General features: G+C 37.4%; 8 protein-coding genes across 19 annotated transcripts in view; 7 read left to right on the top strand and 1 right to left on the bottom strand.

The window, feature by feature from the left end:
• usp43a (ubiquitin specific peptidase 43a) overlaps window positions 1–2,199 on the top strand; it is a 111,932-nt gene extending 109,733 nt beyond the window's left edge. Inside the window, exons 14-15 of the mRNA XM_067374086.1 lie at window positions 1–122; window positions 277–2,199. The exon at window positions 1–122 is cut by the window's left edge and continues 40 nt beyond it. Coding sequence (XP_067230187.1) covers window positions 1–122; window positions 277–1,325 — 1,171 coding nt within the window. The 3' untranslated portion in view covers window positions 1,326–2,199. The remainder of the gene's footprint in view (window positions 123–276) is intronic.
• Window positions 2,200–28,672: 26,473 nt separating this feature from the next.
• On the bottom strand, window positions 28,673–30,124 carry mchr1a (melanin-concentrating hormone receptor 1a). Its single transcript, XM_067374657.1, has 2 exons — window positions 30,058–30,124; window positions 28,673–29,667 (listed from the first exon to the last, which is right to left on the bottom strand). The coding sequence occupies exons 1-2, from the start codon at window positions 30,122–30,124 to the stop codon at window positions 28,673–28,675; spliced, it is 1,062 nt and encodes a 353-aa protein (XP_067230758.1).
• Window positions 30,125–31,262: 1,138 nt separating this feature from the next.
• Window positions 31,263–53,805, top strand: grb2a (growth factor receptor-bound protein 2a). 2 transcript variants are annotated; one of them, XM_067373431.1, is made up of 6 exons: window positions 31,263–31,658; window positions 33,239–33,477; window positions 48,538–48,635; window positions 49,764–49,886; window positions 50,346–50,505; window positions 52,026–53,805. In XM_067373431.1, exons 2-6 carry the CDS (start codon window positions 33,400–33,402, stop codon window positions 52,209–52,211), a joined length of 645 nt encoding a protein of 214 aa, XP_067229532.1. In that variant the 5' UTR covers window positions 31,263–31,658; window positions 33,239–33,399; the 3' UTR covers window positions 52,212–53,805. The 2 variants fall into 2 exon arrangements, with proteins under 2 accessions (XP_067229532.1, XP_067229531.1); XM_067373430.1 differs by having other exon boundaries at window positions 50,346–50,514.
• A 1,729-nt stretch (window positions 53,806–55,534) lies between these two features.
• On the top strand, window positions 55,535–59,558 carry mif4gda (MIF4G domain containing a). 3 transcript variants are annotated; one of them, XM_067373792.1, is made up of 6 exons: window positions 55,535–55,586; window positions 55,831–55,904; window positions 56,046–56,155; window positions 56,291–56,446; window positions 56,533–56,625; window positions 58,711–59,558. In XM_067373792.1, exons 2-6 carry the CDS (start codon window positions 55,841–55,843, stop codon window positions 58,936–58,938), a joined length of 651 nt encoding a protein of 216 aa, XP_067229893.1. In that variant the 5' UTR covers window positions 55,535–55,586; window positions 55,831–55,840; the 3' UTR covers window positions 58,939–59,558. The 3 variants fall into 3 exon arrangements, with proteins under 3 accessions (XP_067229893.1, XP_067229894.1, XP_067229892.1); XM_067373793.1 differs by adding an exon at window positions 57,746–57,855 and having other exon boundaries at window positions 55,552–55,904; window positions 58,711–58,843; XM_067373791.1 differs by having other exon boundaries at window positions 55,552–55,904.
• A 1,833-nt stretch (window positions 59,559–61,391) lies between these two features.
• Window positions 61,392–78,655, top strand: gga3a (golgi associated, gamma adaptin ear containing, ARF binding protein 3a). Of its 5 annotated transcripts, XM_067372729.1 has the most exons (17): window positions 61,392–61,521; window positions 62,376–62,460; window positions 63,461–63,536; window positions 63,625–63,723; window positions 63,877–64,000; window positions 64,115–64,212; window positions 65,203–65,283; window positions 73,380–73,517; window positions 73,602–73,683; window positions 73,793–73,903; window positions 74,059–74,322; window positions 74,913–74,998; window positions 75,127–75,290; window positions 75,650–75,909; window positions 76,050–76,219; window positions 76,309–76,419; window positions 77,529–78,655. In XM_067372729.1, the coding sequence occupies exons 1-17, from the start codon at window positions 61,419–61,421 to the stop codon at window positions 77,637–77,639; spliced, it is 2,163 nt and encodes a 720-aa protein (XP_067228830.1). In that variant the 5' UTR covers window positions 61,392–61,418; the 3' UTR covers window positions 77,640–78,655. The 5 variants fall into 5 exon arrangements, with proteins under 5 accessions (XP_067228830.1, XP_067228828.1, XP_067228829.1 ...); XM_067372727.1 differs by having other exon boundaries at window positions 63,877–64,212; window positions 75,647–75,909; XM_067372728.1 differs by lacking the exon at window positions 77,529–78,655 and having other exon boundaries at window positions 75,647–75,909; window positions 76,309–77,514.
• A 204-nt stretch (window positions 78,656–78,859) lies between these two features.
• sumo2a (small ubiquitin like modifier 2a) lies at window positions 78,860–82,403 on the top strand. The gene is made up of 4 exons (XM_067373376.1): window positions 78,860–78,904; window positions 79,781–79,909; window positions 81,384–81,455; window positions 81,914–82,403. The coding sequence occupies exons 1-4, from the start codon at window positions 78,884–78,886 to the stop codon at window positions 81,974–81,976; spliced, it is 285 nt and encodes a 94-aa protein (XP_067229477.1). The 5' UTR covers window positions 78,860–78,883; the 3' UTR covers window positions 81,977–82,403.
• A 2,741-nt stretch (window positions 82,404–85,144) lies between these two features.
• Window positions 85,145–92,935, top strand: jpt1a (Jupiter microtubule associated homolog 1a). Its single transcript, XM_067374418.1, has 5 exons — window positions 85,145–85,200; window positions 86,601–86,740; window positions 89,524–89,633; window positions 89,762–89,789; window positions 91,955–92,935. Exons 1-5 carry the CDS (start codon window positions 85,145–85,147, stop codon window positions 92,098–92,100), a joined length of 480 nt encoding a protein of 159 aa, XP_067230519.1. The 3' UTR covers window positions 92,101–92,935.
• Window positions 92,936–111,507: 18,572 nt separating this feature from the next.
• On the top strand, window positions 111,508–120,636 carry zgc:174863 (uncharacterized protein LOC100136852 homolog). 5 transcript variants are annotated; one of them, XM_067374177.1, is made up of 9 exons: window positions 111,512–111,610; window positions 115,246–115,292; window positions 116,578–116,654; window positions 116,956–117,267; window positions 117,398–117,718; window positions 118,317–118,442; window positions 118,853–118,885; window positions 119,320–119,371; window positions 119,526–120,636. In XM_067374177.1, the coding sequence occupies exons 3-9, from the start codon at window positions 116,585–116,587 to the stop codon at window positions 119,536–119,538; spliced, it is 927 nt and encodes a 308-aa protein (XP_067230278.1). In that variant the 5' UTR covers window positions 111,512–111,610; window positions 115,246–115,292; window positions 116,578–116,584; the 3' UTR covers window positions 119,539–120,636. The 5 variants fall into 5 exon arrangements, with proteins under 5 accessions (XP_067230277.1, XP_067230275.1, XP_067230279.1 ...); XM_067374175.1 differs by having other exon boundaries at window positions 116,953–117,267; XM_067374176.1 differs by lacking the exon at window positions 115,246–115,292 and having other exon boundaries at window positions 111,508–111,610.
• Window positions 120,637–144,179: the final 23,543 nt, after the last annotated feature.

Raw genomic sequence — 144,179 nt, 5'->3', positions numbered from 1 at the left:
TTTAAATGGTGACAGTAAAAGAGGAAGTATGGTATCAAGGTCTTCCACAACATGTCCTTCTTCCATCCCAGACTCCCCAGAGTCTCCCGTCTTTCAAAATGAGCCCTCAATTGAGAAGAGAGGTGAGTTTACCCAACAAGTTTGTTTTAGTCATTGTAAATAAGAAATGTAAATGGTAAAAGGACGTTTCTTGACAGAGATTTTATCATAGTTCTTTACTTGTTTTGTTGTGGGCAAGTGTTTTCCACCATGCACTGAATATTGTGTTAATGTCAGTGTCTTTAGGTGGGTTCGAAAGCAGACCTTTCGTGCGAGGAATCCAAGGGCGTAGCGTAAGCATGAAAAGTCCCACCAAGACCAGAGTGCTCCCACTGCGATGGTCCTTTGGAAACAAAGACCGCCACAAACCTGCCTCAGCTCCTGACCCAGCTCCTGCAGAGCTAGTGGAGTATTTAGAGTCTGGGAGGAGGCCAAGATGCACCAAAGACCCCATTGTTGCCCTAATGACTCGACCTTCAAATAAAGAAGTCAGTAAAGAAGACGATACGAAAAAACCTGCAGCCAAATCTTCAAGCCACAGCAGCCTCGAACCTCTGGAGTATCTCAAAATACCACAGGGTCAAGAAAGATGTAGCTCAGAGAAAGCAACAGGCCAACAGCCCAGCAGCAACAGTAGACCAAGGGAAGATGGGACTTTGACTAGACGGACCAGCAGAAAATCAAAACAGGAACAATCGCAGTCCAGAAAGAGCTCTAGTGCAGGGATCCAATCTAGTTCCAGTGGTCCAAGCGGCTGGGAAACCACACAGAAGAGTGACCCAGGCAAGGAGCGAGACCAACCAGAGGAGAAACAGAGAAAGGGACAGGAGACAAAACGTCACGATAGTGTCTTCGCATTCCTCAAAGGTGGTTTCATGAAGAAGGACTCACTTCGGAGGTCTCGAGACAATGAACCTGTGAAAGTGGGTGATATGGGGGTGAAGAGCCCATCTGGAGTTTCGCTCTCCAATGGGACACATAGTAGATCTTCAGAAGCTAAAGCCCATAGCAATAACCTAAGTCGTAGCAGACTCGGTGGTGAACTTGCGAATGGCAAGGTGAGTCATGGGTCATCAGACATCAAACGGTCACAAAGTTCTTCCAATATTCAAAGCAAGGCTGATCTAGGCTTAAGAAGAACAGCTTCTCTACACAGAAATGGCACATCGGTGGCGCAGCCACAGAGCGCGCACGGGGACAGGGGCCCTCAGAACACTCTGCAACGCACACGCTACAGCACAAATTCACTGGGAAGAAAGAAGGCAGTGCCTGAATCAAGCTTTTGAGGCTTCACTACACCCAAATATCACAACAGGGTAGCAAATATCTAAAAGCCCAAGTAAGAATTATGAAAGGTATGAAAAGTACGTTTTGAATGATCACTAAAACCTGGCAGCACACAAATTATGAAGTTGCACATACATTTGGAACTAGTGGATAATAATTTTGTTCACTTTTTTCTGCTTATATGAAGTGCCTCTGAACCAGAGCTATTTTTTAGATTGTGTTTTGCCACTAGAAGTACATTACACACTGGTCTCTACACTATGCTTTTGAATTGAAAAATGATTTGTCTCAGATTTGATTTTCTTGTGCCATTTAATAGATTCATCACCTGTAATACATGAAGGAAATTGCTATATATAACTTTTCAGTTTAATGTCTTATGATTCTACAGATTGTACTGACTGGCTGCTAACCTCTCATGGGTTTCCATGACATTTAACAAAGATGTCAGTTATTGCACTTTCAGTAAATTTATTGCACCATCTGATTTAGTCATGATTTCAGATTAAAACATAGTTTATTCATGTTTACTCTTTTTTTTTTTTTTTTTCTTTTACACTCTGCAAAACAACTCTTATTGAGTATTGTTGTCTTGTTTTCCAGTAAACTGTCATATGACTTCAGAATATAGTAACCATTACTAAAACAAGAAAACTTTACCGAAGTAAACATTTGCTGAATTGAGTATAATTTTCCTAACACCTTGTTTTAATCATGAACCTAATTTTCATTAGTTTTATACTTACAACAGGTAAATTGCAAGTTTGATATGAATGCACTTCATTTAATAAGTATTACTCTGGTATTTACCTTGTTTCAATGATTTAGATATTTTAACTGCACAAGACCAAAATACTGATTAAGAAAGTGATTTTTCCAGGGCAGTTTTTTTTTTTTTTTTTTTTATCAATGCAGTAAACATTAATACATTTACAAATTCATATTATAAAATTATTTTTTAAAAATATAAAATTACTAAAAAACTCAAATGTGTGCTTTAGGTGTTCTGTCACACATAAGGATGGCATGTTGGCGACACATTGTATTAGACATAACTTAAAGAACAGTACACTCTGAAATGAACCCCCAAGTTGTTCCAAACACATTTTCCTTTTTTTATTTTTCCATCAATCGACCACAAAAGGAAACATTAGGCAGGATGTTCATGGTGTTCTTTTCCATTTAAATAAAAAAAAAGTAAATGGTGGCCAGCAACTGTCAAGCTCCAAAATGCCAAAAAAAAAATAAACCTCCTATGAATACTACTGTATCATATCTGATACATTAATTTCTAAGGCCTCTAAATTATCAACCAAATCAAAACTGAAAAACCTTCTACATGCCTTATGCCCTCTGATGGATAGTTCCACTTAGTAGCCTAATTGTATAAATGTCCACCAGTTTGTGTACACATCTTTTTGCTGTGAAATCTTTATTTTTTTTTTTAATTAAATGTGAAGCAGCTTAAGTTAACTTTATTATCCATATGATATTATCCATCATATGAATAATAATAATAATAATAATAATAATTATTATTATTATTATTATTATTATTATTAATGTGTGAGCATGGACGGGAAGGGCGAGAATCCAAATGCATGCAAGTTTATTTGAAAAAACACAAATACAGATAATCCAATCCAGGAACAAGAGTACAGTCCACACATCAGGAAGTTATAGTCCACACAGAGAAGGCAGAAGAACAACAACATAGAACACTGGACAAAAACAACAGGAACAGGAGTTTAAATACACAGGTTAAAAAGGGGTTGGATGGACAGGTGTAGGCGATTTGTAACCATGGAAACATATATATATATATATATATATATATATATATATATATATATATATATATATATATATATATATCGTTGATTTACAGTACAAGAATGTCTTATGCCATATGAATAACAATATCTGCATTTTTTTTGTTTAGTTTGGGCCTCTTAAAAAAATTTTTTTTCCTCTTCAAGAGTGAGTTCTATATTATCACTATATCATACTATATGGGCCATAAAACCTGCTGTATCAATATGATACAAAACATAAAACACACATGCAAAATTTATATATTTTTTGTCACACTGTACAAAGACAGAGGAACTAATGTCTTTGTAGAACATACAGTATGAATATGCACACATCTGAAAGCTATTTAAGATTTTCTTCAGAGAAGATCATTAGTGATTAATGATAGACCTAAATTCCAGTCTTTTTCCCCATAAAATTTTCATATGGCTTGGAATTTGAAATTTATCAAACATGCCATATGGACTACTTTTACTTTTACTACTTTTACTTACTACTTTTAGTGTGTTGTTTGATATTTTTGGAGCTTGACACGCCTTAATCACCACTGACTTTTATTTTATGGAAAAGAGCAGCGTGAGCATTCTGATGAATATCTCTTTTAGTGAATCAAACAAGTTTAAAAATTAAAATGTTAACTTAGTCATTTTCAGCTCATCTGAAAATGATTGATGTGTTCAAATAATGTGGAGCTCTAGCAATGCCAGTGACTGTGGAATAAGGAAAAGCCTCAGTGTAAACAGTAAAGTGACCTTAGATAATAGACATCCATGACACAGATTGTGTTTGGCTCTAATTGCTAAAGCTACAGTCAGAATATGTCATATTGTCTCCTTCCTATTTGGACTAATTGGCTTCATATGTCCATTAATCTGATGAATAAGGCAAAACTAACAATCATACTTGTGTATCGCTATCTAGCAGCATTTAAATAGTCTGAATGCAGCTCATAAAACACTGATATACACTGCAAAACTCATCCTCTCACCAAATTAATATTTTAGAATACATTACTCATTAAAGGATTAGTTCACTTTGAAATGAAAATTACCCCAAGCTTTACTCACACTCAATCCATCCTAGAAGTATATGACTTTCTTCTTTCTGATGAACATAATCGCAGTAATATTAATTAATATCCTGACGCATCTGAGCTTTATAATGGCAGTGATAAGGATCAATGAGTATGAGCTGAAGAAAGTGCTTCCATCTACATCCATCCATAATAAATATGTGCTCCACATGGCTCCGGGGAGTTAATAAAGGCCTTCTGAAGCGAAGCGATTTGTTTGTGTAAAAAAAAATTTTTTAAAAATCCATATTTTAACAAGTTATGAAGTAAAATATGTAGCTTCTTCCAGGCTGCCTTCCGTATTGAAGTTACGAAGAAAGTGTTAACTGGTGTCACGTCAAGCGTAAGCTTTGTGAACTGCAAGAGTTTAACACTTTCTGCGTACATTGAACAGGAAGGCGGCTCATGCAGAAGATAGATATTTTACTTCATAACTTAAATATGGATACTTTTTACAAAAACACATCGCTTCGCTTTAAAAGGCCTTTATTAACCCCCCGGAGCTGCGTGGAGCACATATTTATTATGGATGGATGTGGATGGAAGCACTTTCTTCAGCTCACTGCCATCATAAAGCTCGGATGCATCAGGATATTTATGACTATTTCTTCAATTACGTTCATCAGATAGAAGAAAGTCATATACACCTAGGATGGCTTGAGGGTGAGTAAAGCTTGGGCTAATTTTCATTTCAAAGTGAACTAATTCTTTAACAAAGATTTAAATTGATTCAGTGACTCTTAGGGCCCTATTTTAACGATCTGAAACGCAAGTGTCAAAGCACAAAGCGCCAGTAACTTTGTGGGCGGGTCTCGGCGCTGTTGCTATTTTCCCGGCGGGATAAATGGCTCTTGCGCCCGGCGCAAATCTAAAATGGGTTGGTCTGAAGTAGCTTCATTATTCATAGGTGTGGTTTGGGCGTAACGTGAAATAAACCAATCAGAGCGTCATCCAACATTCCCTTTAAAAGCAGGTGCGCAAGTTCCATTATGGATTGCTATTATTATGGCGTATTTACCAGGCGCACGCCAGGAGCGGTTCACAGCCGAGGAGACTGATGTTCTTGTAAGAGCAGTGAAAGACAGAGAAGTTGTGTTGTATGGGGATGGGAGAAACCCACCCAAAATAGCGTCGGTAAACAGGTTTTTTCACATCTTCGTGGCACACCACAATGATTTCCGTCATCTCATGTGTTAATATTTTTTTAGTGTAACATATGATTTGCAAAAATAACTGTTGCATCTGTGTAGATTACATGAGCAAAGTGTATGCGCGTTGTGCACGCTATACATTATGGTCAAGCATGCGCCCTTAAAATAGCATAATGAACAACGCGCAACGCGCCACTGACTTTAGACTAGGTTTTTTCTGGTCAGTGGCGCAATTGTTTAATGGAACAGCAAAATAGCACCAGGGATTGTTTGCGCCGGAACACGCTGAACCGCCCAGGGAGCGCAAGTTCATTCACTAGTTTAGCGACGTGCTTCTGTGGAGGGAAAAGCGCGCTTTGCGCGGGTGCAAAATAGGAATGACACATGCGTCGGTGTACAAAGTCAATTGCGCTGGGTGCAAGATAGGGCCCCTTGTGTGACTGTGAGTGAATTAAAACTCAATCATCACTCAGAATCAAATTCCCGCATTTGTGTTTTTAACAAGACAAAGTGTCCTTTTGAATATTGCACATGATATGGTATATATAGCTCCTCAAATGTAAAATGCTATTTGTTTTTCTTTGCTTGTTGGAAAAACGTGCCTCTACCACCATTTTTGCAGAATTCCAAAGACATACCTATAAATACAATTCACTGCAGTTTCTAGTAGCCATAAAACATCAACCTTTATTCCTTTTCACACAAATTATGATTACAGGGGCAGATTATCAACTAATAAAGTCTTATTTTGCCTCACATAAACAGCTTCATATGTAAGGCTTTTCTTACATAGTAAACTTGCTGGGTAGCTCACCTGGTACAGCACTTGGGAAGGAGTGCCGTGCAACAAAAGTCATGACACTCAATAAATGCTCAAAGACTTGTAGAAGCGAGCTCAAAGGGCATGGCTAATGGGTTTTTATCTCATGTTTGCTTTTGTTAACGCTATCGGTTAGGTTTAGGGTATTGTAGGTGGTACATTATTTTAAAACTTGATAGAGTATTAACCTTTTAGCGACACCTACCAGGGATTTCATTACCAAACTGGAACTGTTACGTACAACAACCAACGTAAAAAAAGATTTGTCAGATTCGGATTCACTTGTTTCAATGAGAGTTAAAAACGATTTCAGCGCCACTCACTAGATAGTTCACTTTGAAAGCTCTGTGATACATCTGAGAAGCAACGTAATATCATTTTGCAGAAATGTTGTCACAGGCACATTTTTCCAGTGAACCTGGGTACTACTGTATGCAGTAAAGTTTGAATTGCACTGTAGAATATGGTTTAATGATTGTGGTCAATTTACAGATATCTCAGTTTACATATTATTTTTGTTGATCTGAATAAGCAAAGATGTGAAGTGATGGGTTGTTTGTGTCAATGCTCAAACTCTTAGATGTTCTGAACACAGGATGTCAGTTTAAAAAGAAAAACAACATACTTATTTTTCTCTTGCATTTGTTTTGTTCATTACAGTTCTCAAAAAGTTGTTAGGTGCCATCACACCAGAAGAGAGATGATTCACAGTTCATGTGTGACCCTGGACCACAAAACCAGCCATAACTCGCACGAATGTATTTGTAGCAATAGCCAACAATACATTATATGGGTCATTATATGGGTCAAAATTATCGTTCCATGAAGATACTTTATAAATTTCCTACCATAAATATATAAAAAAATTATTTTTGTGAGTGGATATGCATTGCTAAAGACTTCATTTGGACAACTTTAAAGGTGATTTTCTCAATATTTAGATTCTTTTTTTTGCACCCTCAGATTCCAGATTTGCAAATAGTTGTATCTCTGCAAAATATAGTTCTTTCCTAACAAACCATACAACAATGGAAAGCCTATTTATTCAACTTTCAGATGATGTATTAATCTCAATTTCAAAAAATTTACCCTTATGAATGGTTTTGTGGTGCAAGGTCACATATATTGAAAAAAATCAAGTAAAAACATATTTTCAGCTTTATTGAAATCTGTGTGCGAAACCCACTAAAGATTTTTGTCATCTGCTGTCAACATGTAATCATCGCTGTTATTCTGTTGAGTATGTCAAATGGTTATGTAAAAAGTAGCAATTACATGGCATGTAACAGGATTTGGTCTGCTCCCCAAGGGCATTTCTTTTTTCCACTCCAATGCTTCCAAAGTAATCCTACTTTTCACTATGCCTAAAATAATAAGCACTTGTACTGACAAGATAACGAATGAAGGAATCTTTCCCTGAAATCTTCTCTTTTTTATTTGGTTTTTGAGATGTTTTATATGCAACTTTTATAAACATTTTGTAATGTCTTTGTATGTGTGTGTGTATATATATATATATAAACAAAAAATCTATTGTTAATCTATCTGGGAACAGCATATGTAGGGATAGATTATATGTACAATTCAAATTATCTTTGAATTATTGCACAAGGGTACATGTTCTGCTGTTAAGATGACTACATACAGGTTTGTGTGGACCTGTGTCTACAATAAACGGAATATAAACTGATATATTTTTGTATAATTGCTGAAATTAAAAAGACATTGGTACTCATGTTTCTTAGACTCTTTTAAAATTTACTGTGCTAAGTGCATCACTTAATTTTTCATTAAGCATGACTGAATCATTAGTTTAGCATTTATCTTGTTTGTCATCTAAAAGAGTTTTATTTGCATACTGAATGACTGTAAGGCTGTCCTCCTCTCTGCAACATTTCGACTGAAAGTCTCTTTGCATTGGCTTCAGTTGCTCCAATTCCTGAGGGAGTCTTCACAGAGCACTCAAAGAGCAGCTTGATCCACTCCTCATCAGCATGCACTACCCTATAGTCTCAAACTTCAGATTGAAGACGTTGGTGTCATTGTTTCAGTATCTCAGCTGTTGTCAAACAGAAATCTAAATTCTGGTATTTATTCGAAGGCTTGATTTACATCATTTTGAATGCAAATTTCTTCTAAAAAAAAACTCATTATGCACTTCAGAACATTACGTTTTTAATATATAAAGAGCAGAAGGACAAACTTTGTCTGCCCGCTAGAGAACTGGAATCATCACAGAGATGTTTGAGACCTCTGAAAACTCTCTGTAAAAATCACACACGGCCACAAATGTACAAACAAGCTAAATTCCTGTTACCGATGCTGTATATGTCAGCATACTTGCTATTCTCAATAACAGACAACAAAAGGGATAGCCATCATTCTGCTGTTAGATGACATTCTATTAGGCACAATGTTAGGGACTGACAAACTCACCATATTACACCAGTCTTACATTCTTTGCACTGGCTGCCAGTCCGATACCATATCGACTACAAGATATTGTTATTTGTTTAGCTCTCAATAATTTATCTTCTAAATATCTCTCCGACTTGATTGTTACGTACAATCCTTCCAGACCACTTAGATCCCAAAATGGTCGTCTTTTGTTGGTACCACAATCTTGTTTGCAACGCAGGGGAGACCGAGCATTCGCAGTAGCTGGCCTTAAGCTGTGGAATAGCCTGCCACTACCTATCAAAACTGCTTCTACATTTGCCGAATTTAAATCCATGTTAAAAACTCTTTTAATTCTTATGCTTTTAATTCTTTGTAATTTGCATGTGTTCCTTTGCACTTTTCTTCTTCTTTTTCTTTTTTAACTTTATGTAGGCTACAGCATTTTGGCCAACTCAGGTTGATTTTTATTGAATTGAATTCTGACTGAAGGTCACATTAGTGACTGGCTTTCACCTGTGAATGTGACCGCACCTTGAGGCTGTCATTCTGCTTAACATTTCATTTTGTATTTCATGGAAGAAAGTAAGTGACTTGCAGGTTATCATCAACATGGGGGTGTTTTACCTGTCTCTTTAAATAAAATGTCTGTTTCTTTAATGCAGGCCCATTATTACTATTGCTACATTTAAAGGTCCCGTTTTTCGTGGTTTTTTTTAAGCTTTGATTGTGTTTATAGTGTGCAATATAACGTGTTCATGTTTTGCGTGTAAAAAAACAGTATTTTTCACATCATTTACTTATCTGTATACCGCTGTTTCCACTGTCAAAAAACGGGCTGATGACTTCCTTGTTCTTTCTTCAGAAATACGTAACGAGTTCTAATTGTGCCAGCAGCTCCTGTGTTGTGATTCGACAGCAGCTTAGCGCTCCTTGCCCGGAAAGGTCACGCCTCTTACCATAACGTGTGCTGCACATAGTTTTACATGTGGATTATTGTGGTGTTGTGCCGAATGAACACAAAAGACAATAATTCCCGAGAGACTGAACTCTTTAATCTCCACAAGCAGCGACAGAAAACGTACAACGTTAGCACTCACTCAGAAGAGTACCTCATACGGAAAACAGCCATATACATAAACATAGTCCCCTCTTGTGGCCATAATGTGCACTGCAGTCCAACATTAACTATTGCAGTAAGGATACCACAATTAGAATTTTCGGGAACCGAGTTAAACATAAATTGTAACCATTGATCTCTAAGTACAGCGTCCCTGGGAAGGTCAAACAAAGGTGATTGGACTGCGGGATGAAAATAACACCGTTTCGATGACATGGCGACAAACACACTCTACAAACGCAACTCTTGCTCTTCTCTGTGGGAGCGCAACAAGACCACGCCCCCTTTTTTGTGTATTCCTGTGGGCGGAGGTTAGTCAAGAGTCGGAGGTTAGGTTTTAGTGACGTCATTAAAGAAGAAAGTAGAGGGATGTAGTCGAAACTGGCCGTTCGATGTAGGCGACTTCTGTTAAATAAAATATCTCGCTTGGCATTGAACTTTGAGCTTTAAAATTTTACAGATTTTATTTATACTCTAACAACAACATTACACACTAACTAAAGTTTGAAACATGGGATCACAAAGAACGGGACCTTTAAATGGGCTATATGTAGAATTCAGATACCCTTGTGATTAGTGACACCAGTGTTCATTAAGTGAACTGCAACCAGCAATTTATTGCTCATACTTGCATTCGTACACACATTACAAGATACTGAATGTGATTTAAGGCCCTGATATATTCACAGCAAAAGTTTTTTTTTTTTTTTCTCCATTATTTGCTTAGAAGTAAAAAGAAGTTGGAAATGCCTTGACATCCATGCTGAGAGTGGCATTTAGATGGTTATGTAAATATGTGCTGCACACTTTCCTCTCAATAACACATGACAAAATGACAGTGGTGAGAAAACGTCTCGGTTACGTATGTAACCCTCGTTCCCTGAAGGAGGGAACGGAGACGTACGTCAGTAGTGACCGACGAATCGGGATATCGCTTAGAGAGCCCTATCATCTTCGTGTAAACTAAAACAAGCCAATGGAATTGGCGTGCGATATTTGCATAATGCGCACCGCCCCCGACAGGTGTATATAAATAGGAAGCGGATGCAATCGCACTCTGTTTTTCGCTGAGGAGACAACTGGTGTCCGCACTACAGCGAGGGTACAGAAACTGTGGCGACGGGACGTACGTCTCCGTTCCCTCCTTCAGGGAACGAGGGTTACATACGTAACCGAGACGTTCCCTTTCAGTCGGTCACGTTCGACGTACGTCAGTAGTGACCGACGAATTGGGATCCCAACTAAAGCGCCACAGTTACGAAACCCCTTCCAGTGCCCAGCGCAAGCTCAGCCACCCATAGCACCGGCTGGCGGTGAAGGGGGCGAGCTTACACCGAGAGAGTCTACTGCTGTCTAACCAATACCCACTAAGTAAACTGGACTACACTGGGGAAGCGAACCCGTAAGGGACGCTGCGGAGACCACTACCTACCCAATGGGGGAGGAGTTTACGTGGGAAATACACATATGGACTGGCCTGGGGGGCAGTACTCATATGGAGTCCCTGGGATGGCTCCACCTGGTAGGGGGAGACTCATCTGACAGGTGACAGCAGAGCTGGCTCTGCTAAGGGAAAGACACGGACTCGGCCCGTAGGGAGTTTTAAACCGTGGAAAATTACACATATGGGATCGCTCACGTAGAGGGGTCACGACATATGGGCCCCAGCCAACAGACAGCGTCAGCGACGGATGTAGGCCTGGCATCAGACACTCCGCAATGTCCGAGCCGAAGTGGGAGGCGGAGGAACTTGACAGGGTTCGCCAGGCGGGGAACACGACTGGAGTGAAAGTATGCACGTATCCGGCCAGTGGCGGGAATGGCATTGCAAGCCGACACTTAGAGTGGGTACGACACGTCTACCGACTAGTGGATGTGAGTACACGTGAGGATACCGGCTCTACACGTAGGCTATAAAACCTAGCGAACGTGTTTGGTGTCGCCCAGCCCGCAGCTCTACAGATATCTGTCAGCAAGGCGCCATGAGCCAACGCCCAGGAAGAGGCCACCCCTCTGGTGGAGTGGGCTCTCAACCCGAGCGGGCAAGGCACGCCCTGGGATTCGTACGCCAAGGCGATGGTATCCACTATCCAGTGGGCCATCCTCTGCTTGGAGACAGCCTTTCCCTTCTGCTGGCCTCCGTAACAGATGAAGAGCTGATCTGAGGTCCTGAAGCATTCGCATTCTATCCACGTAAACGCGCAGAGCGCGGACGGGACAGAGCAAAGCTAGGGCTGGGTCTGCCTCCTCCGCGGGCAGCGCTTGCAGGTTCACTACCTGATCTCTGAAGGGAGTGGTAGGAACCTTGGGCACGTATCCAGGCCGGGGTCTCAGGATGACGTGAGAATCACCGGGCCCGAATTCTAGGCATGTTTCGTCGACCGAAAATGCATGCAGATCCCCTACCCTCTTCAGGGAAGCCAATGCAACCAGAAGAACCGTCTTAAGAGACATTAGTTTCAGGTCGACTGATTGCAAAGGCTCAAAGGGATGACCCCGGAGAGCTGTGAGAACCAGGGTCAGATCCCAAGAGGGTACGGAGGAAGGGCGAGGAGGATTCAGTCTCCTGGCCCCCCTCAGGAATCTGACGATCAGATCGTGTTTCTCCAGGGACTTACCCTCAACTGCGTGGTGATGTGCAGCAATAGCGGCAACATACACCTTGAGGGTGGAGGGAGACAGCCTTCGCTCCAACCCATCTTGCAGGAAGGAAAGCATGGATCCGACCGAACATGATCGGGGGTCCTCTCGGCGAGAGGCGCACCATTCGACGAACAGGTTCCACTTCAACGCATAGAGACTCCTAGTGGGCCTCGCCGAAATGCTGCCAAATCAGCTGGACCGCCTGGGGGTGGAGCCGCCACTCGCCCGCAAGTGGAGGCTGCCGTGACAGCTCGTCGGCTGCACGGTTGAGCACACCTGGGACACGAGTGGCCCGAAGGGACCTCAGATATTTCTGACTCCACAACAAGAGATGGCGGGCGAGTTGCGACATGCGACGGAAGCGTAGACCACCTTGACGGTTGATGTACGCAACGGCCGCAGTGCTGTGTGAGCGGACTAGAACGTGCTTGCCTGACAACAGCTTCTTGAAGCGGGCCAGCGCAAGACGAACCGCTAGCAACTCGAGGCAATTGATATGCCAATGCAGCTGAGGCCCCGTCCAAAGACCTGCCACTGCATGCCCGTTGTACGTGGCCCCCCATCCCGTGGCAGAGGCATCTGTGGAGACCACAGTGTGCCTGGACACTCGTTCGAGGGGTACTCCGGCCCGCAGGAACGAAGGGTCCAACCACCGGACAAGGGTGCGACGGCAGCTCGGTGTCACAGGGACACGGAGCGTGCCGCACTGCCACGCCCATCTCGGGACCCGGCCGCGGAGCCAGTGTTGAAGCGGTCTCATATGAAGCAATCCGAACGGCGAGACCGCGGCTGCAGATGCCATATGCCTCAGGAGCCTCTGAAAATCTTTCAGTGGAGCCGCTGTCCTGCACATGAGCGAGCTCAGGCAGTTCAACACCGACTGGACAGTCCGTGCGACCGAGTCTAGCTCGAGACCGAGACAAGAGATCCTCTGCCCGGGGGCGAGTTTGCTCTTGTCCCAGTTGACCTGAAGACCCAACCGGCTGGGAGCTAAAACCATGTCGGGTAGGACTTTGTACTGACATGCCCGACCCTCGAACGCAGACCGGAGGAAGGGTCTGTGTCGAGGCAGAATCGAGACATGAAAGTACGCGTCCTTCAGGTCTATTGCTGCAAACCAATCCTGGGGACGGTCCAGGATTGGCCGTAGTCCACCGCCCTTTTTCGGTACAATGAAGTAGGGGCTGTAGAACCCCGACTTCATATCGGCTGGAGGGACCGGCTCGATTGTATCCTTCGCCAGGAGGACAGCAATCTCCGCCCGGAGAACAGGTGCACTGTCCAACGACACCTGAGTGAAGTGGACACCCCTGAAGACCGGGGGACGCCGGGCGAACTGAATCGCATAGCCGAGTCTGATAGTGCGAATGAGCCAGCTGGACAGGCTGGGGAGCGCTATCCACGCTTCCAGACACTGAGCCAGCGGGACCAAAGGCACCACAGACGCACCGGGGGTGGGGCAGCAAGGCAGAGAGGGACCCGACTCGGACGGCTTGGGAGCGGCCCGGAGTGGGGTCGGACTCTGCGAGGCAGCAGTGTGCATGGGAGACGGCGCACGGGACGCGGTCTGCGCCATCACACTGCTGCCTGCTGGCGAATGGGGAGGGAGCTGCCAGCGGCGAGGCGGAGCCTGGCACACTGACAGACACCCCTTGTTGTGACCTGGAGTTTGAGGAAACTGCTCTTTTTGTGAAAAAGTGGGTACCGCTGGACTCCGGGGAGCCAGCGGCGGTTGATAGACAGACATCACAAATTCCCCCCGGCCCTCCTCCGGGGGTGGGAGAGACGATGGTATTTTCTCCCGAAGAGCGAGAACCTTCCCCTCCAGGTTGCCCGTCTCAGTGCCGTGTTTTGCTTTTCCGTTTACCACCGGGCTTAGCGGAGACGTGCTGGGCACCACGCCCTCGACCGGCACCCTGCTGCCTGGCTGGTGTAGGCTGCTCTTTTGCCATTTTAGCAGGGGCGGAGGACGATGCAGGCGGGCGCCCTCGGCGACGAGCGGGCTGAGGCTGAGCCACGGGCGGCTGGGTGGAGGCAGCAGCGGACCGCCGTGGCATGACGTGACTGATAGCCTCAGCCTGCTTCTGTGCAGCGGAGAACTGTTGGGCGAAGCTCTCCACCGCGTCGCCGAATAGGCCGACCGGGGACACGGGGGAATTTAGGAACCACTGCTTGTCGGTATCCCGCATGTCCGCCAGGTTCAGCCAGAGGTGACGTTGCTGGACTACGAGGGTAGACATTGCGTGACCAACAGCACGTGCTGTCACCTTCGTTGCCTGGAGGGCAAGGTCGGTGGCAGCGCGCAGCTCCCCCAGCAGCTGTTGGTCAGGACCTTCCTGGGGCATCTCCGACAGCGCCTTTGCTTGGTAAACCTGCAAGAGGGCCATCGCGTGCAGGGCGGAGGCAGCCTGCCCACAGGAACTGTAAGCTTTCTCAGTCAGACCGGCTGAGAATTTACAGGCCCGGGACGGGAGACGCGGCTCACCACGCCAGCCAGTGGCCGTTGGACACAACTGCATCGCAACGGACCGCTCGACTGGCGGGATCCTCGCGTGCCCCCTGGCTACCCCGCCGTCCAGGGAGGTGAAGGCGGACGCGGGGCCAGGCCTGGTACGGGCACTATACGGTGTCTGCCAAGACCTGGTCACTTCATCATGCACCTCCGGGAAGAAAGGCATTGGGGCGGGACGCTGGGGCTGACCAGCGCGACCCCCCCCCCCCCCCAAGTACCAATTATCCAGCCGAGATGGGCCGGGACAGGGTGGAGGGTTCCACTCAAGCCCGACGCACAAGGCGCCCCGGGAGAGCACAGCCGTGAGTTCGGGATCCGACTCGGGCAACGCTACCGTCCCGGAGGGCGGCAGCGCGTCCGGATCTTCCTCCCCCGAAAACTCATGCTCGCCTTCCGACGCAGCGATCGACATCTGATCCTCCGCCGGCGCACCAAAGGTAACGGCTGGACAGTCAGAAGAGGGCCCAGTGGAAACCAACGGCGGCAAGATGGGTTGCGGTGCTGACGAGGCGGCAGGGACCCGAGGAGCGTTTCCGCTCGGCGGGGGAGCCCTGACCGTTATCCTCAGGTCGCCCTCCCTATACAGCGCCGTACCGTCATTCCGGTTCCCGGGGCCGGAAAAAGCGGTCATACGCGGCATAGGAGAGGGGACCCCCGCTTCCTGAGACTTCAGGAAGGAGAGCCTCGACCTCAGCACCGCGATGGTCATGTTCCCGCAATGGGAACATGAACCATCCACAAAAGCTGCTTCAGCGTGCTGAACGCCCAAACACGAGATGCAGCGATTGTGCCCATCAGCAGGGACCAGGGAACGACCGCACCCAGTAACGCACAGACGAAATGACATACTGTCAGGGTTCGTCTATAAAGCTCTTTTAGAAGGGGAAGTCAACTCACTCGTGCTGAAGCACCCAGGGAGCGACGCGATGTGTCAGGTACACCACTCCCTGACACACCGAGGAACCGGCCCAAATCGCTACACACACACACTCTTTGTGTTGCTGTGAAAACAGCAGTTTTAGAGCTTATAGCTCAGCTCCTCGGACACTCGCGACCTCGCTGAACGTGCCCTCTTCACCAGCACCGATAGCTCGCTGTAAATCCTCTTCTGAGGCAATGTTTTAGAATAAAACAAACGAAGAAAGGTGTCTTCTGAACAGGACACCAGTGAATGGCTCCGAAGCGAAAGACAGAGTGCAATTGCATCCACTTCCTATTTATATACACCTGTCGGGGGCGGTGCGCATTATGCAAATATCGCACGCCAATTCCATTGGCTTGTTTTAGTTTACACGAAGATGATAGGGCTCTCTAAGCGATATCCCGATTCGTCGGTCACTACTGACGTACGTCGAACGTGACCGACTGAAAGGGAACAGCAGTTAAGAAAGAATCTGATGGAAGTGATGTGGATATATTTGCATCAACTCTTCAATATTTGCATGGCGACAGATGAGGTCATTAAATTACACTGTTATGATAGTTTGATTATAAACTAGGCTATATTTGAGACTATAGACTATGTAGATCTGGCTATGTGAGACTATTTCCAAACATGATGCCATCACATATTACCAATTCACCTGCTAATTGTGGACTGATACAAAACAGCTTGGATATTCTTTTATTTTGCCTATGTCCCAACATTTTTGCAGTGTGTTGCAGCCATCAAAATTAAAATTTGCTTATATTTACAAAATGCAATTAATTTGGCCAGTGAAAACGTGTTAAAAGTTCAAGAGATTCTTGATTTTATTGCATTTTACAAAATGTCCCAACTTTTCTTGGGGTTGTACATGATTTTATTTATTTTTTTACATATAGCCCCTTAAACATAAGCCAAATAATAGGTCCATATGAGACAAAGAAACTGCTCATTTAAAGTAAACAGCACTTGATTTTAACCTTAAATTTGTTTTAAGCAGAAGCAATTTACCTTTTGTTTTGTTTTTTTCTTAATTTTATTTTTACTGCATTCCTCTGACCGCAAGGTTTATGTTGAATCACATGTAATAAATAACAAAGGATTCTAAATTAAAAAAAAAAAAAAAAAAAAAAAAAGGAAGTAGATTTATGTAACATATCACTGATCAAAGGACTCCTTTGAACTCTTCTGAGATCTGCACCCATCAATAGTTCTTTCTAATTAACCAAATAACCCAAGAGCATAAAAGTGAGCTTTCCATTCAAGTGGAAAGTTTATATATTTATTTATATATTTATTTATTATTTGCATCATTGTCATCTGTGAATTTACATTATGTTGGATACTAAAAGTTTGTATCTCTGTTTGTTAATGGGGCGTGGGGGTGTTAATTCATTAAACAATTAGATTTGAATATTGTTTGTATTTTGAAGTGAAAAGTTAAAGTAAAGCCCTTAGAAATGGGGCAGAAGGCCCCCAGTGGCATGTTGTTGCTGGTGTTTCTATGTTATTTTATGTACATTTCACATCTTCATTATCATAATAACCTAGCTAATTGAGAATTATGCATTTATACTATCTCAATTCATATTTGGTGACATCCCTTTAAATATATAGGCCTATATAAAAATTGTACATATAGTGTAATTCAGATGCATCTCATTGTTATCTGAGATGCTGTTATTTGTCATTATTCAAATTTTAAGCTGTCAAAATTCCTTACACAGAATGTGATTTATTGTTTTAACAACATTTTAAATATATATATATCTATATATATATATATATATATATATATATATATATATATATATATATATATATATATATATATATATATATATATATATATATATATATATATATATATATTTTTTTTTTTTTTTTTTTTTTTGAAAAAAATTAAATAAATAATAATAAATAAAATCAGAGGTCAGTTGACATCAGTGATAATATCAGTGGGCCCATGGTCTGCAATAATACAAGGCTGGCAAAATGGTTTTCACATTGGAAAACGTCCATATGTTATTGTTAACCATGTCTCAAGGCTCTCTTTTAGTATAGCAAAAACATCACTAAGGGGATGAGTCTCGAAGGATGGGTCTTAGACTTCTTTAAATCTTTCTAGAATACAACACACAGGTAAGGGTCATTGATGAATGTTTTTAAAAGTGAGATATAATTACTTTTGAACTTTTATTAACTGTTTTTATGATCAATTAACACTGCTTTTGTCATTTTTTACAAGATGGACAAAATTTGTCACCAAAAAAGTCATACCGAATACGATATTTATACCGAATGACGGTATTTTCGAACAATGCTAACAGGCTGATATCTAGCTAGCTAGCTAGTTAGCTTGATCGCTAGAAAGCAAAATGACAATTAAACATTTTATATTAAGTAAGTTTTTAAAATATTACAACATTTTCCATGTTTTATAGCGGTTGTACCGAATGACCTGATGTTTCGGGACATGCGTAAGATCAAGTGAAAACATGAATTTTTCAAATAGCTAGTTACTTTGCTTCACAACCATGTGGTCCTTTGCACATGTCTGAATGACGTCACATACTGTCACATGATACTGACCGCATGACTGATCCAAAATGGTTATATCGGTTACTCCAACTGACATCAATGAAATTCATTTTTCCGGACATTCTTTCTCATAACAAAGCATAACAAAGCAAAGACTTCTACACAATTTTAATACTATTTTGCACTATGTTAATGATGTTATAAAATCATGCCAGAATAAAAATATATACATTTATTCGATTTTAAGATATTTTAATTACAAATTAAATGGCTGTATTGTCCTTTGGACGGTTAAACCAGTTAGACTTTTTGACAATTAAAAATCTTTAAAATACCTTTATATGTAACAAAATATAATTAAAACCTTTTGGATTCAATAAAAGAGATCTAGTGGTACTACCTTACATACTTAATATTCAACATTATCTTTGGTCTAATTGCACTGACACTATTTGATGAGAAATTAACTGAGATGGACGATGACATTACTGTTTTCTGCAGAGTTGTTTTATAGCCAAATTGAACTAATTTAATAATTTGGCTGTAAAGCAGCTCTAAAAGGGAAATGCCAAATTGAACTGAATTAATCATTATTTTACTGTTTATCACTGTAAAACTGCAATCTGTATTGTATAAAGTGCTATAAAAATATGACTTGTTATTATGTTATATTTTGTGTAGCATATGGGTCAGCGACATGTCACTTTTTATGTGTCAGCATCTATTCATTTATATAAAAAATATACTCAATAGGACTTGAATAAACATATATGATGAATATTTCTGAATTATAGGCTATTTCATTTTAATATTTATCAAATAAGTTCAGCAATGTCAGGGTGATACATTTGTCTGGAATCATAACAAAAGAAAAAAAGCATTTAAAAGAGTGGCATTTAAAAAAAAAAAAAACCTTAAAGGGGTGGTTCAGTGTTTTTTTTTTTTTCTAGCATAGTTTAACATGTCTTAATGCTACGTAAAAAAAAAAAAAAAAAAAAAAAACTATTTTTCATATATTTTACCTCTATAGAGTGACGCGTTTTTGTAGGCCAACCCGGAAGTTAGCGTCGCATGGGTTCCCTCGACTGAAAGCCTATTCATTTTTCCCATAGACTTTTGGAAAATCGCAGAAAATAAGCTCTGTGTTTAACAAAAGGTTATGACACTTACACGTTTTGTCTATCAAGATAATCTTTACAAGTTAACACAACATTTATAGATTTTGAAGCCTAAATAAAGTCGTCAGATATAAAAGGCTAACAGTAGGCTATAAACGGACTACAGCACACCATGGTCGCGGATCAACGTCGTCACCACCAAGCGTCCTCAAACTTTATTTAGAAAACAACTCTATTTAAAAACATGCTCGCTGATTATGTTCTGCGCTGTGTATTAATACTTATCCACTTTTTCATGAGAAATGCTGTCCAAATGTCCTGTTTCTAATGATGACGTCTAAAGTCCCCGCCAAAGGAAGTAGTCCCTTTTAGCAATTTGTTAGCAACCGCCGATTTGAAGACACAGTAAAAGTTTAAAAAATCACAAGTGGGTTATAACTGGTGTGTTTTATGTCATAGATCAAAACGTGAAAGTATTTAGAGGCTTTGTTAACCACAGACCTTATTTCAGGCGATGTACCAAAAACCCATTCAAAAAACCAATAGACTTTACGGCGTTGGAACCGGAAGTCCTAAAATGCTAACTCACTTCCGGGTTTTGCCTACAAAAACGCGTCATCCCTGGGGCACTCTATTCTACACCTCTGTTTCATTCGAACAGCTCGTTTGACTTCCTGCTTCTATGAAGCCACTCCCTCCGAAATACGCAATGTGCTCAGATTGGTTAGCTGACCGAGTGTATCCAGAGCCATCTTGATTCGCTGAAGCATCTGGAAACGCCACGCCCCTAAACATTTGTTACCGGTTACGTGGGCTTCGGGGGAAATTAATAAATAAAAATAAATAATTAAGTAAATAATGGCGATTATATTGCTTTATCAAATTGAGCCCGAATCAGACCCAGATGAACCGCAATCAAGGCTTTTAAAGGACGTTTATGAATGATATTTCATTTAGTATTTGTGTCAAAGTGTTAAGATATGCTGTCACTGCCGTTTGTTAGCTTTCAATATACAGTTTAATCCTGATTAAAGCTTTAATGTAGCCGAATACATGAGTAGTAGCATTTTTGTAAAGGTAGCGTTTAATTTATAGCATGAACAACTGTTTGTCTATGAACATAGAAGTTTGTTGGAGAAGTATGCACTATAATACAGCTGACTAGCTAACAAAGCAAAAACCCATTTGTCTTTGTTTATGTCCTTGATGCAACCAAAAAAAATAGCAACAGAACTATAGGTTTAAAAGACATGTTCAAACAATAAAACGTACTTACAGTTTGAAGCCAATAAACAGCATCTTCTGCTTTTAAAGTGGGAACTGCTTTCTTTCAGTAATAGCATTTGTGCATTCAGTAATAGCCATCCAGCAAAAAACTCGTGTAGATTCAGGAAGCTGTCTTCAGTACCGCATCCAGTGTAGAAAATATCACAGATTATTATGGGTTCTATAATCTTTTGACGCGTCGCACTGCTCGCGTCCGGTGTACACAACTCTTCCGCTTCCACATGCTGGGGGACATGGCCTAGCCCTATTTGTTGCGTGTTCCCGGGGGTGTGTTTTGCAGGGTTTATGATGTCACCAACCCGGGAAGAAGCTCGTTTGTAGTCCAAACAGGTCGTTTTTGTAGGCATTAAACTGCCATAACTTTAAAGGGTTAGTTCACCCAAAAATGAAAATTATGTCATTAATGACTCACCCTCATGTCATTCCAAACCCGTAAGACCTCCGTTCATCTTCGGAACACAGTTTAAGATATTTTAGATTTAGTCCGAGAGCTTTCTGTCCCTCCATTGAAAGTGTAGGTATGGTGCACTGTCCATGTCCAGAAAGGTAATCATGAAAGGAATCCATGGGACATCAGTGGGTTAGTTAGAAGTTTTGGAAGCATTTAAAATACATTTTGGTCCAAAAATAACAAAAACTACGACTTTATTCAGCATTGTATTCTCTTCCGGGTCTGTGTATATACACAGTGAAGCTGCTTCTTCTTCTTCTACGGCGGTTCGCATCCAGCTTATTGGTGCATTACCGCCACCCTTCTGCTCCGGACTGTGACGCGATTAGGACATCCGCGACATGCACACCTACGCACCATTTAAAAAAAATATGGCAATACCAAAATACAAACAATGTAGAATAGCTTGAATACAGTGTGTGTCTCCCTCAGACTGTAAACGAAGCTTGGGCGCATTACATAACACATCATCAGCGTCACAGTCCGGAGCAGAAGGGGGGCGGTAATGCACCAATAAGCTGGATGCCAACCGCCATAGAAGAAGAAGAAGCAGCGTCACTGTGGATATACACAGACCCGGAAGAGAAGACAATGCTGAATAAAGTCGTATTTTTTGTTATTTTTGGACCAAAATGTATTTTCGATGCTTCAAAAACTACTAACTAACCCACTGATGTCACATGGACTACTCTGATGATGTTTTTATTACCTTTCTGGACATGGACAGTATACCGTACATACACTTTCAATGGAGGGACAGAAAGCTCTCGGACTAAATCTAAAATATCTTAAACTGTTTTCCGAAGATGAACGGAGGTCTTACGGGTTTGGAACGACATGAGGGTGAGTCATTAATGACATAATTTTCATTTTTGGGTGAACTAACCCTTTAAAAGACAATATCTCCGTTTACATTGAGCTTTCAGTGCTGTAACTTTGCAGATACTCTTTATGCTCAAGCAACACACTAACTAAAGTTAAAAAAGTGAAATCACATTGAACCACCCCTTTAAATTTAGGCTAATATTTGAAAACTCTTGTCTTGTGGTGATAAAAAAATAAACCAAACCAGGAAATTATAATCATAGAGCAGACCCAGACCCTAATGACTGTATGTCAAGGTCAATAATTCAGAAATTTCAGATAATTTGACCTTTTTATGACAAGGCAACTAGTTGAGGTTGTAAAATGTCATTGTAGCAAGAATGACAGTGCTCAACGATTAGCATACAATACTTAACAAGTGGAGGGGTGACCAGACCGAGTCAGTTGCTTTGGTCAGTCACCATTTATTCACATTTTAGCTTTTCTGTACATATTCGCAGTCCATACAGTCTCTCAATTAATAAGATGTTCTAATGATAAGATGTTTTTTTGCCACTAAACTTTGTGCACTATAAACATGTTTATTAACACAATATTTTACAAAGTGTACTTTATTAGGCAAATAAAGGACAGACGTCTGATGGGCATGATCCATCTTCTTCTATGAGCCTCACGGTTTCATTCTGGTGCCCATGTTAGATGACACTCTTTACTCAAGTTTACACTGAGTATAGCCTATATATATATATATGTATATATATATATTCCAGTGGCATGCAGTGGTATTCTTAAATGAGGAGGCACTTTTTTTTATGAATCAAATTCATGTGCATTACTCTTAACATTGACACATCTTCCTTGTTAAATGAACATTACTTTACATTTACTTTACATTACATCAAAAAAACAAATACAATTCTATTTTGTAATTTTACATCAACAATGTATTCTAATGTTCTGTTTATCAAAACCAAGTCAATCTCATCAAGTTAGTATTTTAAGCATTTCTACATTAATTCCAAAATAATAACTAAAGGCTTTAACAATTATATTTTATTTGTGTATTGATGGTTTTCTTTTTAATAGTCAACTTAGGATATTTTGGATCATCAGTCATGCTCCGTAAACACCGTCTGTCACAGACACGAAGATGTATTTTTAATTTAACCAAGCTGATTGCACTAAAAAAACCCTGCAGTCATCATGTTTTCAGTCCATTTCAAGTTTGATTTTGACGTGACATAAAGCATTGATATCTAACTGGGTGATCTGTTTACTTACTGTTTACTTACTTCCCACTGACACCATAATTTGTTCATTCAAACTGACACAAGGAACGCGCATTTATCACACAAACCAATCATATCCAATCATAACCAATTACATTCAATCATAGCACGATGGAGACATTGCCTCCTCTCATGTGACTTTCCCCCATTCATTCTCAATTACCCGCCACAAAACCCACTGCACACCGGGGGTCTAATTGGTTTTCTATGAAAGCAAAGGGAGGCATGACTCCTGCTGTAACTTTACCTGCGGGTGTCGCTGTTGGGCAGTGTTCCTTTAGAAATACGAGTGACTTGCGCTCTTTTTAAATGTCATAATTTGTAATATTTGTGTTGTTTTAAATGTTATATGGGTTAATTCCTCATCCTATTTTTTTTTTTTTTTTTTTGAAAAAAAAAAAAAAAAAAACCCCTGGTTCCCAGGGATTGAACCCAAGATCACATATTGTTATATATTGCAATCGGAATCAACTATTCCACTTATATTGGTTACCACACCTCAAGATATTATTTAGATATTTTGTTTGTAAGGTTTTTGTCTCACCCCAAGCCTCCATTGTTATTTCCCAAATGTCATTTTAGAGCTAGGCCTACTCACGGAGGCTTTAGCCATTAATATGCAGACTAATGCAGTTATTAGAGAGAGAGAGATTGCTTGATTGATCGATTGAGCAAACATGTGTGAATTACAAGTGATAAGTGTAATGTGGTCAAGACCTGCCTGAAGCTACTTTAGCTGTACGTTTCCTGAAAATTAATTGCACACCTTAAAGGGATAGTTCACCCAAAAATGAAAATTTGATGTTTATCTGCTTACCCCCAGTGCATCCAAGATGTAGGTGGCATTTTTTCTTCAGTCGATCACAAATTATGATTTTTAACTGCAACCGCTGCCCTCTGTCATTCAAATAATGGCGGTTGATGGGAACTTTATCTATAAGAGTGAATAAACCTTGCTTAGACAAATCCAAATGAAACCTTGCGGCTCGTGCCGACACATTAATGTCCTAAGACACGAAACGATCAGTTTGTGAGAGAAACCAAAAAGTATGTATATCATTTTTTACCTCTAATACACCACTATGTCCAACTCCGTTCAGGACTCCTTTAGTGATGTCTGATCGCGCTCTGTCAACGGCAGTGATGTCTCGCGCATATACTTCAATGAGTGTCAGACATCACTGCCGTTGTTTCAATTGTTTTTAATTGTGTCTTTAATACTGTTTTTATTTTGTGGTGGGGGGACTGGTTTCTAAAAAAAAAGAGAAAACTTAACAACAAAAGCAAATGTTGCCTATGGCCGACACTGCAATCCTGCAATAATGTTCTGATCGTCCATCACTGTGTGTTTAATGCTGTGTGGAGTGGCAGCTCCTCTTTGCAGTCGATAAGATTGTGGCTGAAATAAACAAATGTACAAACGTGTGAAGTGTCTATTCATCTAAGGACTTTAGTCTTCATTAGTTTGAAGACATTGGGCATATAAATGGGCAAAGTATGAAAAAAAGATGACTCTGTTACCATGAGACTGTCTGTTGCTATGACAAAATGTTAAGTATTCACATTTCACATCTTACACATTAAGACAGCTCTGAGGAAGCATTTGCCTCTTTGAACTCCTTTTTTACGACTCAAGGAGTTTTCCATTTACTGCTTTTACTATATGAGCAAGCTCCAATATCTATATCTTTAGTGGCTGTACCAAACCTGAAGAAGGCTGTACAAAACCTCAAGATGATGTGAGCATTTTCTGTGCCATTAGAGACACAAAACAAAAGGGCAAAACTGTCAATGCACCTCTCAAGCTTCATTGTGTCCAACAGGAACTGTCTCAATAGGACTTTCAAACAAAACCTTGAACGACAGCAGCCAGCTTCATGTTGAATAACATCAATGCAAGATTTCATTTGAAGTTTAAAAAAGATGTGTATTTATGGACTTGTATGAGATTGAAATACATTTATTAAGAAGGGATGCATAAAATTGATTAAAAGTGACAAAGACATTTATAATGTTACAAAATATTTCAATTTAAAATGCTGTTCTTTTGAACTTTCTATTCAGAAAAGAATCATGAATAAATATTATGTTTGCACAAAAGTATTAAGCAGCATCTGTTTTCAACATTGACGATAATAATATTAAACATAAGAATAAATAAATGATCTGAATGATCATGTAACAATAAAGAATGGAGTAATGGCTGCTAAAAATTCAGCTTAATCAACACATAAATTATTTACATTTTATAATATATTTAAATAGAAACAGTTATTTTAAATTGTAATAGTAATTCACAATATTACTTGTACAGTATGTTTGATTAAATATACTGTATTTTTCAAATAAATATATTGTTAATTGTCACAATAAAATATACGACTCAAGACATAAACAAGTGTGCTTAAATGAATTCCTCATAAGGACATGCATTGTACCAAGTCAACATTATCAGTAGCGTAGAAACTGGTACTATTACATTTTATTAATTTCAGTATACCGAAGTACCAGTACTTTTGACATCCCTACTACAAAATATTGAAATATTTTGATAGTTGGTTGAGAATGTAGAAAGACATTGTCATTTACAATGCTTATGGGAAAGCGTGGCTACTGCTGAGCTCCATTTTCCATGGTAAGAGCGACTTCACCAATTGGTGGATTTATCTTCAGGGTTTATATGGTAGTTCTTTATCTAGAATTGAATAATTATTAATTAAAACTTTTTTTAATGATTCATATCGATTGTTTCACAAAAAAGTTAAAAATGACACGACTGGTGGCTTTTACAGAAGCATACTTGTATCACAGCTTAACAACACACAGTAATTACTTAAAGGTGCTCTAAGCGATCCTGGGTGGAGTAACTTCCTGTTAACGTTCGAAGTGTTGTCAAACAAAACAGAGGCTAGCTAGACCCTCCCTCCTCCTCCTCCTCCTCCCCCTCCCCTCCGTGCTTCCTTAAACAATCATGGACGCGCATTTAAAATCATTCTTGTCGATTATTGGCTGGAGCATGTTTATTATGTTTCATGGTCCAGGCTGCACCAGGTAGTTTTTGTTGCCGTTTTTGGAGCTTGTGGCGACTACAGAGACCGCGTTTTTTACAGTGTGTTCAGGGGACAGGCAGCTAGCGGATAGTGAGGAGATGTTTGCTGTATGTGACAAAAAATGTTTTGGCCTAAAAACGTGTGACATCGCTTAGAGCACCTTTAAATACTTTTGAATATACACCAAGGGGATCTACCAAAACAACAGTAAAATATCAAACACAATCAATCACTTACTGCTGAACTGTTTCCTGTTCTAACAAGTAAAAATCCTAATATACATACAAATTTCAGTGAATCAAATAAAATTATACAGGTACACTATTACACATTTACTGTAAACATGTTCATGATTTAGGGATAATGTATAAATACATAATGCAAACACACACACAGTGCACAGAGATAACATGATCTATTGTTCCATCATAATGTTTATACTTTTTATCTTTAACTTTAATTAACATTTTGTGTATATAATGAAACAGCATATTGTTTCAATGACAAGCAGCTGCTGTGTTTTGTGTTCTGCTTGTGATAGACATTGTTATTCGTCAGCATGTAGTTGCACAGCTGCTCAAAGATTCTTCACTTCATCCTGACTGTTCAACCAGACTGTCAGTTCTTTTGTGCTCTGCAGTGCATACCATATCTTGTCATAAGCCTACATACAGTGGTGGTCAGAATTATTGGCACCCTTGGTAAATATGACCAAAGATGACTATAAAAATTAATCTGCATTGTTTATTCTTTTGATCTTTAATTCCTAAAATTAGCAAAAATCTAACCTTTCATTGAAGTAAAACAATTGAAAGTGGTGGGGAAAATCACATTATGAAATAAATGTTTTTCTCCAATACACATTGGCCACAATTATTGGCACCCCTTGATTTTTTTATGAGTAAAATATCTCTGAAGTATATTCCCATTCATATCCCCATTTTTAGCACACCAGGGAGACTAGAAGCATGAAATTGTCCAGCCATGTCTTCCTGTTCCACAGGAGTATAAACATGAGGAAACACATTCCCTTAATCATTCATCACAATGAGTAAAACCAAAGAATATAGTTCTGATGTGAGCAAAATATTGTTGAGCTTCACAAAATAGAAAGTGGCTAAGAAAAAAGCTAAAGCACTGAAAATCCCCATTTTCACCATCAGGGCAATAATTAAGAAGTTTCAATCAGCTAAAGATGTTACAAATCTGCCTGGAAGAGGACGTGTGTCTAAATCGTCCTAATGCGCGGTGAGGAGGAAAGTTTGAGTGGACAAAGACTCTTCAAGGATCACAGCTGGAGAATTGCAGAGATTAGTTGAGTCTTGAGTCTCAGAAAGCCTAAACAAAATTATCAACCCGCACCTACATCACCAAAAGTTGTTCGGGAGGGTTTCAAGAAAAATCTTCTGCTCTCATCCAGAAACAGTCTCCAGCATATTCAGTTGTCAGACACGACTGGAACTTCAAACAGGACTGGCTTCTATGGTCAGATGAAACTAAAAAAAGAGCTTTTTGTCAGCAAACTCACCAGATGGGTTTGGTGCACACATGGATAAAAAGTACCCCATGTCCACGGTTAAATATACTGCTGGATCTTTAATGTTGTGGACCTGTTTTTCTGCTGGAGGTCCTGAACATCTTGTTCAGATACATGGCATCATGGATTCTATCAAATACTAACAGATAAAAATCAAAACCTGACCGCTTCTGCTAGAAATCCTATATGTGCCGTGGTTGGATTGTCCATCAGGACAATGATCCAAAACAAACATAAAAACCAACACAAAAATTTGTCACTGAGCACAAAATGAAGCTTCTGCCATGACTATCCCAGTCCCCTGACCTGAACCCTAAAGAAAATGAGTGGAGTGAACTGAAGAGAAGAAGCACCAACATGGAGCTGGGAATCTGAAGGATCTGGAGAGATTCTTTATGGTGGAATGATTTCTGATCTCTTGTTCTCCAAACTCATCAGGCATTATAGGTGAAGACTCAGAGCTGTTCTCTTGGGAAAAGGAGGTTGCAAAAAGTATTGAATAAAAGGGTGCCAATAATTGTGGCCAAGGTGTTTTGGAGAAAAACATTTATTTCATAATGAGATTTTCCCCCACTTTTAATTATTTTCCTTCAATGAAAGGTTAGATTTTTGTTAATTTTATGAATTAAAGATCAAAAGAAAAAACAATGCAGATTTATTTTTACAGTCATCTTTGACCATATTTACCAAGGGTGCCAATAATTTTGACCACAACTGTATATATTAAAAGTATGTTCCATCTGGACCAAGAAAACAATTAAATCCTCACACTCAAGCCGTTAATCATCTGTAATTACTCTGAAGTGTCAGCAGGAATATGTCTTTGGCAGTCTGCAGCAAGACGGAGGGACACAGTGGCCTCTGTGGTGCTCGGGTTGACCCGAAAGTGGTTGTGGGCAGGCTGGATAGCGACTATAAACTGCCGCTTAAAGGTCTTACTCAGAATAATATAGAGAAAAGGGTTAATGCAGCTATTAGCATAGCCCATGCTAATGGCAAAATGATAGACATAATAAAACGAGGCACTGGGTTTCTGTATTCCCAGATGGACAAGTTGAAGGATGTAGTACGGAGCCCAACAGATGAAAAATGCCAAACAGATGGCCACAGCCATCCGAGTCACACTTTTAGTGCGCACTTGTTGGTTCCTCGGGGGAAGAGGTGCCACTGTGGTAGACATATGCTTTAAGATTTTAAAGAACACCAGACAGATAATCATTAACGGAAGGGCAAACGCCAGCACAAACTGATAGATGGTGAACCAGCAGATACTGGTGGATGGATTCGGTAGCAGGAGAGCACATCCCACTTGGCCATTTTGGAGAGGCATCAAGCCAGTGTACATTAAGACAGGGGTGATGGAGATGAGAGAGAGCGCCCACACCATCCCCACCACAGTGCTGGCGACACAGGTCGTCCGGACATGGTTAAAGCGGAATGGGTGGACGGTAGCCACGTAACGGTCCAAGGTCATAACTGTAAGGATGTAGGTGCTCACTGTCTGGCTGTTAGAATCTAAAGCAGAGATGACTTTGCACATGGTGGCTCCAAAACACCAAGATCCGTTGCCCAGGAGCTGATGGATGAGAAAGGGCATGCCGAGGAGGAAAAGCAAATCCACAATAGAGAGATTGAATATGAAAATGTCTGGTACCGTTTGTTTAGCCTGGCATTTGGTCTTTTTAAAGATGGTGTAGATTACAATAGAATTTCCAGTGATGCCCAAAATACATATGGTTCCAAAAATACTGGGAAATATGGCATTTCCATACTGGACTCTCATGGTTACTAAGCACAAAATAGAAGCAAGAGAAGAAGTGAAAATAAGTCCAGTGGTGTACAGCATTTGTTAAGCAGCATTTTGCTAATTCTTTTTAAATTATGCAGTTTTAATGGTGAAAAGAAATTGTACACTTTCTCTTATACGTTCACAGATGTAATTAAAATATCGATCTTTATTAAAAGAAAAACACTTAATGACATGTAATGCACCACCTACATGTATATAACTAAACATTTCTCATATATGTTAGTAATAATAATAAGAATAAGCTGTTGTCGTATTCTGTAGACAATGTTTTATTCGCGAACAAGTTCAAAACATCAGTTGTTTCTTTGAAACAAACTAAATTGTCACCTTCACTTCCACAAAACTGATTCCCAGCAATATCTACCTACCTTGTGTATGTTCCGACGAGTTAAAGAAAAGCAGAGATGAGTTTTCAGAGTCTTCAGAAATATCCATGGTGAAAATTGCGAAAGAAATGCTGTTTCTACCCCAGGCAGACAACAAACAAAGCAGCTAATAACTAATAACTAAGTCTCGCAGTGCAGGTCCCACCTTTAGCACCGCCTCACATTTGCTATAAACAATTTTCAACGTACACACTGTTGTATGAATGAATAAAGACAAGTAAAAACGAAAGAATAACCCTGGGTAAAACTTGTTTGAAAACGCACGAGATGATGAGCAGCAGCATCCACAGTGTCTCTGCAGAGAGGGGTTAGTCAGTCAACGCTCACTCTCTTTAGACACCAGCTGACACCTCCAGTCATAGAATGGAAACTGCACCTTATCCATCAGGGCATCACAGTTTCTTCTCCTATTCTCGTTTAGTCATAGGTTTGCAGTTGTTCAAATATCGATGGGGGTCGTGTGTCAGTCTATTTGTGTGTCCTAACCACTGCACCAACCAACAACTCTTGCTGTTTCTATTGATTTCTTGATGTAACAGCGTATACTCAACAGATTACATAAATCATTAAATTGCATAGAAGTTTAAATATTTATCTCTACATTTTGATATAGCCTACCGTTTTGATTTGTATTTTTTTTTTACACATTTAATTTTACATTAAATGTACAAAAATAGATATTTGAAAAATACACCCTCACATCAACATCCCACCTACCTTAAATGACAATAATTAGCCTACCTTTCCTCTAAGCTCTGTATTTTGTGGTTCATTTTTGTAATGTCATTTATTTGAGCATATGAAGACTTCAGATGCAAAAGCCTCTAAGTACCGTCTGAAATTTTCTTCTAAAATGAGCATTTTTATCAAGCTCGTAAGTTTAGGTTCAGTAATTTCACTTTAAATGGCAATTAATAGGTCATTTTAAACATACGACATACGATTAAACATACGAGCTTGATAAGAATGCTCATTTTAGAAGAAAACTTCAGATGACACTTAGGGGCTTTTGCATCTGAAATCTTCATATAGTAATTTGTTAGTGCCATTGTTCTGTAAATGTTTGTAAAATTGACTTTTGCAGCCAGACTCATCTTATGGAGTGCTGCATTTCACCCTTTAACCGTTAGATGTCGCTCCGCTCATCTGTGTGTCATGCTGTATTATTCTCATGGAGAACTGGAACAACCAATCTCTCTCCAGTTTTATGCCAAATCTCTGTACTACAATCTTCAAAGCGATGTTAAAAGGTTTGGATAACGGGCCACGCGCGTTTAAATCGAATCTCTAATCTATACAGCACTGTTTTTTTTTTTTTTTTAGGTAGGCTAGTTTCTATTTATTAATTCAGTGTGCGAAGTTTTTGTTTGGACCTTTCCATCTTTGAGGACCATAACACGAAGGAAGCGGAAATTAACAGTCCGCTTGCTTTTTCCAGAGCTACTTCGGAGTCGGGAAAATGAACTGAAACAGTGAGCCGTTTAATATGATTTTACTCTTGTTAAAATAGTTTTATTTAGATCTTTTATCTTCAATGCGTAAGTGGGATCGGAGAGGGAAGACTCTGCACCTCTGTGACTTGGGTAAGTAGTGTTTCTGTTTGCATAAGAACTAATGTTCGACTCGTTTCAATCAGATCGATTTCTTGATAAAAAAAAATATTTATACGTGGTGGAAAGATAATAAATATATACGAAGGAAATTCTTTTCGAGTGGTGTTGGTGAATGATTTGCAAGGCTGAAAAGTTTAGTGTTAAAACAAAGGATCGCATATTCACAATCACATCATTGAACGAATCTGTTCATCTAACACTAACTATGTATAGCCTATATAGTAGGCTATCTTAACCGATTATATTAACACCTATTACAATACATATACTGCTGCAAACGTACGACGCGAAGCGACAAACCAAAACCCTCCTATTATAATCAACACTGTCCACAAGCGACGTGACTGTCGCCCAGGGCCCACATAGTTTAGCGCGAGCTGTCCGGAGGTCAGTCTGGACTGTCGCGAACTCGTTACATTGTTGCAGCGTGTTGACAGCTTGATTATAACTACAACCTTCTAGTATCTCACATCACTGTGTCGAATAGTGGATTGAACAAATCTTTTAAGTGAATCGTTCTCGTTCAATCCCATGCACCGACTCGTATTTTGATCATCAAGTCAGCGCGTGACTCCATTGGTTGCCTTTCCAGTCCTCAGACTGACAATAATAAGCACGAGCAAATAGCATTCGAGTGTGGACTGTGAAGGAGCATTTTCAATGGTTTGAACGTTTGGACGAATACACCCCTTTACTGAACGAGACTCGGAGGAGTGAGACTGAACGCGATACATTTCGTTAGTGAGCGATTCGAACTGTACGATTTTTACGTCAACAATCTGCTGACCGACTGAACGTCGTTCGTTCGTTCGTTCTGTTCGTTTCGTCACGTCATTTTTTGACAACGAGGAGAAAAGTGAGAATTATGACCATACACAGTTAAATTACGTTTACTGAAACTTAAAACTATTTTGTTTATTTTGTCCTCGGTAAAAGTCATGGCTAGCAGTTGAATAAATGAACGAATAAAATGAGCTACTTTGCTGTATGAGTAAAACGCAAATGGTCCTTAAACAAGCAAAAATATCTTATGATATTTTGTAGATACAGACATTTTAATAAAGCATAATGAGTGTTTTAACAAATCATTGATTCAACTAAAAAGGCCTCTGAACGAACTAGTTAGCGAGTCTTCTTAGTGAATCGATTCAAATGATTCAAATGAAAGGTAGTCTATGAATCAAAACACCACTACTGTGGAAAAGCTTTAAACGTGATCTTCAGACATGAATGTATGAAGAATTTGTTTGTACTTGAAATCAGTTGACATTTGTTGTGGGGCAAATGTGTCAGAGCTTAATGACTCAAAATCTCAGCAGCATCCAGTAACACCAAGACACCCCTCATTACATCTGATTCCTCTTATTGGCTCATAGTCAGTTGCAAGAAAACGTCAGCTCGACCCAGTTATTTCATGCCCTTTATATTTGCGTACATTGCACAGCTGCTTCACACCAGATCTGATTAAAAGGCAAAAAACAATCCTTTTTCCTGATGCTTTGTCCATATAGGTTAACTACAGTGTTAAAAATCTTTATGTCTGTCTGCAGGTTGACAGCACCCGAACAAGGAAGATCTGTCACTCCACGGACAGCAGGGACAAGAACAGAAATTAGGAGATTGAATCAGATCAGTTAGGGGTGTTATTCTGCCTGTAGAAACACTTCCTTCTGGAGCTTTATATCTGTCTCGTGTCCTCACAGTGCATGCCATGGAGGCAATAGCTAAATACGATTTCAAAGCTACTGCGGATGATGAATTAAGTTTCAAGCGAGGAGAGATTCTAAAGGTAAGTGCCATTTATTGCTGCAGCTTTTTTCTTCTTCTGTCTTACTGTATGATAAAGCTATGAGAAACCACTTATCTACAGAAATCTCTAGCTTATCTGTTTAACTTTAATTAGTGTAGAAAATATGCTGCATTGATTTCATACGTGCAGTGATGTTAAGTCAAGTCAATTATCTTATTTGTATAGTACTTTCTCAGTGTACATTGTTTCAAGTCAGCTTTTCAGAAAATCATGATGTTGATGTTTGTAATATCTTCATGCCTTACAGTCAAATTTAGCAGATTTGAGCTGGGCGATTATATAGTTTACTTTTTGGGAAGAGATAAACAATCAAGCAGTTGATGTGTGGTTGTAACTAGAAATTGTAGCCCACAATTGGTCTGCTGTTAGGAACTCAGTGACATTGTAATCATCTCTTGAGTATCATGTAACTTTGTTTATCTACTTGAAACACGTTAATAAATAAAAATGAGGGTTTTATTACATTTTGTCCATGTGTGGTAGCTTTGAGGCTATCGACCTTGTCAGAATACATATTTAAAACACTTTTAGGGGATTTGAACATTGAACAATGTTCTCTATAATTTCTCTAAAATTCTCTGAAAATGTATATACCACCTGCTATTAAGATGGTTCTGTAATTTCTTGTCCAAACTGAAAGTACAGTGGGCCAAAAAAAAAAAAAAATTGCTTTTGAAATTAGAATGAGAGGGTGTACAAGCCTTGTCAAAGGCATATATGACTTCTATTCAATCAATAAATCATCCATTATCATTTATATTTTTCTCAACTATAAAAAAAGAAAATGGCATTTCAGCTGAAAATCTTTGGTGGCTAAAATTTCAGTGCATGGTTTATTTAGCCCTTGCTGTTAAGAGGTTTAATAATTTTTATTTATTTATTTATTTATTTTTTGCAATGATTTATATTAATTTAATATAATTTATATTAATTAAAATGATGTAAGGTTGTAAATCTCAAATATTTCATTATATTTGTTGTTTGCCAATGCCCAGTTCTTTTTGGAAGGCAAAAAAAAGCATGCAATGGACTTCTACTTTTTTCTGTCTGCTGCCTTTGATGTCACAGCTCAGGATAATCACTAGTGAAGGGTTTGAGACTGTGCACATTCTTGTGGTGCCATCAGCCAATCCGTGTTGTCATGATATAATTTTAGTGTGGCTCTGTGATTAGCCATGACTAGTGATTAGTCGTATGGCATTTAGGTACAGATGATTGGCTCAAAACAATACGGCACTCATGAGCAAAGATGGCAGATACTGCACCAGGGGTTCTGTGCCAACCAAGCAACTGTCATTAAAATGAATGGGAATGCTAATGGATAGCTTTCAGACCTCCTTACCTGCAACTGACCAGCAAGTAGCATGCCATTCAAATATTTGGGGTCAGTAAGAATTATTATTATTGTTTATTTATTTATTTATTTATTTTTTGAAAGAAATTAATACTTTTATTCAGCAAGGATGCATTAAATATACATATTTTTTAAAGTGACAGTAAAGACGTTTACTTTTTTTTTTTTTTTTTAATCTGTTGTTTTGAACTATCACGATATTAGGAAAAACCTGACATTTTTATATTGTGTTTTTCTGCGATTATATATTGAAATATGAAAATATTTTATATGAAAATGATTTTACCAGATCTATTTGGAAAGAAGTAATTATTCTAGAATGGTTAGAGTGATTTTGTAGGGGAATAAGTCTGCATAGAAATTAATAAACCAATTACAAGCATAGATAAATATAATGGAACAAAGATACAAATGAAATACAGAGTGCATTATGTATTACAGCTAAGACTAACAGTATTCAGAAATTGAATAATCAAATATAAAATAACACTGCATAGACTTCACGATTTAAATTAAATCAAATGAATCTTTGTTAAAGCTACAAAAGTGATTTTCTCTGTGTATTTTGTTGTTTGATTAACATTAATGACACAGACAGCAGCAGGAAAATTAAGCTACTGTTACTTTAAGACTGAATGCACAGATCCAATAGAGTGGTGCAGGTATGACATCAGAACCCAGAAGACTAAAGGCCAGCTAGCGTCTGTTAAGCTAGATTTTGTGGTGTGTCCCACACGTTTGCACTTGTCGGACTCACATTTGCCGAATCAGCGTTGGGGCTTTTGGTGAAAGTGGGAACTTTGATTGGATGTTCAGTTTAGTGAATGAGTCACTGCACGAGAATTAAAGCGAATGTGATGAAAGAGAGCAAGTCAAGACGGCACAAACAGAAGGCTGTTCTAATGTTATGTTATCCTACCCGAGCTTTCCAAAACGCAAATATTTTCATAACAACATGAGCCACATAAAATGAAGAAACTTATGAAAGAAACTAACTGATATTCAAAATAGTAAACAAGTGCTGCTTTAAGTTTCGTATATCTGCTTATATCTTGTATATCCTTGTTTCAGTTTCTTTAGTTGAATGTGTAAATATGTGCTGTGTGCTCTCAATAACAAATAAACAAAATTGAGAAGAAAGCAAGCTTTTTTTTAATAAAGCACAAGAAAAGCATCTGATCATAGCAACGTGGATATGTTTGTTTGCACGAGCTCTGCACTTCAGCCCTAGTAAAGTCACGTTTATTTATATAGTCCTTTATACAATTGATCGCTTAAAATCAAGCAGCTTTACAATGTCTTGTTTAATCAGAAGTACAACTTAATTTTCTCCTATAAAGCAGCTATCCAGTGTGTTCATGTTTTCACTCATGGACCTCGACGGATTGAACAGGAGAAATTAACTGGAAAAGATTTCCATGTGAAAGAAGGCGGAGCCTCCGCGCACACCTAGCATCACAATCACCAGGGACAAATGGTAATACAAAGGTGTTTACCAGCTGTAGTGAACTCTTCTGGAAAGTTCGCTTTGGCAAGCTGTTTTGAACTCCCAAAACGAACTCCAAACAAACGTTTTTTTTTTTTTTTTTTTCCCGACTTCGCTTTAAGTATATCGGGGCCTTAAGGGGGTTTTCACACTGTTTTCACACTGTGCACATTTGCCATCTCCACCTCCCTCCACCCCTCTTTTGAGGAAACAGTAGTTTGCGAGCCATTCGTTTGTCGCTCAGATTGCACTCACTATGCGTGATAACACTGCACACTCACTCTCACTTGTATTCCAGGTATATAATCACCATTGTCATCCCCTACATGTGTTTTGTTGAACTAATGAAGTTGTCATTGGCTAAAACACATGCACATGTTATTTTACTTCCTGAACAAGTGTACACCAGAGTCTGAGTTTCTTTCACATTCAAGCGAATCGCTCCACAGTTCCAATGCATCCGAACTCAGTCCTCCTCCTATGGGTAGTCTTTGGGTTCGGTACCCCGGTGCGCTCCTAGGTCTGCATTACAGCTTTCACATTTTACCAATTTTGCATGGGGTCCATGCTCCGCTTTGTACTAAACTGCCAGTGTGAAAGCACCCTAATTCGCTGGTGGTTCCTTCAAGATTTCCCTGTGGGGTTTTATTATGGGGTAAATTACACACACCCACACAACCATAAATTGAAAAACCCCATTATAAAACCCCATAGGAAAATCACGAAGGAACCAGCTGCAAATTAGTCTTTCAGGTTCTGATGTCAATCCTGAACCACTCTATATATTGATATTGAAGCGCACATTGTGATATAGATGCTAAAATCATATATATATATATAGTACAGCAAAGAATCCTGAAAAAGTGTATCATGGTTTCAACAAAATATTAAGCTTCACGACCTTTTTCAACATTTATTATTTATTCAGTTATTCAGTTACATTTTAAAATATATTAACTTAGAAAACAGTTATATTAATATTAACATTATTATTATATTACTGTATTTTTGATCAAATGTAGCCTTAAGCAAAAGAGACTTCTTTCAAAGACCTCTTTCTGTCCTGGAAGGATTTTGGACTGGATTCAGGAGCGCTTGCCATCCTGCTTCAATTTAATTTAGGTCACGTATCAGCTATTCTTGCCCCCTGGACTTTTCAACCAGCAAAACGCAAGGCTTCAAAGCTGCACATCTTTCTCAACATTCCAGACAACTTTTAATCAGCAGCGTACATAAGTACTATCTGCTTTTGCATTCTGCCAACTAGAATATGATCACACACTGCCTTTTTCACCTGAGTTTAACTTAAAGTTTCTTAAAGAATTTTGGCACACAGTTGAAGGGGTAGATATACTGTGCCAAGTTTAACACTAGCAGAAGGTCAATGAAGGACCATCTCTCAAGAAAACTTTTAAACCATAGGGTCATGAGATGCATATTTTATTATCTTCAAAATCTAAATTTGCCAGAGTAACATGACAAAAAAATAAATGATTGATGTCTCCTGGCAAAAATTTCACAGACAAGGCTTAAGCTAGTCCTAGACTAAAATGCATGTTTGAGCTGTTTTAAATAAAAGTAACTTGCACTGACATATCTTAAAATATGTCAGTGCCATTGTTTTGTCTCAAGATGCACACCAGTAATGCTTTTTTCTAGGGTACGTTTATAAAAGCTACTTAAATACCCTACTTGAACTAAGGCCAAATCCTGGCTCAGTCTAAGTCCTGTCTGTGAAACCAGGCCATAGTGTCAATGACAGGTGGGATTAATTTTAGTAATCACTAGCAACTTTCCATATAATTGTTTTTTTTTTTTTTTTTTTTATAATTGATCATATTAAAATTTGCAGGAGTGTAAAGCAAGGAATGCCACACGTCTTCTCTGCTTGTTGCCTTTTCTTCATTGACTTCACCTCTTCAGAAAGAAAGTTTGGGGCTGAAGAGTGTTAGTCTTGGTATTTTTCCTCCCCTGCTCTTTGGCAATGCCTGCACAATCAATCAATCAATCCATCAATCCTTTTCAGAGCAATTTATGGAAGCCACAATGTCAAGACAAAAGATTCCATATTTTACCAGACCAGTTGTGAGTTTGCTGTCTTAATTGAATGTGTTAGGACTAATTGTATTATTGGAAAATAGTGCACACCCAAGGTGGTAACGTTGCCATAACTGGAGGCCACCACAAGTGTACATTATTTTTTTAATAATTCAACAATTCATTGTCAGTTATTCCTGTGTTACGTCAGTTATTTTATTTTTTTATAAACAGCCCAAGACTCCAAGGGCACTATTTTAACAATGTAAGCGCATGGTCTAAAGAGCACGGCACAAGTGCACTTAGGTTGTGTCCGAAACCACTTTTGCCGAATCCCGGCCCATGGTCTAAAAGGGTTGTCCCTATTCTCTTAATGAGTAATGGGTGTGTTTTGGGTGTAATGTGCAATAAACAGAGTCTCATCTCCCATTCCCTTTAAAAGTCAGTTGCGCTCACACCATGGCGGATTCGATATTTAGATGGCGGAATTTGCAAGTGGAAAAACTGAATGCTTCTCTAGCAAGGAAACGGATCTACTGGTGCATGAGGTTAAAGCGTGCGAGCAGACCATCTATGGGACAAGACAGATTCCACTAAAGCATTATTATCTTTATGCACACAATAATAATCGTTTTTATAGTAATCCTTTTATTTTTAATATTTGGCATGTTTGCATGCTGCTGCTCCATGTGTGTGTAAGCGGAGTGTATTCATGCCTCAAAAGTTGCTCATTTGCCTCAAAATACCAGCACGGCAACAGTGCGCCTGAGCACGCCTCATTTTCACTAGGGATGGGAAGATTAACCAATATGTATCGATACATGGTCATGCGCGTGCACGATGCGAGTGCATCGGTAGAGCAGCAGAGGATGAATGAAATTTTGGAAGCAAATCGAGATGGTTTTTCCGAGATACAGCTTATCCTTTTAATACAGAATGTATTTCTTTATTTATTAACAAGTGTTGTCAACCTGTTTTTTTGCGCATAATTTAATCGATCTACATAAAGTAGGCCTAAGCAAAGGACTTGCGGATGTGTGTACACTATAACTCAATGTATCAGCTGCGCGGATAAAGCCAGTGATGCGCCCAAAGGTAATTGTCAGGAAGCGCGAGGAGTAAGCAAAACAAACATGTCGGACGCCGAGATAATTTATCCTCCACTGAATTTTAAATCTAAAGTTTGGGAACACTATAGATTTTACAAGAAAGACGGATGACTTGACAAGACAGATGCAATTTGTAAAATGTGCCGCACATCTGTAAAATACACGCGCATTACGACTAATCTGATATAATCTGGCATTATACCTGCCCAACCCTATTTTTCACAAATGGGCGCAAAATGCATTTGCTATTTAAACAAAGTGGCGCAGGACATAAAAATGACTGCGTCGGGCTGAAACTAGCAACAAACACTTGCGTCACGCCTGGCGCTGCATTACACCGGGTGTATGATAGGGCCCCAAAACTTTTTAGAACTAGCAATGGAGGCTAGAGCTATTGTTATTGTGAAATAATTTGTAATATGGAACTGTGATGTTCTCAAGACCTGGTTGGAACTACTTTATCCACAGTTATTGAAGAATAATTAACACATTAGAATATCTGCCAGCCAATCAGAATAAAACATTCTAGGTTCAGCCATTCTGCCATGGTATAAGATGAAATTGAATGAATGAGACAGATACACATATAAATGAATCTGACTCTTGAGTTTGAATCAGTGCAACAAACTACTGAACTCGTGGTATAATATATGAACAATGTTCTGTTGAATAAGTAACAGAATTCTATTGGAAACATGGATTATATGGATGTTTCCTATTTTGCTGTTCTCTGTATGAGAATCTTTTTTTTTTTTTTTTTAAGGGGGAATAACAGCCTAAAGGTATCTCATGGGATAACAGCATTTGCTTCTAATTTGTTGTGAATATTCCTAAGCCCCAAGAGTCTGTTAGGTTGGCCTAGAAATCCTGGCTAATTACTGTATCAGCCTTCAGACTGCAGGATAGGATTTGATCTTCTCACTTGGGTTCTGTTTTGAACCTCCGGCTAGAGGGAACTCTGCTTTTTCCAGAGTCTTTTGTGATTTTGGTGCTTCCCCCACACCTCCCCCAAAGGCAGCATTGAACATTTTAGCTGTATGTCTGATATATTTATATATTTATTGCCCTACTTTCCTCGTTTCATGGGAATTGATTTTGCATTCATGGGAGTTGCACCAAAGAACATGCCACCTGCAAAATAAGAGGAATCCTCTCACATATATCTCCCTCTTCCTTTACACTCTCTCATGATGTAACAAACCCTTGACTTCATTTCATGACTTTTTTCCTTCATGAAACATTTTGAATAACATACTTGGCGTTCTTTTCCTTGCTACTACCTCAAAGGGAAATATGTATAATTAATTATGATGAAAGACCAAGATCTGGCTCAGATATAGTGCTACAGAAAGGATAAAGGCAGTTACTTTTTTTTTGTCCATTCTTTGAATTTTCGGTTTACATCATTATCTGAATAATCTATTGTATTCATGTGTCATTGCATAATTTAGGATAATTATTCCTTTAAACAGTTCGTAGACACTTTATGAGCCAGGCCGAACTCTTTTGCTTTATATATATATATATTAGTTTGCTCTCTGTAGTGCCCTGACAGAAGCCCTAGAAAGGATGTATTTTCAGTATTTTTAGCATCGTTCTCACTGACTTAGAACATTCATCCAAAAGTGCCTCTGGCACAAGGCAGAATGCCACTAAAAAGGTTCTGTGCTTTCAGGTTTGAGAATTTGACATTGCGTAAGAGACGTGACTAGCAATGCTACAGTCTGTACAGATAATATAGTTGCAGTTAAAGCTTATAGTTTCAGCCAAACACCTGGTTTATATGGGAGAGTATTAAGACAGCAAAATGCAAGGAGTGTTTTTTTTTTCTTTTTTTGTCCTGTTCTACTATTTGAGATACGTTGTGACTTTATTTAGTTAGTTTTGGTTATTTATTAATTTTTCATTTGAATACATTGTAACTCTTTGTGGATAGACATCAGCGATTATGCTTTTAAACAAATTGATGGATTCGATGGGTTCTTCTGGTGTAATCTGGTGCTATTGAGTGCAGGCATTTGGGTTGACATCACTTTTGTCTTTACTCGACAAAACATTATATTGCCCACACACTATGACTTTCAAGGTTGTCGGATTGCTGTTCTCTTAACACAACACAACTGTGTTTTGTCACTGATGTCATTTCCAGTCAAAACGCATTTCACACTGCAAGACTTAGATTGCTGACAGGTCTAGATATTTAACCTTCTAAATCTCTCTCAGGCATGTGTGCTTCGCTTACACCCGATGCCTGCTTTAGTGACCCATCTCTCCGTCTGTTACCGTCTTTTAACTGTACAGTTATGATCTTCTGTCTGAACATCCATGACTCACAGTACCAGACTGATTTTCATGCATCCTGCGCAGCCTCCTGTGCATGTGTGTCTGGAGTGTGTCAGCCTGTGATTAACTGCTTGGCCTTCAGGGGATGTTTGGACTTGTAATATCATGGCTGATGCCAGTCTGATATCATTGGTGGTGTCATTTATTTATTTCCAGAGGAATAAGAAGCAACATACAGATTAATTAAAATACATCAAACATAAATAAAATGAATCATCCTTTTCAGTGTGAAAAAAAAAAAAGTTACTGCACTACTTGCTGCTACTACTACTAATGATACACTGAACAAAATTATAAATGCAACACTTTTGTTTTTGCCCCCATTTTTTATGAGCTGAACTCAAAGATCTAAGACTTTTTCTTTGTACATAAGGCCTATTTCTCTCAAATATAATTCACAAATCGGTCTAAATCTGTGTTAGTGAGCACTTCTCATTTGCCGAGATGATCCATCCACCTCACAGGTGTGGCATATCAGGATGCTGATTAGACAGCATGATTATTGCACAGGTGTGCCTTAGGCTGGCCACAATAAAAGGCCACTCTAAAATGTGCAGTTTTATCACACAGCCAATGCCACAGATGTCGCAAGTTTTGAGGGAGCGTGCAATTGGCATGCTGACTGCAGGAATGTCCACCAGAGCTGTTGCCCGTGAATTGAATGTTGATTGCTCTACCATAAACCATCTCCAAAGGCATTTCAGAGAATTTGGCAGTACATCCAACCGGCCTCACAACCGCAGACCAGCCCAGGACCTCCACATCCAGCATCTTCACCTCCAAGATCGTCTGAGACCAGCCATCCGGACAGCTGCTGCAACAATTGGTTTGCATAACCAAAGAATTTCTGCACAAACTGTCAGAAACCGTCTCAGGGAAGCTCCTCTGCATGCTCGTCGTCCTCATCGAGGTCTCGACCTGACTGCAGTTCGTCATCATAACCAACTTGAGTATAGGGCTGCACGATATATCGCATGAGATTGTCACGCGCATTTCGTCAGTAAAGCCGGTTCCCTGATTACCGCTAAATCGCCATCACCTGCTTTCAAATGGAGTGGTATTTAATAGACAGAGCCATAGTTCACTGACAAGCCACGCAATATCGCGTTCATTATCGAAGGCGATTCATCTGCGACATGAACATGATATCGCATGGCTTGTCAGTGATCTATGGCTCTGTCTATTAAATGCCGCTCCATTTGAAAGCAGGTGATGGCGATTTAGCGGTAATCGGGGAACCGGCTTTACTGACGAAATACGCGTGACAATCTCATGCGATATATCGTGCAGCCCTACTTGAGTGGGCAAATGCTCACATTCGACGGCATCTGGCACTTTGGAGAGGTGTTCTCTTCACAGATGAATCTCTGTTTTCACTGTACAGGGCAGATGGCAGACAGCGTGTATGGCGTCGGTTTGCTGATGTCAACGTTGTGGATCGAGTGGCCCATGGTGGCGGTGGGGTAATGGTATGGGCTGGTGTATGTTATGGACAACGAACACAGGTGCATTTTATTGATGGCATTTTGAATGCACAGAGATACCGTGATGAGATCCTGAGGCCCATTGCTGTGCCATTCATCCACGACCATCACTTCATGTTGCAGCATGACAATGCACGGCCCCATGTTGCAAGGATCTGTACACAATTCCTGGAAACTGAAAACATCCCAGTTCTTGCATGGCCAGCATACTCACCGGACATGTCACCCATTGAGCATGTTTGGGATGCTCTGGATCGGCGTATCCAATATCCAGCAACTTCGCACAGCCATTGAAGAGGAGTGGACTGACATTCCACAGGCCACAATCAACAACCTGATCAACTCTATGCGAAGGAGATGTGTTGCGCTGCGTGAAGCAAATGGTGGTCTCACACCAGATACTGACTGGTTTTCGGACACAGTAAAACTGCACATTTTAGGGTGGCCTTTTATTGTGGCCAGCCTAAGGAACACCTGTGCAATAATCATGCTGTCTAATCAGCATCTTGATATGCCACACCTGTGAGGTGGATTGATTATCTCAGCAAAGAAGTGCTCACTAACACAGATTTAGACAGATTTGTGTATTTGAGAGGAATAGGCCTTTTGTGTACATAGAAAAGATCTTTGAGTTCAGCTCATGAAAAATGGGGGCAAAAAAAAAAAGTGTTGCATTTATAATTTTGTTCAGTGTATTAAGTTTGAATTGGTGCTGTCTGTCTAGTCTCAGATACTAAAGGCGATTTTAATTCTTTCCAGCCAGCATCAGCTCTTCATTGCCCTTGAACACAAAAATAATCTGTTTAGGTAGGTAGGCCTGCTGGAAAGGGTACATGCCAGACATGAGGTGAAAATCTTTGGATTAGAGGATATTATTAGCCAAATATGATTTGCCTGTATAGTTAATTTAATATTTTGATTATCACTGAATTAAGATCCTGCAAAATTTCACCCCCCTGCCTGAATACTTCATTTTCCATTTTTGTCTCATGAGCAATTATGCTTCCTTTGTCTTCCATAAGTGCTTTAGGCACATTGGACCATATTTCCTAGAAAAATTGTAATGGCCTACATTTTCCAGATTGGTTGTGCAGTGTGACCAAAACCTTACAATGTTGTAATGCTTTATTACTGTCACATTATATATGCTACCATTCAAAAGTTTGGGGTCAGTATTTATTTTTATTTTTTTAAAGAAATTAAAGCTTTTATTCAGTAAAGACATATTTAATTGATCAAAAGTGACAATAAATAAAAAAATCTAATTAAAAATTTTCATTTGAACTTTCTATTCATCAAAGAATCCTGAAAAAATTAAGCACACAAAAATATTAAGCAGCACAATGGTTTTCAACACATACAATAATAAGAAATGTTATTTGAGCTGAAAATCAGCATACTAGAATGATTTCTGAAGGATTATGTGAAACTGAAGACTGGAGTAGCCTAATGGGTGCTGAAAAATGTAAACACTTCAAAATATATTAAAATACAAAACAGTTATTTTAAATTAATAATTTAACATTTTTTTTTCTGTCAAATAAATTGGTGAGCAAAAGAGAATTTTACCAAACTTAAACCTTTAAGCGGTAATGTATTTTTGGTGGATAGGGCTGACCGATATATCGCATGCGATTGTCACGCACATTTCGTCAGTAAAGCCGGTTCCCTGATTACCGCTAAATCGCCATCACCTGCTTTCAAATGGAGCGGCATTTAATAGACAGAGCCATAGATCACTGAGAAACAACGCAATATCGCGTTCATATCGCAGATGAATCGCCTTCGATAATGAACGCAATATTGCGTGGCTTGTCAGTGAACTACGGCTCTGTCTATTAAATGCTGCTTCATTTGAAAGCAGGTGATGGCGATTTAACGGCAATCAGGGAACCGGCTTTACTGACGAAATGCGCGTGATAATAGCATGCGATATATCGGTCAACCCTAGTAAAAAGTGTATTACATATTAAGTAGCCATCTAGTTGTCATGGTTCTGTTTAGTTAGTTTCATTTTCATGGTCTTTTAATTTGTTACTTTCAGTCACGTTTTTCCTTTGTCTAGTTTCCCGCCACTTATGAGTTGTCATTGTTACTGATATGATTAGTTCACTATTTTCAACTGTGTCTCCTTATCAACCTTGTTTGTAACACTACTTAAGTTTTTTTGGTAGTATGTCTATTTTTGGATTACCAATTAAATTAATTACTTAATCTCATTTTTCCTTTTTTGTTTGGAACTTGAGTAACAAAAACTAAACAGTTTTATGTTAACTAATATTTGAGATCAAAAGAAAATACTATAAAACAAAATACATATAAAACAAATCATTTAGAATAATTTCTGATAGAATGAGCCATGTTAGAAGACAATAAAGTTTTCAGAGCCGATAGCCTCATGGACAGTGCTCCGACATATGGTACAACTGTGTCAACCCGAGTTTGACTCTCGGCTCGAGTTTCTTTGCCGATCCTGTTCCTCTCTCTCCACCCTGTGATTTCCTGTCTGATCTCTACACAGTCCTATCCAATTAAGCCATAAAAAGACCAAAAATATAACTTAAAAAAGAAGCCAATAAAGTCTGTACAGTTATGCACAAGATAGTCTTGGTCAGTTGTAGTTTGTTTCTATCATGATAATGCTTCATAGTGTTATCTGAATTGCACTGCATTCTCTGGTGCTCGCATTGGTGTTATTTGTTTGTTCTAGGCAGGGTGAGTAATAATGTGATATTCACATGAGCCGTTAGCAGTCCATTGTGATCCAAGCTGGGACAGCACCACAAGACATAAGAGCATAAAACAATCTAATAATCCATTAGTTTTCTATTCTTTTACTAAGTTTTTGCATTACAGTAATTTATGTAGCAACGTGTCACATACGCTAATATAGAACATTCACTCACATGTGTGCGTTTACAGCATCGTCAAAGGTGGCTCATGCAATTGGATTTTGGAGCAAAAATATTCATTTTATATTATGCCTTGAGTCACATGCACAGGCACGTCTTGGGTTGTGAGTGTTTGTGTGTCAGTATGAATGGTCTTGGATTTCTAGGGACAGAGCTTGTCAATATTAAGAGCAAGCTGGTTGACAGATGTGGTCAGAGGCCTTGTGACTCAGCTCTCTCCCTGCATGAGTGTTGTCAACACCTCCAGGCTTACACTCTGTCTTAACCAGGCATGACATGACAACTATGACCAGAAGTTATTCAATTTCACAGAGAGTCAAAACACCAGCAACTGGTGGTGATTTTATGCAAATGCAGCGAGTACCAATAGGAATAAATACTTTGTGTCCATTGAGGTAGTGTAGTGGCATGTAGGCAAGACAGAGAAGTACATGTTACTGTGAGCGATTTACCTTCCGTATGGTTTGTCTCTGTCAACATTTCTGATGAGATCATTGGAGTACTCAGATACTTTTGCCCATCCCCACTAGTGGCCAACAATACTGCGAAAGTGTGAATGGGGCCTAAATACTTTCGTTCACGTTGTTCCAAACCTTTCTTTCTGACTGGATTATTATTATTATTATTTTTATTTTTTATTTTTTTTCTTTCCATACACTGGAAGTCAATGGTAACTGAAATGGGTTACCAACATACTTCAAAATATCTTCTTTTGTCCTCTGCAGAAGAAGGTCGTACAGTTTTGGAATGAGATGAGGGTGTGTAAATGATGGCATTTTTCGGGGGAAAACTATTGTTAGTATTATTAGTATTATAAGTATTATTATTATTATTATTATTATTATTATTATTATTATTATTATAATAAATAATAATAATATCTTATTTTATTGCTATCATGTGTTACACACACCAACTCCCTGTACTCTATATGGGCGCAAATGCACCATCAGTATCTAAACTGTTCATGTGTTGTACTTCCCCACTCTCTTTCTGTTGCTATGCTCTTTCTGCCTAGCAACAGTGCTTAGCTGCGGGCAAGCATGCTGCTGGTAGTATGATGTCTGAATAGGGATTTATTGGTTGTGGATTGGGGCCGGCTGACATCTCTGAGCCACAAACCAGTGTTTTAGTATTTGGACTTGGTGTGGGCATCACATTCAGCTATCTGTCTGCTGTATTACTTTTTGTCTTTTAACAAAGCTTGCTCTGATTCTGTGTTGTGTCTAATACCAGTTTTCATCCAACCACTGCAAGGGGTTTTACTGGAAAGAGACAAAATTGGGGCAAATTTTGCATATGCAAATTCTCCTCTGCACCCACACAGAGATTTCCTAAAATGTAGATTACTTTCTTTCACCAAGATTAAAATAGTAAAAACAACAACAACAACAACAACAACAACAACAACAACAACATTATTTTCCACTCTATTTGTTAGTGCTTAGAGTTCAAGTAGATTTAGTATGTCTTTTTTAACTGAGACGGTGCATTTTTCCCACCAAGACCTACTTTAATTTTTTTTTTTTTTTTTTGGGGTGGGGCGGGGGTTGACATTGTGGCTTGTTTATATATTCACTATTTTTCTTGAACGCAAAGAAAAGAGGCGCCATAGCATGGTTGGTGTGAGAGCAGATTAATGGTTGTTTACAGAGAGTGAAGGGATGGGGAGACCATCTTTCAGAGCTGTGAGAACGTTCCAGGCTATAGGATAATAATCCCATTTATCTTAGATTGTTGTGTCATAACATACTTGACTTAAGCAAGACTGAGAGTGTGTCTTTGAGCCTGAAGTAATCACATTAAGTGATGCTTTTCATATTTGTTGACTTAATCTTTTTCAAATGAAAGCCCTCCACCTCTGAGGTCAGTAATGGACTCCTCTCATTATTTCATATTGGAAGGTGATGGTCATCATCACAAACGGTACTTCAGTTATGAAAGAGACATGAAATGCCAGCCATCAGGACTGATGGTAATTGTCCACATCTTTTTGCGCAATTCATCTGGTTTAGTTTTGCAATTTCACAAAACAGGGAGTGTGCAATGTATTTCTCATTAGTGCCAGAGAAGTCTTGTGTATACAGGATGTTATGTGTGGCTTAAAGCTGAAATGATGGATATTTCCTGTATGCTATTTATGGAGCAAGGCCTTGGGTTTTAAACACCACAGCCAGTGATATAATTGGCTCCATTGCTCCTCTGTGTTCTGAGGGAAGTGTCTTCTGTGGGCTGACTGGAGGTTTACTGCGTGGACACTGTGTAATAACAACATGCTGGTCAGGTTTTGAAGTGTCTATTGTTTTGCCATCAGGTTTTAAATGAGGAATGTGACCAGAACTGGTACAAGGCAGAACTCAATGGAAAAGAAGGATTCATCCCTAAAAATTACATTGAAATGAAGCCACATCCGTAAGTGTTTGCTCTTTTTCGTCACCAAAAGAATAAATATGTGAGGAAAACAATCTTTACAAGGGTTAGTTCGTCAAAAAAATTCAAATTATTTAATCAATTATTCATATACATGTCATTACAAACTCATAAGACTTTTGCTTATTTTCGAAACACAAATGAAACCTTAGAGATTTCTGGCACTCCATCAAAAGTTCAACCAACTAAAACTTTGACACTTCAAAAACTTTATAAAGACATTGTGAAAGTAATCTATGTGAATCGAGTGGTTTAATTCAAGTATTCTGAAAAGACTCAGTCATTTTTATATGATGAACAGATTTAATAAAGATTTAACATCAAAGCACATACATGAAATATTGTACATTGGAAGCTCATCCGTACTTTCTTAGCCAATAAGGGTTGTTCTGAGCATCTGTGAGAACCAATGAGGTTTTTTTTTTTTTTTTTTTTGCATGCCTCAAGCAAGAAGTGTCTTGGTTTGGTTGAATGGACTTTCAGTGTAGGGACAGAAATCTCTCGGGTTTCATGAAAAATATTTTCAGTTGTTTCAAAGATGAATGGAAGTCTTTTGGGTTTGGAACAACATTAGGTTGAGTAAGTGATGAAAGAATTGTCTTTCTTTTTTTCTTTTTTTTTTTTGGTGAACTATCCCTTTAATTCATTATTTATACAAAGAAAGACACAGTAGTATATGTAGGAAAATAATGCAATAACCATATTTAAAATGACAGTGTTGAAATGGATGTGTTGAAGGTCTTTAGTTGTTTCTTTTTGTTCCGTTTGCTGAACTCTGCAGTTAAAAGTCAGCTCTTGTTACATATTGTCAATGTAATGTCTGATTTAGTACCCTATAATATGAATCCATGCCTTTCTTAGAACAGTAATTCTCATCTAATATATACACACACTATATCTAATAAATACACAAGTTAAACTTCTTATTTTCCTGTCTGTCCAGTAAACCTGGACACTGCAGATGTTTTTTTTTATTCTTTATTATTCATTAAAGATGTGCTTCTCAGTGTCATAGAATTTCTCATTTGAAAAACTCTTGTATAATTGGATGTCACCAGTACATTCGACAACATCTTAACCATTGCTTTGGGATTTGTTCTGAACACACAGCTGGTTTTATGGGAAGATTCCCCGTGCAAAAGCAGAAGAAATGTTAAATAAACAGAGACACGATGGAGCTTTTCTCATTAGGGAGAGTGAGAGTGCACCTGGAGACTTCTCACTGTCTGTCAAGTATGTATTTGTCATTCTGTTCTTTTCTATTCTACTCAGTTTTATTTCTCTGTGCCAAATAACATTGCCAATTTATATGTGACTGTTCTGAAGTCAGAGTAATAAACACTTAGAAACAGAGGCTGCTGATTTTGAAATTCCGATGCAGTAATTGAATCTGTTCTTGTAAATAGGGGCATGTCAATGAATAATTGATACAGTGCAGCACAAAATATGGCTGTTTAAGCACTTATTTCGAATTCTTTTGTGTAGTTTCTAAACTAGGCCAACACTGTCTGAATCATTCAAACAGTTCTCCACAGCTGCAGACATCAGAGTTCATGATAAACTGATTTTTTTCTTTTTCTTTCTTTTTTTTTTTTTTTAACTATAATTGCAGTATCCAAATGCTATAAATGCAACCGGTTATGATGTAATTCTCTAAACACTGTTTTTTTTTTTTGTCCCCCTTTCCCATAGATTTGGGAATGATGTCCAGCACTTCAAAGTCTTACGGGATGGAGCAGGAAAATACTTCTTGTGGGTGGTCAAATTTAACTCGTTAAACTCTTTAGTAGATTATCATCGGTCCACTTCTGTGTCCAGGAATCAGCCCATTTTCCTCAGGGACATTGAACAGGTACCACAGGTAGGATTGAATCAGTGCTGGAACATTTTACAAATACTGATACACTTTGGTGTTCACTCATTTTTAAAGGTGCAATGTGTAAAATTTGGGAGGATCTATTGACAGAAATGCAATATAATATACAAAACTATGTTTTCAGTGGTACATAATGAACTGTTATGTTTTTATTACCTTAGAATGAGATATTTCTTCTCGTACACCACGGATCCCCGCTCCATGTCAAGTTGCCATTATGCGCCGGCATGTTTCTACAGCAGCTCTAAATAGACAAACACTCTACAGAGCGCGTCACTATGTTGTTGTTCTTCTAAGCTGTTTGTGTTTTTAGAGGCAGCTTGCATCGTCACTACGTTGAATATGCACAAAGTAGTAGTAGTAGTGGTAGTCGTCGTCTGGTTTATTAGCAGAGACTGTTCTTTGTTAGAAGTAAGAAGAAACCTCATTGCTTCACACAAGCTACTCTCTGCTCGACATGCCAGCCAGACAGCCATCGTAGCTTCTCCGAAAGAGTGGCGTGTGACTCTGCTGTTAGTTGCAGTTCGCAACCTCACCACTAGATGCCCCTAAAATGTACACACTGCACCTTTTTTAAAGCATTAAACGCACAAATCCCGTATTTTTGTAACACCTTCTTGACAAAATCCAACAAATAAAATCATACAACATAATAATTTTTATATAATCAATAGAATTTACGTAAATAAGTATAATATATGTATAATATTATAAGTATTAAAAAGATAGTTTTTAATGATAAACTCATTTTACTTATCAATAGTTACTTATCAATTTAGTTGTCACCCTGTTACGAAATGATTTTCCCCTTGATAACAAACTGCGACACTTGATTAAAACTGTGACGCCTTTCCCCCAAATTGTAGTGTTGACGGCATGTGCAATCATTCAAATGTCACAAAAGAACATTTCAGCACTGTTCGTTCACCTCTCTGTGTGTGTGTGTGTGTATGTATGTATGTATGTATATATATATATATATATATATATATATATATATATATATATATATATATATATATATATATATATATATATATATATATATATATATATATATATATATATATATATATATATATACACACACATTGCCTTTGCAGAGATTTTTTGTGAAATGTTGTGGTTGTAGTGTATAGTCAACATTTTGGAAGGAACATAACAACCATTTCACATCTAGAAATGTAATTTCTTAGTGCACCAACAAAATAGTGAAATTACACATGGGAATCAGAGTTAAATAAGCAGGAGAACTCTCCAAATCTCTGAATGTATTTCCAGAAAATATAGTTTTGTGAGAATCACCCTTTCCGGATATAGCAAATGATGGCAAAATAAACACGTTAATCAAGATGAATGATGTATGCTTAATTTCTCGATTAGTACATGATAAACACAGTTATGATTGCAGTCATAACAAGGCATTAGGTCAGATTGAGTTTAAAACAATGTCATAATTTGTAATATTTCTCAACATTCCTACTTCTTTTCCACAGCATTCCACATATGTTCAAGCTTTATTTGACTTCGACCCTCAAGAAGATGGAGAGCTGGGTTTCAGGCGTGGAGATTTCATCCAGGTCTTGGATAACTCTGATCCTAATTGGTGGAAGGGGGCTTGTCACGGACAGACCGGAATGTTCCCTCGTAATTATGTCACACCTGTCAATCAAAACATGTAACTTTAAGAGAAAATGTTTGCCTGTTTAAAGCACTTGTGGACTTCCAGCTGGGTTGCCACGGAAACGGAAACCACAGAGTGGAGAGAAAAGGCTCAATTGGTGATGTGGATGTCGATTGGCCGAAAAAAATAGAGACTGTGCTGTTTGAAGTGTTTGACATTTTATGAAGCACTATTGGCTGTGTGAGAAGAATGTTCCAGACTGATATTTCATTCATTTACTGTGTATCACACATCAGCTATGTTTTATATGCAACTTTATTTCATGTTATATGACATCTGCTGTACTAAAAAAAGTCTTATGCCACAAAGAAGAGGTTGATATCACTCAGCACGCCACTACGTTACAGTTTTGCACCAGGATTCATTTTAAAGCACATTATCTTTGATTTGTATTGTTAAAATGCATCATGAAATTTTCATGCTTTTTTTTTTTTTTTTTTGTATTTTGTCGTGTTTCCATAAGTAGTGTTGCTGTGTTATTTGGTGTAAGATGATCAAGCATAAACTCATTTCATGCCATAGTAAAATTACATGTTTAAAATTACATAACGTCTTTTTCTCTTAAAGGGACAGTTCCCCAAAAAAATGAAAATTCTGTCATTATTTACCGACCCTCTTGTCATTGCAAATGTGACATATCATTTGTGTTCCACAGTAGAAAATTGGTTCTCATAGGTTTGGAACAATATCAAAGTGATGCCAGAATTCCTATTTTTTGTGTGAACTATCCCTTTAAATCAAAATAGCTTGAAAATAATGTAATGGTGCCAAAGCGTCTGTAGCAGATCAGATCAATGATCAAATGTAAAAAAAAAAATTGGAGCATTTCATGAATCCCTTTAAAATGCCACTGGATGTGATTCCATTTGGGATCTTCATAGAGTATGTTGGATACTCTGAATGATTCCTGTTTAAATTACATAGAATAAAGATATTTCCAGTGAAACCTCCCAATGCTATTTTTTTTTTTTTTTCTTTTTTTTTGGAAAAATATTAGTTTGATATCAAATGTTTGATTGCTTGGTAATGAAAAAAAAAACAAGAAAAAAATTAAAAACAAATTAAATTATCTGGTCTTTGTACCATCTAGACTCTAGAGTGATGCCATATAACTAGTAACAAAGGGCTGATTTTTTTTTTTTTTTTTGCAATATCATGAAAGTTAATTACACCATTTACAGGGGGCATTGGGTGCCTCCTTTTGAAGCTGCAGGCTGTACACGTGTCTGATGTTATTTGAGATATTCCTTTTTTTCCCTCTCTCTCTCTCTGAGTTTGTTTATTTTTTGAGTTTGTCATTATGTGGCCCCAGTTTAACTAAAAGAAAACTATCAAATGTATTCACTAACGTGTGCCAATTTTTGATGCTGAATTTTTTGTGTAAAGCTGTAATATACATTTTAATAGAGACTTTTAAGCTTCAGTTGCTTTCTATTTAATCCAGATAATTTGTTCTCTCTGTGAGATTTTACTCCACTCTTCCACCAAGGCACTTTAAAGTTCTCTAATGTCTGGGGGGACACATGATTACATGTGGTTTGAAACTGCGAGGACGATCAGCTGTCCTTCCTGTCTCCCTGTAGTATAGGCGTTTTACAGTACGGACATTGCGGTTTTTTTTTTGTTTTTTTTTTGCTCTGGCCACATCTGCACTCCTCATGTCTCCTTGCAGCAGGACTTTGGCATGTTCACAATCAAGGACCCTGGGCATCTACTGGTGTTCTTCAGAGTCAGTAGAAATGTCTCTTTAGTGTCCTAGGTTATTGTAACTCTGCCATTAATTGTCTCTCCTAAAAACTGTTAGTGTCTTAAGGACTGTTCCACAGGTGCATGTGCAATAATTATTTATGCTTCACTAAACAAGCATGACAAACATTGTATAAACCCTTTCCATTAAAGATCTGTGAAGCTTATTTGGATTTTACAAAATTATCTTTAAGATACAGTATCCTGAAAAGCTACTTTTCTTTTTTTGCTGAGCTTATTTACCTGTCATATAATGAAATGTTTAAGGTTTAGCTGAAGTAAACTTCAACAATAGAAATGCACATAAGGCATCAGTTTGCTGCCTGAATAGTGCAGTTCCATAATGCTTGCAGTGTGTAATTTCTGAACAGTAAAATGGTAGTGTGGTGGTTGGCACATGGACTGCAATAAAAGAATAAACAATCATTCATACATTTACCTTAATACATAAATAATACACACAACATTGTCCTGTATAACATAAAAAGGAGGTGAAGGGAACTCTAAAGTCTATCCACTTCTTATCTACATTATTTAAAAAGCATGATGGTTGCACTGCACAAAATAACTTTAATCCATCCATTTTTAAAATGCCTTGTCGCATGCAGGGTCACAGGAATGCTGCGGCCAATCCTAGCATCTTGGGCCATAGGCAGGGAAACACCCTGGGTGGATGGCCAGCAACTTTAATCCTGAATTTGAAAATAATTAGGAATATTTATGTGTATTTTACCCAATAACTTATGCTGCCATCTTCGCTCATGGGAGCTCTGTTCTCGGCACAGACGTATAAGCCAGTCACCTGAGCCAGAAAATGGCATGTGACCTAATGTACTCTGGAGATTATTGGGAAAATGACGACGTGACAACGTTGATCGGGTGATTTTGTCAGAATACTGCTACTGGAGTTATTTTTGGGTAGACAATGGAGAAAAACAGCTAACTACTAAAATCTTGACGCTTTGGGACACAAACTAGACCTACAAGGACTTCAGGTAGACCTTTAACTCTGACAACAACTGTGTCCACATAAAATAAGTAGGGTATTTGTGAGCAACATGTAGCCTTAATCATATAAACACTCTTTCGGTGGCATAAAATGTTCGTGCATTTTCAATTCCATTGTAACGTTGTTATTAGAATTCATACAGACTTTCTCTTTTACCTGTGGTGAATAAATTGTCCATGGCGAAAATGTTTTCAACTATAGTGTTTATCACTTTGACTGTTTTTATTAATTTATTTTATTTTTATTTTTTCTAAAGAATTCCTTTTCGTTGTATCTGTTCGGGTGTCTTCAGGTTGGAGTAATGCGTACCGCAAGGTAACAAACATTTGTTATTTGTCTCCCCCTAGTGACAGCTTGCTAAATAAAGTAATTTTTCAGAACGAGTAATATTGTGATAATTATGTAAATAGTTTACAGAAGCTCTGTAAATAATACGCGAATACAAACTGGTTCGTTTTAAGTGTATAATGATAAGATAGTACATGCCATGGTGGTGCACGTGAGTGTTGAACCCAAGTACCCCCCATATTCGGAGGTATGTCCAACACCAACAGCGCATGCGCACTGACCAGTCCACGCCATCAGGAAATAAACACGCGCGAGGATTCCTCGTTTGAAGTAAGAGAGCAATATATGAAATGCGTTATTTCGCAATTCTTTTGACATAAATTAATTTCTTAACAAAGCTAGAAATTGTGCTAACTTACAAACTACTAAGCAATTCAGCACAGCGACGTCAACGAGATGAACAGTGCACGCGAGCGATCCCTGCCATGTTCCCTGCCCTGCCATAAATGAATGCATTTGTTTATTGCTTGTATGTGTTCGTTCCCCGTCCTGATTATCTTATATTCTTGCTAAGTTCGAGGAGCATGGATTCAGCATGGGCGGCTTTTGATACGGAAACCCAGACTATGCTTCAAACAGCGATTAACGGTATGTAAACTTTACCTGACTTCCCTGATAGTCCATTAAAATGCTTTGGCAGGATTTTGGAGTAACAGGTCATTAGTATACCTTTGCAGGTTACGAACTTTAAAAGCACACATGATTTTATTTTAAACTCCTTCCTCACAGATCCAAAGACAGTCGATTTGGACAAGCTTTCTAATGCCATTGTAACCCAGTCATTGAAAGACCTCTCATTCTGTAAAGATGCTGGCCGCATATGTTATGCTGTAGTTCAGGTAAGACTTTCTTATGTTGCTCATTAGCTGAAACAACTTGTTTTTGTTGCTGTTTTTGTCTGCAAAAACACAGAATGAAATTAACCTCCATTGAAACCCTGTTTTTGTTTTATGGTGAATAAACTTTTGTAATAGGCAGAGGCTCAGAAAGCTGCAACCAGTGAGTTCAGGCGAAAGCTGTTGAATCGTCTACAGCAAGAGTTCATTGCCAGGGAGGAGACTAGAAACCGCTCTGTGCAGGAATGGGTGTGTGTGGTCACGTTCATTTGCAGCATATTTGATTACATCAAGGTAAAAGATCTCAGTAGGCAATTTTTAATTTATATTGGATGGTCTGTTTTTCCTCCCAGATTTTTGACTGGCTTGCTTGTTTTTAGGTAAACAATGCTCCTGTTGTGGCCCTTGTGGATCCAATATATGACTGCCTCTTTACATTGGCTCAGCCAGATTCCTTGATGAACGAGGAAGAGGTAAGATGTATTTCAGCACATAAACATTTGGAAATAAATTTCATTTTGGAAAGAATGTATTACTGTCCATCAACATTATAATTTTTTAATATCTGCTGCATTGGAATCGTAATCTTGTTTCAAATTAACATTGTCAAATGGTTGATAAATAGCTTTGTACTTGTAAAACAATTTTGTGATTTTTTTTTTTTTTTTTTATATGTTAAATGAGCAGTATATCCAAATTCCCAGTATTCATAAAACTGTAAATAAAATAAAAATACCCGAATGACTTGAGGCAACAAAATGCTGTTTTCAAACATTCAGATGCCACCCGCGCTGCAAGTGGTGTTTAGATGAATGTTTAAATATGTGCTGTGGACTATCCTCTCAATATTACAACAAAGATTCACAGCTACGAGAAGGGAGCAGTCAAAAAATCATTTGAGCATAGTGGATATGTTTGCACAGATATGTCTGCAGTTAGGCACTTCTGTCACAGCAAGTCCAGTCATGTAATGTTTATTTATACACCACTTTATACAATACATATTGCTTCAAAGCAGCATAATAAAAAGGAAAAAAAAATAAATAGCATCAGTTTTGCCAATTTCTTTAAATTCAGGAGTCAGAATTTCAGTTATAATTACAACGTCAGTTTTAACTATAAAACAGCTCTCCAGTTTATTCATGATTTTACTGTCTGCCCTCGATGTAACGAGTGAAAGAATGAATGAGAAGGTGGAGCCCCAGAGCACACCCACCTATAACGCAAAATGGACCAATGGTAGTTCAAAGGTGTTTAACAATACAGCGCAAAGTTTTCCCGAAAGTATATGTGGGTCAATGACATGACGGGTCATTTTTTTGTCCTTAATAATAATAAAAAACAAAGATATGACTTCCAAAGTATATAAGGTAGTACAACTGGATCCCTTTTATTGAATCCATAAGGTTTTAATTATATTTTGCTATTATATAAAGGTAGTTGTGATTAAAATATCTTAAAATAGTAATAAATGTATATATTTTTTATTCTGGCATGATTTCGTAATAACAACATAGCGCAAAATCGTATTAAAATAGTGTGGAAGTCATTGCTTTGTTATGAGAAAGAATTAATTTTATTGATGTCATTCAGAGTAACCGATGTAAAGGGACCATTTTGGATCAAGTTATGCAGTCAATATCATGTGACAGGATGTGACATCATTCAGACACCTGCAAAGGACCACACGGTCCTGAAGCAAAGTAACTAACTCTCTCTTAACTATTTGAAAAATTCATGTTTTCACTTGCTCATACGCATGTCCTGAAACATCAGGTCATTCGGTAAAACTGATATAAAACAAAGACATAAAATTTTTGTAATATTTTAAAAACGTACTAAATATAAAATGTTTGATAGTCCCTTTGTTAGCTAGCTAGCAAGCTAACTAGCTAGGTAGCTAGCTAGATATCAGCCTGTTAGCATTGTTTGAAAATATTGTCATTCTGTTTAACCAAAAGTGTCATTCGGTTAAAACCAAAATTTTGTTTAAACTGAATGACTTTTTTTGGTGACAAATTTTGTCCATCTTACTGACAAATGCAGTGTTAATTGATTTATAAAAAACACATAATCTCATTGTTAACACTTAATAAAACTTCTAAATTAATTATATCTCCATGATGTATTTTACACTTTTGAAAACCTTATACATGTACATGTCATCAGTTGATTTTATAGGCAGTGATTTGACCTCTTGCACACATTATTTCTGAATGTGTTTGTGCTTTAATTGATTTTATCTATTACACTTTTAAAGGTGATTAGTCCATTAACTCATCAATTAACAGTTACTCATTTACATCCCTATGTCAAATGTAGCATGTCCGGATTGTTCATTCTACATGCACTTTACAGAACGTACTACTTTTAAACTGTCGTGAAGTAAGGTTTTTTTTTTTGCTTGTTTGTTTTTTAATATAGTACCTACTCTGACAGTACATGATTTTGGAAGATGCAAAAGACAATTTCTTTGGCCATATGTAACAGATTTCAGCTTTGACTTATTTTGAATCCATGACAATTAAATACAGGAATTTCTTTTGTGTTTCTAACAGGTGGACTGCCTGGTCTTACAGCTTCATCGTGTCGGTGAGCAGCTGGAGCAAACAAACTCCCAGCGCATGAATCAGCTCTTTTACTTGCTACGGGATGGTTTTCTCCTTCAGGAAGACCTCAGCTCCATGACAAGGCTCTTGCTCCTAGAGATCTTGGAGTTCAGGGCCAGTGGCTGGACCCTCACTGAAACTGCACACAAGTACTACTACAGTGAAGTAGCTGACTGAGGAGAGAATGAGGTTCCTTGTTTAGCATTAGGGATTCAAGCGTTCAGTGTTCAAGTTCTAAAGTGTACTTCATGGGAGAAAGAAGTGGAAACCCCATGTAACGGTACTGTGGAGCAGTAAGGCAGAGCTTGAGTTCATGCATTTGAATGTGTTTTGTTCGGCGTTTGAGTTTAGCTCAGAATGTTCAGATTTGGTGTTCTCTTTTCTGGAATCTCCACTGGATGATGATGATTCAATGCAATAAGCAAAGCTATCGCTACCAGCCCCAAAACTGTGAGTCACCAGCAGTATACATGAATAGCAGTTGTCTTTTCATTTTTTTTTTTTTTTTGGACACAATGTAAACTTTGTTTATACAGTTTCGTATTTTTATAGTGAAGGGTTATTGCAATATCAGTGGAAGATGCTCTGACATTTACCGGTGTTGTAAGTACATTAGGATACCTTGTAAAAGTTTCTTAATTTTATATTAATTTATAAAATGGCCTACATTGTTAAAGTTTCTGTTTGGGTCAAAATGTGTGGGGGGAAAAGTTCAGTCATGTTGGCTGCTGTAAGATTATTTTACAAAATTTGAGAGCATTGTCATTGTCTTGTTTACATACTATAAAGTCTACTATTTTGAGGTTCATAAATGAAGGTTTTGTTCTCTTTCTTTGCCAGTGTATAAGCATTTCCTAAAACTAAGTTGATGTGGAATGGCCAGTTCAGAAAATTTTACTAAATTGTAATGATTATAAATGGTGCCAGATTAGTATCATTGGGTAATGACAAAACTATTAACAAACTGCCTTAGTTGTAAAGATTGTTAAACATTTAAAACAGCAGTCTTACAAAATCCCAAACATATGTGATATATATATATATATATATATATATATATTAGTAATTAACATTTAGCATTAAGCTTAATGTTTAACTTGCATACAAATTACAGGTGAAATTATATTTACTCCTATTATTCTGAACCCATTTCAGACTATAGAGCAAATTGCTTGTTCCTAAAAACACCACTTGAAAACCAACATCAAATAACCACACAAATGCCCACAAACCAAGACCATAAATTGCCACACTCAGACCTCAAGACCTGGGCCTGTATGTATAAAACTTCTCAGAAATACTCTTAAGAATAGTCTTAAGTTTTGACTTAAGTGTCAAAAAATTCTTAGTAAAGAGCAGGAGTTTTCTAAGAGTAAGAGACTTTTATAAAGAAGCTAAAAGCAACTTTTAGTAAAGCATAAGACTGATTTTTACATGCTGACTGAAGTCACACTTCAGTGTTGTGAACTAAGGACTACAATAATGTCAACTCAAAATGGCCACCCTTAACCTCTAAATCAGCCAACAGCAAGTCTGCAAGGGTGAAGTCACAGCAGCACAACACCAATCATTTAATATTATTTAAAAAAAATAATAATAATTTTAAAAGGGACTGAAACGTTTTAATGTTTTAATTTATTTTTAAAAATAGCTTTGCATTGTGCAAAATTATCACAAATTAGTATTGGTGGTGTGGAATCTTTTTCTATTGATATATGTCTCCTCATTTACATTTGGTGCATTGATGTGAACACGAGTTCCATCAATGGCTCCAACAACTCCAGCCCACTATCACCATAAAAGTGGCCTGCTTTTGCCGCTTGGTTTGATTGTCAGTTGGAAAGTCAATGAACTGCCTTAGAGTAGTGGCCAAATGGGATGTCCAGCCACTCTGACCTCTGCAGCTCTCTTAAATAATTTAGGAGCTAAGACCTAGTTTTGACACTTAGGAAACTTTATGAATCACACTTATTCTTAAGTCTTGGAATAAGAGTAAAATTACATCATACTTAGAATTTTGACACACTTAAGACTAAAATTTTACTCTGAGCGGCTTTATACAGGCCCAGGTACATAAAACCAGCGTAAAAAACTAAAAGCATAAAACTAAGCAACTTTTTATACCTCTATTGTTTTACTTCTGCCAGTGATACCAGATATAAGATAAATGGTTTTAAAACATTTTAATACAATATATATATATATATATATATATATATATATATATATATATATATATATATATATATATATATATATATATATCAGATACGAGGACCAGAACTAACAAAGATTTGCGCGTTACATGACATACTTCAATTCTTTAGACATAAAACAAATGTTATATGGTGTTTTTTGTTTGTTTGTAAAAATGCTTTTATTTGTGTTATGCATAACTCTTTCAATCCTTAACTATGAAAATATTAATTATTACACGTTTAAATGTAATTCATCATATATGTTATCTATGATAACCTAAACAAAAACTGAATTCTATTAACAAGTGTCACACTTGAGACGTGATGTGAGAAAAAAAAAAAAAAAAAAAAACATAAATATACTTGTGAACATAATATTTTGCCATAAATTATTTACATTAAGGAACTTCGCTTCCTTTCTGAAGACCACAAGCCACTGATTCATACAGAGGCACAAGAATGTCACATGACGGGTATGTGTACTTTGTAGCTAGCTCTCGTCAGCTAAGCAATTGTGTGATCATGGCGGATCCGGAAGGAGAGTCACTGGAGTCATGGCTAAGTGAGTTGTCATGCTAATACATTAGCAGAATATGTTTTTATTTTACTCTGTAATGTCTTTAAGATACAGAGAACAGCCATATCCAGATGCTGTTTGTGACCAGTTGTTTGCTCGTGTCTTGGCGTGTCTGTGTTATTTGTATTGACATGTTGATGTCAGGAGGGTTAGATGGACTGACCCATCCTAGCCAGCATTTGGGGTATCGTAGATACGTTTGAAGTGGGCAAAATGTGGTTCGAACGTGTCTGTTATGCATATGAATGTCTAGGTAGGCAGCGCAGTTCACTAGGTTTTGAGTCACATGCACAGTTGTGGTTAGCAAACTCCTCTGTCATCCACCAGTCAATTCAACTCATTTTGAACGGCTGTTGTCTAAACACTTTTTTATTGTTAGCTCTGAAACAGTTGCTTCTGTTTTAAATAGAAAACCACCCATTTTGTCTTAAACTTAAGCTGCAGTTTACACTATTGTCTACTGTAGCGCTGCCTCTGGAGTTTCATTATCGATGAACTTTGCAACACTGACACATATTGAGCTGAATTGAATCAACACTAATCTAAATTAAGCTGAACAACGACACTATTGCCTTCTGTACAGCTGAATTTGGAGTTGTTTCATAGTTGAGGAATTTTGCTAAATGAAGTTGTTTTCCTGTTTATTACTGTGAGGCTGCTTTGAAACGATTTGTATTGTAAAAAGTGCTATGTAAATAAATGTGTCTTGATTTGGATAAAAGTGTCATCTAAATGCATACATGTCTTATGACTTTTGTTATTTAATGAATATGTTTATTCAAATGTTCAGCAGAACAAGAGTAAAATCAATTCCCTTATGCTTTTCATTTTCTTTTTAGACAAAGCTACCAATCCTTCCAACAGACAGGAGGAGTGGGAGTACATCATTGGGTTTTGTGACCAAATCAATAAGGAACTTGAGGGGTATGTTCACTTTTCATGTTACTGTCTTCTGTATTACAGAAACGTCTTTTTATAATTCTTGACCTGGGATTTGAAAAAGTTCTATTTGCTAAGTGAAATTACCATGGTTACATATACACTACATGACTTTTGCCCAGGAGTTGACACTAGTTGCTGAAAATCAGCCATTTGTTTAATGTATGATGCCCAGTTTTTCTCTGTAACAATTTACAAATGTATGATGAATATTGTTTTAAAATCTGCTCAGATTTTAAAAGTTGTGATGTGTACTTCATTCCAGCCTTAAAGGTGCTAAAGAGGATATTTTCGTTGACTGAGATACCAAAGACTGTTAGTGAGTTTTTGAAATGAGCGCATGCGTAAGAACAACCCCCCTCCTTCACAGCTCATTTCGAGGGAACGCCTCCCAAAACTCGTGCACGAGTATTTGAACACGAGTGTTTTTTTACCACCGGCATTCGCTGTGTCGTGTTAGTGGATTCATTATGTCGGACTCACCGCAGGTAACTCCTAATCTGCAGTTGTTACTCCTGACAAAAACATTGCATGCTGCACCTGTAAAGTGTGGAAAGTTACTGGAGCGCGCAGCCGCGCACGTCTCGCACAAGGAACGTAATGACAGTGATTGTCAAGCCAGAGGGCCAATCCGTGCACGTCTCTCACAAGGAACGCAATGGCAGTGATTGACAAGCCAGAGGGCCAATCGTTTACGCGATCATCGGCTGATCATTGGCTGATGTTATTAAGGCCCTACCTCGTGCACAGATGATGTATATTAACATTATTCCTTTCAGTGCACCTAATAAATAGTCTTTTATCAGTTAGTAAAGACAGTTTCAAGTAATATTGCAAAAATGTATAAAACAAAACATCCTCTTTAGCACCTTTTAAGTAGATAACATAGACTTCTAAGTTAGGATGATTCTATAATACAGAAACTGTAAAGTTTGTTTTTGTTCTCATGAATCACTGATTTGAGAATTGTGTCTATAACTTGAAGCCCACAGATATCAGTCAGATTATTAGCACATAAAATCCAGTCACCTCAAGAATGGGAGTCATTACAAACACTTACTGTGAGTTTATCTCCTTCAGTCTTTAAAATTTACCAAAAATTGTATGTTTTAATATAGTGACTAAACTAAATTCAGATTGTTCTTACAGGTTTTAGAAGCCTGCATGAAGAACTGTGGGAGAAGGTTTCATAATGAAGTTGGAAAATTTAGATTTTTAAATGAACTCATTAAAGTAGTTTCACCTAAGGTAAGTTAAAGGATTATATCCACTAATTATATCCACTGATTATATCCAAATGAAAATTATGTCATCCCTTATCCACCTTCAATTTATTCAAAACCTGTATGATCTGTTACAGAAAAAGTACTTCCATAATAAGTTTTTGACTTTTTTTTGCAGTATTTGGGAGACAGAGTGTCTGAGCGAGTGAAGACTAAAGTAATAGAGTTGCTCTACAGCTGGTCAGTTGCTTTACCAGATGAGGCAAAGATCACAGAGGCCTATCAGATGCTAAAGAAGCAAGGTGCTTTCATCACAAATATAAATATTTGCATCTACATGAATCTGACTTACTTATTTTCTGTGTTCCAATTTTGCTATACTGTCTTATTCAATCTTTGCTACATTCTTTTATTAGGAATTGTAACAGAAGACCCAGAGGTTCCTGTGGACAAGACCCTCGTTCCCTCGCCAAAGCCCAAGAATCCAGTGTTTGACAATGAGGAAAAGAGTAAGGTGAAGAAACACATTACAGTATTAGAGCGTGAAGAAATATTCCAAATTAAGTACAATTTAGTCTCAATTGACAGTATTTGTTGTATATGTTGATTAGGGCTGCACGATATATCATTTTAGCATCAATATCACAATGTATCTTTGTTCTATTATATTTATCTATGCTTGTAATTAGTTATTAATTATTTACTTAATTATTTTCTATGCATATTGACTCACCTACAAAATCGCCCCATTAATCTTAGAATGATTAATTTTTTTTCCAAATAGTTATTCAAGTCATCTGGTGAATTATTATTTTTTTTTAAATTTTTTCCAATGTTGTGCAGCCCTAATGTTGATTATCAGGAAAAATAAATAAATAAATGTTATAATATAATAATTTATTTATTTATTTTCTTTATATAAAAAAGCAAAAGTTATGCTGTCTAGGTTGAGTGTGGCACTTATAGTGGAATGAATGGGGCTAATCCATATGTTAAAATGCTCACTGTAGCCACAATATATAAACAATGAGCGTTAACATGATTTGAGTGTGATAAAATTACTTAACTTTTCTGTGAGAGGTTGCATTTTTATGATTTTGTTGGTGTGACTGACAACAGATTAGTGCAAAACAAATTCAATGCACATCTGCGACCTGTGTATACAAAGTACACACAGTTACAATAATTGGGCAGCACTATTCTGGTGATGAAATTTGCGTCACTGTGCATGGACCCTCATGTACGCATAAAAACTGAAGTATACTTTGGGCTTTACCTAAATCATGATACCATAAAATACCATTTTTTTCAAAGACATTTTAACAGGCGAATCACTGTGATTGCTTTTATGGAACTGTATGCTTTTAGTTCTGCTTTTAAATCCGCTTTTAAATCCAAATGCTGCTGACAGAGCTTAACTTGTATTGAACTTAGATTATTCTTTCAAGGGTAATTGTTTTGTAAATTTGTAAAGCATTGTCTATCTATAAAAATTTCCTTGCAGCGTCTTGCGGAACTTCTTAAGAGTAAAAAGCCTGAGGATCTTCAAGAAGCCAACCGCATTATCAAGAACATGGTCAAAGAGGTAAGTGCTTCAATAATCTTTTGCTATTTTTTTTAAACAAATATTTTGGCATTACTGACAAATAAGTAAATCCTTCAGATATCTACAAAAACATGGGTGCCAGTTTTTTTTAGGAATGCACTATTTGTATTCATGTTGTTGGCTTCATATAGTATTGAAAAACGGTCATGTAAACGGTAAAATAAAGCAATAAAATTCTCTTTCAATCTATTATGAAGATTTGGGTAAGGACTGTATTTGTGCTGGAGTAGGTGGATTTGTATCCGCACTGGTGTGTCGGCAAGAACACATAAGACACAGTTGAACCAGAGTTTGAGGTTTACTGATGATTCATTTCAAGCAGTAACAGGAAGTGGTAACAGTGAGTGGTCTGAAAATATTAAAGAATAACAATAAGTATTAGATATACAGCTAAATCAATAACATTCACATGTCATAGGCAATCCAGGTTACATTATTAAAGTTATTGCAGTACTTAATCTGTCCACAAGATGGCATCGCGAGCTCACACATGGAAATATGAAAGACGCCATTTTAACATGTCATTACAGGCAGTAACGGCAGATAAAGAAACTAAAAATAACGTAATATATACAAATATGAGCAAATAGCAATATAAATCGCAATCCAGAGATATTACTCACACTATAATGGCACTCAGAAATTAGTTATATATAACATAACAAATGAACTTTGGCGCTTAGGCGCTAATGCGGACTGCCGCGATGGCGGACAAATGAGCCCATGGTTAATCAATAAAGTACACAAATCTGCCTACATACACATCAATAAGTGTACCGGATAATAGGAAACAAACAACGTACTTTCTGGTCATTAACTCGCTCACATAAGTTAACTGCTCAAGGAAAGGATGCAGCAGAGCATTCACAGCTCATCTCTTACTGACTGCGAGGCACTGACCGACGTCATTCAGTAAACTGCGCTCTGATTGGTTGAATACTTCTTAACACGGCCGCCCCCAAATATGCTATGCATATTTGTACTCAACTATAACTAATCAGTCTGAGGGGGCTAATGCAGGTTGTTCTTGATCTGTGAATGCAGGAAGGGGGATCAGGCAGGCAACGTGGTCGGGTGTAGGTCTTGTCCTTAACCTGGATCTCTGCAGCTCTAATATGGCCATCGGAACCTGGGAAGGTCTTCACAACTTTGCCTACTAACCACAATGCTCTTGGTAGCTGTGGATCGATGAGCATTACAATGGTTCCGGTAGAAATGTCGCTGGCATCTGTGTGCCACTTGTTGCGGGTCTGTAGCGCAGGCAGGTAATGACGAATGAAGCTTAACCAGAACTGATCGGCCAGAACTTGACTCTGCCTCCATCTCCGTCTGCCCATAAGTTCTGTAGCAGGATAAACTACAAAGGGTAGTGAGCTGTCTAGCCGCCCCATAAGCAGATAATTTGGTGTAACAGGGTCAAGGTCAGCTACATTACTGGAAAGGTAACCAAGGGGCTTGCTGTTAAGCATTCCCTCCACCTCAATGAGTACCGTTTGGAGAACTTCCTCTGTTACAACTTGGGAGCTGACTGTGACACGAAGGGCTGTCTTGACAGACCTAATTTCTCTTTCCACGCACCTCCAAAATGTGGGGCTCCAGGCGGGTTAAAGTGGAAAGAAATTTTCTGTTTAGCTAAATGTAGCTGGAGTTGGGGAGTGAGCGATGTAAAGGCTTCTTGCAACTCTCTTTGTCCTCCATGGAAGTTAGTGCCATGGTCCGAATACAACTCAGAAGGTGTGCCACGGCGAGCTACAAATCTCCTCAAGGCCATCAGAAAGGAATCAGTATCAATAGATGTGAGGAGGTCTAGATGCACGCTTCGTGTTGTGAGACACTTAAAATGATTCCCCACCTCTTTTCACATCGTCTTCCAATCTTAACTTGGAATGGCCCGAAACAGTCCATGCCTGTACTGTAGAATGGGGGTTTGAGTAGTCTGAGTCGAGCTGGTGGTAGATCTGCCATTCTGGGAATAACTGGTTGGTTTTTCCATTTTTGACAGTCTTTGCACAGATGTTGTTGTTTACGTATAGCTTCCCGACCTCTCAGTATCCAAAAGTTTCTCCTTATCTCTCCGAAGACTCTTTCAGGTCCTGGATGGCAGAGTTTACTGTCATAGTCTTGGATCAGCAGCTTGGTAACCCAGTGATGTGGGTCAAGAACTACAGGGTGTATAACTGACAGCTCTAGTCCTTCAGCTCGACGTAAACGACCACCAACTCTGATAAGTTGGCAAGAGTCGTCAAATTCTGGGGCAAGAGCAAGTAGCCGACTAGTGGAAGGTACAGATTTACCTGCTTTTAGCAGTTTGTACTCATCAGGAAAACTATCAATTTGAGATTTCTGCAGGATATGCCATTCCGCAGTTTGGTAGTCTGCTGCTGATGGTAGTCCTGTATCTTTTAGCCCCTGAACTGTGGCCTCTACTAACTCATTCCAGGTGCTGTGAGTAGAAGGGTCAGGAATGTCAGGCACAACCACTTCCGTCATAAGACCACAGAAGATTCCTTTGCATTGCTCTGTTTTAATTTCTGGTGGTTGTATGGGAGGAGAGACAGGCCATACCGACTCAGACTCAAGCAGGAACGATGGTCCTTGGCTCCATCTGTTGGGCACTGATAGTTGAGAAAGAGTTTTACCTCGGGTGAGATCATCTGCTGGATTACTGCTGGAATCCACATATCGCCAGGTACATTCTGCAGTCAGCTCTTGAATTTCAGCTATCCTGGTTCCAACAAACACCTTGAATCTGTAAGATTCAGATTTGAGCCAGGCCAGAACAGTGGTGGAATCTGTCCATAGTGTCACTGAATTGATCTTGAGGGTGAGCTCAGTATTCAAGAGTCTGGCTAATTGAGCACCATTCAGGGCAGCACACAGCTCTAGTCTGGGAATGGTCAAACGTCGTTTTGGGGCAACCTTGGATCTTGCTATTACAAAGGCTAATTGAATATGACCACTATCGTCTTCAGTACGTAGGTAGGCAACAGATCCATAAGCTTGCTCAGAAGCGTCGCAAAAGATGTGAATCTGTTTGATGTTGTGAGACTGATCAATGTTTGAGGATGTGACACAGCGGGGTAGTGAAATACTGGCTAATGTAGGCAGTTCTGCCTCCCATTCCTTCCAGGTTATCAAAAGGTCGTCAGGTAGATTTGGGTCATCCCACTCTCGTTGCTTGTCCCATAATCTCTGAACTAAAATCTTGGCTCGTGTGGTGAATGGGAGTATGAAGCCTAAGGGGTCGTACTGGGTTGCAAGTACCTTATAAATGTGTCGAAGGGTACATGGTCCAGGCTGGACATGACGGGTTTTATACCCAAGGAGGTCTGATTTGCAGTGCCACCTTAAACCTAGTGCAGATTCTTGCACATCGGTACGATCTTGAGATAGCCACAATTCGGTACTGCTGGATCTCGCTTCTGTTGGTAGGTGGTCCACCACACTGGGGTCATTACTCGCCCACTGGCGAAGTTCGAACTCACCACTGGCAAAGAGGTGCAGAGTCTGTCTACAAGCTGCCTTGCCTCCTGAGGGGATGGTAGGCTTTCCAAACAATTGTCCACATAAAAATTCCTTTCAACAGTGGTTCGGATGTTGTCATCAGGAGTGCTATGATCCATGACATGTCTTTGGACAGCATAAATGGCACAACATGGGCTACAAGTAGTGCCGAAAGGTAGCACTTGCCACTCGTAGATGTCTGGTGGTTTAGATCTGTCCAAGTCTCGCCATATAAAGCGGAGAAGATGCCTATCACTGGGGAGAAGACGAACCTGATGGAACATCCCTTTAATATCACCGCTAATTGCCACTGGATATTCACGGAAGCGCAGGAATACACCTAACAAGGATGGGCCCAAGGCTGGTCCTGGCAGCAGATAGTCATTCAGGTTATGGCCTTCAAAGTCAAATGAACAGTTAAAAACCACACGGTTTTTACCATTGTGCTGCACAATGTGGTGAGGGATGAACCACGATTCACTTTGTGCATCAAATGATTCAGGTGGGAGTTTGACAACATAGCCTGTGGTCTCCAATTTCTTCATCTCCTGTTGGTAGGCGGCTGCTTTACTGGGGTCTTTCTCCAGACGTTTCTCTGTGTTCCGAAGGTTAGGAAGCACTGCCTCCATGGGAGCATGAAGTATAGGCATATCTTTCTTACGCAGGAGAGGAGTGGCGTAGCGACTCACACCATCGATCAGTACTCTGACAGTCTGTGACTGGAGCAAGTCAAGGGCTTCTTGGTCCTGCTTAGACCGAGTGACAGATTTCTCTGTTCTGTTGGGAATCACGTCTGCTTGCCAGAGTCTCTCAACATTTCGGAACAACTCTGTCATCGAGGGATTAACAGCAATGTGCAGACACTGTTGAGGTTTCACATTGTCTCCAAAGACTCTTGCTGGGCCTTGTAAAGACCAACCCAGTCTTGTCTTGACAGCTGCTGGACCTCCAGGTGGACCGGCGGACTGGTTCAATCGGAGTGATAAGGTGAGGATGATCTGCTCCGATCAATAACAGTGGACAGGCTTTGTGAATAGGCTGTAATGGTAAGCCTCTCAGATGTCGGTAACGTCGCTGAAGATCTGCAACAGGGTATGAATGTTCGGCTAAGCTCAGTAGTTCTGCCGTGAAGGCTCCCGTTATATTGTAACTCTTGCCAGGCTGGAATGGGGTTGAAATCTGAAAGGACACTGAGGTACCACGAAGCTTAGTGACATCTTGCCTTATAGTTCTCAAAGCCAAGTCCTCTGCCTGGCCTGCAAGTCCCAACCTCCTGGCTGCTGATGTCAACAGCATAGTTCGTTCAGAACCATCATCAAGCACAGCGTAAGTATCTAGGCTCTGTCCCTTATACTTCAGAATGACTCTGACTACTTTAAGAAGGACACTGCTGAACCCTTGAGGACGGTCTAGGTATAGCTTTTTGCTAGTTGAACTGACCAAACAAGTCCCTTCCTTCACTGGATTAATGTTGATCTCATGTAGGATCTGGAGGTGCTTTCCATTACACAAATGGCAGAGTTTCTTGAGAGTACACTGAGCAGCTCTATGGTTACGCCCACACTTCCAGCATCTGTTGTTAGTCTTAATCCAGTTGATCACTTGGTCTTTGGTTAGGCACTGGAATGTGGCACATTGACTCAGGTAATGCTCTTTACTGTTGCAGTATGGACAGAAAGCGTAGCCTTTGCCTTGACTCTTGGTTGACACTGGTGGCTCTGGGGGAGATAGTTCATTTGAGCTGTGAAATATGGTAGTCTGTCTAACCTTGGCTTTAGTCTCCTTCTGTTGATCCACTCGGGAGCGAGCTCTATCTCTCTGGGGCTTATATCCACCAAAGCTCTCTGGATCTTGGCACCAGGATTCAAAATTAAGCCATTTAGCTAGATCAAGAAGCGTGTACACTGAGCCCGGCTCATAACTCATGTGTCTGCGGAAGGATGCTCTTTGTTCTGGAGGGAGCTTGGACAAAAGTCGTGCCACATGGGATCCACAATGCAATTCAATGTCTCCTTCTGTTCCTAATGTCTTAAGGAATCCTACTAGAGCTTGTATCTGAAGAGCGAAGCGTTCAAAGCCTACAGTGTCGCCAGGCTGAACATCTGAGGCATCCATAATGGCAGCAATTTTGCTCAGGGCAAGCTGATGAGGTCGACCGAACCGTTCAGTGAGAGCTGCCATGGTATCTGAGTAGGGAGTGGATGAATTTAAAAAGGAATCAGCGATGAGGCGAGCATCTGTTAACTTTAGGTGATCCACCAAAACCTGGTACTTGAATAGCTCTGTAGCTTCATCAGGTAGCAAGTTATTCAAGGAAAGTTTGAGACGGGCAAATTCACCAGGGTCTCGACGGGTGAAATCTGGAATGGTTGGCTGCGGACCTCTATAAATTATCTCCTGTCTTGTAGTGTTAGTCTGGATCCCAGGAAAGTTAACTGGTGCTGCATGTGGCTGACTAGAGTAAGGGGTAGGAGATGTGGAGATAATAGAAGCTCTCCTTCCTCCTGTTGGCTGCCTTGTGTCTCTATGAGTGTCAACAGTACCTGAGGATATGTGAGCAGCCACATTATCTGGAACAAAGGCATTTGAGTTAGGCCGCACTGAAGGAGCATACTGTGCATAGCTGACTTTAGCTGCAGAAGGATCTGTATTCTTAATTGTAGAAAGGCGGCGCGGTGCAGGAACTGGAAAGGCTCTAGGAGCTGGTGTAGGCACTGGAGAGTCTGACTGTCTGCTTGAAACTCTAGGCGAAGGAACTGGAGGGGTTAATACATGAGACTGTGGCTTAGGAGGAGGAGTTGACCTTTGACTTTGTGACTGGTTAATCAGCATCTCCTGCATGCTTTTCTGTATCTCTATAAGTTGGCTGATCTCTTCCCTCATGGATAACTGAGCAGCACGGAGGCGTCTGTTCTCTTGTTCCAGATCATGCACTGTGCTTTGAATGTCAGGAGGTAAAGAACGTGCATACCATTGAGGGCTGTGTTCATCTCTCTCACTCCAATGATCTGTGGTAAGGTACCAGGGCTCTGAAGCCAAGCGTGGTGATTCTAAAGAATCAGGTGATCCAACAGCCCCTTCTCTTTGATCATAATGAATACTAGATGCTTGTGGATGGGCCATAGGAATACCTCTGTCCTCATCATCTTGTTGAAAGTCATCTGACCCATGTGGTTGTGGTGTTGACTGAGGCAGTAGGACATTAGCTCTAGGCAACCCAGCATACTGCAACTCGAAATCTTGTAGGTAGGCTGGCTGACGAACTATACGTCTAGGGCGTGCTCCTTGAACTTGATACTCTGCATTCTGGTCCTCTGACATCATTAGTCCAGTGTAGACACAATATCCGGCTCGAAGGACCAAAATTATTATGAAGATTTGGGTAAGGACTGTATTTGTGCTGGAGTAGGTGGATTTGTATCCGCACTGGTGTGTCGGCAAGAACACATAAGACACAGTTGAACCAGAGTTTGAGGTTTACTGATGATTCATTTCAAGCAGTAACAGGAAGTGGTAACAGTGAGTGGTCTGAAAATATTAAAGAATAACAATAAGTATTAGATATACAGCTAAATCAATAACATTCACATGTCATAGGCAATCCAGGTTACATTATTAAAGTTATTGCAGTACTTAATCTGTCCACAAGATGGCATCGCGAGCTCACACATGGAAATATGAAAGACGCCATTTTAACATGTCATTACAGGCAGTAACGGCAGATAAAGAAACTAAAAATAACGTAATATATACAAATATGAGCAAATAGCAATATAAATCGCAATCCAGAGATATTACTCACACTATAATGGCACTCAGAAATTAGTTATATATAACATAACAAATGAACTTTGGCGCTTAGGCGCTAATGCGGACTGCCGCGATGGCGGACAAATGAGCCCATGGTTAATCAATAAAGTACACAAATCTGCCTACATACACATCAATAAGTGTACCGGATAATAGGAAACAAACAACGTACTTTCTGGTCATTAACTCGCTCACATAAGTTAACTGCTCAAGGAAAGGATGCAGCAGAGCATTCACAGCTCATCTCTTACTGACTGCGAGGCACTGACCGACGTCATTCAGTAAACTGCGCTCTGATTGGTTGAATACTTCTTAACACAATCATTTCATTCAATGTAAAAAGTATTTGTAAACATTATATATTACTATGCTTTTGGAAAAAATATTTTCATAAAAAAGGTAAAATGATCTGATATTTTAAGAGACTTGATATTATGTAATTATTTAATTAATCTGATATTATTTGTTGACCTTGACACTTGCCATGAGGTTCTACTATGATGTGATATAATTCCTATTTTAAGGTTTTCTTTTTCTGCTTGTTGATTGCATGGTTATTTTTAAGCAGGTTTAAGCAGTTTTGTTAAAATATAGTTTTGTAAGAAATTTTATACCAAAAAGTATCACAATGAATTTTAATTCAGAAATTAAAAGCATGCTTATGGTAGATGTGGTGTATTTAAGTCATTACCTTTTTGTTTACTTTCTTAATGGTTGTGCTTGCAAGAATTCATATGAATTCCCTCTTACTTTGCTTTCAGGATGAGGCTATACAGCAGAAAGCTTCCCATCGTGCCAACACCCTAGAGGAGGTGAACAACAGTGTGAAGCTCCTTAATGAGATGCTAAGACATTTCAAAAAAGATGAGTCAACACAAGCAGATAAAGAACTTCTAACGGTGAGACCTTTTTATATCCAGTCACTTAACTTGACTTAACTTGCATTTGTTTGTAATTGACCATGTGCAACTTTATGTTCATAGGATCTTTATAATGACTGTGACAAACTTCGAACCGCTGTCTTCAGACTCGCCACCGAGACAGAGGATGATGACACTGCCTTAGGTAATACACATTAGTAAATAAAAACTCATTTAGGTCTTGAGCCAATAGTGTATTAGAACAAAATATCTTTCTTTCCTTTTTCACATGTATCTTGTTGCCTTTGATGCAGGTGATATTTTGCACGCTAGTGATGATCTCTCACGGGTAATCAACTCCTATAAAAAGATTGTTGAAGGACAGACCATTGTGATTGACATGCCAGGGTTAACAGCCTCAAAACGTATGTATAATGCACCAGAATTGTTACACTTTACACATTAAAATTTTTTTTTTTTTTTTTTTTTTTTAATATACAATACTGTATCTGAATCATCCAAAGAGCTTGCATGGTTAATCAAACTACAAGTCTGAAAATGCTGTTTTCTGTTTGTTTAGACACCAATGACGGAAGCTCTTCTGAGATTTTGATTGATTTGGCTGATTTGGACTCTGGGTCCCCTTCACCCCTCAAACATGTTTTGACTCCACCTCAGCACTCCGATTCCCTTCCTGCTGACCTCCTCACACTTGCATCTATAATTGGAGCTCAGCCTTCCTCTTCCAACACGTCTTCTGAGTCATCAAGTTTCCAAATCAGTCCTCCATCAAGCCAGCTTCCCAGCAGTCTTTCTCTTCTGGATGAAGAACTTGGTTCATTAGGTAAAGACGGCTTTAGATTATTTTGCAATATATGGTGGGTGTTTTATTAGGAATGTATTTGATATAAAATTTAATACACCACTGTTCAAAAGTTTGAGGCCAATATTTCCACACTTTCCACATTAAGCAGCAAAACCATTTTGAGGAAGGAGAAGAAGAAGAAGAGAAAAAAGATTCTTGAGCACCAAATCAGCATATTAGAAGGATTTTGTAAGGATTGTGTAACCTTGAAGACTGATATAATGGCCGCTAAAAATGGAGCTTTGCCTTTTTTCGGGAAAAAAAAAAATGTAACAGAAAACAGTTATTTTAAATTATAATACAATTTCACAAAATTAATGTTTTACTGTTTTATTTCTATCAAATAAATACAGCCTTTGTAAACAAGTCTTTAATTTTAAAAACAAAAATCATACTGACCTTAAACTTTTGTACTGGAGTGTAAGTAATATATGTGTGATATAATATTATAATTAACATAATATAATATAATTTTATATAAGAATGGGTTTAAATTCTATAAGTAACAGTCATCCATTTAAGGCAGTCTCAGTGTTTAACACTCTTAGTGTTAACTTACTATTTTCCAGGCCTTGGTAGTCTGGACTCAAACTCAAAGAAGTCAGCAGATAAGAATACAAAAGAAGCTCAAAGCAATCAGTGGATTTCTTCACAAGTAAGATTACAAGAGTGCTGTATATATAAATGTAGAATTAATTTGAAATGTGTGCCTAGAAAGTCTGCATTTTGTGATGTTTGATATCTACCCATAAATCTTTTTTCTTTTTTCTTTTGTAATGACAGACTTCTAAACCAGTGGTTGACCTCCTCTGCAGCTCTGCTCCATTAAATCCTCTAATCTCAACAGCACCACCTACCTCTGAAGCTACCTCAGTTACAGGCTTTGAAAACTCCCTCCAGCAGAGCAGTAAAGATTTTGCCATGTTGGACCTGGACAAAGCTAATAGGTAGTGAGAAAATAAGTATCAACTTCTTAAACAAAACAAAAATATATATATTTTATTTATTACATATTAGAATTATTTCTGGCAGATCATGTGACACTGAAGTAATGGCTGCTAAAAATAAACCTTTGCAATCATAGGAAAATACTTTTTTCGAATATATTCAAGAGGATTGATGCTATTGGTAAATGTGAGTTGTTCACAGATGAAGCAGTTTAATAATAGCAATAAAACGTGGAAGGAAAGGGGCACAACATGCACACTCTATTATTAGAGCCTTTTATTATGATCAGAGGACTGGTAGTGAAGTGTTTCGTTTCTTTTAAATACAACTAATTATTTGTTTTTTCCATATGAAGCAGCCAGTCCAAATATTCAAGCTTTGGTAGCAGAGAACTTAGAGCTTGGGAAGAGAACATTCATCCTGCATTACCCACATTCAGTTTGCCCGCTGGAATAACACCAGTGCCTTCTGCTATAACCTCTGCCAAACCTCAGAGCTTCGCCCCAGACAGCCCTCTCTTCAGATCCCTCTCTCCAACACTACCCACCAGTCAGTCACCGTCAGGCTCGGACATCTCCCTAAACAGTGTCTTTGTTCCACTGGAAGCCATTAAACCAAGTAAGGCCAATAAATGAATATGGCTGCTGTTGATAAAAAGGTTACTTTTTATTCTGATATAAAAGCAATTATTCTAGACTTGATTACTTTCATGAAAGGCTTAGAAGTGTTTGTTTTTCCTTTTTTTTTTTTTTTTACAGGTAAGGAGTGTCCAGTTACAGCCTACGATAAGGATGGTGTACGCGTGTTGTTGCACTTTGCTACTGACCATCCACCTGGTCGCCCTGATGTTCTGGTGATTGTCGTGTCCATGTTAAATGCAGCGCCACTGTTAGTGAAGAATGTAGTGCTTCAGGCAGCTGTGCCAAAGGTGAGAGGCATGAAATGAATCTCTGGAAATGGTTTCACATGGTTTTGATTGTGTGTTTGACTTTTACCTCTCTGATTTATAATTGACAGTCTATGAGAGTGAAGCTGCAGCCCCCTTCTGGAACAGAAATGGTCCCCTTTAACCCCTTCATGCCCCCTAGTTCTATCACACAGATCATGCTGCTGGCTAACCCACAGAAGGTGAAGAAAGACACACACATAAAACATGTTTACTTAGCTATCTTAATGAGGACATTCCATAAACTTCTAGCATTTCCATATACAGCTAGTTATAAATACTATAACTTAACCCTAACCTTAAAACAAAACTTTTTTAAAATAAAACATCCTCAAAAGTTAGTTTTGTCAGATTAAGCTCACTTCTGTGCGAAAATTTGTCAGCAAAATATGGTTAAGTATGTACGCCCACAGACAATTTTCTCAGGACATTAACAGGACATTTATTAAAGAAAAGCAACTTAATGTCACTTTTTTTCTGTTTCCTGAGGTAGAAGTAAAATGGGTTAATCACAAAATATTGCCTTCTAAGATGGCATCAATAGAATTAATAATGACATTAAAATCAATAAATTATACCATTTGTTTCATGCTTACATTAACAAATGTATCACCAATGTATCCATGTGTAAATGAAATGGGAAAAGATAATTAGGTAAATCATTCACTTTTGACAAACTTTATTTTAAATTAAATTATATTATTAATTATATTGTTTTGCTTTTTTGCAAACTTGTTAGACCTTGCACTAATGCCTAACCTTGGGAAATAAATTCATTGTCATGTTCAGTATTGTGGACTCTTTTTGATATTCTGTTCTTTTCCTTTGATTCTTGTTTCCCTGATCTGTTTAGTTTCTGTTTCCATGGTTGTTTATTTTATTACAAGCCTGTCTCTAGTTATGTTAATTACCATTTCCTTGTGTATTTAAGCCCTGTCAGTTCTTGATTCTGTGTTAATCATCTATGGTTTATGCAGTTAGCTTTTCTCTTATGTTGTTCCTATGATGTTCTGAGTACTTTGCATTGTTAATAAAGACTATCTATTTGTATCTTCTTTGTCTTTGTGCATGCTGACTACACGTTACATGGCAGAATGCTTTTATATGGGATTTCTTGACTATGATCATGTTTGTCACCATATTTAAAAAATGACTGCAATGCTAATTCCAGCAGTATTAGTTATTAGATGTAGTTTTACTTGTGGCCATAAAATTATAAATGTGAGTGTACATGAAACAATTTCTGTGATAAACTCAATGACTCTTGTATGTGTGTGTGTTTGTTTTGCAGGAGAAAGTGAGAATGAGGTACAAGTTGACATTCATCCTTGGAGATCGACAGGTCACAGAGTCTGGAGAGATAGACAAGTTCCCTCCAGTGGAAAGATGGGGTCATTTATAGCTGTGTAAGCATTATTACTACTGAAGAGAAATGTTAAACATCACATCAGTGAGCCCTCAACAGTGTGTCAAAGATATGTTATGTCCAGGACTTTACCTTTGACACACTGGATGTTAAATTTATAAATCCCAATCTCTGAGTAACCACATATGTCTTGATGTGCTGGTCTTGGTCATTAGGTACTGTTGCCATTAACATAAGCGTGTTGCTTATAGTAATAATGGGTCATTTTATTGTTAGCCACCACTTGACAATTCAGCACTGGACATGTTACGATTTTTCTCTTTCAATCTCTGTTCCGTGATGTGATGCACCAGTTCTGCTAGTGCTTATGTGAATTTTATTGATGTTATTTCAGAGTTACGTATTTATTTCATTACTATTTATCAAATTCTTGGTGTTTGACATGGCTGGCCTCACTGGTTTAAAGACAAGTTTACTTTGTTTTACTTCATTTAGCAGAAACTCAACAGATAACGGTAATTCACACAGGAAAGTGTGTGGGGGGAAAAAAAGAGATTGTGCAAAGCATACTTTGACTTCTGTGTTTTTGGATGTAAAATTTCCCTTTTTTTTTTTTTTTTTTACACAACTGGAAGGAACTCTACCCTGTATGTAGAGTTGTCTGATTTTCTTGCTCTCTCTCTCTCTGTGTGTGTATAATTGGACAGGAGGCTGGTTTTGATGTGTAAAAAGAAAAATTTTACATTTTGGGGATATTACAGATGCCATTATTTATATTATAAAATTTGACTTTTAAATGATTTGTTTGCAGTATGGACTTATGGAAGTAATGGAAGCCTTTTTTGTATGGCTTTTGTTTTTCAGCAGACGCCTCAGTATTATTTTGTTGTACTGGATGTGTCCAGCAGCATATTCTACTTAATGATATTCAAATATGATTATTAATTTGACTTGTAAATTATTGTGAAGAAGAGCTTCACAAATCTTCCAATGATGATACTGTTCTTTTTAGATTCTTAGTAAAATCTAGAATTTAACATTATGTACACTGTTTTAAAGACAAATAAATATATTGTTTTGAACAATGTGGTATGTTTATTGGTTGCTGTTGGTTTTGTCAAATTATTCACACCAAAATGCAGCTGGGGATATGTGTTATTTTATCAAGCAATAAAACCAAGTGGAGGATGAGGGTCAGTAATGGGACTCCGGAAGTTGACCCTTTTAAATGTCGTCATATCCGGCGGCATTACGCGCGCTCTTGTGAGGCAGAGGCAATCATGGCAGACGAGAAGCCAAAGGTGCGTGTGCAGGGATCTTTATAAATGTTCTAATAAGCGCGATACTTCTTTGTTATATGATTAACGGGGACTATTTTTCCCTCTTTCTCATTTATTGTGATTCATTGAAATGGTAATGGTCTTTCATAAAGCTAACGCGCTAATTATCCAGTTTTCTAATGTTTCTTGCACCTTATACACGCTCGCTGCAAGCGATAAGACAAAACTTATATTAAACAAAGCACTGTATTTTGGAAGCGCGTGTGGCACGCTTGGGTCCACTGCAGTTTCTCGCGAGCTCACTTGACTGTTCGCGCGCAAAGCTCTGGACTCTTGAATTAGTGCCGCAGACTGACCATAGACTGTAAAAAAGTCTGACGCGTTGTGGGAGTTCATTTATTTGTGTTTTAATCATGTTTTGACAGATTTATTTTTGACAATAACTTAAAAAGAGGTTGTCATGAGTATATTGGAAATCTTGCTTAAGTGATTTACAATACTGTCATAGTTCTACAACAGTGCGTCTCAAACCTGTACAAAATGTGCAGTGGTGTTTGCGAAGCCCTGCAATACTCAAATCACTTAATTTGAAATCAGTAATAAAGAAATGCCCACATTTTCAATATTATGGTGTAACTCAGTATTATTTATAGGTTTATTGCTGTTCTGTTGTTCAATATATCGATTTATTACTTTGTCTAATGGTTTAGACTTTGGAGGACAATATTTTAGATGGGTGAAAGTGTCTTGTTTTGCCACTTAGCTTTGTAATGTATTGTTTTTTATGGTTGCATACCTTTCCATGATTACAAGATGCTGCGGTGCACTAAATCAGTTATTTTGGTCAAGCATTTATTTACTTTATGTATGATAACTGTATTTCACTTTTCATTTCAGGAGAGTGTGAAAACAGAGAATGACCACATAAATCTGAAAGTAGCTGGGCAGGATGGCTCAGTGGTTCAGTTCAAAATCAAGCGGCACACACCACTCAACAAACTGATGAAAGCATATTGTGAGAGACAGGTAAAACGTTTTCATGCACATTCAGCTGCATCATTTACCTTCCTTTTAAAAAAAAAAGAAAACAATAATCCTTCCGTTAAGTGCACAGGTTGTTCTGTACTTGACACTAAGCGACAGGTATAGAAGATGGGAATGTCTGGAGATAACTGGTTATAAGTTGGATATAAATGTGCAGCAAATGAGCTTCCTTGCACAACAATCTGGTTCAGTATTTGCTGAAAGCTAGTCCAGCTTCACATTATCAGAGTTCCTCTGAAATCCTCCACCTGATCTGCTATGAGGAATATTATGCATGTCTGTGTGTTTAAAAGCTTGATTTGCATGCTCACTGGCAGCATATGTAGTCTGCCAAGACCAAATACATCAACACTGTAATATCCTTTTACACAGTGTTTCTCAGCTCAAGTCCTCGGGTTATGTAGATGTTATCTGAAACCTCAATCTCAGTTCAGAATGGTCCCATCTTTTGAGAACAAAAACTGATCTCTGCAGCACATAACAATGTACATCTACTAACATTTTTCACATTATTGTTCTTTAGACTTGGTCTTAAATCCCAGAGCAAGGGCTAGTATAAATCTGGTTGTTAATGTGTATTGAGAACTGTTCATTTTTATGCTTATCTGATCAGTATTTTACAGTAATTGTTTGCTGAAAGCTTGATTTAGAAGCTGTGAGCTTTTCTCACATTTAGGTTCTCAGAAATGTTGTGAGAGCATTCGGTTGCAAGTGGCAGTTTTATAAGAACATTGTTCATGGGAATAGTTTTGATGTTGATTGGGGTGGGTGGAATTTTTGTTGTAAAGATTATACTTTATATACTTTATTATAATTATTATAATTTTATTATACTTGTATGTCAATCATAAACATAACTACTGTAAAATAATGTAATGGCTTTTTGCATTTATTAATATGCTTATTATGTCTTTTCACCTCTTAAATGTGTGAATAAAGCAGGATTTTTCCCATGTTTCTGCTAGACCTAGCTCTGTATGTAACCAGTGGAATCTCAGTCTCAATTTACTACCAAATTACCAATTTGTATGTGCAAAATGTTTGTTCACGTACCTTGCAATGTGCTTTATAGATCAAGTTTTGTTTCAAAGAGCTATGACCAAAATGTTAAAGGTCATTAGTTGGAACTGGAAGTATTAAAAATAAAATAGTTGGTAATTTGTCATTAATTGAAATAATAAAAATTGAGGCATTTTTTTTAAGATAAATACATCCATAGTGGTTCAAAACCATGTGAAATCACAAACATGAAAAATTGGGCCTGTATATTCTGTAAATCACATGAATTGTTGAGGTATCATTTAGAAGACATGCAAATACTATGCTGAAGGTAATGCTGTAGGTAATGTTTCATTTGTCATTTGACATGGCCTTTGCAACACAATATTCCAGTTGGTAGTTATGTGTCTAAAGCATGCTTATCACGCAGTCAAATCAACATTTGATCTGTTCACAGGGGTTAACAATGCGTCAGATTCGGTTCCGGTTTGATGGGCAGCCAATTAATGAGACTGACACACCAGCTCAGGTACAGTTCACCGATATGACCACTTCTACAGGTCGCCATGCTTAAAGCAGGGCTCGACATTAAATTGGTCATTAACTTGTCCAAGTAAAAATGTTGCTTGTCTGGGAAATAAATAGGTTGATGTTGCTTAACTCTATCATGTTATACATATAAAAATTCCACATTTTTACCGCAGTATGTTAACTGAGTTTCTTTGTGCGTGCTGCTCTAGTTTGTTTCATTTTCTTTTTGAGAGGCTGTGCGAGCCTCAACGGCACAACCTTGTTACCATCAGTACGTTGTTCATGGTATATTATCCATTCTCGATCGTCACTTAACACTAACTCTTGGTTTCACAGACAAGGCTTAAGCCTAGTTCCAGACTAAAATGCATGTTTGAGCTGTTTTAACTGAAAGCAACTTGCACTGGCATAGCTTTGTGTATAATTTACAGTCTGTCTCTTTTAATCTATTTGCAGTTGGAAATGGAGGATGAGGATACAATTGATGTATTTCAGCAACAGACTGGGGGCCTGATGTAAATAACTACCTCTGCCCTCCATCACCATTGTCCTCCTCTCTGTGCCCTGCATTTTTTTTTATTTTTTATTTTTTTTTTTTTTTTTATATATAGGCTGACCTCCCTCCACCTTTCCAAAACATGCCCACTAAAATGCACATCAGCAGATGAATGGCATTTTTAAAATATATTTGTGTAAACGCGTTGATATATTTCATCAGATGTGGATTCCAAGGCTAAAATGCTTTTGATCAGTCATCAGATCTGGTATATAGAATTGTGGTCAGTTTCAGTTCTAAAGTACTGCTTTGTTTGCTTAGAGCCGTTGGACTTTTTATATATATTTTATATATGTTGATGTATTTCTCTTTTGTACTCAGGCTAATTTTATTCAGTGATTGTTGTGAATTGAAATGTTGATAAGATTTTGTGTTGGAATAAAACCGTTTTACAAAACCACTTGAGGCATTTTTTTATTTATTACCTTGAAAAGAACTACCAACATAGTTAAACTAGACATTGTGTTTCCACTTTTCTATTTTTAGGTACAGTTGTGGTTTACTCCCTGAATAAGCCATTTCACAAAACAAATGTTTACCTATATAATCAAGACCAAAAAAGATCAAGATCAAAATATTTTGTGGATGATCCATGACTTTAAATTGAGTTCGTTGTTTGTCCTGAGCAGTTAAACTGCCCACTGTTTTTGAGTAGAATTTTGCACATTTATTTGGTTTTCTAGCATCTTCTGCATATGAACTCTTTCCAGCAGTTACTGTACAAGTTTGCAGATCTCTTTTCACTCTGAAGGCCACTTAGGACTCGTAACTATTCTAAAAGGTGCAAACATTCACAGATGCTCAAGCAAGCAACACGAATAGGAGATGGGGTGTAAACTTTTGAATAGATTGGTAATGTATCTGTAATACTTTATTTTTTGACTTAGTACTGCTCTTTGGAAGCTTCATTTGATGCTTAAATATTTCCCAGAGGTGTAAAGTACTTGAGTAAATGTAATTAGTTACTGTACTTAAGTATCTTTTTGGCTACTTTGTAGTTGTACTGAGTATCAAAGATATTGGCAACTTTTACTCTCTACTTGACTACATTTTTTGAGCAAGTAAACATGCTTTTTACTCCACTACATTTGTGATGAGTAATGCAATTACAAGTTACATTTTTCATGGCAGCTAACTTTTTCTGCAGCAGATTGTTTCTGATATAAAGAAGCAATAAAGCCATTTAAGTGTATTTAAGTATATCTTGTGCATTTTGCCTTTGCTCCCCCAAACTTTGTCAACAACGTTACTTTACGTGAATGCATTAGCAGGTAGTTGCTGATTGCAGATGTTTGATTTATTAGATGAGGAATTGACTGCAGCTGGTTATGAGGCTCAAACCAGCACATACAGTAGACTTTGACTATTTAATTTTACTTTAATCCGCAATATTGACAAGACTGTTTTGACGGATATTGGTTTACTTATGGCCACTTGAGCTTAACTGAGACTTTGAGAGTTTGTAGACGTTTAAAAGGTTGTTGTGTCGACCTTGATTTATTGCAATATGGAGGTGTTCAGTTTTATTTTGATTTTAGAAAATAAACTTGATTTCTCATCTTACAAATCAACTGTTTCTTATTTTCACTGGCGGTCTCTCAGGACTAGTGGATCCCTAAGCCTACATTCAGCATGAGTAAAATACCCCTTAACTGTCACCCCCCATTTTTACACCTAGACATAAAAGTGCACTATCCGAACTTGAATTGTTATAATTCATGAACACTTTTGAATACAGACATAAGGTTGGTCTCTTTTTAAAGAAGACAATCAGCAGATTATTGTGGCTTTGAAATAATTTCAAAACATGAAAGTATAAAAAAGTTATACAAGTTTAAATTTACTGTAAAGAAAATGTACTGTACCATTTTTATTATATTTTATATAAAATAAATATTTTACAAAATATGTTTTAATCCAAAATTGCTATAAAATAAAATCCATATGTCTCGATACGTTGTGTTCCAAATTTGAAGTTGATATAAAAAAAAATTAGGTTCCTACGCTTTTGTTTAGGCGTTATACCAAAAAAAGCCACCGGGTGACACCCAAACTCCATTGAATTATGTTGATGGATTTTTCTGTCACAAATGCATAAATTTCTCTTTCAATATTACTTCTATAACAAAATAATCACCAAATATGGAATCTTGAGACTCAGACCTTTCCAACGATATGTATTTTGTCAAGATTATAAAAAGTTTTGATTCTAAAAGACTGTAATATAACACCCCGCACTTAGGGGGAGGAGACCGCTAAAAGATTTTGAGGTACAATTTCCATGGTAACGCAATGTCTGATTTCAAAATGGTTTTCACAGGATGAAATTTAAGGTTTTAAGCTTTCAAATGATATATAATTTATGATTATTACTTAAATATTTTATAGGGACAAAGGCAACAAAAAAATATTTTTGTGAAAAAGGTCAGAACTCCTATTACGATGTATAGTTTTAAGGGGCACTCCTGTCATAAATTAATCTATTACTGTTACTACATAATTTGTAACAAAAAACAGTGGTCAAATATCTATTTAGAAGTCTTAGACCTTCCCAACGATATATAATTTGTCATGATTAGATTAGATTTTAATTGTAATAAAGTGAAGTAAACTTAGGGACGGTGACAGCTAAGGGGTTAATACTGTTAAAATCAGATACTTTAAGACTTTTACTCAAGTCATATTGGAGTTGGTTACTTGTAACTTGTAGTGGATGCAAGGTATCTGTACTTTCGCTCAAGTATGGTTTTAAGGTCTTTACACCTGATTTTTCCCAGGCAAAAAAAGTAGAACAAGTACAATTTACACTGATCATCCTGTTCAAATTCTTCTCGATAATCAATTAATGTTTGCTTGCTGCTTTTGTATAGTCCCTCAAATGTCGACAGTTTTTATTCTGAACTCATGACCGCAGCTGTATTTTCATAAAACAATACTTACTCTCTGGCGCCGCTCCAGTGGCGGATCTGCAGAAGTGCAGTACTAATCGCGTCTAATGGGCGTGTACAGGAGCGCAGATTCAGCACTAGAGACTGATGCCCTGAGCAGGAGACGCTCTTTGTGGCTTGATGACAATAATCTGGCAAATATAGTTTGGGAAAAGCCGTGAACAGAAGCTGTGAGTGTTCAAGATGACGACCACCACCACTTATCAAGGCATGGATCCGACCGCGAGGAGCAGCTCCAGGTGCTGATAGATGTCTATAGGAAGATAACAATGCTCAACCGGTTTAGGTCGTAAACAAATTATTTAAGATTTATAATGGCTAATGCTATCTCAGTACGTTATATGAGATGTAATATCACTGACCAAAGACAAAATTATTCTCCAGCCGAACGATATTGATGTAAAAACACTGATGAGAAATTAGCACCATCTTCGGCACAAATATTGCGTTTTGGGGATAAAATGGTTCGCCGTAGCTCAAAGGCAAAGTATATTGGATTTTAAAAGGTTCTTAAAGCAGCATTTCGGTTTATAAATGCCTGTTTTATTGTACAAATATGTGAATCCCTTTAGCAGTGTCTGAATCTTGTTAGCTGCTTTTTTGGGGGGAGACACCAGAGGCGCGTGCAATATTTTTTTGAGGCATAACGTTCGCTTTCCAAATCGTATATATGTATATAATGCTCTAAAACGCTGTCGAGGTAGGCAACTCGCAAGGCTTTGTGACACGGCCTTTGACTGCAGCATCTTCAAAAAGACAGCCACACAGTTAATTATATAATTGTTGAGTAATTAAAACAGCTTCTTTACTGCACTGTATCAATCGTTCGTAAATTTGAAACGAGTCACTCTCCACGTTTTCTGAGTACGAGAGGATGCTTGAGCGCACATGTGTGTGTGTGTGTGTGTGTGTATAAGGTTGGGTGCGGTTCAGCTGGTGTAGTACAGAATTTTATTAAGCTCCCTTATATCTGTCTTATCGTTTCATTAACTGAATGCATTAATGACGTGCAGATTAGCCAATTCGTCACGTTTATCAGTCGTTTCTTCTATCAGTCGGACTGGTGGAGGGATTTTGAGTGAGGTTTATTTCATCACGCTTGCTGTCAGACGACAGCTCAGCTCAATGATGCTTTCTTGGCATGAAGATAAGTATTGTGTAAGTATTTTGATTTACAGTCAGAATATAATAATAAATCGAGTTCAATCAAATAATACATGTACATACATATCCCCCCCCCCCCCAACACATCTAAAGCAACAGTTTTTTTTTTTTTTTTTTTCTTTCTTTATTTCTTTTTTTATCTTAAAGGCGCACTTGGTAATGTTAAGTTGTTTTATTTTTTATTTGGTCCTCGTTGGTCAGTCACTTTGGTTTGATGTTGCCCACAACCCTTTTTCCTATGTTAGGGAATGTATGTGATGTGACAAAAAACACTTAAGAAGTAAAAAATAAAAGCTGATAGGGAATGAACTGTAAACCCCCCAAAAAAACACACAAACAAACCAAAAAAAAAAAAAAAAATGAACATTTAAAGTAGAAGTAAACAATGCGCATAACTGAAGACAAGCAAATTACTGATCGGTTCCAAAAGTTGCACTTATGACATATTTTAATGTTTCTTTGTTTTCCATACCAGAGTGCTGCGTCCACCAGGTGGAGGTTCAAACCTCTGCTTTGGCACAGAGGAAGAGAAACCTGTGAAAAAAAACAAAATGGCATCTAGCATATTTGATGAACCCGAGGACCCTCATGCCCATCGGAGGAACAATCCGCCAGGTGCTGATTTTTCTTAATAATGTTTAATTTCTCTTCTTTTGCTTCTAGGCAGTGTTATAGAGTACCTCAGGGGTGACGTGTTTTTGTAGGCAAAACCCAGAAGCGAGTTAGCATTTTAGGACTTCCGGTTCTGTCGCACTAAAGTCTATGGTTTTTTTGGAATGGGTTTTTGCTAAATCGCCTGAAATAAGGTCTGTGGTTAACAAAGCCTCTAAATATTTTCACGTTTTGATCTATGTCATAAAACACACCAGTTATAACCCGCTTGTGATTTTTTTTTAAACCTTTATTGTCTCTTAAAAATGGCAGTTGCTAAAAGGGACTACTTCCTTTGTCGGGGACTTTAGACGTCATCATGACAAATAGGACATTGGGACAGCATTTCTCATGAAAAAGTGGATAAGTATTCATACACATTGCAGATCATAATCAACAAGCAATTTTTTAAATAAAGTTGTTTTTTAAATAAAGTTTGAGGAATCTTGGTGGTGATGATGTTGATCCGCAACCACGTTGTGTTGTAGTCCGTTTATAGCCTACTGTTAGCATTTTATATCTGACGACTTTATTTAGGCTTCAAAATGTATAAATGTTGTACATATTATCTTGATAGACAAAACGTGTAAGTGTCATAACCCTTTGTTAAACACAGAGCTTTTTTTTTTTTGCGTTTTCCAAAAGTCTATGGGAAAAATGTATAGGCTTTCGATCGAGGGAACCCGTGCGCCGCTAACTTCCGGGTTGGCCTACAAAAACCTGAAGCGAAACGATGTTTTTTTGTTAGAAAAATATCCATATTTAAAACTAGAAATATAAACTATAATCACTGGCTTCTGGCAATGGTCGTACGCACGTTCACGAGAGAGTTGAGTTCCTTAAAGTCCTCCTGTGGTGAAAATCAAGTTTTTAATATTATTTATATGTCTATGTGGTGTTTTAATATGCTTTAAGGCAAATGTGCAAATTCATAAGTCAACACCATTGCTGAGTATTTTCTCTTTAAAGCGGCAGTGATCTAGAGACAGTTTAAAAAACGCGGTTTGAAATCACTGGTGTTTCTTACATCACAAACTACCTTGTAACCAATCACGTCAACATGCCGGCGGGCTTTGGCATATCATTAACTATGACCACTCTGAGGCAAGGGAGTCTCGAGAAGAGAAGCCAGGTTATCCCGGTATATTTTTCTGTTGATGTGAAAAATTGTGTTGATTTAGCAACATAGCGTTTGTATGATGAACTGTATGCCATTCTCCACCGATATTCTGAGTTGTTAAAGCATTTGTACGGATACTGATTGTCTGACTCTGCCTGACTCTGACATGGCAAACGGAAACATGGTTTGTGTAACATTAGCAACACATTATTAGCTGTTTAATAACATAAGGCTAGTCAAGCAAAAGGCTAATCATATTAATTACCATTGTGCAGTGTTTAGTTGACCAAGTAGATCTCTGAGCTTGTGTGAGTGAGTGGAGGCGGGGCTTAGCATATTCATAGACTCACGCTTACTAAATGAAGCAAGAGTTACATACAAGCTATTTTAAGGCATGAAAAATTTATTTCACTGTCGTATTGGTGATCAAAGATGAGTTTTAAGGGATAAAATGATTGACTACAGGGGGACTTTAACTATTCCTTTAAGTTGACTAAACCCTTGAGAAAATGAAAAGAAATATTTAAATAGCAATAAGTAATGGTTTACAGTGAATTTATAACAACTAAGGGGCATTGTTAGGCATGACATGGAGCGGAGTGCCTAAAACCCCCTTAGCTGTTATAAATTCACTGTAAACCACAGCTTCACTGGGCTTATTGCTTTTATAAAATGGTTTACCATACAATACAAATATTAAAGCCAAAAAATATGTATCAATGCACTTTAATGAAGTGAAATCATTAAGGCTTCCTTCCGCTGGAAAAAATAGTCCCTGACCCTGAACAGCAACTCTTTATGAGCGAGTCACTCAGTCGAAAAGACTTTTATATTGAAATTTGTTGTGAACACGGAACAAGACACAAATGAAAAATGCTTTGACCAGCGCTGTCAGTGTCAGCAGGGCACGGGAAATGTTAAAAGGACAAGATCGCAGCAGACATTCAAACTGATTTTTTATTAGGAAAAATTCTAAATTTGAATGCAGGTAATACACTCGGTCTCTCGATATCTCTCTCACAATACTCTTCTACATAATGCAGAAAGCTTCAATGAACAAAATCAATAGAGAACAAACATATGTTTACTTTGCTAAGAGTGGTTGCTAAGACAGACACAGCAACATACACATCCAGTGGCGCAGCGATACTTATGTAATGCGGTCAGCTGTATGTTTCGGGAATTTTACAATGGTTTTGAACGTGGCTTTATCAATCAAAATCAAGAGCCGGAACTATCCATTTCATAATTCTAGTTTTATGAGTATAGACTGCTTTACTTTTCTTTTTTTTTTTTTTTTTTTCAGTCATAAGATACTAGTGGAAGCAACAATAACTTTATGTGACATTTTAGCATGTGTGATATTGAGCAACCAAATGCTGAATGTGTTTAAAAACTTAAGTCTTGCCAATTCTTAACCACTTTAAAAACGATAACTAATGTTACTTATGAATTTATTTATTCTGTTCTTTAATCTCTTAACATGCTTAATATGCTCTTAAATGTATTTTTTGAATAACAAAGAATAAAATACAACTTATAGATGGTATATCTTGGCTGGTAAGTATTCTCTATTGTTTATAAGATCAGTGCACAGATACTTTTACAGTTTTTATTTGTTTGAAAGGTGGGAAGCCTACAGGTGTGTTGTGTGGTGAGCCATCTGCCCCGCTCAGAAGATGTACTGCTCAACCAGTCAACCAAAGTAACACCACAGTCGACAATAATGTACCTGTGGTAAGATATGAAGACAGTTTCAGTCATTAAGGAGTGAAAACTTGGATCGAAGTTAAAACTGACTTAATTTTTACATTTTCTATTTTAAAATGTATTGCTGAGAATATTATAATTTTATTTTTGCACAGAATGGTGATGAAGACTCAGTCAATGTTGGTGAGTGTTTTAACTCTTCATTTGATTTTGCATGATTTGATCAATTATTTTAAATTAAATAAAATGACTTGAATGCACCTATTATGAGCATGTTTTAATTAGCTTCATTTTGAGAATTTTTTGGAAGGCATAACATAAAAAAAATGTCAGGGTACAACTACAATCATATCACAATGACATTAAGATTTTGTCTGGCAAATCAAAGTTGTGGTCTTAAAAGTCAAAGTCTTATTCACGCATCATAATCTGAAAACCACGCCCACTGGAGGGGAAACAATCCAACCGTCTCCATTGACTTTGTATTGTGTGAGGCTGCCGCCTCGTCATTTCTGACTTATAACAAAAAACAGAACAATGTCTGAAAGCTGCTATGTGACAAGGTGTACAGAAAACAAGCTAAAAAAAAACCCAGAACCAAAAACCCAGAAGTTTTTATAAGCTGTCGACCCAAAAAATAAGCATTTAAGGACTAAAAAGTAGATACAGGCGATTGAGACAGAGTGTGACATGTCATATTACTATGAGAACTATGGCCACTGGAGGGTAACGTAATCAGTGACAGGAAATATAATATATAAAACTGACATTTGGATATTTGACTCAACAGTGACAAAATGTCTCCTTAAAGGTGCCCTAGAACCAGTTTTTACAAGATGTAATATAAGTCTAAGTTGTCCCCTGAATGTGTCTGTGAAGTTTCAGCTCAAAATACCCCATAGATTTTTTTTACTGAATTTTTTTAACTGCCTATTTTGGGACATCATTAACTATGCACCGATTCAGGCTGCGGCCCCTTTAAATTGCGCTCCCTGCCCCCCGAGCTCTCGACTATAATACAGTGCATTTACAAAGTTCACACAGCTAATATAACCCTCAAATGGATCTTTACAAGATGTTCGTCATGCATACTGCATGCATGCGTCGGATCATGTGAGTATAGTATTTATTTGGATGTTTACATTTGATTCTGAATGAGTTTGAGGCTGTGCTTCGTGGCTAAAGCTAACATTACTCACTGTTGGAGAGATTTATAAAGAATGAAGTTGTGTTTATGCATTATACAGACTGTTTAAAAATGAAAATGGCGACCACTCTCTTGTCTCCATGAATACAGTAAGAAACGATGGTAACTTTAACCACATTTAACAGTACATTAGCAACATGCTAACGAAACATTTAGAAAGACAATTTACAAATATCAGTAAAAATATCATGTTATCATGGATCATGTCAGTTATTATCGCTCCATCTGCCATTTTTCGCTATTGTTCTTGCTTGCTTACCTAGTCTGATGATTCAGCTGTGCACAGATCCAGACATTAATACTGCCTGCCCTTGTGTAATGCCTTGAACATGGGCTGGCATATGCAAATATTGGGGTCATACATATTAATGACCCCGACTGTTACGTAACAGTGGGGTATTTTGTTATGTTGAGATTCACCTGTTCTTCGGAGGTCTTTTAAACAAATGAGATTTACACAAGAAGGAGGAAAAAATGGTGTTTGAGACTCACTGTATGTCATTTCCATGTACTGAACTCTTGTTATTCAACTATGCCAAGATAAATTCAATTTTTGATTCTAGGGCACCTTTAAAGACTGGCTTTTACGGTTCAGTAGCTTATAAAAACTTAGTTCTGGGTTTTTTTAGCTTGTTTGCTGTACACCTTGTCACACAGCAGCTTTAAGTTCTGTTTTTTGTTATAAGTCAGAAATGACAAGGAGGCAGCCTCACGCAACAAAGTAAATGCACTCTGTCTCTATAGGCCTCTAGCGACCTCTAGAGGACAGAATTCTTACATACTGCACCTTTAAGTATTGAATATTTTATTTGAAAATAATGATTACAGGTCTGCTTATGTTTTCAAGGTTTAAAGAAAATGTTTAGAAACCTTTTTTTGTTGTTTACCACATTTTTGGAGTCATTATGTAAACGTTATTACAAAGAGTAATTTGGCTCATGTGTTTTAAGATTTTAAAAATAAATAAAATATTTATTTGTCATTGACACATTTGTCTTACTCTCTCATAAGGGTGAGGGTAAGTGAAAAGGTAGCAAAAACTAATAGAAAAAAGAACAAGAACATTTTTTCCCATATATTTTTATTGAAATGTTATAAAATTACACAATATTAATTTTTCTTTTCATTTATATGTTCACAGATAGCACAGAAGAACCTAAACCTGTTCAGGAGCAGCATGACACACCAGCTCCTCCTTGCCTTTCTGCAGCAGAGCAGCCTGCAGCTGGGCTTCCTTCTGGCCGTAGAAACCCACCGGGGGGCAAATCCTCTCTCATCTTAGGCTAAAAAATTGCCACACTTAAGGATAAGATCTGGGCCTATGTGAAACAAGCATCTCAGAGTAAATGTGCTGTTCTGTAGTCAGTGATCATCCTCTGCATAACTGTATTCATAAAATGACATGAAGCCACAAAGAACTGATTCAGATCGGGGCAATTTTGTCAGAGCGTGCCACAAATCTCTGAGCTGTGATTTGTTCAAAGAATATCTTTGAATGTGTTGAGTGTTGGTCTCTCAGTCTTGTGTCGACTAAAGACCCTTTAGGAAAAACAAATCCTGTGTATGCACTGCTACTCTCAGATACTACAAACCATAGGCCAAAATTTGCCATCAAAGTTCTTAACATTCAACATTTAGAAGGTTAAACTCCATTCACGTAAGCCTAAGAAATGTCTCCCTGATTCAGTGTTTGTCTCCCTTTTCATGTATTAAGTTTTTGTCAGCACTTTATGAACTGTGGTGCCCAATTTGCGGTGCCTCAGACCTGCTGGTTAAGACACAAAGTTTCACATCCATCACTGCGAATAAAAAAAAAAAAAAAGAGGCTGAAACATTTGTAGATGTAAAGGGAAAAAAAGGTATAAAAACTGATGTACTGATCGCTGAAGAGATATTTAGTACAAAAGAACTACGAAAACACAATGAGGTTTACAGTTACACATTAAATCATTGCCTGCACATTCAGGTGTGTGGTGAAAGAGATAACAGAGCAACATGAGAGCGCAATGAAATATTACCTTCTAGTCACTAACAGGTGTGCCAGAAAGGTGCATGTGAGCAAGCTATTATTTATTTGTGTTTGTTACAAAATACAAAGTTATAAAACATGTACAAAAACACAAACAGCCACAGTGTAAAGTCATTTTATCAAATCATTCATCAAGTATTCCATAATCAACAAAAAGATTGAAAGTTCTTATTGCCTTGTTATTTTTGACGTATGCCAAAAAGGTGCTGTAATAAAGTGTGTAATAGAGTCTGTTCATTTTTTTTATGTACATGAACTTTTCTCAAATTAAAAAAAATTAGTACATTTCTTGTCTTGTCCTGAGAATACGTAAACGTCACTGTCGTCCAGCCTAAACACCTTACCAGTGTTTTTTTCGAATTCTCCTTATATCCAATACTGTATTACATGATATATTATTTAATAGTGTATGATTAACTACTATGAAAATGTGTTTAAAATGTTTACAACATTTTCCCCTGGTTTAATTCCCAGACTAAAATGCATGTTTTAACTGAATGCAACTTGCACTGAAATATCTTAAAATATGTCAGTGCCATTGTTTTGTCTCAAGAAGGCACCAGTCCTGTCTGTGAAACCGGGTCCTATAGCTCATAGTGAAAGTGAAAGCAGCCCATGGTCACGATCACTGGTCTGTACTAAAAGAATGGATTGCTCGTTGCGTTCATAGACATTTTTAATGTTTAAACTGCCAGCAAGCAATATTGATAATTATCTGGCGACAGAAGACCTCATTGATTGCAGACAAAACATTAACATAAAAACATAAAATCATCCTAAAATCATTAATTGATACTTAACGTTATCTGTAATGTTTATGATTTGTATGAGCAGAAATTGATTCGGATAAAATATTACAATACATACAAGCCCCTATTTCTATTTTACTCTAAACTGTATCAAAATCCAAGGTTTACCATGGGCCATACGTAATGTCTCTTTTAGGAAAATTAAGGCGTACCATGAGAGGGCGCTAATGCCATTTTTATTTTATTTTTTATTTGTGCGTTATTCAGTGCTAGTTTAGTTTCGTCGCTTTTTTCACAAATGAAAAATTACATTACAGATAGTTAACGTTTAAAAACAGCCTCAAAATGAGTAAACGCTCTCTAAAACAGATAATTCGATTGAAAAAAAAAAAGAAATGCAAAAAAGGCTTAAAACTTTTGAGTAGGGATGGAGAAATGAAGCCTCTTAAATCTATGAAGCTTTTCTCTGATCCTGCGTCTCAATCAGCTCCCTAGCTCCCTGGGTTGTGAATCAGTATATCGTGAAAATGAATGTGGCTGACTCCTTATAAGTGCCCTGACTACTGAACTAGGGAGCTGATTGAGAAGCACCAAAAGCATCAATGGTGTTGAAAACAGCGCCATCTTGTGGCGGGTAAAATTTACAGCAGCCATAAACCTGATTGCGCCAAGCACAAACAAAAGCGTGACAAAGCTAAATGTGTTTAGTTTTCTGATAATACAATTCACATATCAAAGTGTGGCAATAAATTAAGTGTAACAACAAAAAAATAATAATACTAATAGCCTACCTACTGAGTTGTTTGAGGCAAGTAAATTGTGCTGTTATTTTATTGTTTTTATACTGGTTATATGACAGAACATATGATAATGTAATATATGCTAACGTTACAGGTTTATATATTTAAAATGTTAAATGGACTTGAACTTCATATACCTATACCTACCTATGGTAGTGGTCTGGGTTATGTTACATTCCGATACCCAAAGAGAGGAATTCACGTGACTGCAAAGAAAGGCTTCGTTTTTCGTTAATCACATGTTTCTCTGAAAACAATATGCACATTTAGAGATATAGCCGCTCAGTGGAAACATCTGTCTACACAAGCACACCAGGGAGCAGTTACGCGTGTGAACAGGAAAAAAGAGTTGGGTAGGCTACGTACCATGAGATAAAATCCTGCAGGCGCCCCTGATAGACACAGTCAGCGTTATTTATCTGCATAAGTTGTGAAGTTGTTTCTCGTTATTTCTCTGCATAAGTTGTTAAGTTGTGAATGTGTGTGTATATTATATTTCCTGTCTTTTTTGTTTACCAACATTCAGACTCTTGAAGATCTTGGAAACCGTTAGCATGACATGGCTGTTTGTAGCCTATATTGTTGAGCTATTATTCATTTTTAACAACGTTTTAAGTCTGCTTCGAAATACATGCTGTTAATTAAAACACTGCTGAATCATTTACAGTAACTGTAGGAATAAAATCGATGTTATATAATACATATTAGAAAGCATTTGTATTCAGATGTCAGAGGAATCATTTTGACATTTGCCTCATATAAATTCTGAGGTGTCTCGTCCGTCAGCTGATCTGATATTGAAGATAAACGTAACTTTTAATAAGCAGGGGAAATTCCCTACTTTAAACAAATAACCATTTAAATGTTTAGGATGTGAGAGGGAGACAAAAACGCTGACTCGTTAGGGAGTGTTTGCTCATTAAAATCAAATTATGACATGAGCAATCCAGTCATTTATATAAATCAGTGGTCACACATAGCCTTCACGTCTACAGGTAGCAGCAATGTCCTCCTTTAATTCTTGAAGGAGGTTTTGTTGGTTCTACTGACTTACATTGCTATCTGTAAGGTTGACTTATGTACAGTATGAAACTAATGGTCGTCTGCTATTACTATTCTGTAAAAATGTAAACATTTAACTTTTGTCTGACATGCATGCATGCTTCTTTTGGTTCACAAAAGCTGGTCTCTGGGCCTACTTTTTGTAATATTAGTCTATATTGTTTGTGGACAAATCTGAACTAGAAAGACTTTATCAGGTGTAAAAGGTGAAATTGTATTAATATTAAATGCAATTCTTCATTCAACCCAGGAAAAAATGGGGAACTTTTAACTGAAAAATCCAAAAGGCTTCCCTTTGTAAAAGTCTTTGTAATCTATCACCCTTTCTAATAGATCCAGTTACAATTTCCAAACCATTCATTCTTAAAGTAGACGGATTAGAATCATGTACAGATGCATAATGTCATGGGGTAATCTTTGTTTCTTGTACGAATTGCATTTTTGTGATCCCATAATCTATATTGATGTCTACGCTTAGTCTGGCCCACATAGAAACAGTTAGGCTACAACGACATTGAAGCCTATAAATTACATACTTTTACAATTAATGAAGGATCTAATTGAACACATTTTCAAATGTATCTCAAACATTCCTCACAATTAGCTCACAATTGGAGACAACTGAAAAATCTCACATAGACTTGGATCACTTTGGATAATCCCCTAAGACTCAGGAGGCGAGAAAACGTAACACTGATAATTATTACCAAACAGCAAGCAGAATATAAAAGGTTAACATTCTTTGGCGTAGGCCCCGTCTGTAGCTCACATCCTGAGGGTTGCAGACTTTGCGTTTCCTGCCTGAGGCTGAAGGCAGGGGCGTAGCCGACCCCTGGGGAGTATGGAAAGGGACCATCCTGGTGGTGGTGGGGAGGATAGAGGTGAAAGTTTGTGTCAGCATCTGCGAACTCAGACAAGTGTAAGTCCCAATCTTCTCGAGTGTTAGATAATGATTGGTTAGATCTGAACTGATAAGTGACGTAACAATTGAGTTTTACTGGCAGAACTTGCGCTAGAGCTTCATTTCCTATTTATTATGCTTGATTTCATGTGAGGCACACTGTAAAAAATGACCGTGATTTTAACAGTAAAAGACTGTAAAAATGCTGCTGTGAAAAACTGTTGATTGGTTTACAGAAAGTTTCCGTACTATATACGGTGAATAACTGTAATAGATCTAATGGTACATTTAATGTAATTTTACGGTAAAATACCGTTAAGTTCACAGTTTTTGGAAGTGAAAAATAACAATTCATTGTAAAATTTACAGTGAAAAACCGTATATTAACATTCCCACAATTCCCTGCGTGATACTTCACAATTGATATATTTTCGTTGAAATAACTCTGTTACTTCTTAGTTTTTCTCATTTTTTTTCTAATCAGTTATGTACATTAGGGTTTTATGTTACATCTAATGTTGTTAAATTAATGTTTATTGCATTTTTAAAATTTCATGCATGTTACCATGATGGTGTTTAGTGTGTGTGTGAATAACACTGTGTGCACCTTCTATATGTTAGTATTGTGCTTCTCAGCTTGTGGAAAAGCTGCTTGTTATGAACTTTGATTCATCATGTGACTCTCATCACCACTGTGTTTGGTGACTGTCAGTGTATTATAAAGGTACAAAACAGATATTAGTACTTCATTAGGTTGGTAAATTAACATTATATCAGTTAATGAAATACGTTATTTTACCGTAAATTTAACAGATTTAAAATGTAAAATTCACATGTAACTCCGTAAGTATGTTTACGGTTTGATGTCATTTTTACAGTATTGTTCTGGTAACCACAGCTGCCGGTATTTTTCCGTAGAAACAACGGGATTTTTTTTACAGTGCAGTACTAAATTCCATAACAAAATACTTTGTGTGGAGCTGTTCTTTTTACTTTTCTTTTTAAGTAGGTCATCCTGTTAGTAGTGCCAGTGCTAGTGCTAGAGTCTTGATCTCATATCTGTCTTAATCTTTGGAATTGACCCAATGGAATGCTTTCTGTCAGCAGGGGAGTTTTGTCTGAGGAGGCAAGGGAGGCATTTTTTAAAAAATTAAAAAATAGGATGAGAAAATAATCCATATTACATATAAAACAACAAATATTACAAATTATTGCAAGTCACTCGTATTTTTAAAGGAACACTGCCCAACAGCGACACCCACAGGTAAAGTTACAGCAGGAGTCATGCCTCCCTTTGCTCTCCTAGAAAACCATTAGACCCCCAGCATGCGATGGGTTTTGTGGGGGGTAATTGAGAATGAATGGGGGAAAGTCACATGAGAGGAGGCAATGTCTCCATCGTGCTATGATTGGATGTAATTGGTTATGATTGGATATGATTGGTTTGTGCGATAAATCCCACCTCTAGTTGACGTGACGTTCCACGTGTCAGTTTGAATGAACAAATGATGGCGTCAATCGGAAGACTAATTGAAGTAAACAGATCACCCAGTTAGATATCACTGCTTTATGTCACGTCAAAATGAAATGGACTGAAAACATGATGACTGCGGGTTTTTTAGTGCAATCAGCTTGGTTAAATTAAAAATACATCTTCGTGTCTGTGACAGACAGTGTTTACGGAGCATGACTGATGATCCAAAATAGCTGAAGTTGACTATTATAAAGAAAAACATCAATACACAAATAAAATATATTGTTTAAATAATTTAGATTAAATTGTTTTGGAATGAATGTAGAAATGCTTAAAACACAAACTTGATGAGATTGACTTGTTTTTGAATAATAGAACATTTATTGCAATACATTGTTAATGTAAAATTACAAAATAGAATTGTATTTGGTTTCTTTTTTTCTTTTTTGATGTAATGTACAGTAACAAGATTAATGCACATGAATTTACATTGATTCATAAATAAATAAAAAATGTGCCTACTCATTTCAGAAAACCACTGCACGCCACTGTCTGTCAGATGTTTTGGATGAAAGCTTTTTACGTGCAGGATGGTGTTATGGCCTGTATTCATTATGAAAAGTGAAGTATATAGACATCCCTCTTGGTCTTTATAAATAGTAATGTCTAAAAATGTATTTATCCTGATTATATTCTAAACTCAACTTAATACATGTATTTATGGATGTATTTATACATGTATTTAAGTACAAAACTTGTAATTCGGTTTCATTTCCTTCAAAAATCATACAAATGTCATCTGGTCCACCATTTTATTTTTGTGTAAAAAGGATTAATTGTAGCATTGAATACAAACTCCTCCTCCCAGAGTCCCAAGAAAAGACTGGCATAATTTGGTGCAAAGCATGCTCCCATAGCAGTACCTTTAACCTGTTAGAAGAAGTTATCTTAAAACACAAAAATGTTATGTTTCAAATTCCATTCTGTTAATGTCAGGATAAATTCTGCTGGAGGAATCTCATCCATCAATCTCATTTCATCCATCAGATGTTAAGTAGTATTTTTAGGCTGTCAGGGTTTTGTTCAGTTTAGTCTTTGTTTTCATCACATTCTCCTTCTGTTTGCTCCAGTTTACCCAGTTTTCTAGTTTGTTTGATTAGTCATTTAGTTAATCTGGTGTTCCTCTATTATCTCATTAGTTCCCTCATTAGTTCTTATATAAGTACTTCTTGGCTGTTTCTCAATACGCATTCTTAAAGGAACACTCCACTTTTTTTGAAAATAGGCTCTTTTTCCAACTCCCCAACAGCTGAGTTTTACCTTTACCATTTTCGAATCCATTCAGCCGATCTTTGGGTCTGGTGGTACCACTTTTAGCATAGCTTTAGCATAGTTCATTGAAGCTGATTCGAACATTAGCATCTCGTTCTGACTGACATCAACGTAGCCCAGGAGACAATGGGCCTACAGATCCAGTTCTGGCTGCATCTATAATTCAGATTTTTAATCTCTGTATCCGCTTACATATATTTATATATAATCTATTTTTAATCTCTATAATAAAAATGTATAATTCAGATTTTGATCTCCATATCCATTTACATATATATATATATTCCAAGGGTTTTAGCACGCTGGGTTTTTCTCCTAGGGGTTTTTTTCCACCCCTGGGAGTCAGCCGACATTGGCTTAATGTAGCACCATCTTGTATATGTTACATATTACCACGCTTGCTTGTACAGCTTATTTTTTACCACTTCTCTTTTTTCTGTGCTTCTAATATGTAAAGCTGCTTTGAAACAATTACCAATTGTAAAAAGCGCTATATAAATAAATTTGACTTGACTTGACTTGAATACAGTGGTTGAGAGAGCTAAACATGCTGCAAATGAAGACAACAAATGCAAATAGAAAAAAACACCAACAAACAAAGAAACATCTTCATCAGTTTGACAACACATGCGCTGCAAAAGTCCACAACACATACAAATAGACAAACACGCTAAAGACCAAGATGGATGTCTACATACTTCACTTTTCAGAAAGAATACAGACAGTGTTGTGGAAATTCTAATTTTTCATATGATTTTTACCTGTATTCTTGTGAAATATGATGCTTATGGAATATGATATGATGTTAGAAATAGAAAGAGCAAGATATGGTACGGGAACATGCAAGATGTATGTTAAAAACATGTCTGTGCTAACAATGTGTGGAAAGTTACAGCCGCTAAGAGATGTTCCTAATATGGTAAAAGGACAGAGGCTTCAGCCTTGGAGGTTAGAGTGAGGGGAAGCTTTCGTTCTTTGTCTTACACTCTGCAGCTTTTTGTGAGCCTGTATGACTGTCTGACCTTTCTTGCAAGAAATGAAACTTTTAAAAGATATCTGGATGGGTTTGTCTCTTATGTAGTGAGTCCAGTCGAATTTTTTTGCAACAACAACAGTAACACCAAAGAGCTTTCATCCAAAACATCTGACAGAAAGCATTCCAGTGGGTCAGTTCCAAAGATTAAGATGGATATGCAATCAAGACTCAGTTTGAAATAATCTGGCTATGGATTTGAAATATTGTTTTAAACAGGTTATCCAAAAAAGTCAAGCAGGCTTTGAATAAAGTGAATCCACTACAACATACTACAACAACCGTATTTTGTTACTGAATTTAGTATTGCCTCACAAGAAATCAAGCATATAATAAATAGGAACTGGGGCATTATCTAAAGTGATCCAAGTCTATGGGAGATTTTTCGAGTGTCTCCAATTGAGAGCTAATTGTGATGAAAGTTTAAGTGTGGACACTGCAATCACTGTAAAAATGTAATTCAAACCCAAATCATTTGTAGATGTTTGCACAAAGAAAATGTATTCAGTTAGATCCTTCATTAATTGTAAAAGTGCGTACGTAATTTATAGGCTTCAATGTCAATGTAACAGTTTCTATGTGGGCCAGACTAAGCGTAGACTGCAAGATAGATTATGACACAAAAATGCAATTCATACAAAAAACAAATACCCCAGGGCATTATGCATCTGTTCATGATTCTAATCCATCTACTTTAAGAATTATTGGTTTGGAAATTGTAAGGGAAGCCTTTTGGATTTTTCAGTTAAAAGCTACCATTTTTCCTGTTTTGAATGAAGAATTATTTAACTTAATTTTTGTAAAATCATTACCATTATGATTATTGTTATTATAAGTTTTCACTTTCTTTTTTTTTTTTTTTTTTAATGTATGTGATTATACTTTGAAACAGTTAATGATATTATTGGTCCCCCTATAATGGTCTTTTTGGTTTCTCCCATTTCTACTGAGCAACTGATTATACCTGTGACTGTAATTTTGTACCTGACGCACTCTGAGGAAGGCTTAATGGCTGAAATAAATCAGTGTGCAGTGTTTTAGTCATTTTTAATGTTTCTGGAGGGAGCCATGTTTAACTATAACACCTTCTGGGATTACTAAACAGAGGTCCTTTCAGCAAGTAGCGCTCCAAGATGATCGATTAAATGCAATTAGTTGAACTTAAGATTGCCTTATTTGTAAGTAATTGAATTACTTTTGTTGTCTTTGAGACAACAAATAGAGTACTGCAGTGATGACTTGTCTTCACTGAATTTATACTTATGTAAGCATGTGAAAGTGTTTCCTCATAAGACTTTTGGCAATATTGGGGTGTTATGTGATGATTTCACGTGCTACCGGTTGTATTTAAATTGTTTTCTAGGTAAAATAATTATTTTTTGTTACTTATACTGTAAAATAAAACTGCAGTAAGGGCCCCATACTTTAAAATGTGTACAGTTAAGATGTTGTATGGGGCAAACTTACTGGCAATAGTGCTGCCAGAAGTTGCAACAAAAATACGATAAACAGTGCAGGCCAACACAGAAGTTAGCATCACTCTGGTTCCCTTTTCTATTGCAGGAAATTCTGCTTGGTTATTGTCTTGTCAGGTGATTATTAGTTCTTATCAGCCTTGTTTTTGGTCCTTGTCTTGATTTTCAGGTGTGTCTTGTTTGGTCAATGTGTATTTACAGCCCTCATATCTCCATAGTCTCTTGTTGCTTTGTTGTAACTCACAGGTGAGTTTTGTTTAGTCAGGTCTATGTTCAAGCTCAGGTCTCTTTGTTAATGTTCAAATCCAGTCAAAGTCAAGTTTTATTTGGTTTATGTTTTGTAAATAAAACTGCACGTGTTCGCAACTTGACTCGCATTCAGTGGACTGATGTTATAAAGAGATTATTAGTTACTTTCATTTGAAATCATGTTTTATGGTCTCACGTTTACTAATTTCAAACTATCTTCTTGCAATTTCTTTTAAGAGTAAACAGTTGTTTTTCCATCTCTATGTAATCTGTTCAATTCATCTAATTAGAAATTTCTTCCATTGCAAAGCCACTAGAATATTATCATTATTAAAGTACAGAGTCATACTTGATCATTTACATTTGATTTCATACATTGGAATATGAGGGGACATCATAATATTTGATAATGCAGCCTGGTCTCATTTTAATACATAGGTATTAATATGTTCAAAGACACAACATGTACAATTTTTGTACATTTGGATAGGTGTTAAAACGCAGAATATGGACATATTGGCAGCATTTAAACATAGCATTATTATGTTTTTACAGCAAAAAAATAAAAAATAAAAAATTAAATATTTACAAATTGTTCATGTCATAAAGATGTGTATAATTTTTCTTTTATCATTTTATAGATAAATGTAAGATTCCTAAACCCCACCATGAACCTAAACATACCCATTGTATACAGAATATTAAAAGAATAAAATATAATGGACAGAAATGTGTATAGTTAAATGTAAAAAAAAAGAAAAAATAGCATTAAAACGATATTTTGAACCACTAATCCTACACCTACCCCTAAACTTACCCATAACATTTCTTAAATCTATACTGTTATAAATAAAAGAATAACAGACAAACAAGCATAATCACAATTAATTTATTTATTGCAAAAATGTCAAAATTGGTACCAAAAGAAGTTTAAATGATGATGAGTTATAGTTATAGTTATGGTAATAAGTATCTTCACTCCGTGAAGGCGCTCACTCATTTCAAATGTCAGTCCACTAAAACATGGCATCTCGCAATCTGTGACGAAGCAGGTGAGAGCCAATTCAATATTAGTGCCATAAACCATGTCATCATTATGCTTCTTGAGGGCGCAACTTTCAAATTTGAATCGTAATGAGTGCATGCTTTCGTGGCGGTCGCTGCTGAGAATGAAGATGAAGATCGCTGGATAAATGGCTGAATTTGGATCTGTTCCTTACAAATATGTGGATTCTAAAGATTTGGAGTACAGCAAACAAATAAAATTGATGTGATTTGTGAATTTATGTTGTGTTTTGGTATATCTTAGCTTCACTGTCAGTCGCTGCATAGGAGAAAATGCCTTTTTTGTCCCACAGCAAACAAACTAAATATTTCAAAATTTGAAGGTTTTAAAGTGTAGTCTTGTTTAACATTATATAATCCTCCGAAACAAGTTTGCAGCACAAGTCACAAACAGAAATGTTATTCCATATTTCAAGTAGATGCGTAAACTGCATTTAATAAATGCGACATTAATTTATAAACATTAATGCCATGATTTTAATATGAATGCATGGCAATTACGTTTTAGTGCTATAAATATGTCAATCTTGTACGTTTTTGAGTGTATGAAAACATAAGTAATTGTCTGTTTGGTAGAACCACACTTTACATAAAAATACACATATTCTCATGAGATTATGTTGCAGCATGATGCAACAGGCTTCTTTTGGTCAGGTGATGTTTTGAACCCAGATAAAAGTTTCAAGACACATAATAGCCAGCCTGATTCATGAGCCATTTCTTTTCCTTTAATTCATGCCTCGAGTCATGACTTGTCACAGGAGACATGAGAAGAGGAAAGACTGAGTGAACAAAGAACAAAACAAGAACTTTAAAATGCAGAACCCAGAAATGAAATAGAATTTTGACAAAGGGAACATTAAGCTAGACATTAGATTATTAAATTTAGCTTTGATTCAGTGTCGCCATGGACCCATGGGTCACTAAGCCTGTTTAAATCCACATAAATTAATGAACAGAAACAGGCTCCCAGCAACTTTTATGTTTTTACTTATAATGTCAAAAATTTGTTTGTTGATCTAAAAGCAGTTAAATCACTTAATATCGATTTTACTTAAGCCTATTCTGTCTTTACTGAAGAACAAAAATACAGATTTTAATGGGTTTTTTTTATTATACACATATTCAACAAACATTTTGGAGGTTTAATGCCAACCTACAGTTGGAATCCCTGTTCAGACAAGTTATCCAGCCTGTGCAGGCAACAGATGGCATACCCAAAACATTTGAATAGTGTCAGATTACATGATAGTAAAACAGTATAAGCTACAACATGATTCACCTCAGTTTTATTTGTTACATCCTCATATTATTAAAATTGTCTCTTCAAGGCTCAGTTTTACTTTCCATCTGATTGAAACAATAGCCATTTCTATATACATTAAGAAATACATAATGTTTTTGTTTGTTTGTTACATCAGTATTTATTTTTTTCTTTTTCTCATTAAACACAAAATCCCAAAACAACGTTACAGTGCCTGATCATAGACTGAATGTGTGACAAACAGGGGACTTGTTGAGCAATATATGTTAATATATGTTTATCATTTGACAGAATATACTTGTTTTGTTAGAAAAGTATATTTGTGCTGAATTTATTAAATAAATGTCACTTGGTTTGATGTTTATAGAATGCAAAGGCACTCATATATTTTTAGATGTGGCTTAAATTAAACACTTAAAGTGGAAATGTAGTGCAGCATGTAAACATTTACTGTGAATTCAGGTGTTACTGAAATATGTTGAATAGCTAACAGGGCAACAAAGAATTATGAGATAGAATGAAATATAACATTTCATTAGTCTATTTTATGACTATTGATGGTTCAAACACATTTATTTAGCTTTGTTACATGAATGTAGAAGGAGAGAGAGAGAGGAATTATCTCAACAATGGACTACACAAACGAAAATTATAACTATACAATAAACTACAACAGTCATCTTATTAAACAAGTACTATGTGGTTATAACTCAAATATCATACACTTAAGGTGTGCAAGGTGGGTGTAAAATAAATGTGATCTGCCCTGACATCACAATCATGTTGCACTGTAGTCTATCTGCCTGAAGTGTACATATTGAGTAGACTTGCTCCCCCTGCTAAAATCGAGGGTTGGAGAGTCTGTCCAAAGTTGAACACAGTTCAAAATGTGAAGTGAACACATATGCTTATAAGGAAGTTAGCGAGTGTATGTCTAAAAGTGGAGATAAAAACAGCCTGGTGGAGGTGCAGCAGATGTTACAATTGCTGGTTGTAAGCATAAGCACGCACAACGAGGAAGATATAAGTATAACAATCTTTAATAAGCCACAGGTGAGGTAAGCCACAGACCGGTTCAACGGAGAGACAACCACATAATACACAAACGATACCCGACAATACTGAATAGGAAACACAGGGCTATTATACACAGGGAAACAAGGAGGGTGATTGAACACAGCTGAATGTGATGATAGGAGTGATCAGTAACCATGGTGATAAACTAGTGGCGGGAGAAGGCACAACACAAGTCTAAAACAAGTCCAAAACAGAGTGCACATGTAACAACAGGAAGTAATTCCAATCTGGTTTTGAGAGCTATCTATTCCCTTAATTGCAGTGGTTCTAAACCTTTTGGACTTTTAAAGTAGCCTATTTCATAATTTACTGGATAAGGATAAAGATTTTAAAAAATAATTTTTACTCAATTTCTATACCTGATAAAATATTTTAGAGCTTGACAAGTAGACAAATGTGTATATATAAAATGATCCATATAAGATTTTAATAATTTATATGACTTATCCCAAAATCACACTTTTAGCAAGGCAATTGGCAATGGCAATTGATGCAAAACCATTATGAAAAACCAGGGGACTGCAGTTGTAACTCAAATCCTGCTGGGTTCATTTTGTTGGTCTAGACTTCTGTCAGAGAGTTGTAATGATGAACCCAAATGCTGGGACTTGCAAAATACAATGAAACAACAAGGAAAATACAAAAGAAAGTACAGGGATCAAGAGTGAGCAAACAAGAGCGCTCAACTATGAAGGAAAGTGGGAGCGCAATTCCCAAAATGTCAAGTCCTAGAGGACAATGTCATCATTCTTGCACTGAATGAATCATTTACTCAGTCTACCCCCAAACAAATAACTCTGCAGCTGTGAGAGTACATTCTCATGACCTTATGAGGAAATTATCCAAAAAAAAAAAAAAAAAACCTTGGAGATTATGAAAAGTGCAGTGAACTTATATGTTGATCACCTCTGCTTATTGGAAATTCTCAGTGTAATAAATTTATTGAACATTAGAAAATTTAATTAGCTAATTTAGTGAGAAAAACTTCTGTTCAAACAATGTCACCACTTGACTTTAGTTATGGTTGTGATTCTGGCTGTAGTTTCTTTGTGCACCTCTGCTGTGAGGCCTACTTTTTGCTTTTCTAAATGCTGTCAATTGAAAAACATTATAATCACTCCTATTATAAATCCCTTTATATCTGTGTTCATCTTAAGATGAGAAGAGTGTCTTTGACAAAAGATAAAGAGAAAGGCATCAAAGTCATTTTAAATTTAGGCCTAGAAAATCAAACACCATCAGGAGAATCCATCACTGCAAATATCTCACACAACATTGTCATATCTGTGACTAATTCATTTATACATTTTACGATAATCTGCATGAACACAGTTAATTAAATTCATATTCATGTGTGTTTTTAAGTAGTCTGGAGCAAATTCACTAGTCATGATGCTCAATCAATCTGTATCATTCAGAAAAGATGTGTGTTGCGCAACAACACTTTTATAGCTTTCTTATTTGTTGTTTGTGCGCTAAAATTTCTTTTTTTTTTTTTTTTCTGGTGAGCAGGGGCAAGTATAGATCAACCTTCATGATAATTTTCAAGATTCTCCTGGGATTGTCAAAATAAGTGCCTAAAAACTTCTCTTCTGAGAAGGCTGGAAGAAGGACTGGCTTGCAGTCTCCGCTCTAATTCATCTCAAAGGTGTTCTATTGGGTTGAGTTCAGGACTGTGCAGGCCAGTCAACTTCCTCCACACCAAACTCACTCATCCATGTCTTTATGGACCTTGCTTTGTGCACTGGTGTGCAGTCATGTTGGAAGAGGAAGGGGCCATCCCCAAACTGTTCCCACAAATTTGGGAGCATGAAATTGTCCAAAATGTTTTGGTATGCTGAAGCATTAAGAGTTCCTTTCACTGGAACTAAGGGGCCAAACCCAACCCCTGAAAAATAACCCCACACCATGATCCCCCCTCCACCAAACTTTACACTTGGCACAATGGAGTCAGACAAAAACCGTTCCCCTGGCTCCCAGACTCGTCCATTGAGAGAAGCGTGATTCGTCACGTCACTCCAGAGAACAAGTCTCCACTGCTCTAGAGTCCAGTGGCGGCGTGTTTTACACCACTGCATCTGACGCTTTGGATGCAGCTGCTCGGCCATGGAAACCCATTCCATGAAGCTCTCTACACACTGTTCTTGAGCTAATCTGAAGACCACATGAAGTTTGGAGGTCTGTAGATATTGACTCTGCAGAAAGTTGGTGACTTCTGCACACTGTGAGCCTCAGCATGCGCTGACCCCGCTCTGTGATTTTACGTGGCCTACCACTTCGTGGCTGAGTTGCTGTTGTTCCCAGTTGCTTCCACTTTATTATGATACCACTAACAGTTGACCGTGGAATATTTAGTACTGAGGAAATTTCATGACTTATTGGACAAGTGGCAATCTATCACGGTACCATGCTTGAATTCGCTAAGCTCCTGAGAGTGACCCATTCTTTCACAAATGTTTGTAGAAGCAGTCTGCATGCCTAGGTGCTTGATTTTATATACCTGTGGCCATGGAAGTGATTGGAACACCTGAATTCAATGAATTGGAGGGGTGTCCCAATTAAATATATATTTATTTGGCCATATTGGCAGCATTTATGTTCTTTTATGGGCATATTATTACCACTCATGTATAAATTTTTCACTTTTTTACAACTTGGCCAATTAAAGGTGCTACAGAGGATGTTTTGTTTTATACATTTTTGCAATATTACTTGAAGCTGTCTTTACTAACTGATAAAAGACTATTTATTAGGTGCACTGAAAGGAATAATATTAATATACATCATCTGTGCACGAGGTAGGGCCTTAAAAACATCAGCCAATCGTTTACGCGATCATCGCGTAAACGATTGGCCCTCTGGCTTTTCAATCACTCCCATTACGTCCCTTGTGAAAGACGTGCGCGGATTGGCCCTCTGTCTTGTCAATCACTGCCATGATGTTCCGTGCACTCCAGTAACTTTCCACACTCTACAGGCACCACATGCAATGTTTTTGTCAGGAGACAGGAGTAACAACTGCGGATTATGAGTTACCTGCGGTGAGTCCGACATAATGAATCCACTAACACGACACAGCGAATGCCGGTGATAAACACTTGTGTTCCAATACTCATGCACGAGTTTTGGGAGGCGTTCCCTCGAAATGAGCTGTGAAGGAGGGGGGTTGTTCTTACGCATGCGCTCATTTCAAAAATTCACTAACAGTCTTTGGTTTCTCAGTCGACAAAAAGATCCTCTTTAGTACCTTTAAGAAAATGTTTCCATCTTGGGGAGACTTTAGTCTATTTGGACTTGAAGAGAACAAGATTGTGTATGTATTTACCAGTTCCAGCAGATTATACACTACATGGCTTCCCAAGCCAGATAACACAAACAAATACTTAAGGGGGCAGAAAAAAATATGACAATGTTATAACCTGGAAGAAATATTTTATAGGTCTTAGTTTTATGTCACTAAGAACATGAACAAAACTGGTGCAGCAACTGGTGCATGCCACGTGTATTGCAAAAACACGTTGTTGTTGTTAAATTATTTACTACACAATTCAATTTAACCAGGTGCTTTCTGTTCCAATATAGCACTGCACCATGTGTATTTCATTTTCATCTCAAACACAGATACTTAACAATTACCCCCCCTTTTTGAGCATAGATCTATGCTTTTGAATTCAGACCTAAGGTTGGTCTTTTTTTATAAATATATAAAGAAGACTCAGCAAATCATTGCAGAAGTGAAAGCAGCTCAATAAAAAGTGTAGTTAAAAAGTTACAGAAGTTTGTTTACTGAAAATATACTGAACTAAGCATTTTTATTTCATACAAAATATGTTTTCAAAAATGAACTCAAAAATTAAAGCCATATGTCTAACCAAGTTGTGTTCCAAATTTGAAGTTGATATTTGAAATATGTATTTGCATGGTAATACAATGTCCCATTTCAAAATGGTTTTCACAGGATGCATTTTGAGTGTTTAAGCTTTCAAATGATATAATTCTCAAACAATGCAGAATGCTTGTACAAATAAACTAAGTTATCAGTTAAATGTGCACTTATTCATTATAATGAATTCTTTCTTTTCTTTTTATGAAGAGTAAAACCATTCATAATTTCAAAATCTTTTTCTGTTTCAGTTTCATACATGATTTATATATTCACAAATAATGCAAATGTCAATTGTTCAGTGCTACTTTTATTTTCAAAATGAGTCAGAGTCAGACTGAAACTCTCTCAATCAAAGCCCATTATAAAGATCCCAAACTCATGTTCTGAAAATGTAACAGGCAGAGGTCCTGTTGACCTTTACTACAGTGCTACTGTAACATCCATAGATTTGACAACTATTTGGGCTGTTTTGGTGCATATCAGAATTTATATGCATCGTCTTAATATGTCCAGGAATGAGAAAAGGTGTTATAGATAGATCACTATCAAATAACTAAGCTTATTCTGTCCAATGTCTTTCAATTAGCTGAGGGATTATTTAAAAATAATCAGGTATCCGTCTAGCAAGATTTTTTTAACCTCTACGGATGTATCATTAAACTCAAGCTCTTTGTCAGGCTGTCAGTATGCTGGTTTTGATTTTCAAAGGAACAACATAAGAAAGTGATTTATGCTGTGGTACGTGCACTACAAACACTAATAAAAGTGAAGGATGTCAAAAGTTGCAATGAGGTTATGAAATCAGGTGCAACTTGGTGTCTTAGGTCACAATGAGTCATTTTTTTACAACTGAAACATCTTGCTTTGTTTGCTGATATATTTGTCTTTTGAGCACAATGTTCTTTTAGTAAACAATGGAGAAATCAGCCAAAATATATCTACTAAGTTTGAGAATTTTTTTTTGGAGAATCTGCAGTGAAAAAAAAGGAGAAACAGCAGGAATATTTACAAAAGAAAATGGCACTCACCCCTACTTCTTTCCAAGTGGATATACTCTTTACAATTGTAAAAAAAAAAAAAAAAAAAAAAAAACTGGTAAAAACTGGAAAAATTGTAACAACTTTTTACAACTTTGCAACAAAATGAGAAGCAGGCAGGCAAAACAAAAAGGTAAATCAACAAACAAACACTCAAAATTTCAGCAGAGCTCCCTCTAAAACTACAGCAGTTTCTTTTATGCCCTTGCTCCTGGGCCACATCACAGGAGGTAAAGGTGGAAAAACATGAGAGAAAGATAGAGAGAAAGAGAGAGAGAGAGAGAGAGAGAGAGAGGGAGAGCAAAAACAGCAGCAGTGCACAAACAAAGAAAGGATTGGCAAATTATGTCAAAAGACATAACAATGCCATTAAAATTCAGTTACTTGTATGGAGGAGTGAAAAACAACTTTTTATACACATAACAGTCAATTCTGAAGGACTTGGGATAGATGCTTTTGGGAACAGTTGTGGGTATTTTTGGAGATCTCTTCCAGCCAGATGTTTTCTCTTCTCTGCCAGATCTTTCTGATTGTAACTCAAACATAAGTGGAAAAGTATAGCTCTGGGTCACCACATGTTATAAAGAGATGCATAGGGTACAGTACTGTTTTTTTTTTTTTTTTTTTTTTTAAGGATAATGAAAGTAAACTTCACATAAGTAAGTTCTATATGCGCAAGCAGATTACTGCTCAGGGAATGCTGCTGAAATCGATGGAGAATTAGACACAGTTTGGAATCAGGTACAATTTCTAGGCCAAATGATAAACCAGAGTGACAAATGAATGACTTCCATACAATTGTTGACAGTTAATAGTAATTTTTATTCATTACAGTCCATATGCTCAGTTAGTTCTCTTTGTTTTATTTATTTGCATGTCTTTACATTTTTAGTCCTTAGCCCTGAATCTTCAACTAACATGGGATGATAAGACATTACAAAATGTAACAAACAGCTGATTTAAAATATGCACTTAAGACATTTCACATTTCATCAGAAAACTAAACAAATAAAATAAAACAAATTGTTTCATTGAATACTATTTTAGACCTCAAACTGACTGTAAAAAGAACAGAAAACGGTGATGTTGTTGAGTTTCTGTATAGTTTTACAAAGAAAAAAGAAACTGTCCCTGGGAAATATTCACAATATATAATTAATTTAAGACAAACAAATGGCTCCAATATTGAAAAAAAATATGCTTGCAAAACGAGTAAAGGGTTTATAAAACTATTCGTTTGATAGGCTGTTACGTAGGGTGTGTCGAAAAGACATAGTCAGACTGAAAGTGAAAGCAGATAAAAGCTGTTCATGACCCGTTCGGTCACATCTACTCTCCTTGTCCACTTGAAGAGCATTTACACCGTAAGTCTTTTTTAATATTCCGCCTATTTTCGATGGTGTTACTTTTTAAATATCTGTAGGGTTGAACAACCATATGGTTTAGCCTTCTAACGTAGCTAAAACTTACATAGCAGTGCGGTCAAATACTAAAAAAACAATCTAAAAAGACAGCAGCGTCAGAATCGGGCACATTAAGAGAAGTGGGTCGGACTCTTATGTTTATGAATGAGTAGCCTGATGGCTCTTAAAATCTATTTGGTTTTTATCATTGCGTTTCATACACGGAAATAATTGTGCTATATAAAACACTGCGCATGCGTCAACATAACTGAAATAACTCGGGCTCTAAAAATGGACTGCATACCAATCCGTTTTCATTTAGTGGTATAAAGTCATGGATCCAAGAGCACAAATGACAAACGATGAAGTGAAGCCAGGTTATAATACAACTTTTGGTTTAATTATTTACAATATGCAAAGTTCATGGCAAGCAGTGCTCCCACAGGTTTGAAATAGGTTACAACTATACTGCGGTGGTAGCTATAGGCAGTCCCTCCAGAAAAACGCGATTATGCGATCGCCTGATTTCATGCATAATCAGCCAAAGTCGCATTTTTTCAAATACGCCGCACTTTCGCCGCATAAATTGCCGATTTCAGCAAGCAAAATATATGCGGGGCTAGCATTATTTCATAATCCCTGCATTTTCGTTGCAAAAAAAGTCACATATATCTTAGCATAAAGTTGAAAAATGTTGCGTTTACTTCACACTAGTAAAGCGCCATTATTTTCCCCCTATTGCCATGGGAACCTTGTGAAGTGACGTAATTACGCGACGTGAACATCATCTGCAAACCATGAAGCCATGATGAAGCACACAAATCATTATCATTTGCCAATAAAAATAAGCGCAAAAGACCGCGCGAAGCAGTTTCTCGGTGTGTTACATGACAGTGGGAGCAAATTATTTTGCGTGTTGACGCTGGAAAACCACTTTCACTTTGCCACCGCCAAGGATGGTTAAAGCAGCAGCGGAAGCAGGCAGGAAGAAGCACACATTTTTAAAAAATATTTTATCTAGGCTATTCATTTTTATAGAAGTTGTTGGATATTAATAATAATACGTTTATTTTATATAGCGCCTTTCTACAAACTCATATTCCTTTTGTAAAGCTAAGACTCAATGTTTTGTAAGTTTGAGCATGTGTTAATTAAGGTCTGAAATAAAACAGAATGAGAACTTAAATATTCTATGATTTAGTATGCTTGCTTATCATAGGAAGTAATAGGAAATTACTCTTTACATTAAAGTAGTAGCCTTGTTAGAACAGGGTGTTGGAGGAATCATCTTTTATTTTTTTCTGTTTTTCATCAAACAGCAGTTTTTGCAAGTCCCGCAATTTAATCGCATAAAATTGCAAAAATATCCCGCATATTCCATCGAATTTTTTCAGAAAACGTGTCGCAAAATCAAGCATTTTAGCCCGCAACAATCACAAAAAAAATCCGCGTTTTTCTGGAGGGACTGTATAGGTGGAAAATTCTATTACCCACGGCACAAAAATGGTCTACTACTACTACTACTACACGTGACAAACAACAAATAATGTGTGACTTTTAAAAATATATTTATTGAAATTAATTTTGATAAAGAATATGCTGTTTTGGGGGATATTTTACCTATTTACCACAAAATTCCTCAACACCATGCATATGAAATATTATTATTATTATTTAAATATTATTTTTTATATTAAAAGAAAACTTGAATGATGATCAAAACTAAATATCAGTTGTTTCTGGATATTGATCTAGGGCTGAATCCAAAAATCACCCCCTATACTCTCATAAACTATTCCCTACAATTAGTTCACTAATAAAGTTTACTTAAAAGAGTGACTGAAAACGAGTGAGTGAATTCGGACACTGAATGCACAGGAATGTCCGCTTTTGCATAGTTTTGCTTGCTGTTAATCATTTGAAACTTAGCAAACTAACAGTTCCAGTAGTAAGATGAAAGGATTTATTTTGAAATTATATATAATCCTTAGATAGGCCTAAACAAATTAATTTGTTGTTGTTGTTGTTGTTGTTGTTGGTTTTTTTTTGGTGCATGTAATTTTTTTTGCAGTAATTTTGTTTACTGCAAAAAAAACAAAAACAAAAAAAACAAACAAACAAACAAAAAAACACCAGACTGTAACCCATACAATCTACAGGGACAATGGAGGCCTACAAAGATGAGAGATTGTGCAAAGAGGTTAGAAAGTACCCTCAATTATACAACTCTTGCACAAAAAAGATTTACAAAAAAGAGTTTACATGAGTTGTAACTTGTGGCGAGAGATTGCTCAAAACTGCGCTGCAAAAGTCCACAACACTTACAAATAGACAAACGCGCTGCAAAAGTCCACAACACTTATAAATAGACAAACGCGCTGCAAAAGTCCACACACTTACAAATAGACAAACGCGCTGCAAAAGTCCACACACTTACAAATAGACAAACGCGCTGCAAAAAAGTCCACACACTTACAAATAGACAAACGCGCTGCAAAAGTCCACAACACTTACAAATAGACAAACGCGCTGCAAAAAAGTCCACACACTTACAAATAGACAAACGTGCTGCAAAAGTCCACACTCTTACAAATAGACAAACGCACTGCAAAAGTCCACAACACTTACAAATAGACAAACGCGCTGCAAAAGTCCACAACACTTACAAATAGACAAACGCGCTGCAAAAGTCCACACACTTACAAATAGACAAACGCGCTGCAAAAGTCCACAACACTTACAAATAGACAAACGTGCTGCAAAAGTCCACAACACTTACAAATAGACAAACGCGCTGCAAAAGTCCACAACACTTACAAATAGACAAACGCGCTGCAAAAGTCCACACACTTACAAATAGACAAACGCGCTGCAAAAGTCCACAACACTTACAAATAGACAAACGCGCTGCAAAAGTCCACAACACTTACAAATAGACAAACGCGCTGCAAAAAAGTCCACACACTTACAAATAGACAAACGTGCTGCAAAAGTCCACACTCTTACAAATAGACAAACGCACTGCAAAAGTCCACAACACTTACAAATAGACAAACGCGCTGCAAAAGTCCACAACACTTACAAATAGACAAACGCGCTGCAAAAGTCCACACACTTACAAATAGACAAACGCGCTGCAAAAGTCCACAACACTTACAAATAGACAAACGTGCTGCAAAAGTCCACAACACTTACAAATAGACAAACGCGCTGCAAAAGTCCACAACACTTACAAATAGACAAACGCGCTGCAAAAGTCCACACACTTACAAATAGACAAACGCGCTGCAAAAGTCCACAACACTTACAAATAGACAAACGCGCTGCAAAAGTCCACAACACTTACAAATAGACAAACGCGCTGCAAAAGTCCACAACACTTACAAATAGACAAACGCGCTGCAAAAAAGTCCACACACTTACAAATAGACAAACGTGCTGCAAAAAAGTCCACACACTTACAAATAGACAAACGCGCTGCAAAAGTCCACAACACTTACAAATAGACAAACGCGCTGCAAATAGGCCTGCTCATAATGCACATATGATCAGAATGTCAACAAACAAAAGTATAAACAAAATAACTCGCCTTTCAGGTGCACACCACGAGTAAACATTGAACAATCCCAGCTGTCCCAGACAGGTATGTCAATTTGTTCCCTATAACATTTTCATTGTAGTCTGTGCCAGTCCCGGTGCCACTACAAACGATTTGGGGGATATTATTTTGCTTTAAAAAAATATTATTAATAAATTATTAATAAGAAATAATATTTTTAAAATATTTTTAAATAATTTACTTGAATTTATGTCTCAAATCCCAGTCAATTATTCACTGCAGAAAGTGAAAGTAAAAACAAAAGCGAAGAGAGCTCTACTTCAACATGTTCTGATAACACTATTTAACCTTAATTTATTTCTTAATATTTGTCTTGTGATCCATACGTATTGAAAAAAATGAGGAGAGTGGGTGTTACAAGTTGTTTTTTAAAAATGAGGAGTTAGCTAATCTTATTACAGCACGTACGCGTGATGTACACTGTAGTAATTACCATTTACATCAGGCAGAGCCCCATATAGATCCATTCATTTTTCTGGATGTGGCTAACTGCTCTTACAAATGTAATGTGGAACGAACATGATCACACAAACATGTGTGCACACATGTCAGTGAAATATCCACTGTGTCACTTTGGCTCTCTGCAGCACATGTGGGGTTGTCAGCGGGAGTAAACAGTTCTTGAGGTCACAGAACAAGCATGTAGGAAACACGTAGAGCAAGGGGAGATTTTCCACTAGTTAGGGGCCATCACGTGGCGTTTTTGCACGCTCAAGTTCGTTATTTTAAATGTTTATGCAAGACAAGCGCACTCAAACGTCTAAAGTCTATGTGTGGGAACTTGCAGTACTGCTAAGACTTTATAGAAAGAAGCTGCAAAAGAGGAGACTTAGTTTATGGAAATGGAAAAATTCTGTTAAAGCTGTTTTGTCTTAATTTGAATGTGGATATGGATGTTAATTATTAATAAACAATTATAGCCTACATACTTATGATTGATTTAGCACTATTGATTTATTTACTATTAAATTATGAATGATATTGCAATATTGCAATTTTCTTCCTAACTCACTATCAGCATTAAGAATCATCTCTTTTTTGCAATTACTATTTTTATCAATGTTTATCCACCATGTACAATGTATGTATCATGTTTACATGCACACTTTCTGATTAAGGACCGTATTCTGTTTAAGCTCTATTTATCTGAATGAACTAACATTGTACTTAGTATTGCTTCCTGAAACCCAGCCTAAACTTTCACAATAGTAGATTATAGATAAGGTTACAAACAATTACACTGCAACACAATGTACAATCTTTTCAATATTTTGTTAACTCTCTCCCTCTCTATTGCTCTTCCTTTCAGAGTAAACATGGCTTCATTGATGGTTATGGCATTTGTAATAGTTTCTCTCTTCACCCTTGCTGTGAGGCCTAGTCAAGGTACAGTGCTTTAATCTGCAGAGATTTATTGGATTTGCAATGTAGCATAATTTCACAATAATGTTTGTATCAAGTAGAGATTAAGATTGTTTGTTGTGCTTAGAGCAGTTTCCAAGAAGGTTCTGGGCTCAATACAAGTTAATTATTTTTTACATCAAGTTTTTTTCTTTGGTTATTAACAGCATCCCACAGATTCTGTCAACTGACACTTGTATCAAACTCTGAACATTCCTTAAAATATAAATAGTTATGCTTTCACTAAAATACAATAAAGCATTTTTTTATCTTATATATTCAGCAGATTTGTGGAAGTTGGAATGCCTGCCTACAGTTGGAATTGTTTCTCAGACCACAGTTATCAGATGCTCTTTCAAAAACTTTAAAAAGATGGAAATAGTTGCAGTTTCTTTAACAAAAACCACAGAGGAAAAGCCAGTTTTTACAATGGATCCAGATTCTATATCAGGAGATCAACGCATTAGTCTTGAAAACCCAGAATTGGGTCCATCATTGGAAATCTCTGACACCATGTTTTCTGATGAGGGTGAATATCTGTACAATGTTATAACAGACAGAGGTGCAAAAATGGCACAACTTAGCATCAGTGTCACAGGTGAGATTTAATTCCTCCAGTCATATCAAATATAATAAAACTCAAATTCTAAGCCATTTTGTTTTAAAACTGGTTATTACAATACTTTCTGCTTTCTTGAAATGTATCAATGTCTTTTCTCTCAATAAAGCCAAGTACAAAAATCCATTCACAAGCACATGGCCTGAAGCTGTCAAAGATGGAGGGCACGCCACCCTTTACTGCAATGCTACTGATGGCTACCCAGCAGGCTTCATCCATTGGTTTGACCGTTCTGGAACTAATTGGACCATTAATTCAAACACAACAAAAGCCACCAAGGATTCCAACGGTTTAAAATCTGTGGCCTTGTCTAGCAGACTGACTTTCAAGACTATTGATGCGGGCCTGGCGCCATTTAGATGCATCGTTTTGAACAGCAGATATGCTCAAGATGGAGAAAGCACAATATCGATCACATCACAATCATATGGTAATTAAGCCTAGTTTTCTTACAATCTCTTACTTGAGTGCTTTTTTAAAGGGATAGTTCACCCAAAAATGAAAATTCTGTTATCATTTACTTCCCCTCAAGTTGTTCCAAACATGTATAAATTTCTTTGTTCTGACACAAAAGAAAATATTTGGAAGAATGTATTGACTACCATAGTAGGGGGGAAAAAAATACTGTGGTAGTCAATGTGGGGTGAGATCTGTATCATGGATTCTGAAGATCTACTTTCTCAAAGTGAAGACAGTGAGCATGTTTTTAGACAAAGCAAATTGTAGGGAGCTGGCAATACTTTTTGGTATAATTTTTTCTTATGTAATTTACAGTAGTACAGTAAAGCATATTGCCACATTGATATTGCCATATAATCTGCATATTGTAGATATCTTTGGTTACTGTGAGACAGCAAATTTCTCTCTCTCTCTCTCTCTCTCTCTCTCTATATATATATATATATATATATATATATATATATATATATATATATATATATATATATATATATATATATAATATTATATTAGAACATTGTCATGGAGAATATGTGCTGGTGTCAAATGTATGTGTATTGTTTCTTCAGGTGATTCTAACAAGGAAAATTTACCGTCTAATACAACACAAATTGTCGCTGGTGTGATGGTCATTGGATCACTTATTGTTGGTCTTCTGTTTGCTCTGTTGATTTTCCGAAAAAGAAATGGTCAACGTGAGTATACCTTTAACATTTGTTCTAAAGAATACTGAACTTTTGTTTACTCTTATTTTCTTTTATATACTAATTTCAGTGACTGTTATGTCTGAGGAAGGATCCCTGTGAAACCTTTTTACCTTTTTTGCATCCAAAAGGGGAAATGTGGCTATATTTAGGTTTAGAAATAAAAGAGACCTCAGCAGTTCTTGTGCAAAAGGGAATGTCTTGTGTTACTGAAAGACCTCAGAAAGCAGTACAGTACTTCCTTATCATGATTTGATAGTTATCACTTTTGTTAGGTTAAACTGCAGTCAACTATAAGTTTTGTTTTAACTTTTCTATAGTCCTCTAATTAAAGGTTATTCAACAATATCGGTTTGAGTAGTCAGTAGTGATATATAATTTTGGACTGAATTTATTCACAGATGGTAGACGACCTTCTGCCCATCCTATTCTAAGTATGTTACTCAAATGCATGTGATTTTATATGAACAATGGTGTTGGGTTAAACATTCTCTCCGTAAGGCATTTTCTGTTTTCAGTTTCCATTTCAACATAATATTAGCTTGAAATAGATTTTCTCTGTGGATCATTTCAGTTTCACTTTTCCACTTTTCCATGTTTAATCTGAGTTACAATCTTTGTAGACATATCTGGTGGGAAAATTACAGCAGCTCTGGCTCATTCTAATAAAAATAAAAATCTGTGTGTGTGTGTGTGGAAAAGCTGCAGGCTGCTCTTGTGAGGGGTCACGAAATAGTTTATTTGGGACTGACACTTGAAGAGCTCTAGCTTGTGCAACCCCAGTTGCATTTGCAGAGACTGCACTAAAGTTCTTATCAATTAACAATATACAACATTTTTGTTTGTTTGTTTGTTTGTTTTTTAATAGGTTATGAATCAGGAAACAGTTCTGAAGATAATCTGGAAACAGGCAACTACAGGTAGGCCCACAGTTAATTTTTGATTATAGGCACAGATCTATCACAGATCAGTATTACACAATTTAATATTACTTTTAAACACTTTGTTTTAGCCCATAAGTTGTATTACTGAAATTTTCACTTCTCTGTTTGTCTTTTTTTTTTTTTTTTTTAGTCCTAAAGAGTGAAGGTTCCACTATCAGCTGATGAAATTGAAACTAAGGACTGATTTTCATACTGAGGTCAGCACAGCCACCATTTCACAAAAACAAAAGTGAAGGCATAAAGAAAATGGCAGCTGCTTCAGTTTTTTTGTAAAGTGTGGGCCAATACGATGGAATGTAAGATTTCAAAGGCTTAAAAATCAGCTTAACATCTCTGGTAACACTTTACAATAAGGTTTTGTTTGTTAACATTAGTTATTACATTAGTTAACATGAACTAACAATAAACAATTCTACAGCATTAATTAATCTCATTCAACAATCAACAACTGTATTTTAATTAAGTGAAAATAACAAAGATTAATGAATGGAAGAAATACATTTCTCACTATTAGTTCAGGTTAGTTAATACATTACCTCTCATTTATTAACTAATTAACTAATTAACTAGTGAGACCTTATTATAAAGGGTTATAGCTTCTCTTTATATTTACAAACAAATGTGGGTTTAGGGAGCATGTATACTTTACAGGCAAAATTCATCACTACCTATACATCACTATTTATCTATGTAAACAATCACTTTTCAAACTGAGGTCTATAGGTTCTCTGAAAATGTAAGGAAAGATTTTACAAAATATTGACATATCATATTTAATAAATTTCACATTAACTTTGACCGCCATAGAAAAAATAACATGTCATCTTGTCAGAAATCATAAATCACTCTTTATGATAATTTTAAATACATTTTCAGCAAATTTAGGAAATAATAATAATCCAAAATCTACATATAGTTGTTGTTTTGTTTTTTTTTAAAGAAAGTTTCTCCTCACTGCTGTCACATTACTGAGTGTTTTATGTTAAAATTTTCTGTAAAGCTGTTTATTAACAACATTTATGCTTATTTAGTAAGTGACATTTAGAAATAAATTGAAAATGTTTCTTCTAATCATTATACATCAAGCATTAATATCATTAATGCTGACAGTCTGAAAACACCTTTTTGCCTTTTAGGAAAGGGTGTCATTTTGTAATTATGTGTGTATTTCTGCCATTGTATCACTGGTCACTTAAGATTTACCTCAATAAATAATTACTGTAAAAAAACAAAAAAAAAAACCACAATAATTCAAAAGTGAATTATTGCATGATTTGGGTTGTGGTGATTTTCTATATCTGAGACTTTCTATAGTGCCAAAAAGAAGAGTAGTTCCTGTTAAAACAAGGAGTGTTGTGGTTTTGAAGTGGGAATGCTCAGAATAAAGAAAGTGTGTTTTCTTTCTTGATTTTGAAGAAAATGATGAAATATGCCTCTTTGTAAAATGCAGCATGTAGAGATGCTTCTAAGACTGGGCGATCATTCTGTAACTGTAAGATTGTTTTGGGATGTATTTTTATTTTTTTCTTACTGTACAGAAATAAAAAAAAATTTGCCTTCTCACAATCTTTTAGTCATCACATTACAGCCCATGGATAACTGGATATGTATAACTGTATGTGGTTTACGAGGACTCAAATGTGTAGAATGACATGGGTATTACAACGTGGTTTATGAGGACACTTCCTGTGCCACCTTGCCCATCGCAGTAATCGCTCCTTTTCTTGAAACCAGTCTTGATCATTTTTTGCTCCCTTCCGGAATGTTCACAATCCTCAAGTTAGCCCTTAGCGATCTGTTCTCCAAATCTTCAGTGCGTTCGAGGAGAGGTGTTCTGTGTTTGCAAAGTTTTTACAGTATTTATTCAACTTAAAGTTCTTCCCAACCAAGGGATTCCATCACCGCCAAACGGCTTTGAAATCCATCCACAGTCTCACTTTGGATGACAGTCTCTCTCTTGCTTTGTAAAGGGTCGATAGGTTCCTGAATCAAGACAGAAATGTCTTCCTTAAAACTAATATGCTGTTTAGTTAATTCAGAAATCAACTGGTCCATGGAGACAGATTCAAAAGTTTCTGCCGTTTTCGAGATTGGAAGTAGCGGCCATGGCTGCTTACCAGCAATGCTAGCGGTAGCTCTCATGTCGGTGGTCGGTGAAGCTGAAGCGTGAGCTTCTGAGTTAATAATAATCATAATTCATCCAGCGATGTTCTAAATAAATATACCAACAATGACTGACACTCTATGGCATGTAACAGGCTTAGTTTAATAATGTAGGTCGGGAGCCCTTCTTCCTACCAGAAATCACCATGATTTAATAATTTACTTAATAAAAATACAATTGTTTGTTCATGTTAGTTTATAGTGCATTACTAAATTAAGTCAATTCACTTTTATTTATATAGCGCTTAATAAAATAGATTGTTTCAAAGCAGCTTTACAATGATAAACAGGTAATTAATGATTAATGATGCGAATAGAATTGAATTCTGCGGTAAAACCGCTCTAAAAAGACAATAGTTTGCTTTCTAACAACCTCAGCTTCACTGTTTGGCTCCTGCAAGGAGAAGGCCAGAAAAAAGGAGTTTAAGACAATTTTGTGAGAGAAAACCCGCAATTGGAGTTAATTTTGTTTGAAACCATTTTTCTCCTATTTATGTAGGGAGGTCGGTAAGCTCAGTTGTGGTTTATTTTATTTATTTATTTCTGTATAAATAAGTAATGGTTAAAATTAAGTTAGGAATCTTTTTGTTTGTTTTGTTGGCCCTACCCCCTCTTGAAGCTTGTTTCAATCTATTCTTTATTTTGATTCAATAAACATCAGTTTATGTTCACTATGTGTGTTACTGGGGCTGGAGATAACAAGTTTATGCACTCTTTCTACAGATTTTGTTACTTTTAAGAGGGCTAGTATGTAACAAAACACATAGAGAAGTATGTCTTCAATATCTCTAAAATAAGCAAATTAGGCAATTTAACTTAAATGAAGGGTTGCAAAGAGGAGTACATATCGTCAAATAGTATCTTCTCCCCAAATCGAAGCATTCTGCTATGACCCTTCTTAGCACTGAGTTTACAAGTTGTCATATCTGTCTGGTTTAACTCATGGAGGATGACCTTCTTGCGTGCCCTGATGTTTGTGTCAGGATTCTGAGAGGGAGAACCCAGAAACAATAGAAGAATGAGCAGGGGGTGATATTTATAAATAACAAAGGCAAAGCACAAGATAAGTTAGGAACAGGGTCCAAAAAAAGGGCAGGACACACAACAGGAGAACAGGCTGGTTGAAGCAACTCCAGATGATAAAGCACCAATGGAGACAAGGAAGCGGCTCAGGAAACCAGAGACTGAACACTTGGTGAAGTAGCACCAGAGTGGCTGCCAGGTCAGGAACACACACACACAGACGATGCGCACGCACGCACGCACGCACCCACTCACCCTAAGACTCAAGACAACAGAAGAGACAACAAGAGATAAACAAAATAAAGAAACTAAACTATAACTGGAGCTAGCTAAATAAAAGAAATACAAATTCAAGAAATAAGTAACTTGAACTTGCAAACAAAAAATAAATAAAACAAAACTGCAACCTTGCAGGGAACTATAGAGAACAGAAGTAAAAGATTAGTACATCAAAAACAAGAGAGAAACCAAGAATAAAGCTGGGGAGAACTAGAGCAAAACTGGAAGTCAAAAAACAGGAACAAAGAAATCAAAAGGAAATAAACACAAAGCTAGAAATGACAGAATACTAAATGCACTGACTGACAAGCAACAAAACTTGACACACACAATGAATACAATAAGACATGAGGGAAAGGAACACAATATAAAGGGAGCAGAGCATACAGGGATTAAGTGAACACAATCAAGCAATCAAGGACTAGAAAATGACTACAAGGGACACTGATAGTTTGATGGAGAATGTTGCTCTACTTGTCTCTACAAAATTTTCCTACAGGTGCCCAATAGTGTTAAGGTTGGGTGAAATGTGTGTACACTGCAGGTTTTTTACCTTGGGAGAATGTATAGGGTTAATGTCATGTTGGAAAAAATGCTCAATGCAATAAACAAGAAAAGGGTAGCATCATCATACATTTGTATTACAGTACATGTGTGAATTCATGACACCAGTAATAAAGCACAAAACCTTCAGTATACTCACATATATAAATATATAAATATAATTATATGTCACATATATAAATATATATTTATATATATATACACACATATAAACTTTATACTTCCACTGAACTTCACTGTGTGGGCCAGGCACTTCATTGCTGCCCCTTGCGGCACCACTTCGATGACTGACTTGGTCTCGTGAGACCAAGGGTATGGATTCCCAGACAGCTTTATTTTGTTAACATGGACTTCCTGCTTTAACAATCAACCATTTCACTGCTGCATCTTACTGTATGAAATTAGATGATCACTCTTCACTCGGTCTGTGGAACGTTGCATAAACTGCTTAGACTAGTTTTACAAGTTAGTCATCTTGTTTTTTCTTCAAGATTGGTCATAACTTTAAAGGGTTAGTTCACCCAAAAATGAAAATTCTGTCATTTATTTCTCACCCTCATGCCGTTCCACACCTGTAAAACCGTCCTTAATCTTCGGAACACAAATTAAGATATTTTAGATCAAATCCGATGGCTCCGTGAGGCCTTCATAGGGAGCAATGACATTTCCTCTCTCAAGATCCATAAAGGTACTAAAAACATATTTAAATCGGTTCATGTGAGTACAGTGGTTCAATATTAATATTATAAAGCGACAAAGATATTTTTGGTGCGCCAAAAAAACCTAAATAACGACTTATTCAGTGATGGCCGATTTCAAAACACTGCTTCGGGAAGCATTGGAGCACAATGAATCAGAAATGAATAAATGTGGAAACAAATACATAAATGTGGAAATAAATAAAAATCGAAATGAATAAATGTATAAATAAATAAAAGAAAAAATAAATAAACATAAATAAGGAATCAAATGTATAAATAATTATTTGTTTTTTTGTTGTTTTTTGCTTTTCTAATTATATTTACTATAATTACATGGTACTTTTTATTCATAATAGGCTGCTTATACTAATTCTATTATACTTATTTTTAATTATTATTTTATTAATTATTCAAAAAGTACTTCTGGCATACATTTAAATTGACGCCATGGTGTTTCTTATTATTTGTCGTGTCTGATTTAGATCTGTGTCCTAAACTGATACGTTTAAAGGTGAAGTATGTTGTTTGTGTGACACACATTGCGGATTACAAAAAAACAGTATATTTTGCAAACGCACCTTTCGCATGTCTCGCCACAGTCAACTCAAACATCACAAAAGCTACAGGTGCTTGTAAAGGCACGTCTCAACAGGTTAATATAGGCTATTCTCAATAAGGTCCAACATATTAGAAATACTTTTCGCTGTGTTGCTATTTGTCATGAACATGCATAATTAAAATATATCACATAATTAAACATAGAAATACACAATTTCATAATTACAATTATAAAACTGTCTGTATCAGTTGTTTTAATTGCAAATCATTAATGCAAAACTAAGGTTTCAATCAGGTCAATTAGAGAATGAGATTTACAGAAACAGAGATTTAAAATCTCTAGCTTTTGTAACCATCATCTGTGCATTTGATGTACAGGCTAAATCACACTCAATAAAGCAGGTCTGACTAGGATTTGTGAAGCTGATTGACAGTAATGCCTGTGTTTCAGTTTAATTGTTCAGATGCATTTTTATTGTCATTAGTCATATGTTGGAAACTATGGGGCCCTCCTAGTTTGCAACAATGCTAAGGACTGGACATAATAAACATTTTGTCCAAAGAGACCAGTTGCACTGCAGGTCTCATTTAGATGTTGTATGTGGGATTTGAATAATCTGAAATTAACCCTCTACAGCACAGTGTTGCCCTCAGGCAACGGAAAGTTTTCTTAAGCCCTATGTTTAATACATTTTTTTTAATGATTACAACCAATTAGAAAGGTTGAGAGTCCAGTAAGGTGTGGGAGTCACTATCAAGCACCATTAAAAGCTGGGACATCCTGTTCTGACACATGGTCACAAGAGCGCATGGTGTGAGAAGAAGGCAAGAATATTTGCTTTATTAATCTTATTTAAAATGACATGAACTGTACATAAAAAAATGTGTGTGTGTGTGTGAAGGTGTAGAGGTGAAAAACTGAAACGAAAAGAAAAACTGAATTTCTGAACATGCAAAATTATAATTTTAAAAAAATGTATGCGATAAGGGGTACTTTTCGAGAGATGTTTTGGACAATACCTCACATTGGCCATAATGTGTTATAAGATGCAGGGTTCCTGGGTGTGCAGAAACACCCAAAGTGATGTGCAAAAATTGTAACATACAGTTCTATTTCACAGCAGAGAAGAACTGCTTTTTGAAGTTTCATACAGAGTGAAATCTTATTACATGAAGTACATTACATGGCATGACACACTACATGATACAAACCTATGCATGTATCAAATTCAAGATATCAATGTCTTTCAAGTGTTTTTTCCTTTTTACTTAATGATTTCTTAACATTTAAAATGTTTAATCAATAAAATGTTCCCAAATGAACCAAAAAAAATATGTGGAATATTTTTTTTTTATGTGCCATCATCATGTGTGCAGTAGAGGGTTAAATTAATTGATGTGTGACTATAGCCATACACATGTTCTATGCACATTACAGTGTTTACATACAGGAAGTTCAAGACTGTAAAACTTCAAAATAGTATGACACAATTGAAAAGAAATTAAGAAAAAATTTTCCCTGGTCTTATGAAGGTGAATGATGTATGTTAGATTTGCATGATGTGAATTTTAGCCTGAATAGTCCTACGAACTATGTCATGTAGAGATGTTGTAAAGTTGTAGTGAGTTATGTTCTGTATGTTTGTGTATATGAGATGGGTGATGTCTATCCTACCATAATCTGTGTTATAATTTAGCTCAGGTGCTACCGGGCCATGTAGCTATGAGTGCTATGAGGTGTGAATGGCCTCTTGAAGTACCTCCAACCCATCTCCTACTGTACATGTCAAGTTGTGTGTGTCCTGGCGTGATGCATATCGGACCAGACCCTTGTGGAATCTGACCCTGAAAATGGCAGGCATCAATCTGTAAGGCAAACAGACACAGAGAGAAAAGCAGTCTAATCTTGGACCTTTACACTTAGCCAGACAGTTGTTACAGATGGCGTTAACCTGATTTTATGTCATTAAGAGAAAATTTGTTTTAGTTTACAGAGACATGGATCATTATTATGAGCAAGTTTCTGCAAAGAAAAGGCCAGATAAACTACGTGTTCAAGGTCAGATCTACTGCTGGTGTTTAAGCATCATCAGAAAATCTTGCACCTTAAGCTGCTGTGGCAGTTGTGGTCACACAGTCTGCTATGTTGTGAGCATTAGGACACCCAGGTCTGCTGGGAAAATCTCTTTAAATTATACTGTTTACACCATTTGTGGTGCTATGCTGTTTATTTAGTAATTGGTATTTATGGTATTTTATGTCATTCAAACACCATTTGGTCTATAAAAACTGTAGTTTCTGCCTGATGAACATTGCACACAACTGTCATTACATGTCCAGTAAATAACTTTCCTCAGTGTTGAGGGTAATGCATTACAAAAAGTAACTTGAGTTACGTAATCAGATTACTTTTTCAAGTAACGCATTTGTTTTTCAATTTACAACAAAACGTCTAAGTTACTATTTCAAATAAGTAATGCAAGTTACTTTTTCACATTTATTGACTGTTTTGTGAGAAATAAAGTGCAGATGTGTTGTGTGGGCTCTGTGAACATGATGGTTATTGTAGTTGCATCTACTCAACTCACTTGCACGAAAACATTCAGTATTCCTCAAAATTAATAAAAACAGTGAACTGCAATCTCAGAATTTTACGTAAACCTGTAATAATTAACTAGTAAATTATACAAATATGCTTCATGTATTTAATCTCACTTTATTAACTAATGTCTTTGCTGCTGACCTTCAATTATCTAATTCTACCATACTAATAAGCAAAAATTACTTAATATTAGATTTAGAAATAAGAGTGTTGAACTTCATTCTCCTGCGTCCTATCCTTCTTTAATCCAGAATGACAGCAGAGTTGAAAGGTTTGTTTGAGCTGCGCCCTCTACTGTACATGCAAAAATATACATTTCCTTCATCCTGAGGCTAGGTGTGAAAGGGCCTTTACATTTGCCAAAAATAGATTATTAGAAAACAAACAAGCAAGCCCAGCCCAGGGGAGAAAAAGTAACACAATGTAAAGTAACACATTACTTTTCATAAAAAGTAACTAAGTGACACAATTAGTTACTTTTTTAGGGAGTAACACAATATTGTAATGCATTACTTTCAAATGTAACTTTCCAGATCTCATGTGAGCTGACACTCCCAGAGAGGAGTTTGCTAACATTTGCGCCACTTTGTTTGTGGTTTTGTTGCAAAGGAAAATTGAAGCTTGTACCACCCCTTGTCACTGGGTTACAGATCAATAGAATCAAATTTAAATCATGATTTTAACTTGAATGGATTTAGCCAATTCAAGATGTGACAATCAGGTTGATCATTTTAGTTGGTAAATACTGGGCATTTAAATTTTTCTCATTGAAGATTTTTGCACAGATAGAAGATAGAGAAGTTCTTTGCCATTAGTTTGATTTTTTTCCTTCTGTTTTTTTCTCTTTTTTCTTAACAATTTAATTTAAATCAATGCAATTGTGAACCACATTGCAGCCTTATGGCAATTCTTTGCTCCTGTACATAGTGTAACTGCAGCTATACGGAAGATAGCAATGTGTTCCACTTAGGAGACAAACAAATTCAACATAGACACACATGCAACTTGAAACTGACATACAATTTCAGTACTACAGTTATTCCAATTTACACAAGACACATGGTCTAGAATGCATAGCATCTACAACCTTAAACCTAAGTGTGTCACGCAACACTTACAGTAAAGCAGTCGTGTTTTGAAGAATTAACTTTTGTGTAATTGTGTGAAAGCTTTTGAGACACTGAAAAACATACTAGAGTGCAGTGATTGCAACGTCTGAAAAAAGACCAAAGTAAAAGCTATGTTGTATAAGACTGAGCCTTAAACAGTGCTGTTTACACTATACATTGTGACATTAGTTATGAACCATTTTAGCACTTGAACAATTTCAAAGTATAGTGATTTGATTTGATGTAGTAATGCATCTTATTCTTTGGTTAAATTTCTCTCATGAAACAAGGACAAGTTGTGCATGTCCTCTGAATGGGTAAAACCCTCAGGCTTGGCTACAGGACTCTCAGTGACATCATAATTAGGCCCAAGCATGATCAATTATTCTAAACATGCTCGAAAACTCATGAAACCTTGCACACGTGTTAGAAGTGGTGAAAATTTACGTCTGATATGGGTTTCAGAATTAGGTGTGGCAAAATGGCTCGATAGCACCACCTACAATATTTCAATTAAGCACCCTTTGTGCTATGTTTCACGTACAAGTATGAAATTCGGTAGACACATTTAATAGCCCAATACCTCCAATACCTCCCCTGGTGCAAAATCTGACAGAAAACCCAACAGAAAGTGAGATATTTTGAATTTAGAATTTTTTGCAATTTCCAGACATTGTACTTTAACAAACTCCTCCTGGAGATTTAATCAGATCAAAATCATATTTGGTCAGTCCAATCTAACGGCCTTTGCAACATTAAAGCTGCAGTCTGCAATTTTTCCTCTTTGTCGCCATCTCTTGTTTGAAATCTGCAACTGCAGTGATATGCAGAACAGATATCTGTATGTGCATTGTGCCTCGGCACAGCTCGTCAGCGCGGATGAATCTATTGCTTGCTGTCAGTCACCGCACCGGTGTGGATACTGTATTTCAGAATCACATATTCTACGTCTTGAAAGTATGACCAATATAAGAATTTTCACTGGAAAATATCGTCTGAAAAAGTAAGTAACATTTCTGCCACTTTTGTTCTGACCAACTGAGAAAAAAGGCATTAGGCCTACAATAAATTGCGCTGCCAATTATGATTAAATCTAACGATCGCTTAGCTCGGATCATGCCAAACCCTGCAAATTATTATTACTGTTATACTTTGTTTTCAAATTGTTAATGTTAACAACATCAGCATTACTATGACTATGTGTATATTAGCGTTACCTGTAGATTTCAATTTCTGTAGCCACTCAACACTTTTTGACTACGGGTGAATCTCAGTTGTCACTGATGATTGTCATTTGGACCTTTCTGGATTACAATCCACCATCAAAATTATAAGTTTAATTATTTCAGCTGCTGTGAGAAAAGGCTATAAATGATCCGCTACACCAGCTGCGTCCTCACGTGATAAAACCGATTAGCCTGGACTCCTTCCTTTCTGTTTACAGACGTGACGTAATGACACACAGAGGAACTGCTGCATGCTCAAATTTCCCGTGGAAATCCACCATGTCGCTCTTATTATAAAACATTATTACAAGCTTACCGTTGTGAATCGAGCTAAGATAATGAGATAGTTTTGAACACTGGCTGGTTATGTACTTGCTCAAAAATTGATTTTGGATAATTTTTAACCAAAAAAACTTTAAATTGCGGAGCTTTAAATTGCGAAGATCTTGAGTTTTCGCTGAAGGGCGTGTCCATGGCGGCCTGACAAAATTCAATGTTTCACCATGAACAGAACGTTGTTGTAACTCAGGCATATAACGTCTGATCTGCTCCAAACTTCACATATTTGAGAACAGCCTGAACACATCTACATGACAATATTCAGTTATAGTAATAGAGCCACCCACTGGCAACAGTACGTGACGTGTTTAACACTGTAATGCACTACTAGCAACATACTAAAATATGCAATTGAGTGCTAAACATGCTACAAACATTCTAAAACATGCTAGCATCATCTAGCTGAGTGCTAAAGCATGCTATTATCATCATGAAACAATAAGTTGTTGTAACTCAAGCATACAATGCCTCAAACTTCACATTTGTTAAGGCCCTTAATTGGCAAATAAAAATGACTGATATAGTCCTTGTTTACATACTTAAATGCATATTGCCCACCACGCTCTATTTTCCTAAAGCTACCGGGTGGTGGTGGCATGGGTGCGAGGGCCCTTTCATCGCTGCTTGCAGCTTTAATTATTAAATTTTAATTTTAGTGTATTTTCCTGATTGCAGTCTCTAGGACTTCTGCATGACAGCAGTTCTCTAGGACTGAGAGAGAATTTTACCCAGATCATTAGATCCTGAGCACCAATGTTGTGAGAACCCTATTGTAATTGCTCTGTCAATTCTTCTTCTTCTCTGGAATGAATTGCATTTTTTGAGGGCCTAAACAAATTTGATTAAAAAAGTACTTTCTTTCCTGAAAATCATATTTTTGGTCATAAAATCTATAGTGTTGCTCACAGTCACATGCCACTTCTCCTGTGAGCTCAAAAAGATGATGGGAGTGTGTGATATTGATGACATCACGGATGCCCAAACTAAATCAGTCATTTAAGTAGCATTTATAAATGTACACTAGAAAGAAATCTTGAGACAAAACAATGCCACTGACATATTTGCTGACATAGTTGCTTTCAGTTAAGACAGCTCAAACATGCATTTTAGTCTGGGACAAGCTTACGCCCTTTCTGTGAAACTGGGGATACATGTATTAGTACACTATCATTGCAAAAAGGTATGCAGTGTAGGCCTGTGTTCTCTATAAATTGCTCCGAAATGTAAGATTGTTGCCTAGCCTAGTAATGAATAGGTACCCATTTTTTTTCCCCTAAAATACTTACAGGATAAATCATTTGTTAATTTTCCTGGTTGTTACCTCTTTATTCCCCAAACTTTACATGTTGTTCACTTATACCTACATGTACATACTTTATAGGTACACGAAAGATACTCTGCAAATTCGTTTAACTTACGCAGTACTTTGTGGGCTGTAATCTAAAGTGTTACCGCTTTATATTAGCAGACAATGAAAGGGAAACTAAGCCCTGATATTCATACTGAGGCCAGCACTGCCACCTTCTGACTAAACTATACCAAAAATGAAATTAAGGCACTGGGAAAATAGGCCAAAGATCAAAAAGTTATATTTGTTAGGCACAAACTGCATTGGGTGGTCAAAGTAGTGTTTCTAATGTTAAAATATAATTATTATTGGGATTTAATGGATTCAAAGACAGACTGCATAATTATTTAATCAAAAACAAGTCTCTGGGAAGAACAGGAAACTTGGAAGATGAGCATGTGGAAAACTACATAAAAACAGTGCCAGCAAGAATGCAATCTGTTACCAAAGCCAAAGGAGGCCATGCAAAATAAAAATAAAAATAAAAATAAAAATAAAAATAAAAATAAAAATATTTTTTGGTAATTATGTGTGAATAAAGAGTATTTAGTAATTAAATTTAGTTTTAAACAAGTTTTCTCGTTTATTATGACAGGTAGTCTAATAATTTAACAATTACACACACACACACACACACACACACACACACATATATATATATATATAGTGCTTAATACAATCATTAGACCACCTGTCAAAGTTGAAGTGAAACTGTCCGTTGAGGTGAAGACCACATGTCCCAAGATTACACGCTCTAGCAGACAGAAATCCTACATACTGCACCTTTAATTGTGAGCAATGTGTATTAGAGAAAAACATTTCTTTCATAATGAGATCCCCCCCCCCATATATATATTTCTATATATATATATATATATATATATATATATATATATATATATATACATACATTCATCCATCACTACATCTAATTATTTAAACACAGAACAGTATGGGGAGTCCAGGTTCAGTTGTAACACTTCAGTTTAACCACCTAGAACGTTTCTGTGTACAGATATAAAGGATTTATGAGACCTATTTTTATTATAATTTCCTTATTTCTAAAATATAATTTAATTTGTAATCACAATAAAGCATGTTAAATGCTGTGTAGCATCTAAAACAGCAGATTCTCATTTTCATTTTCACTCAACACTTTCATTTAAATGTAAAAATAAATAATAATAATAATAATAATAATAATAATAATAATAATAATAATAATATAACTGAGCAGACAGGAAAGACTGTAACAATTTCTCCATTACAACTCCCTTCTACTCCATAACACACATACACACACAGTTATGTTATTTTTTTTTTTAGCCCAATCCTTTTTGATATATGTGATCAATCCTTTTTGCAGGACATATAGTGTTAAATATCTAAAGTTGTTACAACTATTTTGGTTTTCCTCCATTCTTTGGTGCCTGTGATGTCCCATCATTCTAAGTAAGTGATTAGGCAATTGGTTGATAAGAGTAAATATTAAGAGTGATAAAGTGGAACAATATAAGGTGTCAGTTATTATTATTATTATTATTGTTATAATTATTATTTTGTGATTTTAATAAGCAGCATTGTAGTCAATAAAACTGGTTATCTAAAAGTAACTTGAATTTGTTTTGGATCATTATACATGCCACTGTGATTTCTTGCATGTTTGTTTAAAACCAAAGGTGCCTTCATACAAAATGCTGCCCATGAAGTCATTAAGCAACTATAGCATTCAACTCTATATGAGCCAAGGACAATTTGTTGGAAAGATTTGAGCATATTTATCTGACCAGTAGGTGGTGCTTTTTAGCAAACTTTGCAGGTATGTCCAAATCAGGATGGCACTGTTTTCTTTCAGTTATCAAAAGAATTGCCAAGACACATTATTTCCTGTTTGATCTCAAAACTGTCAACTTCACACCGACATTACCTGACATTCTATAAATACATCCTAAAACATGTGAGCAGAGCAGCATAAAAACTGCAATAGCAGGTATACATCACACTGGTGATTTTCTGCTGTGGCAGTATATCCAGAAAATACTTCTGGGTTACCACACTCTTTAAAATTTTATAATGGCCATAAATTAATTGTTTCCACTATTACCCTAAAGGGAGACCTTGTGCTCTAAACAAAGAGGTCTATAATACCTGCAGAAAACTATGTTTGTATTTCCATCAGTCTTAATGGCATTTGCTCAGCTGACAAGTCAACCTGGAAGTCTAACCTGCTTGCTGCCAAGTACAGTATGTATTGGAGATGCTCATACAAACCTCTACAGCAGGGGCCCTTAACTCTGACTCTCAAGGATTCTCAACTCTGACTCTCCTGGACTGCAGAGTTTAGCTCCAACCCTAACCAAGCACACCTGATCAAGTTAATCAAAGTCTTCAAGATTACGTTTATTTCCGAAATCCCCCCTATACCCTTAAAGTTGTCAACTGTACATACAGAATCTCCTCCATACAGAATCTCTCCAGATCCTTCAGATGGTCATGGCAGAAGCTTGGTTTTGTGCTCAGTGACACTTTATTTTTATATATTTATTTTTATTTTTTTATTTTGATGTTTGTTTTGGATCATTGTCTTGTTAGAAGATCATCATCATAATGGAGGCCATTATATGACTTCTAGCAGGGACAGCAGGTTTTGATTTTCTGTCTGTTGGTATTTGATAGAATCCATGATACCATGTATCTAAACAAGATGTCCATGATCTCTGGCAGAAAAACAGGCCCACAACATTAAAGATCCAGCAGTATATTTCATTGTACACATGGGGTACTTTTTACCCCTGTGTGCACCAAACCAATCTTGAGTGTTTGCTGCTAAAAAGCTCTTTTTTTGTTTCATCTGACCATAGAACATTTGAAAAGTAACTGACATTACTGGAACTTCAAACGGGATGGGTTCTATGGTTCTATGAATATCAAAATCTGACTGTCCCTGCTAGAACCCAGCAGGCACAGAACGTCATAAGACGTTAATATTTGGTTAAATTTAGGTCGCGACGTCTGGTAGCCAAAATTCAATGTCAAACCAACATCTAATAACAACAATAATTTGACGTCCAATACCGACGTCATTTGACATTGATATTTTGTTGGTTTTAGGTTGTGGTTTTAACTAACCAAAATCCAACATCAAATCAACGTCTTAAACCAACGTCAAAATGACGTCAAATACTGACATTTAGTCGTCAGGTATGGCAACCAAAACCCAACGTCTTCTATACGTCATAGTGGTAACGTCTATTCAACGTCAAACTCTAACATCATTAGATGTTGATCTTTTGTTATTTTAGGTTGTGGAATTTACTAACTAAAATCCAACATCGAATCAACGTCTTAAACCAACGTCAAAATGACGTCAAATACTGACATTTAGTCGTCAGGTATGGCAACCAAAACCCAGCGTCTTCTATACGTCATAGTGGTAACGTCTATTCAACGTCAAACTCTAACATCATTAGATGTTGATGTTTTGTTATTTTAGGTTGTGGAATTTACTAACTAAAATCCAACATCGAATCAACGTCTTAAACCAACGTCAAAATGATGTCAAATACTGACATTTACTGCACAAGATGTGAATAAATGTAACTCGTACACTCGTTGGGGTGGATACTTTTTATTCAACGAAATAAAATGCACATAAAACGTGATGGAAACCTTTAGAGAAGAAACTAATAGTAAATTTATTTGGTATAAAACGTGCATTAAAAGAAGTCTTTGACAGAATAATTAATCAACTAGAGTAATCTAAAATGTTATGACCATTCTGAAATTCCAAAGCCAGAGTCGAATTTAAACTTGGACTTGTTAAAAAGCCTTTTTTAATTTTAATTTTATTTTTTTTACATTTTTAGATCAGCAATGCAAATTGATAATGATGGAGGAGGGCATATAGTACTGTAGTGCTGTTGTTGTCAATCCTAGAAATGTTTTTAGCATTTTTGTATCTTATTCATATTAAAATCTTATGATGAGCTCAAACCAGAATACCCTTTGTGACATGCTGGATTGAAAATATGTAATTTTTTTTCTTTTTTTCCCTAGTCGACTAGTAGTTGTTCATTTAAGCCATTAGTTGACAAAACACATTCATATTAATTTAATTTCTTAAATACTGGAGAAAATAAACCAGAATAATGAGCGTTTACATCATATGGTTATATAGCACCAGGGGCGGATCTACTGGGGTGGCACGGGCAACTGCCACCCCATCTGCCAGGAGCAGGGGCGGATCTAGATAATTATTTATAGGGTGGCATGAGGTCTATGAGGGGAGCAAATGCCCATGCATAGTTTTTGGAGATTGTGTTCACAAATATTGCATTACCACAAAATAATCATCTATACAGTTTAAAATTAAAAATAAATAACAAGATTTCAATATTCATCATGGCACCAAGTCAAGACACTATATGAAAAACAGATTATTATTTTGAGCTTGTATCACTAAAGGACATAAGCAGTTTTATTAATATTACATAGGCTACTTCGATGGTATAAATCGAGCAAGAGTTAGAGCAAGTGTTAGATCAAAATCTCAATAATAGGTAGGATATTTGTAGTCTTAGTCGTCAGTTTAGAAACGGGCGCCTCAACCCCTGTGATGTGTGGCAGCAGCAGCACGAGATCTCGGGAGAATGACCAAGCAGACACAGATCAAGTGTGGTACAAAGCATTCTCAGATTTATTCAGGAAGAAGTGTCATATTTAGACATAGGTCAAGCAACAATCTCCAGGATGGCTTGAGCATCCAATCATGCAACTTAAGAATCAAACCTTACCATATATGACATTTCAAGAAATATAATAACAAATAAGCATATATGTGCATAAATCTGTGTGTAAACTACTTCTTGCTTTGTCTAGGTAGGTACATGATGTGCACAATGGAAAAATCCCATGACACAGAGAAAGTCAAAAAGTGAAGCCCAATAAATAAGAGATTATTTAACAATTATTGAAATATGTTTGTGGATGGATAATATGTATAATGGATGGATGTGGATGGATACACTTTCTTCAGCTCATACTCATGAGCCCTGATCACTGCATTATAAAGCTTGGATGCATCAGGAGGATATTTATTACAGTTTTTCTCAATTGTTTACACACAAATATTGGTACTTGAGACACAATGACCACAACATGTAACTTATGCACCAACCCCCTGAACCAATTCTGCTAAACTACAAGCACAATTCCTGCTTTACACTCACACTGCAGTTCTAAAACACACTTTTTTCAAAACACTACACACAATTCTCTGCATTTGGCACAATTTTCGGGCAGAATAGCTCTTGTTTTCACAAGGAACACACTGCCATTCAAATATGCACACTGACTCATCACATGGGCAAACACCTGTCACACATTTTTACAATTAGCAAACGGAGCTTTAGCATAAAAGGGCAACAGGTGAGGTCTTCTGTTTTGGAGCAATGGATGCCAACAATGGAAACAGAGGCAGAGCCAGAGGAATGAGAGTAAAAGGAGGAGGACGGGGAGGACGAGGACGAGGACGAGGACGAGGACGAGGACAAGGAAGGCCAAGGACCGTAATCTCTAATGAGATCCGAGCCACTTTGGTTGACCATGTGGTCAACCATGGTCTAACAATGAGGGAGGCTGGGCAAAGGGTACAGCCAAATTTGAGCAGGTACACTGTAGCATCCATCATCCAGACTTTCCAAAATGAGAATAGGTAAGAAATCTACTCGCACTAGAAAATTACAGTTTTTCTTGATTGCTTAGACACTATAACCAGGCTTTTGAACTAAAATTTCAAAACCATAACGCCATTTATCATAAAGCACACCCATTTCCCTAAACTATAAACACTATTCCCCTGTTTTGACACATGAATCAGATTTGTTGAACTGTCACTGCAAAACTCCACACACAAATCCCTTAATTTCTCATTGCCTACACCATGTTGTCATTTAGAAAGCACTAGCATTCAATATTGTTCACTCAAGTCAGCATAGCTTGAGCTCAGTTAGCACACAGTTACCCACGTGGAAACACTAAGAGTCAAAATTTATCACACAACAATCAGAACCTTCAATAGAGAGATAAAGAGCCCGAGTCAGTTCATTCAGTTTTGGACAATGGATCCAGAAACATGTGATTGAAAAGGTCGAGGACACCAGAGAGGAGGAAGAGGAGGAAGAGGATGAGCAAGATCAGTAAGGAGTGGATGAAGAGGTGAAGGAGGAGGATGAGGAGGATGAGGATGAGGTGCAAGGAGACAAGGAGTCTCAGATGAAATTTGTGCCAATTGACCATGTCCTTGTCCATGTCCATGGTATGACCATAAGGGAGGCTGGGGAATAAGTTCAGCCAAACTTAAGGTGCTTTACCATCATCCCGATCATAAGAACTTTCAGGAAGGACTACAGGTAGGTGTACCTCACTGTACTCTACTGTAACTTTTGAGTGCTGTACTCTGTTACAACACATGCATCAAATTGCCTTACATACAGATAGAGTTTCTGTCTGCTTCCATTTTGTAAAAAGGATGTGTTACAGTAATCAGTACTTCTATTTTTCTAGGACACAGAGACGATGGAATGGAAGAAGCCTGACTAGACATTTCAGTTGATGCGTGCCAGGGGTGGATCAGGCATCCAATAAGATTTTACCCCCGCTTCCTGGATAGGACCAGTATAGCCTGTGATGTTGATGAGATTCAGGCGCCGAAAAATTTGAGACGTTCTCAGATACATGCATGCGCTCAAACTCAAACTCTCCTTGCATCAGATGTCAGTGAGAGCATGACTTGCGACAACACTCGTGAAAATAATTTGCTTTTGGGTCGAAATTGGCAGATTGGCACCCACCGGCAGAAACATAAATCGGCACCTGCCTGTCCCAGACCAAAGATCTGATGCTGGGGCAGAATATTTTTGTTGTTGTTTGGTTCATTATACTGTACAGTACATTAAGGAATAAAAAAATCTGCAAATGTTTACACATGTTCATCATGTGAAAAGTTCAGTGAGGGGGAGAACCACAAGCAACACAACTTATTACTGGTTTTTGTTTTAGGTTTTTGTAGTATTGTTTTGAATTGATCTCAGCAGTGTGTAAGACTATGTTGTAGTGTGTGTGTTTGTGATGTCTGAGGGCAAAGTTTGGTTTTTCAGTAAAAGTGAATGGTTTTGAGTGGAGAGCTTCATTTTGATCTGAAAATAGGATGTCTGGGGAATTGGGTGAGGCGTTATGGATTTGTGTTTCCTGTTTTGAGAATATGAGGCATAGTTTCAAGAAATGTGTTTACAGTTTTTTCTGATTGCTTAAGCACATTTTTTGTAACTATTGGCTATTTTTGCAAAACTCTACACACAAATAAGAAAACCTTTCACCCAATTATCAAAAAATTGTAGTTCTCTTGCAAAAGCTTACACAGCTAGATTAACTCTTCACACCTTCGTAAAAATGGTGTTTTCGTATCAAACAGTAAACACAAGCCATCATCTACTAAGCACACAATGTGCCAACTACACACTGATGGTATGAATACAAAACATATCTGGCTTTTGCTTTCTCTGTGTACAGATGTCAATTTGAGGTCATACTTTTGTCATAGTGTCATGTAAACATACAAGGATCCAAACTTCAAGTATTGGTGTTTATTCACACTCATCAAAACCAAGACAAAGTCAGAACACAAAATAGTAATTTCACCAAAAAAAAAGAAGAAAAAAAAAGACAATCAGCCTACATCATGTCGTCTTTCTGGGTCCGGCCACAAAATTTCGTCCACATCGCATGCGATATCCTCCAGTCCAAGGCACCGGGGAAAATATCTCCTTGAATGCCGTATCCAGGCCTGACATGATGCCTGGTCAATATCTCCACATGCCTCCTCCATTGCCTGTAAAAGGGCTACCTGTTGATGAGGATGACGGTCGTACACTTTCCAGCGCCAGGCAGAGAAGAACTCCTCGATGGGATTTACAGTTTTTTCCAATTGCTAACACACTAAAATGACATGCACAGCACAATTATTTAAACTGACACACAGAGAGCAAAACTTCTTCTCAAGTCTCCAAAAGTCTAAACACCTTTTCTGTTTTACACACATTTTGCATTTCAAAATAGCACTTTTTAAATTCACTAAATACAGTTCTCTGCATAAGACACAACAATCTGACATAAAGTCACATGTTTGCCATTTCAAAACACTGCCATTCAAAATGACACTACATGAGCTAATTGGCCAGTTACATGTGCCACCTGGCCAAACACCTCAGTGGTTAATTGTTAACACTTCAATCAGGATGTAAGCACTATGAAAAGACCACAGGTGAGAACCTATTTTTTTTACAACAACAATGGAAGACATTGCAGAGAGAGGAAGAGGAAGAGGAAGAGGAAGAGGAAGAGGAAGAGGGAGGTTGAGAATAAGAGGGGGAGGAAGAGTGAGAGGTAGGGGTAGAGCAGGTAGAGGAGTTCATGGCCAAAGAAGACAAACACTTTCAAATGAAATCAGAGCAACCTTAGTAGATCATGTCATCAACCATGGGTTGACAATGCGTGAGGCTGGACAGAGAGTGCAGCCAAACTTGAGCCGTTTTACTGTCGCCTCTGTCATCCGGACCTTTAGACTGGAGAACAGGTATGTAACCAAAATTTCATGTAGTACACATGTAGTATACCCCATGTCATAGTGTATCAGTTGGGTGACACCTGTTTACTTAGTGTATGACATCAGCCATTCATGAACTGTACAAGTTTCCTGTACAATGTACTCTACTGTGGGGGAAAATATTTAGGCTGCATTGTCCAAGCCCTATATATATTTTTATTTTATTTTTTCTAAAGGACTGACAGACGACACCATGGTGGAGGAAGGGGCCAAATGTTCACGGGGTACAGGAAGCTGCCATTGTAAACTTGGTTTTGGAAAATAATGAAATCCGATTACGAGAAATTCAAAGCCACATCATCCAAGACAACACCTTATTCAACAACATTCAACGAGTTAGTCTGTCCACATTGGCTCGCATTCTCAAGCGAAACCAAATCAGAATGAAATAACTTTATAAGGTGCCGTTTGAGAGAAACTCTCAAAGAAACAAAGAGTTCAGACGAGCATATGTGGATGTAAGTACTATATTGACTGCAGTACACTACACACAACATTGTTTCCCAGTGTACTGGATAACACCATATTTAGTGATTTTTGTTCTTTGTTTTCAGGGAGTACTGGAAATGCATGCTCATGCAATCCCACATGAGTTCATCTTTATAGATGAGGCTGGGTTCAACCTAGCAAAGACCAGAAGAAGAGGGAGAAACCTCATTGGCCACAGAGCCATTATAGATGTTCCTGGCCAACGTGGTGGGAACATCACAATGTGCGCTGCCATCTCCAATATGCATGGTGTCCTCCACCGTCATGCCAAACTTGGACCATACAACACAGCCCATATTCTCACATTTCTGGACAGACTTCACAAAATTCTCATACCACCAGAGCGTATGAATGATGCAGACCATCAAAGAAACCGGTACGTTGTAGTATGGGACAACGTGAGCTTTCATCGTGCAGCCCCAGTCCAAAACTGGTTTGCTGACCACCCAACATTTCTCGTGCAATACCTCCCACCATACTCACCATTTCTGAACCCCATAGAAGAATTCTTTTCGGCATGGCGGTGGAAGGTATACGACCGGCAGCCCTTTGTGCGCATGCCTCTTGTGCAGGCCATGGAAGAGGCATGTGATGAGATTGATGTGGGTGCAATTCAGGGATGGATAAGGCACTCAAGGCGCTTCTTCCCTCGATGTCTGGCAAGGGAAGATATTGCCTGTGATGTTGACGAGGCGTTGTGGCCAGACCCAGCTGTGCGGCAAGATGCTGCCTAATTATTTTTCTTGCCTTTTTTTTGTTTTTTGTTTTTTTTACTGTAATATTTTTTTTTTTTCAGAAATTCTTTTTCAGTTTACTTTTTTTGTAAGAATATTTTTGTTCAGTCCCATGTAAATATATCTGCTGTGCTTATGTTGTACTGACTTGTTTACTGTAGTGAAGGAAAAAAAATAAAAATGTTGCAACAGCATGTGTGTGTATCTGCAAATATTTCTGTGCATGTGAACAATCTGATACATATTTTAGTATTATGGCAAAGCATACTAAAGATGGGGGTGCTTTTCATTATGCCCAACAGTGTGTAGGTGGTTAGGCAAAAATCTGGTAATATGAATGAAGTGTGTGCAATTTCATGCAAAAGTTTGATTTTGATAATGCTCTGTGTAGTTTCGGTTGCAGTGCTTCATTTTGCAGGATATATGAGGTATTTTGCAGTTTGGGTGTGTGGTTTTGTGAATTGTGTTAAGTGTTTTGATAAAACCAGACTAGTTTGAAAAATTGTGTGTTAGCAATTGGAAAAAACTGTAAGAATGGAGAGTATGGAGGGAGGTTGAGTGCCATGAAGGATGGGTGGTCTGTAAACCAGTTGCGGACCAAAGCAGCCCTATGGAAACTAACATTGTCCCATATGATGACATATCGGGTATGCTCTGGTCTCTGAACAGTGAGCATGTCATGTAAGGTGTCCAGGAATGCAATAATGTGTGCAGTGTTGTATGGGCCTATGGTTGCATGATGGTGAACAACACCATTTTGGCTTATAGCTGCACACATGGTTATGTTACCACCACGTTGTCCTGGGACATTGATGATGGCACGGTGTCCAATAATGTTCCTGCCACGTCTCCAGGTTTTACTGAGGTTAAAACCGGCCTCATCTACAAAAAGTAGCTCATGTCCCATGGCATCTGCTTCTAGTTCCATCACTCTCTGGACAAGACAAAACAAATGCAACACATCAGGCCCATGCACAGCACTACAGTATGCACTTCCAAATTCAGAACCAATGACACTATAGCTTACCTGCACATAGTCATATCGCAGTTGCTTTACACGTTCTGTGTTTCTCTCGAAAGGAACTCTGTAAATTTGCTTCATTCTTATTCTGTGGCGCGCAAGTACACGACTTAGTGCAGAAATGCTTACACTGTGTATATTTTGAAAGATGGTGTCATTATCAATTATGCGCTGCTGTATTTTGCGCAGTCTTATTGCATTATTGGCAATCACCATGTTCACTATATGGGTCTCTTGCTCTGGAGTGAACATTCTTCCTCTGCCCCCAACATCTGGACGTCTAGCAATTCTGTAAAGTAACAATTTCAGTATTTTTGTGTATGGTACTCTTGTGTTTCTCATTAGAGTATGGCAGTGCTACAAAGTACTTACCGATTCTCATTTCGAAATGTCCTAATGATGCTTGCCACAGTGTAGCGGCTCAAATTAGGCTGAACCCGTTGGCCAGCTTCCCTCAGGGTCATCCCATGGTTGATGACATGGTCCACTATTGTAGCTCTGATGTCATCAGTTATTCTATTTCTTACTCTTCTTACCCTTCCTCTTTCCCCTCCTCGTCCTCTTCTTGCTCTTCCTTGTCCTCTTCCTCTAACTTCCTCTAACCCTCTCGCTTCTTCACCTCCACGTCCTCTTCCTCCAACTTCTTCACCTCCACGTCCTCTCCCTCGGCCTCCTCTGATTCTCACTCTTCTCACTCTTACTGCTCCTTCCATTGTACTCCACACAGACAGCTTACCTGTGGCTTATTTATAGTGCTTAGGCTGATTGCAAAGTGAACTAATTATCTAAAACAGTTTTCACATGTGAAAGTGTGCCAGACAGTTGGCAAAATAGTGTTAATGATAGCCATACATGTGTATAATTTTGCTAGGAGTGTGTTGGAAATTTGGTAATTGAGTGTAAGAAGTGAGTTGTGTTTAAAGTTCTGCAAAAAGAGTGTTGTGCAGTGAATTGTGCCTACAGTTTTGCAAAGTGTGTGTTACAAAATTGCAAACTGAGTGCAAAGCAGTGTTTGTGCTTTTAGTTTTGCAAACTCAGTGAGTGGTTTTGCTATACGTATTAATAGTTTTAGAAATTGTGGTACAAGAATCACGATTAGCGCTTAAGCATTCAGAAAAAACTGTAAGCAATCGAGAAAAACTGTAATACAGTGCTCAATGAGTACAGTAGTACAGAATTGCCTGTGGACTGCTCTGTAGGACTGTAAAAATAAAGTATGTTTCAAGTATTTTGGAAATGTATTCCTACTTTGTATTCCTACACAGTATTTACAGTATTTTACTATTTGTTTGGCAGAACTGAAAGATTACCTACACAAGGTGGTCGGGAACATGTTCTGTCTCCTGAACAGGAAACCGCAGTCATGAACATAGTCTTAGAAAATAACGGCATAACATTACGGCAAATACAAAGAAAAATAATAGAAAACAATGAGATATTTCCAAATATTGATAGGGTAAGCTTATCAACACTGGACCATGTCTTGCACAAAAATAATCTGAGGATGAAGCAGGTCTACAGGGTGCCATTTGAACGCAATTCAGAAAGAGTCAAAGAATTGTGATATAACTATGTGCAAGTGAGTCCTATACAATCCCACAATTGATGCATACTCTCAACACTGTGTAAATTATACATATTTCAGTATTGTAATCATAATGATTGTGCTTCACAATAGTGACCACTCCATATCTATTTCTGTTATTGTCATGTGTGTCCTTGAGCTAGAGGTGGCTGCAGTGGAGCACCAGTTCATCTTCATTGATGAGGTTGGATTCAACCTCACAAAAGGATGAAAGAGGGGAAGGAATATCATCAGCCACCGTGCCATTGTTGAAGTCCCTGGCCAGCGTGGAGGGAACAACACCATGTGTACAGTGATTACCCACCACGGCGTCATCCATCACCATGCTACCCTTGGCCCCTACAACACTGCCCATCTGATCACATTCCTGGACACTCTACA

The sequence above is a fragment of the Chanodichthys erythropterus genome, chromosome 21 (genome assembly GCF_024489055.1).
Source record: "Chanodichthys erythropterus isolate Z2021 chromosome 21, ASM2448905v1, whole genome shotgun sequence".
Classification (NCBI taxonomy): Eukaryota; Metazoa; Chordata; class Actinopteri; order Cypriniformes; family Xenocyprididae; genus Chanodichthys; species Chanodichthys erythropterus.
Note: the sequence above shows the minus strand (reverse complement) of the source record. Positions and strands in the feature narration are given on the sequence as shown.

Bases quoted from the DNA above. Each gene is read 5' to 3' on its own strand.
- mchr1a (XM_067374657.1), bottom strand. From the start codon at position 30,124: ATGGATATTTCTGAAGACTCTGAAAACTCATCTCTGCTTTTCTTTAAC. The intron at 29,668-30,057 runs GTAGGTAGATAT...TTTTGTGCTTAG, and splicing joins CTCGTCGGAACATACACAAG to TAACCATGAGAGTCCAGTAT.
- grb2a (XM_067373430.1), top strand. From the start codon at position 33,400: ATGGAGGCAATAGCTAAATACGATTTCAAAGCTACTGCGGATGATGAA. The intron at 48,636-49,763 runs GTAAGTGTTTGC...CTGAACACACAG, and splicing joins ATTGAAATGAAGCCACATCC to CTGGTTTTATGGGAAGATTC. The intron at 49,887-50,345 runs GTATGTATTTGT...CCTTTCCCATAG, and splicing joins GACTTCTCACTGTCTGTCAA to ATTTGGGAATGATGTCCAGC.
- mif4gda (XM_067373791.1), top strand. From the start codon at position 55,763: ATGAATGCATTTGTTTATTGCTTGTATGTGTTCGTTCCCCGTCCTGAT. The intron at 55,905-56,045 runs GTATGTAAACTT...CCTTCCTCACAG, and splicing joins GCTTCAAACAGCGATTAACG to ATCCAAAGACAGTCGATTTG. The intron at 56,156-56,290 runs GTAAGACTTTCT...CTTTTGTAATAG, and splicing joins TATGTTATGCTGTAGTTCAG to GCAGAGGCTCAGAAAGCTGC.
- gga3a (XM_067372725.1), top strand. From the start codon at position 61,419: ATGTCACATGACGGGTATGTGTACTTTGTAGCTAGCTCTCGTCAGCTA. The intron at 65,284-73,379 runs GTAAGTGCTTCA...CTTTGCTTTCAG, and splicing joins TCAAGAACATGGTCAAAGAG to GATGAGGCTATACAGCAGAA. The intron at 74,323-74,912 runs GTAAAGACGGCT...ACTATTTTCCAG, and splicing joins TGAAGAACTTGGTTCATTAG to GCCTTGGTAGTCTGGACTCA.
- sumo2a (XM_067373376.1), top strand. From the start codon at position 78,884: ATGGCAGACGAGAAGCCAAAG. The intron at 79,910-81,383 runs GTAAAACGTTTT...ATCTGTTCACAG, and splicing joins AAGCATATTGTGAGAGACAG to GGGTTAACAATGCGTCAGAT. The intron at 81,456-81,913 runs GTACAGTTCACC...ATCTATTTGCAG, and splicing joins AGACTGACACACCAGCTCAG to TTGGAAATGGAGGATGAGGA.
- jpt1a (XM_067374418.1), top strand. From the start codon at position 85,145: ATGACGACCACCACCACTTATCAAGGCATGGATCCGACCGCGAGGAGC. The intron at 85,201-86,600 runs GTGCTGATAGAT...TTTCCATACCAG, and splicing joins ACCGCGAGGAGCAGCTCCAG to AGTGCTGCGTCCACCAGGTG. The intron at 89,634-89,761 runs GTAAGATATGAA...ATTTTTGCACAG, and splicing joins TCGACAATAATGTACCTGTG to AATGGTGATGAAGACTCAGT.
- zgc:174863 (XM_067374174.1), top strand. From the start codon at position 116,585: ATGGCTTCATTGATGGTTATGGCATTTGTAATAGTTTCTCTCTTCACC. The intron at 117,268-117,397 runs GTGAGATTTAAT...CTCTCAATAAAG, and splicing joins ACTTAGCATCAGTGTCACAG to CCAAGTACAAAAATCCATTC. The intron at 117,719-118,316 runs GTAATTAAGCCT...TTGTTTCTTCAG, and splicing joins GATCACATCACAATCATATG to GTGATTCTAACAAGGAAAAT.